This window comes from Arachis hypogaea, chromosome 15 (assembly GCF_003086295.3).
Source record: "Arachis hypogaea cultivar Tifrunner chromosome 15, arahy.Tifrunner.gnm2.J5K5, whole genome shotgun sequence".
NCBI lineage: Eukaryota > Viridiplantae > Streptophyta > Magnoliopsida > Fabales > Fabaceae > Arachis > Arachis hypogaea.
The window spans coordinates 149,094,294-149,238,472 of NC_092050.1; the positions used below are offsets into that span (position 1 = coordinate 149,094,294).

At 34.7% G+C, this 144,179-nt stretch overlaps 10 protein-coding genes and 1 non-coding gene across 21 annotated transcripts; 5 read left to right on the top strand and 6 right to left on the bottom strand.

Annotated features, from left to right (window-relative positions):
- Window positions 1-11,236: 11,236 nt before the first annotated feature.
- LOC112749223 (uncharacterized) lies at window positions 11,237-12,424 on the top strand. The gene has a single exon (XM_025797483.1). The coding sequence runs from the start codon at window positions 11,237-11,239 to the stop codon at window positions 12,422-12,424; it is 1,188 nt and encodes a 395-aa protein (XP_025653268.1).
- A 1,877-nt stretch (window positions 12,425-14,301) lies between these two features.
- LOC112749225 (uncharacterized) lies at window positions 14,302-15,999 on the top strand. Its single transcript, XM_025797484.1, has one exon. It carries the CDS (start codon window positions 14,302-14,304, stop codon window positions 15,997-15,999), a length of 1,698 nt encoding a protein of 565 aa, XP_025653269.1.
- A 17,154-nt stretch (window positions 16,000-33,153) lies between these two features.
- Window positions 33,154-41,343, bottom strand: LOC112751243 (protein phosphatase 2C and cyclic nucleotide-binding/kinase domain-containing protein). Of its 4 annotated transcripts, none has more exons than XR_011872540.1 (15): window positions 39,831-41,337; window positions 38,310-38,441; window positions 37,970-38,185; window positions 37,672-37,797; window positions 37,419-37,481; window positions 36,911-36,993; window positions 36,301-36,532; window positions 35,912-36,225; window positions 35,717-35,792; window positions 35,533-35,599; window positions 34,953-35,230; window positions 34,787-34,872; window positions 34,546-34,667; window positions 34,088-34,244; window positions 33,154-33,922 (listed from the first exon to the last, which is right to left on the bottom strand). XR_011872540.1 is itself a non-coding variant. In XM_025800310.3 (15 exons), the coding sequence occupies exons 1-15, from the start codon at window positions 40,887-40,889 to the stop codon at window positions 33,677-33,679; spliced, it is 3,237 nt and encodes a 1,078-aa protein (XP_025656095.1). In that variant the 5' UTR covers window positions 40,890-41,343; the 3' UTR covers window positions 33,154-33,676. The 4 variants fall into 4 exon arrangements, 2 of the variants coding, with proteins under 2 accessions (XP_025656095.1, XP_025656094.1); XR_011872539.1 differs by having other exon boundaries at window positions 37,970-38,200; window positions 39,831-41,333; XM_025800310.3 differs by having other exon boundaries at window positions 34,787-34,852; window positions 39,831-41,343.
- A 3,226-nt stretch (window positions 41,344-44,569) lies between these two features.
- LOC112749226 (uncharacterized) lies at window positions 44,570-45,469 on the bottom strand. Its single transcript, XM_025797486.1, has 2 exons — window positions 45,397-45,469; window positions 44,570-45,264 (listed from the first exon to the last, which is right to left on the bottom strand). The coding sequence occupies exons 1-2, from the start codon at window positions 45,467-45,469 to the stop codon at window positions 44,570-44,572; spliced, it is 768 nt and encodes a 255-aa protein (XP_025653271.1).
- A 4,971-nt stretch (window positions 45,470-50,440) lies between these two features.
- LOC140179412 (uncharacterized) lies at window positions 50,441-50,860 on the top strand. The gene has a single exon (XM_072218289.1). It carries the CDS (start codon window positions 50,441-50,443, stop codon window positions 50,858-50,860), a length of 420 nt encoding a protein of 139 aa, XP_072074390.1.
- A 21,006-nt stretch (window positions 50,861-71,866) lies between these two features.
- Window positions 71,867-78,154, top strand: LOC112751244 (protein REPRESSOR OF SILENCING 3). The gene is made up of 5 exons (XM_025800312.2): window positions 71,867-72,105; window positions 73,143-73,367; window positions 73,476-73,691; window positions 76,186-76,590; window positions 76,947-78,154. The coding sequence occupies exons 2-5, from the start codon at window positions 73,161-73,163 to the stop codon at window positions 77,961-77,963; spliced, it is 1,845 nt and encodes a 614-aa protein (XP_025656097.1). The 5' UTR covers window positions 71,867-72,105; window positions 73,143-73,160; the 3' UTR covers window positions 77,964-78,154.
- Window positions 78,155-78,591: 437 nt separating this feature from the next.
- LOC140179018 (uncharacterized) lies at window positions 78,592-81,844 on the bottom strand. 2 transcript variants are annotated; one of them, XR_011872541.1, is made up of 5 exons: window positions 81,735-81,844; window positions 81,456-81,532; window positions 81,263-81,338; window positions 80,067-80,309; window positions 78,592-78,930 (listed from the first exon to the last, which is right to left on the bottom strand). XR_011872541.1 is itself a non-coding variant. In XM_072217211.1 (4 exons), exons 1-4 carry the CDS (start codon window positions 81,830-81,832, stop codon window positions 78,891-78,893), a joined length of 291 nt encoding a protein of 96 aa, XP_072073312.1. In that variant the 5' UTR covers window positions 81,833-81,844; the 3' UTR covers window positions 78,592-78,890. The 2 variants fall into 2 exon arrangements, 1 of the variants encoding a protein (XP_072073312.1); XM_072217211.1 differs by lacking the exon at window positions 80,067-80,309.
- Window positions 81,845-82,042: 198 nt separating this feature from the next.
- LOC112751245 (CRS2-associated factor 1, chloroplastic) lies at window positions 82,043-87,579 on the bottom strand. Of its 5 annotated transcripts, none has more exons than XM_072217208.1 (7): window positions 87,090-87,234; window positions 85,894-85,939; window positions 84,709-85,536; window positions 84,192-84,319; window positions 83,566-83,791; window positions 83,341-83,468; window positions 82,043-83,213 (listed from the first exon to the last, which is right to left on the bottom strand). In XM_072217208.1, exons 3-7 carry the CDS (start codon window positions 85,529-85,531, stop codon window positions 82,329-82,331), a joined length of 2,190 nt encoding a protein of 729 aa, XP_072073309.1. In that variant the 5' UTR covers window positions 85,532-85,536; window positions 85,894-85,939; window positions 87,090-87,234; the 3' UTR covers window positions 82,043-82,328. The 5 variants fall into 5 exon arrangements, with proteins under 5 accessions (XP_072073309.1, XP_072073311.1, XP_072073307.1 ...); XM_072217210.1 differs by having other exon boundaries at window positions 85,874-85,939; XM_072217206.1 differs by having other exon boundaries at window positions 84,709-85,939; window positions 87,090-87,579.
- On the top strand, window positions 87,572-91,437 carry LOC112751246 (probable glycosyltransferase At3g07620). 3 transcript variants are annotated; one of them, XM_025800320.3, is made up of 6 exons: window positions 87,572-88,066; window positions 88,203-88,878; window positions 88,986-89,116; window positions 89,382-89,727; window positions 90,343-90,631; window positions 90,866-91,437. In XM_025800320.3, the coding sequence occupies exons 2-6, from the start codon at window positions 88,294-88,296 to the stop codon at window positions 91,009-91,011; spliced, it is 1,497 nt and encodes a 498-aa protein (XP_025656105.1). In that variant the 5' UTR covers window positions 87,572-88,066; window positions 88,203-88,293; the 3' UTR covers window positions 91,012-91,437. The 3 variants fall into 3 exon arrangements, with proteins under 3 accessions (XP_025656105.1, XP_025656104.1, XP_025656103.1); XM_025800319.3 differs by having other exon boundaries at window positions 90,343-91,437; XM_025800318.3 differs by having other exon boundaries at window positions 87,861-88,066; window positions 88,223-88,878; window positions 90,343-91,437.
- Window positions 91,438-104,750: 13,313 nt separating this feature from the next.
- On the bottom strand, window positions 104,751-106,559 carry LOC112749229 (nudix hydrolase 14, chloroplastic-like). Its single transcript, XM_072218429.1, has 6 exons — window positions 106,334-106,559; window positions 106,109-106,171; window positions 105,674-105,766; window positions 105,485-105,577; window positions 105,292-105,390; window positions 104,751-104,903 (listed from the first exon to the last, which is right to left on the bottom strand). Exons 1-6 carry the CDS (start codon window positions 106,487-106,489, stop codon window positions 104,757-104,759), a joined length of 651 nt encoding a protein of 216 aa, XP_072074530.1. The 5' UTR covers window positions 106,490-106,559; the 3' UTR covers window positions 104,751-104,756.
- A 27,025-nt stretch (window positions 106,560-133,584) lies between these two features.
- LOC112752400 (small nucleolar RNA R71) lies at window positions 133,585-133,692 on the bottom strand. The gene has a single exon (XR_003176839.1). It is a non-coding gene; the product is annotated as a small nucleolar RNA R71 (small nucleolar RNA).
- Window positions 133,693-144,179: the final 10,487 nt, after the last annotated feature.

Below are 144,179 nucleotides of genomic sequence, written 5' to 3' on the forward strand. Positions count from 1 at the left end.
AAATGCCTTAAGTAACACTCGAGTAAGGCATTCACTCTCTCAGTCTGCCCATCGGTTTGAGGATGGAAGCTTGTTGAGAAATGAAGCTCCGACCCAAGGAGTTTGAACAACTCTGTCCATAGTCGTCCTGTGAAGCGTGGATCTCGATCACTAATGATGCTCTTAGGCAATCCCCAGTACTTCACCACATTCTTGAAGAATAGTCGTGCTGCTTCCTCTGCAGTGCAGTCAGTAGGGGCAGGTATAAAGGTAGCATACTTCGAAAATCGATCCACTACCACGAGAATAGATCCAAACCCCTCGGTCTTCGGTAAGGCAGAGATGAAATCTAGAGAGACACTTTCCCACGGTCGCTCTGATGGAGGCAGAGGTTCCAACAACCCACTTGGTGTCTTGTTTTCAATCTTATCTTGTTGGCACACAAGACAAGTCTTCACATAGCTCTCCACTTCATCTCTCATTTGAGGCCAATAATAAGAAGATTCAATGAGTGCTAAGGTCCTTCGCTGACCTTGGTGACCAGCCCACTTGGTGTCGTGGCATTCTCTTACCAACTTCCTTCTCAGATTGTCCCATTTAGGAACGTATAGTCTTCTCCCTTTTGTGTAGAGAAGGTCGTTTTCTAACCAAAATCTTTTGGTCTTACCTTCTCTAGCCAACTCCACCAACTTCTTGGCTAATGGATCGTGATGCAACCCTTCCTTGATGATATGCATAATATCTCCTTCCACCATAGAAATGGCCGCTAACTCAGCCTTGCGACTCAGCGCATCTGCTACGACATTAGTCTTGCCTGACTTGTATTCGAATTCGAAATCAAACTCAGCCAAGAAGTCTTGCCACCTAGCTTGTTTGGGGCTTAACTTCTTTTGAGTTTGGAAGTAGCTTGTAGCCACATTGTCTGTCTTGACGATGAAGTGTGAACCAAGCAAGTAGTGACGCCAAGTTCTTAGACAATGCACCACTGCGGTCATCTCCTTCTCTTGGACAGTGTATCGCCTCTCTGTATCATTCAACTTGCGACTCTCAAAGGCAATAGGATGTCCTTCTTGCATCAGAACTCCTCCAATAGCGTAGTCAGAAGCATCAGTGTGGACTTCAAATACCTTTGAGTAGTCGGGTAGTGCTAGTACTGGTCCTTCTGTGATAGCAGCCTTCAACTCATCAAAGGCCTTTTGACACTCCTTTGACCATTCCCAAGAGTGATTCTTCTTGAGAAGATCAGTTAATGGTGTAGCCTTAGCGGAGTATCCCTTGATAAACCTCCGATAGTAATTAGCCAACCCAAGGAATGACCTCAATTCAGATACCTTGTTTGGCAGCTCCCACTCTTTGATAGCCTTCACCTTTCCTTGATCCATGCAGAGAGTTCCACCTTTAATGATGTGTCCCAAGAAGTGGACTTCGTCCCTTGCAAAGGAACATTTTTCCTTCTTCACATATAGGTTATTCTCTCGCAAGATCTTGAACACGGTTCGTAAGTGTTCTACATGTTCCTCCAAAGTATTGCTATAGACAACAATGTCATCCAAGTAGACCACTACAAACCGATCAAGGTAAGGTCGAAAGATCTCATTCATCAAGGTACAGAAGGTCGCAGGAGCGTTGGTCAAGCCAAAAGGCATCACCAACCACTCATACGATCCATACCTCGTGACACACGTGGTCTTAGGCTCATCACCATCGGCAATTCTCACTTGGTGATATCCTGACCTCAAATCTAGCTTTGAGAACCACTTGGCTCTACCAAGTTGATCAAACAAATCGGCTATCAAAGGAATGGGGTATTTGTTCTTGATGGTTACCTTGTTAAGTGCTCGATAGTCGATGCATAGCCTCAATGAACCATCATGCTTCTTTTGGAATAAGACTGGTGCGCCATAAGGTGCCTTCGATGGACGGATGAACCCAGCATCTAGCAAATCCTTGAGTTGCTTCTTCAACTCCTCAAGTTCTGGCGGTGCCATCCTATAAGGTGTTGAGGCGGGCGGCGTTGCTCCTGACTCCAATTCAATCTTGTGGTCCACCTTCCTCCTAGGGGGTAGTTGTTTTGGCAACTCGGGAGGCATCACATCCTTATTTTCTTCAAGGACTTCCTTGATTTTGGGAGGGACGTCTTCTCTTTCAGATGTTGACTCCTCTTGTAATAGAGCCAAATATGTAATCTCTCCCTTCTTGAACCCTTTCTTGAGTTGCATAGCAGAGAGTATCGGTGGTCCTCCAACTTTAGAGACTGTAGGGACCATGCATGGAGACCCTTTCTCCATGACACATACTACGTCGTAGTATGGCATAGGTATTATATTTGCCTTCCTTTGCAAATCGAGCCCGATGACTATTTTAAAATCATCCATGGGTGCTACTGAGAAATCCACAAGGCCCTTCCAAGAACCAAGAGTCATCTCAACCCCTTTTGCTACTCCCTTAAGGGGTTCACCCTTGGTATTCACGGGTTTGAACCAGCCATTCTTTTCGGTGATCTTCAACCCAAGCCTCTTTGCTTCATCAGGCGTGATGAAGTTGTGTGTAGCACCAGTGTCGATCATAGCCATGACAGGCTTTTCATTGATAAAGGCTTTGACATACATCAAGCCTTTCTTTTCTGCAGTACTTGCCTCTTTGGTCTTCACAGCATTTATGTGTTGGATAGATCCAACACACTCAGTTACTTGAGTTTGAGCTTCTCGTTCCTCAGCAATAGATGCCAAAGTCCCTAGCTTGGGACAATCCTTCATTTGGTGCGGTCCCTTGCACACGAAGCATCCTCCTTTGGGCACGAAAGCCTTCTTTTTTTCTTCGTACTCTTTCTTTGAAGAATATTTTCCTTCCTTCTTGGTTGAGAAGCTCTTTCCCTTGTCTCCCCCACCTTTAGCAGAACTAGGCTTGGAGGAAGACTTAGGTTTAGAGTCTCCCCTATGATACTCAGTGAGTGATTCGGCCACCACGATGGCCTCATCGACATCCTTAACATTCCTTCTTTGTAGTTCTTGCTTTGCCCAAGGTTGGAGTCCATCAATGAAGAAGAACAATGCATCCTCTGATGCTAAGTTGGGGATTTGAAGCGTGAGAGTAGTAAACTCCTTTACGTAGTCGCTAATCGTACTCTTGTGCTTCAACTCCCTCAACTTCTTCCTTGCTTCATAAACCACATTCTCAGGGAAGAATTGTCTTTTCAATTCCCTTTTGAAATCTTCCCATGTGGCTATGTTGCAAGTTCCCTTTTCCATATCTACGCACTTTCTCCTCCACCACAAAGTAGCATTATCAGAAAGGTAGAGAGCTGCAGTGCGTACCTTTATTGCTTCTTCGACCACCCCTTGGCCTTCGAAGTACCTCTCCATTTGCCATAGGAAGTTCTCCACCTCGCGAGCGTCCCTTACGCCCTTGAACTCCTTTGGCTTGGGGAGATCAATCTTTGTCGTCTCCCTTATAATGGTTGGTCGAGATTTCGCCTCCTCGAACCAAACTCGAACTTCCTCAAATAGCTTTAAGGAATTCTCAAGCTTCTCTTCAATTTGGAGCATGCTTTCTTTGAAAGCATCTAGTTCTCCTAATACGTGAGCCTCGAGGGTCTCCTTATCATGTTCTATCCTTTGGAAGCGCTCATCCATAGAGGATAGAACATTTTCCAACATAGAAACTCTTTCTTCTAAGAAGTTAGAGTCCTTACCTCTAGGCTCACTTGAAGAACGGACCTTCTTGCCTCCCCATTGAGAAAGAATAGTATCCCTTCCCCTTTGAGACTCAACATGCTCCATGGTGATACTAGAAGCCATTCCCACAAGCGACTTGTGCTCCCTCTCGAACCTTGCTCTGATACCAAATTGTCACGGCCTTGGACACACTCCAACGCTACCGTGCCGGCACTCGAACTTACTCAACCTCTTGAGCTAAGACCAAGTCAGCCTAACCCTCAATACTTAGCAAGAAAGCTAAGAACACAAGAGAACACAAGAGAAAGGAAGCTTTGGTGAAAGAACACTTTATTGCTCAAGTGTGGTTACAAATGATTCACACACCCAAACTCTAACTCTCATCCCTATTTATAGCCATCCACCTCCTCAATGGATGGTTAGGATTAAATCTAATCAACGGTCCAGATTAATCATTCAGAACCTTCTTTACAAATATCTATCCTACCACAACTCTCTAAATGTTTCTAGATTATTCCATATCACTCTTTATACTTCTATATACATCTACACTCTTCTAGAATACTCTATGACCTTCCAGAGTCTTCTAGAACCTTCTAGGGTATTCCGGGACCTTCTAGGACATTCTAGAACGTTCCGGAACCATCTAGAGTATTCTCAAACACTCCAGAAAACTATACAAACACTGTTAAATCTAACCTTCTAAAATTTTCCGTGACAAATGACTCACTTTTCTTTGCTGGTTACATGCTGGCCAGAATTTAACAAAGTTTCTGACCCCCTAGACTTTCTCCTAAAATATTAGCATCTAACCAACAAAATACACACATCACATAAATTTTGGTGCATAGAAATCTTGGTGCATAACACAAAAATTTTGGTGTGCAATAATACACACAATTTTAAAGAACTACATATTCAAAACATTTATATACATTTTTGTGTATATATCAATAAATTTTTGTGCTCTCCAATAATGCGTACATTTTATTTTTGAACAAGATGTCTAAAATGAGCACAATAATTATGTGTGCATTGAACTTACCACATTTATATACATCATTAGATTTTATTAAATAAAAATTAAAGGCTTATATAATAAAAGAGCATTGATAGACTCTAATAGATACATAATATCTTAGTACATAAATAAGAGTAAACACCCAAATCGGTCCCTGTCTATTGCAAATTAGGACAAAGGCGACCCCTCACAAAAAAAAATCACCCACGCCAGTCCCTATCCGTGCATAATATAACTCATTGCGCCCCTTCCCTTGTATTCCCCGTCCATAGTTGACAGAACAATCTGATCTGGCAGTTACCGATATTGATCTGGAAATTAGTTCAGAGTTAAGTGCCAATGTAGATTAGGAAAAATGGATAGGGGTTGATTTGTCCCTCAAACGGCGTCGTTTTTGGGTTAAAGAGGGAGGAAACCTTAACTTCGATGGTCCTCTGGTTCCCCAATCTCTCCACAGTAGCTCGTACTCCAAACAACAATAACAAAACCCTAGAGCACCATGGTTGGAAGTGGAGAACGTTGCTCATCCTCCAACCTGCGTATTAGAGGCAATAATTTAAATTGTAGCATGAACTCTAGTGAGAGTGTTGCAGGTCGAAGGAAGAAGAGATGGGTCTCCCCAAAGTGCAATTACGGGTTGCATGCTATTCTATTCATGTATGGGATCAAAAATAATTCAGATAGGTTATTCTTACGTTGCCCTTACTTCAAGGTATGTTCATGGACAGTTATGTATTGATTTTGTTCAATTCTGTAGTTACTTCAAGGTATTTTCATGGTTTTAATTTTTTGATTTTGTTTAATTGTAGACTGCAGAAGCTCATTGCTCATTCCTTGTATAGCTAGATGATTATGTTTCTTCGTTTAATGAGTATGTTGTAAAGACACTATCAAAAGAAGTATTGCCGCAGAAGAAGCATCGATTTGAAGGCCTAAGTGATGCAGTGAATGACAAAGTGAAAAAGTTAGAATTTAGGTTAAGTGGATTAGAAAATCAATTGGAGAAGAGTAGAAAAAAATAGGTGAAAGTAGATGTTTGGGGTTAGGTTGTAGTATTATCGCATTTTTTGGTGGGGTTATGGTACTTGTTTATTTTGGACAATTGTGTATGAAACTTGATGAATCACTTTTAAAAGTTTTTTCCTTGAATTTAATCTAAATTCGTGCAGTAAATATATTTGTACATGTAGCATGGATTCAAGTCATTTCATATAAAGCATAGCAGTTCGTACATTATATTCATATTATCATCAAACACGCAATTTATCTGTTCACAGTTCATCTATCATAGTAGAGTAGGCAACAACATGGCCTTAAATAAAACAACTAATAAGTATCTTGGAATCATTGTATCACTTCAAACTAAAGAGTCAAAAAATCAAAACAACAGTATCACATTTCTATAACTCCATTAGCATTGTCACCCCTACTTAGGAGGCCTGAGTCCTGAAAGCCTAAAGTCGAGTGTTGGCACAAATTGCAAAAATCTTAATGCAGTAGTTGAAGTTGCAGCAGCCATCGTCTCTTGAGAAATTGCATCAGTGGTGTTTCTTGGAGTTATCTTTCCAGCTATTGAGTCATTCGATTGGTTCTGTGAGGTGTGAGGCATTAGCTTTGGAGCTTGGGAAGGTTGAGATTTGAACCATAAGATTGGCTCTGGTGCTGGTATGGGTGGGAGCACAAAACATGGAGCTATGGGTCTAATAATCTGGTGCTTCTATCTCTCTAAATGGTGTAGGATTGTCATTGGAGTTTTCTCCTACAGCCTGTTACAAGTTGACTTTAATGTAGCATTTGGTATAGAGACAGAAACTGAAAGACTGATACTGAGAGATAGAGACTTAAAGACAGAGACTGAAATAAATTTCAGTATTCTGTTTGGTGCAAAGTGGGAGACAGAAATTAAAACGAGAATGAAGCTCTAATTTAATTTGTACAAAAAGTAAAATTGGAATTAATTAATTGAAATGAGAGTATTTTAGGTATAACATGTTATTAAAGTTTCAGTTTCCATCTCTAAAAATTTCATTCTCCTGTGTCCCCACTTTTTGGAAGTACTGAAATAGTGAAATTTTAGGGACAGAGACAGAAATTTTAGTACCAGTCTTTGAACCAACAAACATGATACTGAGTCTCAGTCTTCCAGTCTCTATCCCAGTACCTCAAAACAAACACTACCTAATAGTTATATAAATGACAAATCTATGGAATTGAGATGTAATAATATGAAGCATGAAACAGGTTTTTATTTTTTTTGAAAAAATTCAAAAGATGACCTTCTCAGCTTGTGGTGCAGATTGTGAGACTGAAATTTCTTCTCTCTGATTTTGGGTCGCTGCTCTAGTTCTGATAGACTTTTTGGACAGTTTCTTCTGGGCTTTTCTTGCTTTAGTCTATAAGAAATCAATATGTTACAGAAAGCATTCAACAATATAGTATAACATATATTCCTAAATCCTAGACTCACCACAGAATCTAACATTGGCCCTCCTCACATCATTGGTGCTTTTACGACCTTGTTCTACCTAATCATTGACAAGAAGAAAAAAAAATCACAACTCAACTCTCTTCTAAATCTAATTAGGACATATAACAAAGTGAAGAAGTTAATGTTTTCCACAACTCAATGCCCAACACGAACATTGTACTTGATTAGTGTTTGTTGTTGGATCAGTACTTATTGCTGGATCAACGTTTGATGCTGGATCAATGTTTATCATAATCAGAGTCTAATTCTTCCCCAACTATTTCAGAGTTTGAACCTATTATATTTTCAGCCAGTCCATTTTCAGACCCCACACCACCCCCTGCTTCAGGCCCTTCACCTACTGTACATTTTACCTCAGTTTTTCCATTCCTCAGAATATGTGTCCTCCTCTTACCTGAATACTTCTTGGAAGTCCGTTTCTTGGCTGTCTTTGGAGAATAATTTGGACCACCTTTACTTGGTCCAGCATTATCCCTACTATTTGGGCCACTCTTGATTAATTTTCTATTTGGGCCAGACTTCACACCTCACCATCTAATCCAGAATTCACCTCACCAGCTGGACCACACTTCACCTCACCAGCTGGGCCTTGACTAGCTCTCTTCCTTGGTGATACCAACTTTTTCTTCAATCTCTCATTCCTTCTCTGTTCCTCACTATCTCCACTGCTATGAGTATCTTCATATCTCGGATGAGGTGGTTTGTATGGATCGTCCTCAATTGTTTCATACCCATCACTTGAGGATGATGAGTCACTCAAAATAACCTCCTCAGCATGCTTCTCCTCATCCACAACTTCTGGCACACTAACCGGATGATCAAAGTAGATGTAGATTTTATTTGTCTTTTTATTTTATTCTTGTTATTCCTCATGTCATTTATCTCAGAATCACCCCTCATTACATGTAAGCCAGATTCTAAGTCAGGTGCCATGCTATCAAACCAAAACATAGTCTTGTATTCTGTGTAACCCAGCTGCTTCAGTAATGCTTCGAAATCAAAGAAGTTCACCAAATCAATGTTTAAAGGTGGCCACTTCTTCACTTTTTCATCAACATATTCTAATTTACCCTGTGAATTTCTCTTAAAATTTTCTCCATGATGAAAAACAGGAACTACTTCAAACTCATCCATCTATAAATTATTATTACTAATCAAAATTCAGTTCATGACATTTTATCTCACTGTGCCAGTGATCTAAACTACTGACAAGCAATGTTATTTATTTAACAAATTAGTTAAAAAATTTCAAATTCCATTCACGGAAACAACATTTTAAAAAAAAACAACCAGGCAAACCATTTCAACACCATTGAACACTCCAACACCAACATGCAATTTAGGAATAGAGTTTGGATATTGCTAATTTTTTAGATAGTCAAATGCGTCACTAACCTAAACGGCGACAAAAGCTGCCTCCACTCCACGATGTCCGTGACTCCGTCAATTGCGCAGTTAGAAGCGTCCTCTAAGTCCTTCTTAGCGGCCTTGTCAGCACCAACACTAGTTACTTCCACTACTGTCTATCCTTTCGCATGAAGAATGTTACATGGGTTTTGGTTATTCTGTAAATACGAGTTAGGGCTTGGGAGTTATGTGGATGAGAACGATGTTTCTTCCCTCTTTAACACAAAAACGATGCCGTTTTTGAATGTGACAAGGGGACAAATCGACCCCTATCTATTTCTCCTAATCCACATTAGCATTTAACTCAAAACTAACTTTCAGATCAGCACTGGTAACTGTCAGATCAAATTTTTTTGTCAACTATGGACGGAAGATACAAGGGAAGAGACGCAATGAGTTATATTATGCACAGACGGGGACCAACGTGGGTGATTTTTTTGTGAGGGGTCGTCTTGTCCAAATTTAAAATGAACAGGGACCGGGTTGAGTGTTTACTCTTATTTGTTCTCCATTTCTGAAATTTGGTATTAATACCTCGTTGACTTTGTGACGGCGCCAAAGAAGGACGTGTCACGGAGTTGGATTAATCAGTTGCGGCCAACTCCACCATAAGCCTATGCCGGCTTGCCTTTATGGGCTTTCACTTAGATTGATGCGAAGTTTTTGGATTAACTTTCGTTAAATGATCTAACCCATAAAGAAAAAGGCTTTACAAAATGAATGTTGGTATGAATATGATTTTACGGAATTAATTTTGAATAAAATGAAATTGGTATTAATGTAATTTGTGTAAGGGGGCGGATTCATGTTTATAATTGTAGGGGCAACTGGCAAGTGTCCCCTCTGAATTTTAAAGATTTTTTAAATAATACATAATAACAAAATTTATTTGTCCTTATTATGTAATTAAATTTAATTTGATTGTATTATTAAACTTCACTTATCAATTTTAATTATGTAAAAATAAATTAAACAGTAATTCAATATTTAAATAAATTTGTTACAATAATTAAAAAAAGAGAATGAAATAATTACAGATTTATTATTTTACAATTAGAACTAATAAATAAATTTACAGGTTGAAAAAAATTTGCGTATATACTTGGTGAATATCACTAGGGCTAGAAGTGAGTCGAGTCGAGTCGAGCTAGACTAAGCTCAAGTTCGGCTCACGAAAATTAAGCTTGGCTGACGGCTCGACTCATTAACAATCGAGCCTATTTCTTAAGCTCAAACTCGACTCAACGAAAGCTCATAAGCTGGCTCGAACTCACAAGCGGACTCAAATAATATGAACATAATCTATAATTCTATATCGATAAATTATAACTTATATATATTGAAAAATATTAAAAAAAAGATCAATTTTATATATTGTCAATCTATCAATTATAAATTTTTTATTTATGTCCTACATCAAAATTATATATAAAAAATATCTATAAAATTCTAAATAATAAAAAATATTAATATATATATATGTAAAATTATATAAATATATTAAATTATTAATACGCATATCCTATATGCATTTAATCTATATTTTTAATATATATATATATATATAATCGAACCAGCTCACGAGTTAATGAGCTGAGCTTATCTAAACTCAAGCTCGGCTCATTTAATTTATGAGTTTAATTCCAGTCTCAAATTCAACTTACCAGCTCACGAGTTCAACTCATCGAACTATTAACGAGTCGAGCTCGAATTAGTTCATGAGCTAATTTGACTCACTTTCAGTCTTAAGTATTACTGTTATACGGTATATATATGTTTGATTATTTATTCAAATTAAAATTAACTATCAATTTGGTACAAAAAAATTCAGACGTGGACAAAAAGAAATATTAATCCTATATTGATTATTAAATAAAAATGGCTAAATAAAAATATTAATTTTATATTGACTATTAAATAAAAAATAGTTAAATAAATAATAATAAAATAAGAAATTAAAATAATATTATTTATTCATTGATATTTTTTAAAGTTAATTTTAATTTTTTTGGAACAACAATATTTGTTAATAACATATATAAAAAAATATATTTAATTGTGATCCATACCGATATATTCGGCTTCCAGAAACTTTGACCGAGCTTATCCACAAACAGAAAAGGTCGAATCTGAAACCTACGAAACTAACCGATAATATCTTAATCTTTCAAAAACTAACCGAGATATAAGGGAACAACAGAAAATATCCATAACAGCCCTATTATCAAGGTCAGTATAACGGCAAAACCACTAAGCTTTCTCGACTATATAAAGTCACCCCCTAACCCCACTAGGGGATAGGATACTCCCTCTGATCTCTTCTCATCTAAACGCTTAAGCATAAAACACTTCAGCTCACCTAATACTCTTACCTTATTCTCTTTTAAAGTATTCCTTGTTATCTTGTGATATTACTGACTTGGGCGTCGAAGTCCCTTTTGCAGGTTCCACGCCGACCACGCCCCGTTCCCAGAGAAGACGTTTCGAGTTATAGGAGGACCATCGAGCCCAACCATAACCGAGTTATACGTCGGAGCGCAGGAGTTATACTCTTGAGTGGAACATTTGGCGCCCACCGTGGGGCCCGATTATAAACAATTAACCCCACATCACTCCTCTGTTTTTTCTTGCTTTCTTCTTTTGTTTTGCAGAGTTCTTATACCCTATATGGCGGACAACGGGGTCAATCAGCACACACAGGCAGAACTATTAGCCATGATAGCCGAGCTTCAGGCTGAGATCAGGAAAGTGGCAGAGCAATCCTCTAAAAATATTGCTGACAATGGCTCAAGCAAGAAAGGAACTGATCCGGCAAGCATAGCGCCACCCAAGGAAAAGCTCACGCTCGACAACCCTTTCTCACAGGAGGTTATGAGCGTTCAGATGCCGGAAAACTTCATGCTCCCAACCGGGCTAAAGCCTTACGAAGGAATCGGAGACCCCCGGGTGCACATAAAAAAGTTTCAATCCATGATATTTTTTAATGGTGCTTCTGACCCGGTGCTTTGCCGTTCTTTCCCTACTTATTTAGATGGTGCAGCTTTACTTTGGTTCTCTAAGATTCTCGCAGGTTCAATCTCCAGCTTCGAGGACCTGGCAAGATCTTTCATTGACTATTTTGCAACCTCCCGGATATATGTCCACGGATCTGACTATCTCAGCACCATCAAGCAAGGACAACACGAGAGTCTGAAGGACTACATGACAAGATTCGCCAAGGCAACGGTAGAGATACCTGACCTTGACCCAAACGTGCACCTCCACACACTTAAAAGCAGTCTCAGACCAGGCAAATTCCAGGAGACAATCGCCGTAACCAAACCTAAGACTCTGGAGGAGTTTCGCGAAAAAGCGGCCGGACAAATGGAAATTGAAGAGCTCAGGGAAGCCCGGAAGACAGACAAACCTCAAACGCGCCGAGAGGACGAAAGGCACAACAGAACCCCCAATCAGAAAGATAGCAGAAAACCTTTTAAACTAACACCCAAGTACGACACTTACACTCAATTCAACACGAAGACTGAGGACATTATCAAGGAAATACTGAGTACAAAAATAATCAAACCACCCAGCCGAGCAGGAGCATACCAAGACCAGAGATACGTCGACAGGTCAAAGCATTGCGCGTTCCACCAAAAATTCGGCCACACAACCGATGAATGCGTCATCGCTAAGGATCTCCTTGAATGGCTAGCCAGACAAGGACACCTCGACAAATACATCGGTAGCAGAATGAAGTCAGCTCGGCAAAATATCAATGATCCGCAAACCTCCACCACCAACCAGAGGAGTCATAAACTGCATCTCCGGAGGATTTACAGGAGGAGGACACACAAACTCGGCCAGAAAGCGTAACTACAGAACCATGCTAATGGTGCAGGTAACAAAGGAAATGGCCACACCCCGACCACCTACACCTCGCATTACCTTCGAACAATCTGACTATCAAGCACCTACACCAAATCTAGATGACCCAGTGGTAATATCGATCCAGGCAGGAGATCTTCTTGTCAAGAAAGTATTGCTCGACCCAGGCAGCAGCGCCGACGTGCTTTTCTATTCTACATTCCAGAAAATGAAAATCAGCACAAATATGTTACAACCATACATGGGGGAACTGGTCGGCTTCTCGGGAGCACGAGTCTCCATCTTAGGAAGCGTCTGGCTGAAAATAACCTTAGGAGAACACCCGCTTTGCCATACACGAGATGTGCAGTTCCTAGTAGTAGAATGCCCAAGCCCATACAATATGATCTTGGGTAGGCCATCTTTAAATTCTTTTTGTGCTATAGTTTCAATCGTCCACCTTTGTGTAAAATTTCAGGTATCCAACAATACAACAGCAACAATACATTCTGATCAAACACAAGCCCGCAGGTGCTACAATGAGAGTCTAAAGAACGAACCAACGACCAACTATAAGAATAACAGATCAGAAGAACCTCATCACGTGGTTAACATCTCACCAATGGCCGAGTTAGATCCTCGGGAAGATCCACAAAACAGACCTTCACCAACTGACGACCTCGAACAGGTACATCTGAACAATAATCATAGCCATATAACTTATATCAGTCACTCACTCCCTGCAAGCACCAAGGAACAAATCATCAGCATACTTCGAAAAAATGCTGACCTCTTCGCATGGACCCCAGCAGATATGCCTGGCATCGATCCCAAACTAATATGCCACAAACTACAAATTGACCAAAAGATCCGGCCTACAGCTCAAAAGAAGAGAAACATGAGCAATGAAAAGAGATCGGCCTGTCAAGAGGAAACACAGAAGCTACTCGCAGCAGGAGGGTTCATACGGGAGCTCAGGTTCACAACATGGCTCTCAAACGTGGTAATGGTAAGAAAACCCTCAGGTAAGTGGCGTATGTGTGTTGATTTTATAAATCTGAATAAAGCATGTCCAAAGGATGCATACCCCCTCCCTTGCATTGATAAGTTAGTAGATAATGCATCAGGATATAGCACCCTAAGTTTCTTAGATGCATACTCTGGATACAATCAAATACTAATGCACCATAAAGACCAGGATAAAACGGTATTTATAACTGAATTGGGAAATTATTGTTATAAGGTTATGCCTTTCGGCCTTAAGAATGCAGGTACCACATATCAACGACTAATGGACAAGGAGTTCAAAGACCAAATTGGAAGAAATTTAGAAGTTCACGTCGACGATATGGTTGTAAAAACAGAAAAGCAACAGCACCACGGAAATGACTTGGAAGAAATATTCGAACAAGTCAGAAAAAATAATATGCGACTCAACCCGGAAAAATGCGTGGTCGGAGTAACCGAAGGAAAGTTCCTTGGGTTCGTACTCACATGCAGAGGCATCGAAGCCAACCCAGAAAAGTGCAAAGCAATAATACAAATGCGAAGTCCCCAAACAATAAAGGAAGTCCAGCAGTTAAATGGCCGACTAGCCGCATTGTCCAGATTTCTCCCTTCAATTTCAACACAATCTCAACACTTTTACAACATACTCAGAAAGCAAACAAGGTTCAACTGGAACAACGAGTGTGAAATAGCTTTCCAGAAGCTAAAAACAACTCTATCATCTCCTCCAGTCCTACAAAAGCCCAATCCAGGTAAGCCTTATTAATATATCTATCTGTTACTACTAACGCCATAAGCTCGTCATTAATGACAGAAGTAAACGAAAAGCAAGAGCCATTATATTTCGTGAACAAAACGCCGAACTAAGATACTCAGCAATGGAAAAGCTAGCGTACGCATTGGTAACCTCAGCAAGAAGGCTAAGGCACTATTTTCAAAGCAACAAAATCATAGTCAAAACAAATCAACCTCTACGTCAAGTCCTAACAAGACCAGAGGTATCCGGTAGACTAATCAAGTGGTCTATCGAACTCTCCGAGTTCGACATTGACTATGAACCAAGAACAGCCATGAAAGCACAAATATTAGCCGACTTTGTGGCCGAGCTATCAGAACAGCCGAAGCAACAACACACATGGGAGCTATATGTCGACGGCGCATCCAACAACGAAGGCTCTGGAGCAGGGGTATTACTCACCAACAAGGAAGACTTGCAACTCGAGAAATCTATCAGATTCACATTCCAGACAAGCAATAATCAAGCCGAATACGAAGCACTGCTCGCCAGACTAAGACTGGCACAATCCCTTAACATCACCCACCTACAAGTATACTGCGACTCACAGCTTGTAGTGCAGCAGGTAACAGGCCACTTTCAGGTAAAGGATCAGCTACTAGAAAAATACCACAGCTCGGTAAAGAAACTCCTCACAAACTTTCATTTTATACAAATCACACACATAGCTCGGGAACATAACACCCGGGCAGATGCACTCTCAAAATTAGCAACAACCAGGAAGTTTATAACTGATTCTGTTATATCTCAACTAACACTCACCAATCTAAGCTTTAGTAGCAAATCGATATTTTCAGTGGCCAAGGAAGAAGATTGGAGGGCGCCATACAAACAATACATACAATCAGGAAGGATCCCTACAACATCAGATACCAAAACATTCAGAAGACGTGCAGCTCCCTTCACTATGATTGGAAATGAGCTATACAAAAGGGGATTCTCCCAACCTCTTTTAAGATGTATCAACAAAGAAGAGGCCGAAGATGCTATGAACGAAGCCCACGAAGGGGTATGTGGCAACCACATAGGAGGACTAAGCCTAGCATCTAAAATAGCAAGAGCAGGATTCTATTGGCCATCCATGAAGAGAGATTGCATCAACAAAGTCAAGAAATGTGATAGCTACCAGAAGCACAGCTCGGCCATCCACAATCCGGCAGAGCAATTACACACATCGGAGGTAAGCTGGCCTTTCCAAAAATGGGGGCTAGATATCCTCGACCCATTTCTAAAAGCACCAGGACAGGTAAAATACTTACTTGTAGCAATATATTACTTCTCCAAATGGATAGAAGCAACTCCATTAGCAAAAATAGGAGCTGATAAAGTAAGATCTTTCATTTGGAAACAAATCATTTGCCGCTTTGGTATACCACATCACATTATTACTGACAATGGTCGGCAATTCACCGACCAAAGTTTAGCTTCTTTTTTAAATGAATTCCAGATAAAACACCATTTCTCGTCAGTAGAACATCCACAGACCAATGGGCTCGCAGAAGCCGCCAACAAAGTCATTCTCAACTCTCTTAAGAAGAAACTTGGCAATGCAAAAGGAGAGTGGGCCGAGTTAATACCAGAAGTACTATGGGGTTATAACACGACAATTCAATCTACAACACAAGAAACACCATTTAGATTGGTATATGGAGCAGACGCCATGATCCCAGTTGAGGTCTCAATAACGTCAGCACGTAGAAACCAAACATCAACCGAACAAAACGACAACATCCGACGTACAGAACTCGACACCATCGACGAAGACAGAGAGAAAGCCTGAATAAAACAGCTGGCAATGCAACAAATAATTAGGAAAAAATATAACAAGAAAGTACAACCAAGATCGTTCAACGAACAAGACCTCGTCCTTCAAAAAATAGAGGAAGCAAGAAGACAACATGCACACGGAAAACTAGCAGCTTCTTGGGAAGGACCATACCGAGTTATCAAAGTACTCGGTAAAGGAGCATACAAACTACAGACACTAGAAGGCGAAGAAGTCCCAGGAATCTGGAACATTTCCTCTTTAAAGTCTTACCTATCTTAGAAATGATAGGGACATGAGGATATACTCTTTTTCCTACCCCTAGAATTTTTTCCCATATAGGGTTTTGTCTGGAGGAGGTTTTAATGAGGTCTCTCACACCCCTATCAAACAAACATGTACAAACTATTCATGTGAATAACAAAACAATACTACCAAATCCATTCATTTCAAAAAACTAAAACAAAGTACAAACATGGTCCACCAAACCATCAAAATGTCAACCACAATTCCAAAAGAAAGCAAAAGGTTTTACAAACAAAACAAACTAAAGCGTGATAGACTTCTTCAGTTTACTTTCCCAACAGAAGCACTCCCGTCCCCCTTATCGGACAAAGCTTCATCATCAATCAATTGACCATTACTAACAATCTTCGTAACATCTAACTTACTAACATCAAACGAGGGAGATAACACTCCTATATGAGCTATAGCACGATCAAACCCAAGGGTAAAGGCTGATAAAACCTCATCCTGCAACTCGGGAACCCGAGCATTTGCCTTTTCAGCCTCCTCAACTTTTGACTCAAGAGCTCGCCTCACCTTCTGAAGCTCAGACTCTGCAGTCTTCACCTTCTCCTTCAACCCCCTCACTTTAGTCTTAAATTTCTCAGCCCGATCATCCCTCTCTTCCAAAGACTCTTTCAGCTTCTTAATTGCATCAACCTGATCACCCTCCAAAATAGCATCCAACTCCGAAGTACAACCAATAGAAAGAAGCCTAGCCCCAATCACCTACGAAAAAAGGAATCATCACAAACCAAGCATCTACAATAGCAAGAAAGGCAAAGAATACTAAGAAAATATACCTGCAAATATCGAGCAACCCCAACCTTTCCCGCATCATGAATTATTTTCACATCAGAATCCACCTGAGCAACCTTGTCAGCCACAGCCATAAACAGATACCCAGGGGACCACAGAGAATTACGCGGCCCTTCCTTATAACCATGGAGAACCACCTGACTTTCATAAGTAGCACTTATCTCCTCAGAAGTAAAAATGGCAGAGCCATCCCTCATGGCAGTAAGGTCAACAACCTTTGGTGAACCATCACCTCTCTTCCTCTTAAAACTCCCATCAAGCTTCCCCACACCTCCCTCACCTTCCTTAACCACGTTGGTAGAGGACCCCTCCTTTTCTTTCTTTTTGTTCTTCGAAACAAAAGCCTTCAAATTCGCCGTAGTAAGCGTGGAAGTCTTCTCACCTACACAACAAACACAGAAACCATATAAGATAAAAAGCACCAAACCTCAGCAAAAACCACAAAACCTACAAGTTACCTAGATACTCCTCCAACGCCTCCTTATCCCCCTCAAGCTTCAGAAGAGTAGACGTAGAAAGTAAGGAAGAAGACGACATTGCAGACATCAAGAAATTTAACAGCAATTCTTCACTAGAGACCTTATTTTCGCAATCTAAAACTTGATTGGGCTCGGGAAACCAAAAAGATTGGAAATCTCTCCTCAAGCAACGTATCCAAGAAGAAGGGATAAAAACCTTCAACGATTTAAACTTTTACAAACATTTCTTTAAAATCTTTAAAAGATTGTTTGTATAAAGAAAAAATCCCACGACCCGGATGTCCACTCAAATTCACCCACCCACCCCTACGAACACCCTTAGCTTGAAACAAAGAGAAAAATACACCAAGCGAAGGATAACATTCCAAATGATCCATCAGACTTTCAAAAGCCCTAACAAACGCCCAAGAATTTGGGTGCAATTGTGTCGGAGCACAGTTTAACTGGTGTAAAACCCCGCACTCGAAGTCAGTAAAAGGAAAACGTACACCAAGTTCAGTCAGCAAACACGTATACATATAGAAGTAACTCCAGTCAGACCTTTTCTCACAAACCCTATCATTCTCACTACAGGACAGAAACCTAACCTCAAGATCATGACCACGCCTTACCCAGTTAGCTTCATTCAGTTGTTTCACAAGCTCATCATTACAAAACACGGATACATGTCCCCTAACATTATTATCAACCCAGCTATAAACGTCACCCTCATCAATAGCAATAGTACCTTTTTTCCCCATTTTTTACAAAAAAAAGAAAGCAAACAGACAAAAACAATTTGCTAACCTTTTTTAGACATGACGCGTCCCAACAGCAAAGTGATGAACTTCAATGCAAACACAGCAACCAGTCAAAGAGACAACCACAACTCCCAAGACACCCACTATCCCACGTTCCATAAAACCACCAACAAAGGAAGCGGGAACGAAAAAACACACTGCGCATCAAAGCCCAACAAACAATAGCCCAACAAAAAAAAACAAGTTGAACTTGGGGGCTCCATTACGGTCAACAAAGCTTCAAAAAGCCGAAAACACAATAAGCTCAACCCGTTTTTTCACAGGCCAAGCTTGGGGCTGTGATCCATACCGATATACTCGGCTTCCAGAAGCTTTGACCGAGCTTATCCACAAACAGAAAAGGTCGAATCTGAAACCTACGAACCTAACCGATAATATCTGAATCTTTCAAAAACTAACCAAGATATAAGGGAACAACAGAAAATATCCATAACAGCCCTACTATCAAGGTCAGTATAACGGCGAAACCACTAAGCTTTCTCGACTATATAAAGTCACCCCCTAACCCCACTAGGGGATAGGATACTCCCTCTGATCTCTTCTCATCTAAACGCTTAAGCACAAAACACTTTAGCTCACCTAATACTCTTACCTTATTCTCTTTTAAAGTATTCCTTGTTATCTTGTGATATTACTGACTTGGGCGTCGGAGTCCCTTTTGCAGGTTCTACGCCGACCACGCCCCGTTCCCAGAGAAGACGTTTCGAGTTATAGGAGGATCATCGAGCCCAACCATAACCGAGTTATACGTCGGAGCGCAGGAGTCATACTCTTGAGTGGAACAAATTGTATTGACAATAAAAATTTTATTTAATTTATATTATTATTTAAATTATAATTTTAGTATTTTAATTTGTTAGTTAGATAATTTAAAAATTAATTATATTTTATAATAATAAAGTATAATTATAAAAATTATTATTATGTACCCCCACTGACAAAATTATTTTTTTGGTAAACATTCACAAAATTATTTGAATCTACTACTGATTTTTACTTATTTTTGTTATTTAGATTATTTTTTTATTAGTTTAATATTAATGGTAATTAATTATAGTAATAATACATAAGAAATACATAAGATTTTTCACTTTTCTATTTTTTACGCTCACTGCACTATCAAGAAAATCTCATGTCTTAAACTATTCAAACTGTAAGCTGTAATGTTAATGGTTTGAAGAACTAGAAGAGAGAAAAAAATTGATTTTTTTTATTTTGATAAAAAAATAAAAAAATAAAAAATTTCATGTACTCTTTACGTACTCTTATTATAATTAATTATCCATCAACATTAAATTAAAAAATAATCTAAATAAAAATTTTAATTTATATTTTTTTATTTTATATTTTTTCTCATAATAAGATCAATAATATCAATTCCATTTCGTTCTTTCTCCTGTGTTCTTGACACCTCTAAGCACCATTTCCACACACGCCTCAAAAAAGAAAAAATGAATGAAACAATGCAAGAAGTTACTGCTGTCACCACTGTCACAGTAGTCGCCCACATGGAAGAGATGTATAAATGCTGCTACTGTGTTTATGCTAATTTTTTATCATAAGATGAAAATGGAAAAACATGCGAGAAAGCATCACACGCGCTTCATATAAGGTCATTTGCAAACCATGTGGCAATGCATTTGGTAGACGTAAAATACTTTAATGTTCATCAATTGAAAGTAATTAAGTCTAATTTGAGTAAACAATTTAAATTTTTAAAAAAAAAAATTAAATATAAAGTCTTTTGTTAATAATATTTTAAATTATTTTGTACTTAAATTTTTAATTATAAATAAATGTTTTTTTTTTTATATTCTTCTTCTAATAATATAATTATAATTTGATTTGGTAAAGTTTTTATTTTTTTTAAAACAGTTGATAAAAAGTACCATCACTTTTCTTGATAAATTAGGATTACTTTGAAAAAAAATCTAGCAGAGAGAGTACGTACTCTGTCTTCAGGAAAAATGAGAAAATGAGAGAGCGTCATACATTAGAATTAGCGTGTTGACTTTTGTTTAATTATGAGAGATGCAAATACTATAGAGAAGGATATGTGTGTGTAAGCTAAGCACTAAGCATCACATACACCCCTCCCTCTGAGAAGGATATGTGTGTGTAAAAATATGCTAAGCTAGGCTGTTAGATGCAGTTACATTCCCTCCCTCTGAGTCAGTTAGTTCTCCCTTTCTGTTCTGTATGAGCTGGCAAGAGTAGTTGCTCTACAACTAACTTAGTTAGTCTATATAACTTAGTTAGTTTAATATTAATGGTAATTAATTATAGTAATAATACATAAGAAATACATAAGATTTTTCACTTTTCTATTTTTTACGCTCACTGCACTATCAAGAAAATCTCATGTCTTAAACTATTCAAACTGTAAGCTGTAATGTTAATGGTTTGAAGAACTAGAAGAGAAAAAAAAATGATTTTTTTTATTTTGATAAAAAAATAAAAAAATAAAAAATTTCATATACTCTTTACGTACTCTTATTATAATTAATTATCCATCAACATTAAATTAAAAAATAATCTAAATAAAAATTTTAATTTATATTTTTTTATTTTATATTTTTTCTCATAATAAGATCAATAATATCAATTCCATTTCGTTCTTTCTCCTGTGTTCTTGACACCTCTAAGCACCATTTCCACACACGCCTCAAAAAAGAAAAAATGAATGAAACAATGCAAGAAGTTACTGCTGTCATCACTGTCACAGTAGTCGCCCACATGGAAGAGATGTATAAATGCTGCTACTGTGTTTATGCTAATTTTTTATCACAAGATGAAAATGGAAAAACATGCGAGAAAGCATCACACGTTTCATATAAGGTCATTTGCAAACCATGTGGCAATGCATTTGGTAGACGTAAAATACTTTAATGTTCATCAATTGAAAGTAATTAGGTCTAATTTGAGTAAACAATTTAAATTTTTTTAAAAAAAAAATAAATATAAAGTCTTTTGTTAATAATATTTTAAATTATTTTGTACTTAAATTTTTAATTATAAATAAATGTTTCTCTTTTTTTTTATATTCTTCTTCTAATAATATAATTATAATTTGATTTGGTAAAGTTTTTATTTTTTTTAAACAGTTGATAAAAAGTACCATCACTTTTCTTGATAAATTAGGATTACTTTGAAAAAAAATCTAGCAGAGAGAGTACGTATTCTGTCTTCAGGAAAAATGAGAAAATGAGAGAGCGTCATACATTAGAATTAGCGTGTTGACTTTTGTTTAATTATGAGAGATGCAAATACTATAGAGAAGGATATGTGTGTGTAAGCTAAGCACTAAGCATCACATACACCCCTCCCTCTGAGAAGGATATGTGTGTGTAAAAATATGCTAAGCTAGGCTGTTAGATGCAGTTATATTCCCTCCCTCTGAGTCAGTTAGTTCTCCCTTTCTGTTCTGTATGAGCTGGTAAGAGTAGTTGCTCTACAACTAACTTAGTTAGTCTATATAACTTGCAATTGCAGCTTGCACTGATTGAATACAACAGAATCACATACTTTTCACTCTAATTCACTTTCAATCTCCACTCATTCTCTTCTTCACACTCTCAACATCTCTATCAGTTCTCTCTTCTTCTCAAGATTACTTCACAAGTTTCTGATATCCTTTCATGGTATCAGAGCTTGGTCCAATGGCTACCAGCGAAAACTCTGCATCAGCACCACGACAGCTACTTGACAATGGAGAACTCAATCCAGGATACCAGAAATGGAAGAAACAGGATGCTCTATTGAAATTCTGGTTGCTATCTTCCATGACCACACCATACACAATGCTTGCTGCTAGGAGTACAGTACTCTGATTATCACAGTATGCCAGAGGTGCTTCTGGAATTGACCACTTTAGCTCTCCTATTAGACCTTTTATCCATATTAGTTCTGCCAGTGCTCTGTACTCAGCCTCAGTGCTTGACCTGGCCACCACTCCTTGCTTCTTTGACTGCCAAGATAGTAAATTCCTTCCCATGAAGACACAGAAACCACCAACTGACTTTCTGTCATTTGGATCACCAGCCCAGTCTGAGTCACAATAAGCTGTGATCTTTAGGGATGGATCCTTATGAATTTTAAGGCCATATGCAGCTGTACCTTGCACATATCGCAGTACTCTTTTAACTAGTTTCTAGTGTGCCTCTAGAGGAGATTGCATAAATTGTGCAACCTTGTTTACACTATAGGCCAGGTCCGGCCTTGTTACAGTGAGATATTACAAGCTTCCCACTACAGAACGATAGAGTTGAGGGTTGTCAAACACAGCACTTCCAGTGGCCTGAATCTTAAGAGTTGAAGGTAGTGGTGTTGCACATGGCTTGCAGTCATTCATGCCAGCTTTTGCAAGCAGGTCCTGCACATATTTGCCTTGAGACATCATCAGGCCTCCATCCTCAGTCCTGGTCACTTGGATGCCTAGGAAGTAGTGCAGCTCTCCCATATCCTTTAATGCAAAGGCTGAGTTGAGTCTTTGGGTGACTGCAGTAAGAACTGTTGGACAGTTTTCAGTTACAATTATGTCATCAACATAGATGAGGACATAGGTGAGTGACATTTCTGATTGTTGGACAAACACTGAGACATCTGACTTTGTTGGTGAGAAGCCAAGATTTAGAAGAGCTGAGGATAGCTTATGATACCAGGCTCTAGGTGCCTGCTTGAGACCATAGAGGGCTTTTTTGAGCTTGCAAACTAGGCTGCTGTCACTGGCAATATATCCTTGTGGCTGCTTCATATAAACGTCTTCAGTGAGCTCTCCATGCAGAAAGACATTGTTCATATCAACTTGCCTGATTGACCATCCTCTGGCCAGGGCTATGGACAGGATGATCCTGATTGAGGTTGGCTTCACAACTGGGCTATAGGTCTCAGTAAATTCAAATCCAGGTCTTTGGGAGAAACCTTGAGCAACCAGGCGAGCTTTATGCTTTTGTAGGCTTCCATCTGCATTGTATTTAATGCGGAAAACCCACTTACTGCCTATGGCTTCTCTGCCAGGGGGCAGGGGAACAAGCTGCCAAGTGTTGTTCCTTTGCAGGGCTTCGAATTCAACATCCATTGCCTGCTTCCAGGCAGGATCTATTAGTGCTTGCTGCACACTTCGAGGTTCTACTGCAGCTTGGAAGGCTTTTGGCCTGAGGGAGCCAGTTTTGCTTCTTGTTACCATGGGATGAACATTTGAGGCATTAGTTACTGGTGGTAAGGCACAAGGAGGGACAATTTTCAGGTCTGAGATAGGAATCGGGGTAGGAGAGTCTAAGGGTGCTGTATGCTGTGAGGATTAAAGCTGAGAAGAGGAGTTAGAGGTTGCGGGTGCTGGGTGCAGGGAGGCAGGATTATATTGAGGGAGTTGAGTAGGTAATGGGAAGGAGGAAGTTGTTTGATGAGTATTGGCAGGGGTGGGTTGAGTCTGTGTTAGTAGGAGTTGAAGTGGTGGTAGGGGGTAATAAGGTGGGGGCTGAGTTGGTGAGCTTTAGTTGTTGAAGGCAGATTGGGAGTCTTTGAAGGGAAATTTTTCTTCATCAAAGACTACATTGCGGCTGATGACTACCTTCTCTGAACTTGTCAAGCACTTATATCCCTTATGAGAGGTGGCATATCCAATGAATACACATTCTGAAGACCTGAATTGTAACTTGTTTTTATTGAATGGCCTTAGGTGTGGAAAACATGAACATCCAAACACCTTTAGATCCTCATAATTTGGTTGCCTTGCAAACAGTTTTTCAGTTGGTGAGACTCCATCTAGCACTGGTGTAGGAAGGACATTGATGATCTTTACTGCTGTTGTGAAGGCGTCACTCCAGAATCTGATGGGTAAGGAGGCTGCAGCAAGCATTGTAAGGCCCATCTCCACAACATGCCTATGCTTCCTTTCAGCTGTGCCATTCTGCTGATGTATGTGGGGACAAGAAAACCTGTGTATGATTCCTTGTTCATGCAGTAACTTAGAGAGACTCACATATTCTGTAGCATTATCACTTTGAATACACTTTAGTTTGGCATTTAATTGTAACTCAGCCATATGTTGAAAATGCAAGAAAACTGATTTTAATTGAGCTCTATTTCTTATGAGATATAACCATGTAAATCGAGAAAATGCATCAATAAAGTTCAAAGTAATGATTTCCATTAGAATCAGGTAAGGGAGCTGGCCCCCAGATATCAGAATATACAAGTTCTAGTGGAGCATTATACACAGTTGTAGATTTAGGAAAGGGTAAAGTATGTGACTTGCCAATGTAGCAGGAACTGCATATTGACTTATTTGGCGAAAATGGGAGATTACACAGCTTTAGAATTTTAGACACTACTGCTTCTAAAGCATGCCCAAGTCTAGCATGCCAAAGTGTGTATTTATTTGTTGCTGCCTCCAGGGAACCAATGAAGGCAGAAGGTGGGTTAACTGGGTGAAAGTTCAATAGCCTATACATTCCTCTGACAACATCTCCTTGAAGAATGACCTCATTTGTGGCCTGAGATTTAACAAAGCAACCATGTGAGTGGAATTCAAAAAACACCTTATTATCACAGCAAAATTGGTAAACACTAAGTAGGTTTTTAGTTATATCTGGAACCAATAACAGTTTTTGCATTATTAGATTCCTAGAACTCAAATCAGTTTTGAAGAGGGCCTTTCCAACACAATTAATAGCCAAACCTGTACCATTTCCAACTACCACTTGTTCTGTGCCTGCATAATTTTCTTTTTCAGCCATGATTTCTGGATTTGCAGTCATGTGGTGTGTAGCTCCAGAGTCTGCATACCAAACTGAATCATGAATGGTTGCAGGATTAGCCAATACACTGCTGAAGTTGGCTTTTGGTTGCTCATCCTGCTGCTGTCTTTGTGCATAATCATCTTTGTGATGAGGTTGTGTGTAAGGCTCATTATCATCATCATATCTGTACCAGCAAAGCCGTGCTGTGTGTCCATATTTGTTGCATAACTGGCATTGAGGCCTTTCTTGCATTCTTTCATAATTTTGGTACTGAGTTCTGCCAAAACCTTCATAATTCTGAGTTCCTGACCTGTTAAATTGAGGCTGTTGTCCCCTTTCTTGATGTGAAGACTGAGTTCTGCCATAGCCTTGTTGACTTCTTGGATTTCTGGAGTTCTGAAACCTGCCTCTGCCACGAAAGCTTCTTCTGTATCCTCCTCTTTGTGCAAGATTGGCTTGATACATATCTTGATCAAATTGATTTGTGTGGCTGGACTGAGCAACATTTGCTTGCAATAGGTGATCAAATTCTGGCTTTCTGAACCTCTCTAACATGCTTTCATGTGCAAAAAGCACTGCTTCTAACTCACCAACTGTAATTCCTTGGGATCTTATCAGAATGGAAGTCAGGATAGGTGCATAATCTTCAGTTAAGCCATGGAGAATTGCATTTACATGTTCACTTTCACTTACAAGTTCTCCCACTGATGTTAATGCATCAATTGTGCTTTTGATCTTTAAAACATAATCATTCACTGAAGCACCTATTCTTGTACTGCTAAGCTGATTTCTCAATTGTATTACTCTAGCCTTGATTTGTGACAAAAAATGACTTTCTAACCTGTTCCAAATCTGAAACGTGTATGTACACCCAACCATTCGAGTTGTGTATGGTGTGGTCATGGAAGATAGCAACTAGGATTTCAATAGAGCATCCTGTTTCTTCCATTTCTGGTATTCTGGATTGAGTTCTCCATTGTCAAGTAGCTGTCGTGGAATCCTGGCTCCTATAGTGTAAACAAGGTTGCACAGTTTATGCAATCTCCTCTAGAGGCACACTAGAAACTAGTTAAAAGAGTACTGCGATATGTGCAAGGTACAGCTGCATATGGCCTTAAAATTCATAAGGATCCATCCCTAAAGATCACAGCTTATTGTGACTCAGACTGGGCTGGTGATCCAAATGACAGAAAGTCAGTTGGTGGTTTCTGTGTCTTCATGGGAAGGAATTTAGTATCTTGGCAGTCAAAGAAGCAAGGAGTGGTGGCCAGGTCAAGCACTGAGGCTGAGTACAGAGCACTGGCAGACCTTGTGGCAGAACTAATATGGATAAAAGGTCTAATAGGAGAGCTAAAGTGGTCAATTCCAGAAGCACCTATGGCATACTGTGATAATCAGAGTGCTGTACTCCTAGTAGCAAATCCAATTTTACATTCAAAAATAAAACACTTCGAAATAGACCTGCACTTTGTAAGAGACCATGTCACAAGTAAAGTAGTTCAAGTATGTCATGTTCCGAGTTCAGTCCAAGTAGCAGACACCCTCACCAAAGCTCTCCCCTCTGCAGCGTTCATTCAGCTTCGAGACAAGCTTAAAGTGCAAAAAGTGGAAAATTCAGCAAATTCAAAATGGCAGGGTCATGATAAAGTATGCAGAGAAGATAAATGTAAGGGTCATATAGAGAACGATATGTGTGTAAGCTAAGCACTAAGCACGTGTAAAAATATGCTAAGCTAGGCTATTAGATGCAGTTACATTCCCTCCCTCTGAGTCAGTTAGTTCCCCCTTTCTGTTCTGTATGAGCTGGCAAGAGTAGTTGCTCTACAACTAACTTAGTTAGTCTATATAACCTGCAATTGTAGCTTGCACTGATTGAATACAAAAGAATCACATGCTTTCCACTCTAATTCAGTTTCAATCTCCACTCATTCTCTTCTTCACACTCTCAATATCTCTCTCAGTTCTCTCTTCTTCTCAAGATTACTTCACAAGTTTCTGATATCCTTTTAAATACGATAACATATACCATGGTAAAAATGGCAATGAGGTTATAACTTCATCAACTGCAGCTTCTTTCTTTTTTAGAAAAGTTTAAGAGTAGTCTTAAATGGACTGTCCCTCTATTTAAATCATTCCTTTGTTTTTCTTGTTTTTTAGCTTATTTAAGTCACCAAAAAAATTATATTTTTAAAGATAATTTTTTGAAAAGTGTGCAGTCAACAGTTGATAGTTGAGAATGATTAAATAATTTGATTAATTTAACTAAATTTTTATTTAACCACTCTTAGTTATCAACTTTACGTAAATTAACTGCACCTGAGTTTCTATTTTTTTTAACTTGCAGCATCAGCATTTGGTTAAACCAAAATAAAGATGGGTTTTAATAAATTCAAGCATTACAATTATGCTTATTTGATAAAACATCTTTTAAAAATGAAAAATACTATAATAGTCAATAGACATTTATAATGAAAAATATTTTTTTTTCAAATTTTAGAATTTTATATAATATAATATAAATATTGAAAAATTATTCTATAAACACATATAAGAATTGAAAGATTAAAAACAAAAAAAATTATTAATTTTTATGTCAAATATACCTAAATACTTATTATGTGATTGAATAATTGACTTCATAAAGCATTATTATTATTTAATAATACTAATAAACATAAAATATTACTCTATTCTAGTAAGCCAACAATAACCTAATGTTTGTCTTGTATTTTAAGATTAAACTTTAATTTTAAAAGAGAATTAAATCCTTATCCATGAGCTCAAATATGAAAAAGTAACTTATCTCTCTTTCTGTATTTAATTTTTTTAGTATTTTTGGTTTCCAAAACAAAGAAGCACAGGAAAAATACAAATAGAAGAAGTTTATACCTGGTGTGTAATGTGGGTGGAATTTGTAAAGATTAGAGTGAGAAATTAAAAATATATGATGTGTGAAGTACATGGAATTTATGAAGATTAGGGTGAATTAGAAATATACGAGAACTTTCGAAGTGTGTACGTAAAGAGTAAAAAAACGAAATTTGATGTTAATAATTAATAAAAATAATTTTGAATATTTATTATTATATAAGATTATAATAGACTTTTAAATTTTGATAAGTACAAATTAAATTTATTTTTTTTATGCGTTTTCAAGAGTATATCTAACTTTTAAAAATTGCTACAAATAGTTAAACTTTGAAGTACATATCTATTATAGTAAAAAAAGTATTGTAATCTATGTAAGTAAGAGATTTTAGTGAAATGAAACTAAGTTGTATTCCTATTACAATTTACAAATATATAATGACTATTTTACAAAAATTTATTTGCTATTCAGCTCATAATGCTGCTGACAAGGTTCAATTTGTCTTTAAGTCTGTTTAAACTATGCTTTTCAACAAATGCATAAGGATTAAGATTTTCTTTTTCTGCAATCTAGCCTCACACACCTTCAAATGATGATTATGTCCCCTCACTTTGAACTAAGATTAGAAAGAAAATATTATTCCCATCTTAGTCAAATCAAAACCTAAGCTCAAAATATATCATTATCATGACTTAAGCTGAAGTAACTAGAAAATTATTTGAAAATTAAACATTGAAAATATACCGTGATTTTCATGCCATTTTCTACTAGTGGTTGCTGCTGCTTAGCCTTCTATTTCTCTCTTGAATAAGTATCCACTAATCTTGCTGGAGTAAGGCTTTGTGGAGTGAAATTTTGCTCAAAAGAATCCATGGCAGTGTAGTGTTTCTTCTGTCAACTAGTTTTTATTTGAGTCTTGAGTAGTTATTAATTTTTCGAATAAATGGTTAAATTAGTCTCCAAACAATCACTTATTTTTTAAATTAGTCATCGAAAATTTTTTTAATCAAATTCGTTATTTAAAGATTTTAAAATGAGTTATTTTAGTCTTCTGTCACTTTTGTTATTAACGGTGTCAAAATTTGTTGATATGACCATTTTCCATTAAGTGGGAGTGGATCCTCTCTAGTGGGAAAAAATTGGATAATGTCCAGTGTTTGATCTCACCATTCATTGTTCTCTCTCTTATTAATTTCTGGTTCCACTTATAGAATTAAAGGTGAGAGATTACACTTTATTCTCTCCAGTGAAAAAAAAATTGGAGAGGATCCATTTCCACATTAAGTGACACTACAACACACATAATATGATAATAGTCTTAAACGATTAACATAATCATTTTAAAAAATTAGATCAAATCAACCCTCAAATTAAGAAATTTCAATGTTTTAAGTTTTGTAAAATCACTTAACTTACCACATTAATAAATTTTGGTGTTATCAACTAAAAAAAATAAAACAAATAATACGAATAATTTAAAACTTTTAAAAGCCACACGTGACACAAGAGTTGGCTTAAAGCTTAATAGCCATAACTCCACCATAAGCTCATTTTTAAACTGCACTCTATACTAATCAATTATTATTAATTAATAATTATTTAAATTTTATTTTTTAAAAATATAAAATTAATGATTATTAATCGCAATCGTTTAAAGTTAACTTATTAGGAATTGTTTAACTTTAACTGATGAGAAGTTTTTGGATTTAACTTTTACTGAATGATCTAATCCAAAAAAAAAATGAGGTTTACAAAATTATATTAAAAAATATTTTAAACTGTAATATAAAAATATAAAATAATTAAATTTTATTTTATATTATTTAATGAATAATTAGATTATTATACTCAAAACTTATTAATTAATTATTTTTGTTAAAAATATTATTTTGTAATATAATTTTTTATCAAAATATTTGTAAAAATATAATTTATTTAAAAATAATATATAATACATGAAAATATTAACTTTTTGTTTTTTAATTTTTTAAAAAATAAATAAATAATATATATCAACCATGCATATGTATAATATTAAGTAGATAATAATTTAAATTATTTTTTAAATTTAATATTTATAGTTATATATATAATATTTATAATTAAATATTTATTATATTTAATATCATCTAATTATTTTAGTAATAATTAAAAAATATAAAATAAGATCATATTTTATGTTCTATTATTTTCAAATATTTTTTTATTTTGTTAGTTAAATTTTTTATTATATATATATATATATATATTAAAAAGTTAGTATACAAATATCTTTCACAAAATATTTTTCATCATATATAATTTATTAAAAATATATTTTTGTTAAATCTAAGAGTAAAACATAATATGTTACCTGATTTTAATATTATTATATTATTATTATAATTATTTAATATATAAAAATTAATAAATAGTATACCTATTCGAAAGATTATCACCTATTTTATTGTAGGAAGGTAGTAGTTTTTTGTTTCAAAAAATATAAGTATTTTTTATCCATTAGGATTAATTATTATGCAAAAAAAAATTTATAATATTAAAAAATATATTAAAATGATATTTTAAATTGTAACATAAAAATATAAAATAATTAAAATATTATATTCAAAAAATTTATTGACTAGCTATTTTTGTTAAATATATTATTATATAATATAATTTTTTAACAAAATATTTATAAAAATATAATTTATTTAAAAAATTATATATAATATATGGAAATATTAACTTTCTTTGTTTTTTCAATGTTCTTTTAGAAAAACTTAATATATGGAATATATGAAATGTAAATTCGGTTGTCAAAGGAAAAATTCTAATATCGAGGTGAAGATTGGAGAAAATATCCTACGAAAAGTTAAAAGTTTTAAGTATTTTGGGTGCATCATACAGGATAATAGAGCGATTGAACAAGATGTAAATCATAGAATCCAAGTAGGTTGGTCAAAATGGTAGAGTACGTCTGATTTCATATGTGACAAAAAGTGTCTTTAAAACTTAAAGGTAAATTCTATCGCATTGCTATCAAGCTGGCTAATACTTTATGGTACAGAGTGTTGGATGGCCAAAAGAAAGCACGAACATAAGTTAAGTGTGGTAGAGATGAAGAAGTTAAGATTGATGAGTGGTCATACGCGATTGGATAGAATAAGAAACGAAGATATATAAGAGAAAGAAAGAGAGTTGGAGTAGCACCTATTGTGGAACAAGATGGTAGAATCGCATCTAAGGTGGTTTGAACATGTGAGAAGAAAACCGACAGAGGACAAGGGGTGAAAGGTAGAAGAAGACCTAGGAAGACCATCCATGAGGTGGTCAAATGAGATCTACATGTAAAACGGTCTATTTATAGACATGATACATGATAGAACTTAACGACGTCGTTTGATCCATATAATCGATCCCACCTAGTGAGACAAGACTGTTATTGTTGTTGTACTATATATAATTTTTAAATAAATTGTATTTTAACAAAGATAAAAGATTACATTATATAATACTATTATTTAACAAAAATAGTTAGTTAATAAATTTTAAAATAATAATTTAATTATTCGTCAAGTAATATAAAATATAATTTAATTATTTTATATTTTTATGTTGCAGTTTAAAATATCTTTTTGATATTATTAAAATTTTCGTGTATAATATTTAATTTTAATGAATAAAAAATATTTATATTTTTGTATTTATATATTTTATATTTAAAAATAAAAGATTATATTACTATTTAAAATATGATATATTAAAAGATATTTATTTATGTACTAAGATATTCTCTATTTATTAGAATCTAACATTTGATTTTTATTTAATAAAATCTAATAGTATATATAAATATGATACATCCAATACATACAAAATTATTGTACTTATTTTACACATACACACTTAATTTAATTTAATTACAGAAATACTTATACATGTAACATCACCTTTTCAAATAAAAGGAAATTTGTAGCGAAATGGCAATTGTTGATTTGGTTAAAGTCAACGAATCGATAAATAAATAAAGGAAGTGTATAGAATAAATTAATGTGATATGATTAGGTAGTGCAACCTCATTAGACTGTGGAATCAAAGTGGATGGTAAGTATTATCCGTATCTATGAATTAATTCATGGCAAAAGAGGTGCAAACACAATACAACAATATATACGTCACAGATAAGCCCTATCCCATTGTCTTAACTCTTAATAAAGGATACCACCTCCTCAGTCATTGAATAAGCCAGATTATACAAATTTGTCAGCTTTGTCAATAGTTATCATTTGTCAACAACTCGAATCTTCTGGGTACGTAACAACATGTAATCTTAGATTATATGACCCGTTCTGTCAAGTAACACATGAATTATTTATTATACACCACATATCAATTTAATTTAACATTGAAGATTAATGTTTTATTTATTTATTATTGATCTTAGTAATATTTCTCCCTGTTTCCACATTCATGATTCACCTACCTACCTTCTGAAAAACTCAAACTTTTTCTCTCATTCGTTCCGGTTTTTCACAAGCCTAAACCCATCATGATTTGCATCACTATTTCAGCAAATGACTGAAACATTCACCATTTCACCCACCCCTTCCACCAACACCAAGTGACCATCAAATCATGGTTCTAAACTACTTCAGGTGCCTAATTAACCATGAAGTTCCCCTCCTTGCTTCGAGTAAAAGTCCTCTATCAACATTTAGCAATTGTTACAATTGTCAATGCAATTTTAAATTATTGATTCATTAAATTTTTGTCAGGGGTAGGTCTAATTCGTGTCTTTATCGGGTTAAAAGTATAATAGTCAAGAGAGATGGGAAAGATAAATAAATTATGGAGATTGGACAAGACTAACACAAGTGATAAACACGTGTGCTCAAAATTTTTATATATTTAAACAAAAAGATGTGTTTTTATTTGGTGCATTGACAGATATATTTGTGATCTCGAACTTAGAGGCCAACCTACTCTGAGTTATTTGTTTTCAGTTTAAAGTAGATACACATTAACATCAACAATATAGAGATTAATTTATGTTCACTTGTACCTGGCCAGTAAAACTACAAAAAAGTAAACAAATTGTGATAAATAGTTATTATGATTGGTATTTAGTAATCTCATATTATTTAAATTATATTTGACAATGCTTCAAAATAGAAATAAAATAATGGATTACTTCATACACAATCATGAATATAATATTTTATACATATTTATGTGACTCTCAGTACGATGAACATATCTGTTCCTGACAATAGAATTTTCTTAAGTGGGTTATACAGAAAACTTCTAAACATGAATATTTTAATTGAAAAATGATAAGAAACCCACTCAAGTACAAGTATATAATATTTACAAAGGAGAGGAATTCCCAAAATAATAAGAAAAAATTGAAAGAAAAAAGAGGTGAAGAGAATATAAAGAACATAATTGAACCTACCCTACTCATATTCAACTACTTAAATAAATAAATAGAAAGCATGGAAAACACCAAGAATATTTGGTTTTCCAATGCAATCATGTCACAAAAAAGTGAACTATGGGGGGAATATTCTGATATCAAATGTGTCACTTTGCATCTTCTGGTTCATTGCAATCTTGGATTGCAATTATCCAACAAAGCAAAGGTATTTAAATATTGGTGTATAGCCAAATTTTAAAATAAGAGGACACAGAAACCTAATAATGTTCTCATATTCTCTCTTACCAGTCCTCAAGCCATTCAGGCACATTGAGTTCTTCTACCTCCTGTAATGGGGAACCTAGAGAACCACTGCAATCCTCAGAATGAACTTCCAGGTATTGTGTAACACGAGAAACGATTTCCGGAGGAGCGGGAAAAGTGCGGTGGCGAATCCCTTCCCATTCAACACCATTAAACCATGGGTGACTCTTGACAGAATCAGTACCTTGGCTACCAAGTCTAGTAGTTTCTTCCACATCAAGTAACTGAACAAATGCCAAAGGAAAATGAACAAGTTACATATAAACTTTTACAAATAGAAGGTAAATGTATAATATTGCCTAGCCGCAAGGGAGATTATTGTAATTTTCCCTAAGTCATAAGCGATGATATCTAAATGGGGGCCTTATAGAAAGAGAGTAGTAATATACCTTGGATATGATATCAACAGCGTCGGGGTTGAATGTATCTGGAAGATGTAGCTTCCGCTTTGCAATTTTGGCAACTGTATCAAGTTCATTTTCCCTCCATGATCCAAATGGCATTTCACTTCGTAGCATAAAATATATCAGAACTCCCAACGCCCACCTGTATAGTATAACATCAATGAGATTTCTCAACTTGTATAGTATATTAGTATAACATCAATGAGATTTCTCAACTTGACGTTTCAAGGAACACAGATCATTGCTATTAGTGCCATCAAACAATGTACATTACTTATGTTTACATTTATTTGTTAACGTCACCCTTCAGTACATTCTCGAATTAATGTATCTAGATACAAGATATACCGAAAAGTAACAATGACAGATAAAACAAAATGAATGGAGAACCATTCATTTCAATTTAATGACACAAAAGTTCTTGTTGATAACTTTATTCATACCAGTCAGCAGGGAAACTGTGGCCTTTTCCCAACACAATCTCTGGAGCTAGTGAATCTGCCATCCCACAAATTGTGAATGTTCTTTCACTGGCGAGCTTCTTACCAAATCTAAAGTCAACCAGCTACAACCAATGACAAATTTACGAGTAAAAAAATTGAAAAATTGAATATAATAGAATCTAATGGTAACATAATTAAAACAAACATATAAGAGAAATCAATAAAACATAAGTATCCAAACCTGTATATGTCCTGTTTGGTCCAACATCACAACATCAGGCGAGACTCCTCTGTAGAGAACACCATTCTGAAACTCAAATATGAAATCTTAATGAGGACAAGAAAGAAAAGTTAGTCACAAGGCCAAGAAGGCAAATTGAGGCAAAAGCATTAGTTAGATATACAACCTTGTGCAGATCTTCTAAAGCAATAACAACAGATGCAGCACAAAACTGTGCGGCCGATTCACCAAAAGGACTTGAAAGTATGGAAGACAAAGGGCAAGCAAGGAGTGTATTTAACACTATTCCAGCATATATGCTGTCGGCAGAAGTGCATAAAACCTGTGGTATACATGCTGAAGAGCTCACACCCTTCATCAAATCTTTCTCTTTCAAGACTTGTGCTTCTTTTCCCAGCCTTTTCACTTTTGGCTTGGAAAATCTCTTCAATGTAAGCAAATTTTCTGCTTGCAAAACATACTCGGTCAGTGAATTGCATTAAAACGCTATGTTTTTTAATTCATTAATGACTATATTCAATTCTATTAATTGATGTAGGAAAAAGACAACCAAGTCACCCTCCAATGGTGGTAAGTTTTGAATCAATTTACTCAACCAAAAAACTTGAGCCAAATTTAGAGACCGACGTTAATTGATATATAAAAGTAAAACTTGAAGGAATAAAGTCATTTAAAATAATTATTTCTGGAATTTAAATATGCATTGCTCAAATTTAAAGAGAGAAGTTAGAGATAGATTAATCTACCTGCTTCTCCAAACTTTACAAGCCCAATATCAGAGCAGTCAGTAGAATAGACACTCTTTATCCATTCCTACAAAGAAAAGGACCATGAAGTAATTTGTGGATCTCATTCCCAATGCATGAGAGAGAGAGAGAGAGAGAGAGAGAGAGAGAGAGAGAGAGAGAGAGAGAGAGAGAGAGAGCTTACCAAATCTGAGAGCTGGACTTTTCCTAGGGATGAAAAGTCAAAATTTCTAGCCAACTCTTTGGAATTATGTCTTGACCTACAGGTCAAAGTGATAGTGCCGGTTATATGAAGCTACATCTTTTAGAGCAACAAATGGGCAAATAAACAAAAAACCAAAATGCTGATTTCTGCTATATGCATGCATAAAAAACTTACTTGCGATCCTCCTGAGAAATCTTTTGTATGGAGCCAACAACAGATTCAAATTTCTCTTTTGTTAATATAGCACATACAACGTCACCCACAGCAACAGCACTTAAGGGACCAACCTTTTCACCAAGAAGGGCCCATTCACCAAAATAGCTTCCCTCTTGCTTCTCTATTGACAATTCTATTCTGCTCTGTGCATTATCATTCACATTTTCCAAATCAGGCTCGAGGCTGCAAACATTTGGATTCATCAATAAATCCGCATCAAAAGTGATTTTCACTTGTCCCTTCTGGATTATGTACAATCCATGGACTTCACTCTGCAAAAGCATACTAAAGAAATTCAAGAAAAGATTAGAGAATAATTAAATAAAAATATTCGGGAAAGTACTTACACGATCAATTATTGTCTGCCCACTTGCGTAGAAGACTTCAGAGAGGGAGTCAGAAATCTGACTCAGTTGTAAAATTGACAATCTTGACAGGAGATCTACAGATCGTAGCAACTTCAAGGATGACAAATTCGAGAATTCTGACATTAGAATGCCTCGAAAATCTTCTCGCTTTAAAGCCCAAAGAGTCCCTTTAGTTACAGCACGTACAGAAGCCTGGAGTGGTTTATTGTACCTGCAATGTCACGTTTCAGGAAAAAATATAAATTTTCTAGGTAAGAGACCTATGGTGTCAATGCAGAGTTGCAGTCACTATAAAAAATAAGAAAAGAGTTGAAAATCACTTTGGAAGATTTCCAAGGAAAACGAACAAGAAAAATGCAGATGCAAATGCACTATAGTCAGTACCGTGAGGGAAAAATCATATAAATTGGCCATGTTCTAGAATATTGTAATACTTTTGGTTAACTTCATGTCCCTGAATGGATTATAGTCCTCAACAAATATGTAAACTTGAGTAAACTTGAATGACCTGATAGTTGGATATTTTTCATGTCACAAAAAATTTCTTCAATCAGCGTGGACCACAAGGGGAAAAATGGATAGTACTCACATTAGAGCAAGCTCTCCAAAGCATGATAGTTTTTCCGATGTGTAACGCTGTAAAACCTTGGTTACTTCCCCATCTTTTTCTTCCTGCCATTGTTATAAACACAGAACAAAAATTTTAACACATCTTGTTCACAACAAAGAAAGTAATCCAGTTTTAGAAATGCTTGTAGAAGCAACATTTGTGATATGGTCCTAGACCTTGAAAACGTGATTTCATCTGGATTATGCAAGGGGCAAAGCCAAGAGAGCCGGAGTTCTGGATTAGGTTTTAGAAATAACAGAAAGGTGGTTTTTGTAAGTGTTTGTGTCAGTTGTCTTTATCATGAATGAAAAATTGCTTGCTAAGAAAGCTTTAAAAAAAATTATAATTTTTGGATGCCTGCAGATGCCATGATCCTTGCCTTGCCTCTGGCTTGAATAAATTTCAATATTTGCTTGAAAGAATAGTTGTGGAGCCATCACAGAGATCCATAAAATCGATACGGCAATCAAATGACAAAGATACAAACCTGAGTTGCCAAGACCTCAAATTCTCCACTACCAACAACATAAAAACAGTCACCTTCACTGCCCTGAAAAGTATAACTTTTTGTCACAATTTTTGCCATTGCAAAATACAAACCAAGTCAAAATAAACAGAGGTTTCTAATAGGAATGCAAGCTCCATTCAAGAATAGTGTTAATCCATTTTTCGCCAGAGAAATCCATAAAAGTTAAAGAACAAAGGTAAATAATTTTTCAATAATAAAGTAGATAACTGACCTGTTTGACTATAATATCACCAGGTTGCACCTCAACTCTTTCCATGGAATCCAATAGAACATTACATTGAGAAGCAGTAAGTTTTCGGAAGAGAAAATGATCATGCAGTGCTCGCTCTATCTGTGCCTGTTGTAGCATATGAAGAAGCACCATAAATGATAGATATTCAAACAAACTAAATGAGAAAAGATAAATCAATGAATTTATGCTTGTATACAAATGTTGCTATCAATGCAAACAAAATGTGAAAAATAGAGGAGTTAATGCAAAACAAAACAAGAAATAGATTGGGGATTACTTCTTCCTCCCATGTCTTCCTATGCGCTGAAGATGGAGCAACCCAAGCTTGCCCATTCTCCAGGGAATTTTCAATTGCTCGGAGGCGTGCCCTTGACAAGTCATGCCTTACCCGTTGGTTCCTAGAGTTCCAACCCAGGGTAGAGGGAGATTCTGAACCTGTCATCTCTACAACTTGAGGCACTGGAGTTCGTAAAGATTCGCCAAATGTTTTTTCCTGACCAACACCAGGCTGATCAGAGATGCTAAATCAGTTAATAACAAGAAACATGGGGAAATGAATGTATGAATATTGTTGGGAAATATAAATGAAAAGCAAGAAAAAAGGAATACTGTCATACTTCAGTTAGCCCATTTATATGCACAATGATGATTGTGATATCATCCGTACGAGTTTCATACTGTAGCCAAAGCCGATAAGATTCAGCTACTATTGCAGCACAAGCATCACGCGGATCTTTGAACTTTGCAACCTGGAAGCATAATGGCAAATTAAGTTACAAAATATTTGACTTAGATCCTATGATAAACCAAAATATAGGTGAAATATGGTATGAATATAATTGCAAAGCATTATCAAAATGTGTATACAGCTCTTAGGGTTTAGTAGTTGATTGTGGTCATCAATTTCTATCATTATAAGGGAAACCTTGGGATTTGCCTTATGATTTGATTTGGGCTACCAAATGATAAGCTGTTGGATCACTGATGCCTTAATCTAAGTCTGTGCATAAGAAATTGCTGACCAAGCTTCACCAAACAAAGGCATAGCCTAGAAAATTGTCACAGTTGGACACGGAGGGAAAAAAATACAATTACATAATAGATAAATCTGTGAATTTCCTTATTAGTTGGAAAATATTACCAGACAAAAATACACTAAATATGCATTCAATTTCAAAAAGCATTGTGCAATTTGGTAATGTGGATCCCGAAATTAAATTCACAATTAATTTTGCACATTACAATAATCAGTCTTAGTCATGGAGAATCTATACACAAAATTTACAAGCAAGTAGATCATAAGCCAAGGGTGGCATAATAAAGAACAAATTCCAGTTTTGATAGACAAACTACTATAACTTTGTTACTTATTGGGAGGGGAGATTCACGACCCTCCCAAAATCATATCTCTTTTAAAATCAATCTCACTCATTAAACAATAACTTAGGACATCTTGTGGATAGTTTGCTTGATATTCTGCTCATGCCAATCCTGCTTAAAGTGAGAAGTAGTTCATACTGAATTGTGAAATGACCAGAATTCCCCCCTATTTTGTAAAATAAAATATACTAAAAATCCTGTCATCGATTATAGTAAAACTACCACTGAAGTCAATATTCCTAAGTCCTAACAATGACCAGAAGCTTCACTCACTTATATTAGAGTGGTGGTAGGTCTCATAGAGTGCTTTGGCAGTGCATTCTTTGTGCTGGACTGAAGTGTGGGGCATTCAGGTGGAGCATACCCCAAGAATGTTTTGCACTCAATCATGTTTTCCAATAGCTTCCTTTACTTGCAGGTCTATACAACTAGTGCATTCTTTTCCTCAAAAAGTAACTTTTTGGTAAATTCCTAATTCGCAAATACAGTAAAGCATAGTCCCTAACATCAATTACACCCATTCATGATTGCGATTGAAAGAGGATGATAATTTCCTTGCCGCCAAACTTGCTTTATCAGAACATCCCCTAAAGCCAATATCAACAACAGAACCAGCAAAGGGCAACAACATTTTTTCTTTTTCCTCTCTAGAATCAGAATAAAGTTTATCCCAAAGGAAGACAAAAAGTTACACTACAGTTAAACCCCAAAAAATAAAAAAACAAAAGGTCAGAGAGAGAAAAGGTGAAAAGTTTTACCATATCAACTACCGTTTGGCTAGAGATGAATTCAAAGACACCATCACTTGCAAGCACGAAGAAAGGATGATCCTTGGTGAGCTCGAAGACAACAATCTCAGGGTTAGCAACAACACCAATAGTCTCGGCAATTGAATCCCCAATGCTCCTTGTGAATGCAGTCCCAGGGTACATCCCATTGGGGACCCACAACCTCGGTGGGTCCCCATCATCATCACCTTCTTCATTTCCCCAACACTGAACTTCAGGATTCTTCAAACCCTCAATTTGATCCAGTGTCAAAACCCTGGCACCACACATCTTCACTCTCTCCAGCTCATCAGCCCTAAACGGAGTCTGATCCAACGACAAATCAACGGCCACAAGATCCTTCCCTCTCCTCTCTCCAATCACCGCCCTCGAATCGCCTGAATTCGCCACAATTATAGTTCTCCCTCTCACCAGCACCGTGATCGCCGTCGTCCCGCTCATGCTGTCATCCAAGACATCATTGTGAAGCTGCAAATTCGTGGCCAGAAAAGCACCGTGACAAGCCTCAACGGCATCGTTTTGGAATTTCGCACTTCGAAGAAGATTCTCACAGAGCTTCTGCTTGACAAACTGTGAACACTGCGCACCGAACTCGCCGTGGCCGTCGAAGACACCGAAGAAATGGTCATTCGGACTCGAACCAAACGGTGTGTGGATACAGAAGCTGTCCTGGTTCGCCTTGTCCAGTGCGTCAGGATAGTAACCTCTCTGTGACAAGAACGAGTACCGAAGCTCGTAGCTGAACGCAGGAACCTTCGCCACTTTACAACCTTCCGGTGGAAGGAACTGTGACGAAACCCTAGCGAGCCTCCGGATTCCGGCCTCCGGGTCCCGCGTCAAGCTGAGCTGATTCAGCACCTGGAAGTCGCCGTCCGGCGAGGCGGCGGCGGCGGCGGAGGATTCGTCTGGCTCGGAGGATGAGGTCCCGCGCGGAGGACGAGCGATTGCGTCGCCGTTGATGCTGGAGGCGGCGGCGGCACCTCCGACGCAGTTGTCGCCGATGCAAACACGAGAGTAGATGCAGCCCATGGAGAGGAATGGAAGGTTCTAGAAGATTGAGATGGCGGGGACAGTGGCATGAAGCGGCTGGGAATGGACATAAAAAACAGTGGTGGAGTGTGAGTGTGTGTGTGTTTTGTTATTATTGTGATGATTGAGTCGGGAATTGAAGGTGAACCACAGAATTGCTTGCATTAAATGTAGGGTGAAGATGGGGAGAAAGGGGAGAATAGAATGGTAAAAGTGATTAAGAAAGGAGATTAAGGAGTTAATGTAGGGATAAGGTAGCTGCTGCTGTTGACGGAGAAGGAGAAGGAAAATGAGAAGAAGGGAAGTGCGTAGTGCGCATAGTAGCAAAGATAGAGAGAGATAAAGGGAGGTATGAGTGCATGTGTGGTACGGTCAGAGTCACACAGCTTTTTGTTGACGATGATGTGGACTCCTTTTACGTTTTCACTTTTCACGCTCATCCTCATTCAACCCCACGTTTCTTTCGCTATGCATTATTATTATTAGACGTTAGTGGGTTTTTTTTTTTTTTAAAGTTAAATCCAAAATTTTTAGATGAGAAGAAAAGATTATATTATTTGAGATATAGTTTATTGGTTTTTTTTTTTATTAAAGATAGAATATTCGAACCCGCAATTTTTTAGTTGAGTATGGGGAAACTATGTCATTTGAGCTATAACTCATTGGCTATAGTTTATTGGCTATTAAACGTTATAATTTAAAATTTTTTATTTTATATTTAAAAATTTTTTTATTATAAATTAAAAAAATTATTTTTTTTTAAAAAAATTAACGAGACTTTAATTTCTGAAATTCAATTTTATTTTTTTGTGTGGAATACGTTTGTAGTAACTCTTGTGAATTTTAAATTTTAAATTTTTTTTGTGTTGGAGAACACTATTTTTATTACATCATTGTTAAATATAGTTTATTCATGTATGTATATGTATATTTTTAGAGACGATGATAATGATTGTTATTTTTTATTTTGAATTAAAAAGCACTCTACACCATAGGGTGGAGCAGACAGAATACAGAGGACTGAAAAGAATACATTACTAATAACTCCAAAGGTGATAACAACCCCTAGTCATCTTCGGCATTACCATCAACAACCAAAGGGAGCACCACCAATCCATTCGTCGGAAAGCATAAAGGACCTGTTGATGATTTCCACCGCACCTGAGCCATGATTATTGAAGACTCTATCATTCTTTTCTAGCCAAATTGCCCATAGTACAGCAAAGAATTCCACCAACCACCTCTTCTTCTCACTCTTTCGCTGTGCAGCCTGCGTCCATCTCTCAAAGTGGTGCTTCAAAGTACCTGGTATTGTCCAGACCCTACCAAGAGCAAAAAGCCACGCACACCACACCTGTCAAGTGAACTCGCAACCAACAAACAGATGAAAAACAGATTCAACAGACTTGCAACATAAAGTACACATATTATCAATCTGGTCAAGGACACCTAATCTGCATAGTCTTTCTTTAGTATTCACCCTTTCAATCAACACAAACCATGAAAACAGTTCAATCCTTGGCGGGACAAATCTCCTCCATATAGCACTAGTGAAGCTATAGCTCGTTATTTTCCCCGGAAGTACTTCTTCCTACATCACCTGCACAAAGGAGTTAGTGGAGAAAATACCAGTTTTATCAAATTTCCAAACCACTATATCCTCCCTCTCAGTTGTGAGCTTAACTGAACATAAGATCTCATGGAGTTGGTTCAAGAGTTCCAGCTCCCATTGAAATAACTCTCTCCTCCACTGGAAGCTCCATATCCACTTAAACCCATCCCAAAACCCGCAGTCTCCTATAACAGATCCTTTAAGGTTTGAAACCGAGAAAAGTCTAGGAAACAAATCTTTCAAGACACCACTAGTTAGCCAGTCATCCTCCCAGAATCGGGTTGTTCTGTCGTTCCCTACATCCATTGACAAACCTGTGATCATCTTTTCTCTGATTTGTGGCTCTCTGATTCGAAGCTGATAAATATCCTTCCATGGATCCCCTCTTGGAGGAACCGGTTGACCATGCAACATCTCAGAAGGATTCATGCTATTACAAGAGCACACTACTTTCTTCCATAAGAAGCAATCCTCTTTCGAAAATCGCCACCACTACTTAAACAGAAGAGCTGTGTTCCGTATTATTGCATCTCCTACTCCCAAGCCACTTGTCTTTTTAGGAGCCATCACTACCTCCCATCTTACTAGGGGTATCCCGGTCCTCCCATCCTCTTTATTCCACAAGAACGGTCTTTGTAAGGAGATCAACTTCTCCGCTACCGCCTTTGACAACTTGTATAAACTGAGGTAGTATATAGGCAGGCTATTAAGGACAGATTTAATGAGGACTAGCTTACCTGCTTTATTAAGGGTCTTTGCTTGCCACAGACTCAGCTTCTCTTCCACCTTATCAATCACTGGTTTCCACGTCCTAACTAGCCTCGAATTCGCACCCAAGGAAATTCCAAGGTACCGGACAGGGAGGGAGGCCTCCTTACATCCCAGCAAAAGACACATCTTACGCGCCTAACGCTTTTCACAATTAACCAGAATGAAGCTGGACTTCTCAAAATTGATACTCAATCCAGACATAAACTCGTAGCAGCGTAGGAGACACTTGTAATTCCTTATGGTCTCTTCCTCTGGAGGGCAGAAAAGTATGGTATCATCTGCAAACTGTAAGTGTGACAACTCAATGTTATCCCGTCCAACCAAAAGTGGAAAGATGCGTCCATTCCTCACTGCCTCCTCGATCATTCTATAAAGAACATCAACAACTAGCACAAACAGAAAGGAGATAAAGGATCTCCTTGTCGTAGGCCCCTTTCCATTTTGAAGGGCTTAGAGGGAGCGCCATTAATAAGTACTGACATAGTCGCAAAAAACATACACAGTCCTTAACCCACCCGCGCCACCTATGCCCAAAGCCCATCTTCTGCAGAACTATATCCACAAAACTCCATTTGACCCTATCATACGCCTTTTGAAAATCCAGTTTTATTATCGCTGAGCTCCTTTTTCTTGACTTTAACCACTGCACAGTTTCACAAGCTATCAAAGCTCCATCATGAATTTTTCTCCTCTGCACAAAAGCGCTCTGAGTCTCGCCTACTAATCCTGGCATCACATTCCGCATCCTCCAAACTAACACTTTAGAGATGACGTTATACACACAACCCACCATACTAATCGGCCGAAGGTCTTTGATTTCTGTTGCACCAACAAATTTCGGTGCTAATGCCACCCAGGTGACGTTCGAACCCTTGGGTAGCACAGCCGATTGGAAGAACCCTAAAACCGCTTCCGTGAATTCCTTCTCAACTTCTGCCCAACACTTCTTAATAAAGTTCATATTATATCCATCACTTCCTGGTGCTTTAGTGGACTCACAATCCCACACTGCAAGCTTTATTTCTTCAGCACTCGGCATCAATTCCAGCTTTATTGCCTCATCCTCAGTTATTCGCCTTACCAGCCCTTCCCGGAACCCTATACTTGGTGATGTTTCCTGATGGTATAAATCCTTATAGAAATCTCGTATAGCAACCTTAATCCGGGATTGATTTCGCACTAATCTTCCATGGATTCTTAAGGCATCAATCCGATTGTTCCTCCGACGAGTCGAGGCGATATTATGAAAGTATCTAGTATTTTTATCCATCTCCTTAGCATGTCTGGACCGTGACATCTACTTCCAATGAATTTCCTTTCTGATATACCATTTCTTGCAAGTGCTCACAAGCGCCTTCCTTCTAGCTTCCATTGTTCCATCATATACTCCATTGCTCACCATATCATCTACTTTCTTAATCTTCTCTTCAAACTTATTAATCCTCATGTCCAGATTTCCAAAATGGTCTCTATGCCATCTACCCAACGGAACCGTCAAAGCCTTCAACTTATCCATGAATTGACCCTCCCCTGTGCTCCTCCACTCCTCCTTCACCATCCGCAAAAATCCATCATGAGTAAACCACGAGTCTAGACTCCGAAACGGTCTTGGCCCCCCTTCCAACCTTGTGACATTCATAATCATTGGGCAATGGTCGGATAAGCCTCTTGGATCTCCTTGTAAACTTGTTTTAGAAAATTCTTCTAGCCACTCCAAACTAACCAAGACTCTGTCCATACGGCTACATGACTGGGCCCTGAACCATGTAAACCGCCGATCAGTTAATCCTAGGTCCATTAACTCCATATCATAAATCCAAGATTTAAACTCCACCGTGGACCTTGGCAAAGAAGTAGCCCCTTGTCTTTCATCCACCTGAACAATCTCGTTAAAATCCCCCATAAAGCAGAAAGGTACTTGGCATAAGCCTGTCAAAAAGCTCAACTCTTCCCACACAACAAGTTTGTCCTCCCTAACATGCTCACCATACACTAAACAGAACGCACACTGAAATTTATTTTTTACTAGCACTCCATCCATGCATAACCACCTACCTCCTATATAACAGTTACGTACATTAAACACTGTTGCATCTCACATCAACAACAAGTCTCCAGATGCACCTTCTGCTGCCACAAACTCCCAACCCACTACATCATTACCCCATAGTTGTACGACATCAAATTTAGTCACCATCTTTGTTTTAGTCTCTATCAAGCCTAACATATGCAAATTGAACTTCTTTCTAAAGTTCTTGACCATACTCACTTTTCCCATCCCTGCCAACCTCCGAATATTCCAGGATGCAAAAGTCATTTAAAAACAGTTGTACACACCTTTTTCGTATTTTTCGGACGACTTCTTCTTGCTTTTGCTTTCTGTTTAGCCTGCTTCTTCCTCATAGCTATTTCCTCATTATGTGCCTGGAGTATCGCCATTATATCCTCTTCCTCATTGTATAACACAGCACCAGATTCCACAGCGAGATCTCAAACCTGTCTGTTTTCTTGCATATCTTTCGTCCATTTGGTGTCAGGTGTTTCAGAAGCAGCATCACTCTCAACATCACTCTATACATCAAGCAATCCATCTTGCGCTCCCCCAACCCCCAAGTTCTCCAAGTCCGACGTCTCCACTAGTCCTGCTGCCGCAGCCACAGCTGGGGTAGTAACCGCACCATTCTCTGTCAAACATATTTGGCTCTGACAAACCCCAGCATCCTTTGTTGTCGTCATTACGCCCACTCCGTCACCATTACCGCCCCTCTCTCCTACCACCCGGCCATCGTCACGATCCCAGTCACTTTGTCTTAGTTCATCCACCTCTCGAGTTCCCTCTCCACTGTCGATGATGTTGAAGACACCATGCTTATTGTCGATCTAGTATTTAACTCCCTAACTTTCTTTCTCACACAAATTAAATTAAATTAGTTTTTTCAAGAGTAAAGGGTTGGAGAGCACCATTGTTAAATATGGCTTATTCCTGTATATCTATGTACTTTTGGGCTGCGTTTGTTTTTGAAAACAGAATAAGATAAGACATTAAAAACAAGACGTAAAGGACAGAGACACAAATTTTTGTGTTCTTGTATCCTGTTTGATGATAAAATATAATAATAAAAAATATAATTATAAAAAATTAACAAGAATAATGAAAGAAAAAATAAAAAATAAGTTGTGTCCCTTGTCAGTGTCTTCGTATCATTTCTGTCATGATGGCCACAAAATACACTGATTCAGTGTCTCTGGACACATTGTCTCTGTCCATGTCTCCTCTATCAAACATAATTTTGTATCTCTGTGTCCCTGTCTTACTGTCCTGTCTCTGTAAACAAACGTAGCCTTGAAGACGATGATAATGGTTGCTATTGTCAGTTGTAAAGCTTAAGAATTTGAGTTTCATTTCAACTAGTTATTTATGAAAAATTCAGAGTAAAATTCGCAAGTGCGACGAACTCTATAAAATTATAGAGGTTCGCTGGAGTGTGGCAACTCATCCTAAATCCTAAAAAAAATATATTCCAAAAATTATTTTGATTAATTTTTTTTAAAAAAATGACTTTTTTAGTTTATATAAAAAAACCCTGAGATTTTGAATTCATGATTTTACCGTTTTTCTTTCGAAAATGTTAGGCGGTCAAATTTTTTTATACGAAAACCTATGTGTATTATGTTTGGGGAAAAACTTTAAATGTATTAAATATATCGGTATTTTAATAATTTTAACCATTAATCTTAATTGTAATTATTGTGGGTAGGATAGATAAGGGTATGCCTTAAAGAAATTTAAATTACAAAAAATTATAAAATTAATCGTTAATAATTAACAGTTAATCTTAATCATTATTAACAAAAAATTATTAACGATATTAAAATAATTTTATTTTATTAATATGTATGAAATTTGAAATGATTGAGTTTTATATTTGCTTTAAAAAAATTTAATATTTCTGCGGGTTGGAAATGGTAGGATTTAGAAATTTAGAATGCGGGTAGAGTTAGAGTTAAGAGATTCTCCCCCCACAAATAAAATAGGATAGAATTTTAATGAAATTTTTAACCTGCGGGTAGGATCAGGGTAGAATCCCTACCCATTGTCAGCCCTATTTTTCCTTTACCTTCTCATATTCCCTTTTTTATATTTCCAAAAATTACGGTAAATTTTTTAAATGTGAGTAAAAAAATAAAATAGATAATTGAGTTATGTTAAAAGTATATTATTATGGTCATATTTGTTACAAATATTTAAAGGAGTGAAATTTGTATGTGAGAATCTATTTAAATTGTTATTCCTTTTACACTTTCGATCGAATAATTAAAAGATATGATTTGTAAGAAGATAGATTCTCAATTATGATGTATTGACACAGACATGGGACACGATACGAGACACACGGATATGCGAATTTAAAATTCTTATAAGATACAGAGACACGACATGTATATAAAATATAGTGTATTTTTTTAGATAAATTGTAATGATATTTTGATATTTTATTGATATTAAAATATAAATTAATTTTTTTATTATTTTTAATGTCTTTTTTTAATTATATAAAATATTTAAAATATTTTTGTTTTAATAATTAACAATATAATATTTCTAAACTCATTTCAAGAATACCTATTAAGAATAAGGTTAGACACACTGACACGTGATGGTATTTAAGTGTGTCAAAGCGTGTCCGGAGAAAAAAATTTTATTTTTTATTAAGAGACTGTTGGACATAGAAGAAACGCGTGTTAGATGAATGTCGAAGAGTGTCATGTTTGAAATATGTCTGACAAGCAGACACGGCAAATTAAGGAAGTGTCAGTGCTTTATAGATTCTCAAATACCAAAGAGAGTATCATGTATTTTATATAGATATCCTAGATCAGTATTTGGTAGATTTGTTCAATTTCAAAACTAAGTACGTAAGCGATGAAGCGAGCATGTAAGAGATGTTTTCAATGTATATTGAAACTCACTCACAAATTTTGTTCATCGAGTTGTATATTGAGTTCAAACAAACTGAAGCCAATCGAAATATCGAATGGGAAGATTACAATAGTAATAGCGATAAGGAGTTTAAAAGAAACTATGAGATCGTTGATCCAAATGAAGACGAAAATTAAGGCACTATGGAGGCAGATATCACGGAAGTGGCAAATGTACTAGCAAATCAGCATCCGTTTGAAGAGCTGTCTTTCATGCGCGCATTAGATTTTGGAGATCATGCATGCGCCGGAGTTTTCTAAATATATAAATGCACATATAAAATTTGAATATTTGTTTATATGATAGATTAATATTGTAGATTTAGTTAAATTTAGAAAAAGAAACAAAATTTTGTCATTATTTATATTATATATCGATTAATGATATACGTGATCCGTGGAATATAATTTATTAATTAGTATTTGTTTACTCATTTATTTAGTTAGATATAGAATAATTACCTGACTAGGTTTAAGTAATTTTATAGTTAAATTATGGATACTTACTTGATTAGGAAAACATATATGTTTATATTTATATTAATTTATTAAATATTTATTTATAATATATAATTTTAATTGATTTTAGAAATATAAATTCATAAATAAATATTTATAACGTATAATTTATAGATAGATTTTAATTTAAATTTTATTTATTTAATACTTATTTATTAAATATTTATCTCGTGATATTGTAGTAGAGCTTCCTATTGTGATAGATGGTGAATTCGCCGTAGAAATAGAATTTAGTTTTAGGGTGATTGTCATTATGGCGATGAAAGATTATACCATCCGTAAAAGTGTAGATTATTGGGTGTATAAGTTGAAATTGATGATATTTTATATCAAATATACACAATACAACACAAGTTGTGATTTACTGATCAGGGTTAGTATGATTCGCAGAAAGTACTGTTAGAAGATATAAGGAGGTATAATGGTAGTCACACTTGTACTAAAGTCACCATTTTTTAGGACATTCGAAGCTGGATTTCAATACAATTACAGAAGTAATAGAGCCGTTGGTAGAGGCTAACACCTCTATGAAGGTGAAATCAGTCATTGCGAAAGTATAGCTGAAGTTCAATTACACCATAAGTTATCGCAAAGCATGGTAAGTAAAGTAAAAGTCAGTAAAAAAAATTTTCAGATGTTGGAAAAGTTTCATACGAATCTTTGCCCATATGGTTTGAACATATGTCACAAGGAGTTATCAGTAGTCGTTCATTTTGAAACCATACCTGCATACTAGGGGGCATGACTTGGTAACTGATATTCGAGTATTACATCGAGTCTTCTAAAATTTTTATCCTTACAGTAGAGCATTCAAACATTGCAAACTAGTTGTCTAGGTAAATGGGACTCACTTGTATGAAAAATATAAGGGTTATCTATTGATTACAATTTCATAGGATAATAATAATGATATCGTGTCTATTGCATTTGCCATTGTGGAGGGAGAGACTTCTGATACGTGACAGTTTTTCTTATTAACTTGCAACAACATATGGTAACTGGGATGGTGTGGAACTTATTGCTGATCGACACGACTCCATTAATTCAGCTATTGCTCGTAATAACGGAGCTTGGTTGCTTCCTAGAGCTTTTCACATGTTTTGCATCAAGCATATAGAATCGAACTTATTGAGGAAGTTCAAGGCACCATATATACCTGAAGCTTATCGTCAACGTATGTAAATTTGAATATATTGAAATTTGTTATTGTTATGATTATCATTATTATGAATGTCATTTATACTTGGTGTTTGTACTTTTATTTATTGCAAGATATTCGAGAACGGCTCGACAATACAAGATACGTTATCAGCATTTACGAAAACGGGGTGAGACTCACACTAATTAGTTAAACCGGATCCTACGTGAACAATATGCTTTGGCATCCAATGGTGGTTATCGATGGAGTCATACGACCATGAATCTAGTGGAGCGCATCAATTCAGTTTTAAAGGGGCGTGCAATCTCCCACTCACTGCATTTGTCAAGGCAATATTTTATAGGTTTAATTAGTTGTTCACAAAAAAAGAGCCAAAGCTGAGGCTTGCATTAATGATGGACATATTTTCTATGGGCTTGTAACCTCCAAATTGCATGCAAATCAACGTGCCTCGAAAATATCCAGGTTACTTATTTTGACGGGTAGAATGAGATATTTGAAGTGTGTGAGATGCCCAGTGGAGTGGAGTATGCATTTGACCTACGTCGACAATATTGTGACTGTAGTGAATTTCAGGTGGACCGAATTCTGTGTCGACATATATATGCTTGTTGTGAGAATCGACGGGTAGATTGGCAAATGTACGTTTGTGATGTTTATAAGATGGACCAAATTCGAAGGGTATATAAAGCTAGGTTTAGGCTACTAGAAAATCTCACAACATGGTCTGTTTACTACGGATCTCCATTCGTACCAAATTCGTTCCTCAGACGAGTTACTAAAGGTCGACCAAAGATGACTTACTTCTTGAATGAGATAGACACTCGGATGTTGCGTGGTCCTAGGCATTGTAGGCAATGTGGTGGCGAGGGCCACAGTTGTAGTAGAAGCCGTCAACACGATGGTGTAAGTGCATGTTCTTCTGCTTAATAAAGTTACTAGCGTTGTTGTATTTCCTTAGTAGGAGAGTTCTATGACATTTGTATTTTATATATTGTATCCAAGTATTTAGTACTTAGTCGATAAAAACAACATTTTAGTTAATATAATTAACAAAAAATGAATTAACATAATCATCAACATAATTTTAAGAACATACTACTTTTTCATTGTCCACTTTATCTCTTTCACAAAATTTTTGCATTTCTTAGCGACCTTGTTGAACGCAAACGGGGTGAATCGATTAGCTTTACGATGTGGAGGATCAACTCTAAGATTGTAGTTTTTGCCTCGTTCAGATGGAGTTGATACTTGTACCTGTGTCACCTACATAAATATAAAAATACATCACATACATACATCAACGAAATAATAAAATACTAATAAGTAATAAAAATACATCTACCAACTAATAAAACCAAATAGTCTACTAAGTAGTCTACCAATAAAATACATTACCTGCACTAGACCCTGGATCATCATCACGATCATAATCGTTGTTGTGGAATTCTTGACCGACATCTTTATTATTGTTGTCATCTTCATTCTTATTCTGGTCATCATTATCTGGAGATCTACTAAATAGTCATCAATCTCGTAATCAACTCTTTTAGTACTCTTGTCAATTAGAACTATTAGAATACGACGCAGATTTTTGCTGTTTATAATTTCTCGACTCTATCACTCTTATTCGAGTCAATAACTAGTTTTTTTTTCAGAATTTTTTAAAAAAATGCAACACCAAAATCTTGAATTCAAAGACCTTCTATTCGGAGTCCGGAATCATAAATCTAAGCAGTTGGCTAATTACTACATGACATTTTTTTTCTTTTTAAGTATTATTTTTAAAGTGATATTAGCTTGGAATTTTACCATGACTAATTCTCATCAATGCTATTAGATTCTATCTTCTTGTTATAATAACTTTACATAAAAATAAACATGATGATATTGGTTGCACAACTAATGATCTTGCAAATATTCAGAGTTAGTTTTACATCTCATCATTGGATTATTGGGATTGGTTGAGTGTGGTAGTAGCATTTTTTTAACTTAATATAACCTCCTTACATAAGTAAAGTGTAATTCTATTGGTTGAGTTATCTAATGTCACAATCATACTTTTCATTATATAATTTTAATATTCAACATCAAAATAGTAGGAACGCACCATGATTCTTGAAGGTACATGGAATGATGGATCTATCGATTATGGAATTATAGCATGGGAATTAAAGTGAACTTTATAAAGCAATAAATAAAAGAAGCTGAGAGGTTGATGGTCATCCACATCCATATTTATTCATGATCACATACTATTTTTCTCTTTTTTGTTCTGTTTTTTTTTTTTTTTTTAATTTTCTGAGTGGTCTATTCTCAAATAGTCAAATTTCTCATCTTTCAAATCTAAACAAACACAAAGATCCCGTTTCATATTTCAACTAAGTTTGGTTTTTATTAAAGATATTCGACGAACAATTATTTACTTTATTTTTAGATTTGATTTTGGCTAACAAATATTTTAAAACATTTGTTAAAATTATTAATTGAAAATTTTTCATAAATAAACTATATAATTTAAATATTCAATAAATTTTTCGTGCAAATATTGATAGAAAAAAATTTAAACTTTTATTAATAATAGCTTTAACAAATATATATCTTTTAACAAAACCCTTTAAATTAAAAGAAAGCTTAAGAAAAGGATAGTAATAATATAATAATAATTTTTTTTAAATTCAAATAAAATACTTTAAATATTAAAGATCAAAATAGAATTATACTCAAATATAAAAGATTAATTTAATATTTTACTCTAATAATAATAATAATAATAATAATAATAATAATAATAATAATAATAATAAGAGAAAGAGAGAGAGAATTAGTAAAACAATTAATCAAAGGTAACTTTGTTAGATATTTAATGTGTTAACTCTTAATATCATATATACTACTTTTCAAATATTTTATTAAGTGATGTGAATATTTAGAAGTTTAACAGTATTTGAGAATCAAAAGAATGAATGATAAAAAAAATTGTCAAAATCTCATTAGATATGATAAAAAATGATAGAATATAAGGAAATTATTGAACAAGATATAATAAGTCAACAACCTCTACTTTTAACTATTTACAATTTTTTTTTTTATAAAGATGCAAGCTAGGAATGATAGAGAATTAGTAATTTTTGTGTTTTATAACCATCAATTGATCATTAATAATGTTTTTAATGGTGTGAAATTATATTCAATAATAAAAAATCATTCACTTTTTTTTTATAGTTAAATACTGACCACAAAATACAAAAATTTCTAGTTCTTAGACTTTCTCATAGAATATATAATTAACCCAAACACTTATTGTATATAAGACAAAAATATCATTTTCTTAGTTCAATAACCAACTGTATGATATTTAATGGTTTGGGCCATAAACTAATATAATAATAGTAATATATTTATCAGTCTCACTTGCGTATCTAAATTTTGTTAGTAACTAAGTTTAATAAAATTAATTTAAACTCAACAAAAATTAATTTTACTAATGAAAATGTATTAGACATGTTTTAACTTTTCATTAACGTAAATATATTCCATGTTTTTTAATATAAATACATTTTTTTTGTATATTTTTTTTTATCGTCATCTTTTTATTATTATTGTTAGTGCTGTATTTTTTTTCTTTTCTTCTTTCTCTTCCTAATAATTTTACAACATTATGTATTTTTTTTGTAAATTTTTTTTTATTTTTATTCTTGTCAAAAAGTTAAAACAAAAAGAAGTATAAGAAGATAAAATAAGAAGGAGAAGATAAACAAAAGATGTTATACACAATTTTTTTTAACCATGACACAGAATTTTTTTTAATTTTGACACAAAATTTTTTTAATTCTGACACAGGTTCTTGCTAAAAGGGTGAACAAGAATTATGAAAATATAGGAGGAGGAGGAGAAGGAAGAGAAGGTTTTAAATTGTGCAAAATTTATCAGAAAAATAATACCAAACTTTTTTAACCATAACACAGAAAAATTTAGAATTTTGACACTAAAATTTATTAACCATGTCATTTATAACTAAATGAATCATTAAACTAATGGTGTAATATTTAACGAAGAAGAAGAAGATTGATGATAATGATAATGAAGGAGGAGGAGAAAAAAAAGAAAAGGAAGAAATCAAATGAGAAAAGGAGGAGGAGGAGGAGGAGTTGGAGGAGGAGGAGGAAGGGATGGTGACAATAATACCCTAAGTTTTTATAAGTAAAAGACGTTTTGCTAGATTTCGGTTTTTGCAGCGATTAGTTTTAATTTGACAAGCTGGTTCCGATTTTTTTATAAAAATAAATAATAATGTGATATTATTATGTTATTATTTTATTTTAAGAGCTTTAATTAAAATAGAGTTTTGATAATAATAATATTATTAACTTTAATATATGCCGATATAAATAAATATCGGTACTTTTCGGTGAACTTAGTTTCGCTAATGCTTTATCATGGATTTTTATATCCTTGCGATCACAAAGTTACTAATGTCATTTATATTAGTGACTCATATATTTATCTCTATATGTATTATTACTTGTATTTTAATACATTTAGTTTTCGTAATTATCCGTTTAAAATATTTATAACTTGAATTGCTGACTCAACATCTTAATACCGCGACATCTAACCCCCTTCAATTAATGCCTTTGACATCTCATTACCATCACTAATTAATCATCATATTATCTTCTCATTTGGTCACCGAGACAAAAGAAAAGAAAGAGAACCCGAGAGAGAAGAACGTGATTCCATGGAACCGAAGAACTTCCAACCTTGATTTCCTTAGATTCGTAACTCTAATAAAAAATCTAAACTGATTAAATTGCTCGTATCTTCCTCCTCTTCATGTTGATGCCACTTTTATTCGGAAAAAATCAATGGTAAAGCTTTTTCCCAAGTTTGCATGGTTCGGCCAAAGTGAGAAGAAGGTGAAGTAGCCGATTTTCGATGTTTTCTTTTTCAATTGTTCAGTCAGAAACTTTCTATGGAGCTTCAGTTGTTGTGATTGCCGTACAGAGGTAGAATTCGGTAATTTTGTAAAGATTAATTGTGTTCTAAATGTGTGATTGTTAGTGTGATGATTATTGTTTGAAATTGATTGAGTATCCGCTTGATTTTTGGTTGAAATATTGTTGAATTTTGAGAGTTTTATGGTTCGGCCCTTGTGAGGCAATCAGAACTGAAGTGTTGACGATGGTTTTAGGGCTGATTTCAAGTGAGAGACTCGAGAAAATTGATGAGATTTGATGGCCGAGAGATTAAATTAAAAACCGTAAAGAATTGGTGGTAATGAAACTATTATTACAAAAAAAAGAAGAAGACTGCACCAATTTGGGATGATTTTGATCAAGTTAAAAGTTTTAAAGGTACAAAAACTATTTGCAAGTATTGAAAATCTATATTTACTTACGCTGAAAAAGGAGCTAGTACTTCACATTTACGGAGGCATTCTAGTAGTTGCTTACAAAGGAGATTGTATGTTGCCACACTAAAACAAGCAACCATTAATTCCATTTCAACCTTCCAATTCAAGTGTTAATTCTTTGTGACACTAGGTGCAAGATATTTTCAAGAGAAGATGAGATAAATAATTGTTGCAGCAATTATAGTTCATGAGTATCCTTTCAACATTGTTGAGGATGAAGTTTGGATGTGGGACTTTCAATATGTCAATTCTGAATTTTATAAAGTTTTTCGCAAAACTGCTCGAAATGATTGCTTGGCAATATATGAGGCAGAAAAAAACAACTAAAAGCTTTGTTGCAAGATGTTAGGAAGATAAGTTTGACACTTGACATGTGAAAATCAAGCTATCAAATTGTTGAATATATGATTATCATAGGTCACTTTATTGATGCAGGGTGAAATCTTCAAAAAAGAATTTTGAGTTTTGTCCAAGTACCTGCTCCTAGACGTGACATTGATGTTGCGGATGCTATTTTCAAGTGTTTGAAGACATGGGGAATTTAAAACAAAATCTTCTCAGTATCTGTTGACAATACTTCTTATAATTTGTTGGTACAAGATGGACTAGATAAAATTAAAGGTATTATTCACAAAGTTCGTGAAAGAGTCAAGTATGTCAATTTTAATGATTCAAGATTTAAAACATTTGTTGAGATTGCTGAAAACAAGCGTTTGAAGGAGAAAAAACTCATCATTGATTGTCCCACAAGATGAAATTCTACTTATAATATGTTATCTGTGGCTTTGAAATTTAAATCTATGTTTTCTGTTTATAGGAAAAGAGAATCCCACCCCATTATAGTTACAAACTATCATCAGAGGATTGGAAGAAAGTTGAGAAGATCTGCAAACTTCTAAAAATTTTTAATCTTGTTATTCATGTTATTTTTTATAGTGAGTATCCTACTGCAAATTTGTATTTTTCTTAAATTTGGAGGGTAAAATAAGTAATTGATGATGCTATTGAGGATAGAGATTTCTTCATAAAAGAAATGACAACCTCAATGAAAAAAAGTTTGACAAATATTTGAAAAAGTGCAATATATGGTAATATTTCTTGCTTGTGTTTTGGATTCCTAGTGTAAATTACATGTTATTAAATTCTGTTTTTCTTTAATTTACAAATCTGAGTAGTGGCTGCTGAAAATGTTGATAAAATGAAGAATACATTGCAAATAATATATGGTGAGACAACAATTTGAGTAGTTGATTCATCTAATGTGGTTGGTTCTCAAATTAGTGAAATTGATGAAATATTGAATATGGTTTGAAAAAAAAGAAACCATTCATCCAACAAATCAGAATTAGAAGTTTTTTTTATGAGAGTGCTTACATTCTTGAAGGCAATTCTTTTACTGCTTTAGAATGGTGGAAAAACAATAACTGAAGTTCAAGATTTTATCTAAAATGGCAGCGGATATATTAACAATTTCTGTCTAACTGGTGGCTTTAGAGTCTTCATTTAGCACTTGGAGGAAGAGTTATTGATAAATATCGTTCTCAACTAAATCAAGAGTCTATTGAAGCTCTCATTTATAGGGGAGATTGACTTCACAACAAGTATGATTTGAAGAAAAAACCAAAGATAAAAATTAACTTTTTAATATTTATCTTGTTGACTAAGTATCCATGTTATAGAAAATATTTCTCTTTTTAAATGTGAGAACATTGATATTGGTATGATATATGTAAGTAATTAAAATAATAAAGTTGAATTTTCATGATATATAAATGAGATATCATATAATTTATACTAAGATTATTACCACAATTTTATTTTGAACATTCTCTTTTAACTAATAAAAAAAGTATTTGTTGTATTTACACTATTTAAAAATCTAATGATATGTGTATTGTGTTTTTTTTTTCAAGGTGTTGGATCAAGAAGATTAAATCACTTTCAAGTTTGGAGGATTAATGGATTAATTGTCCAACACTGCCTTTACTTTGTTTTGATTTAAGTAGTTATTAGCTTTAATTTGATGTTATGTTTAGTTGGTTTATTACAATTCTCGATATTGATAAAGTCTTTTATTTTGATATGTTACATATTTTAGAAGTAGCCAAGTGGAAATATTCATATGCATTGTCTTTTTTTTAATCAATGATAGTTATTTATTGATATTTTATTTTTATTTTGTATTAATATTGTCCATAAATTTATTATTTTATATTTTATAATTTTAAAAATTAAATTATATCTTATATTTAATTATTTATTAAAAAAATAGGCCTATTGATAGACTTCAGACCAAGCTAGATTTAACAACAGACCAGGTTCAGTACTCATTAAAAAGCCTATACCATGCTACAGACAAGACTTAGGCCAATATACTTTATTACTGGCCTGGCTTGACCTGACTTGTTTCCACCCTTAAGCACAGCTAATGGACCCAATAGTTCTTGAGTCTGACTCAGTTGAGGAGTTTATACCTGCACCTTACTCTGATTGTGACCTTCTTTCCGAGTCGATGGTATCATCTTTGTTGGGCACTCATTAAGGGGATCATTCAGGACCACTAGCAGAAGAATTAGATCAGATACCTGCGATCAGACCTGTATTCTCAATCGACGCGAAGAGGGCCTGTGTTCTCGATCATCCCTGCATGCCTAGATATTAGCAGTGATAGTAGTACCCGGAGTTCTCAGGGGATTATCATGATTTCTGATAATGATGAAGACCCTGAAGAAGACCCAGAAGTGATAGAGATCGTATTTTCTGATAGCGAGGTTTGACCATGGATAACTAGAGTTGGCAGCATGTTTTGACGACATCTTCAGCTTAGTATAGATTTTGTGTTTTAGTCTCTCACTTTTGGTTAGGACCACCGAGAGATTAGGCACTGTTAGACTTGCTAGAATAATTCGGGGGGCAGACTAGGGACTTTCTCTATGGGCCAGGGCCTGGAGTATCATATGTATATATGTACATAGTTATGAGTAAAGGTGTATGAGAGAATGTAGTACTGACTTCTTTTGGAAAATGTTCCTATTCTGTATATTATATGTATGATGTATATTATTATAAGTTTAGTTTTTTTGTGTTTTATTTATTCTTCTGTTCTTATATTCATGTATGTTGTATTCGGTTATACGTATTCTTTTGTATAAAATAAAAGTTTCTAACAAAATTGATCACGTACTAACAAGGTTACATGCTTAATAATAATTATTAGTTAATTTTAGGAAGACAAGTTAGTAGCATTTGATTTTTAGTATGATCATGACGTATTGGAAATTAGGTCGTTACAGTGACGACGACGATAATGAAAGACAAAGATAAAAAAAGAAGGAGGAGAAGAAGTAACAAGAGTGTGAAGATGATGATGATGATGATGATGATGATGATGATGATGATGATGATGAGGAGGAGGAGGAGGAGGAGGAGGAGGAAGAGGAGGAGGAAGAGTTTTGAATTGTGCAAAATTTATCAGAAAAATAGCACCAAAATTTTTTAACTGTAACACATAAAATTTCTGAATTTTGACATCAAAATTTATTAACTGTGTCATTTATAACTAAATAAATCATTAAAATAATTGTGTGATAATTTAACTAAGAAGAAGAAAGAGGAGGAGGAGGAGAGAGGAGGAGGAGAAGAGGATAGTAGTGGTGGTGGTGACGACGATAACGATGATAATGAAAGAGAAAGACGAGGAAGAAGGAGGTTAAAAAACTTGAGTGGTTCCTCGATGGATTAGGTGTAATCATTTAGAATTGGCATTTGTAGTTTTTCTAGAATTATAGTAAAATTCTGTTGGAAAAACTCAACAAAGGTTCAAAACAAGAACCTGTCTAACAGCGGAAGCACCAAAAATAATTTTTCCACAACCTGTGCGATTAAATAAACCATACCAAAGATACTCCAAGCAGCAAATACAATGGCAGAAATTAAATAATCAGACACCTGAATTTCAATGTGGGAAAACCCCCAAAAGAGGGACAAAAAACCCACGGAACCTAGTCCAGAAAAATCTTCCACTATAAGAATAATGGATACACAAACAGTCTTCTTAGTGACACTAGGGCATCTCAACAATCAACAAAATACATCATCAAAACTGATGAAATCAACATAAACCCTCCATAAAGTGGGTATCTCAAATTAGACAAAAGAGAAGGTAATACAACAAGCAAGTTATATCCTAATGTTCATCTCTACACCAGGAATAACATACTAAAATTTCATAAAAAATGGAGTAAGTTTACTGGTTTAATCGGATCAAAATAGACTTGCCTTTTTTCCCCAATTTTCTTCTCCTCTCTTGCCGTCAAAGCCCCTGCTTCGTTCTTCTTTCTTTCAAAAGTGAGAGTCACACTCCTCACTTTCTCTCTCCATGGCTATTTGGCCACTTCTTTCTTTCTTTTTTTAACTGTGGATCCCACTTAGTTGGAGACCCACCAACAAATCTCCCCCTCACCAACTCAAGTGGGGATAGGCTGCTCCATCAAACCTGCCTTCTCTTTGCAGGAATCAAACTTCACTGCAGGTAAATTCTTAGTCATCATATATGAACCATTATCATCAGTATGGATCTTCTCAAGTGCATATGACTTCATCTCAAGTGCTTGACGCATCCAATAATACCTCACCTCTATGTGCTTCGATCTGGAATGAAACGTTGGATTCTTGCTAAGATGGATAGCATTCTGACTGTCACAAAATAACACAAACTTATCTTGATTGATGCCTAACTCTTGTAGAAATTTTTTCATCCAAAAGAGTTCCTTAGAAGCCTCAACAACAGCAATGTATTCTGCATCTGTAGTAGACAAAGCAACACATTTCTGAAGTTGAGATTGCCACGACACAGCTCCCCCCTGCAGAAGTCATCATATAACCAGAAGTAGACTTTTTTTAATCAAGATCCCCAGCCATATCCGCATCTGTGTAACCATCCAATACAGGTTGGCCACTCCCAAAGCATAAACAAACTCTGGAAGTACCATTAAGGTATCTGAGAATCCACTTCACTGCTTGCCAGTGTTCCTTGCCAGGATTAGAGAGAAACCGACTAACAACTCCAACGGCATGAGCAATATCCGACCTGGTGCAAACCATAGCATACATCAAACTGTCAACTGTAGATGCATATGGAATCTTCTTCATTTCTGCTTTCTCTTTCTCACTTGTAGGACATTGCTGCGAACTCAGCTTGAAATGACTAGCAAGTGGAGTTCTAACAGGTTTAGAATTACTCATGCTAAACTTCTCTAAAACCTTCTCAATGTACTTCTGCTGCGACAACCACAGTTTTCCATTCTTCATGTCACGATGATACTCATGCCAAGGATTTTCTTTGCAGGACTCAAATCCTTCATAGCAAAGGATCTGTTCAAGTCTTTCTTAAGATTTTCAATCTTTTTAGTGTCATGACCAACAATCAACATGTCATCAATATAAAGCAAGAGAATTATAAAATCACCATCAGAGAATTTCTTAACATATACACAATAATCAAAAGAAGTCTTACTATACCTATGACCTTCCATGAAGGAATCAAACTTCGTGTACCACTGCCTTGGCGCTTGCTTCAACCCATATAAGCTCTTCTTCAACTTGCATACAAGATGCTCCTTTCCTTTAACCTCGAAACCCCCTGGTTGCTCCATATAGATTTCTTTATCTATGTCACCGTGAAGGAATGCAGTTTTCACATCAAGATGCTCAACATCTAAATTCAAGCTAGCTGTCAATCCAAGCACAACCCGAATAGAGGACATCTTCACAACTAGAGAGAAAATCTCCTCAAAATCAGTACCTTTCTTTTGCTCAAAGCCTTTCACAACCAATCGAGTTTTGTACCTTGGCCGTGAGACATTTTCATCCGCTTTCAATTTGAACACTCATTTATTCTTGAATGCTCTCTTACCCTTCGGTAACTTCACCAATTCAAAAGTATGATTCTCATGCAAGGATTTCATATCTTCTTGCATGGCTTCAACCAATCTTCTTTATGCTCATCAGACATAGTTTCCTGGTAGCTCTCTGGCTCCCCAGTCTCAGTGTTCATCACATACTCATGAGGAGAGTATTTCTGAGAAGGATGACGCTCTCTAATAGATCTTCTCAATTTAGGCTCAACTGGTGGTTCAAGTGGAACTTCAACATCTGGTGGAACTTCTACATCTAGCACCTCAGGTTGAGGTGTAGGTTCATCATGCAAATCATCATCATCATTATCAACTTGTACATCTCCCCCATCAATAGGAGGTCTAGTGGAAGGACCAGGTTCATCATCAGCAGAACGTCTAACAGTTATTGGCTTATCTATCTTCTCAAGATCTTCAATAGTTTGGTCTTCAAAGAAAATCACATCTTAGCTTCTAATTATCTTCTTGCTTACCGGATCCCATAATATGTAACCAAAATCTTCGTTACCATAACCCATGAAAATACACTGCTTTGACTTTCCATCAAGTTTGGACCTTTCATCTCTTGGAATGTGAACAAAAGCCCTACAGCCGAACACTCGCAAGTGACTATAGGAGACATCTTTCCCTCTCCAAACTTTCTCTGGAACATCACCATTTAGTGGAACTGAAGGAGAAAGGTTGATCAAATCTACTGTAGTTCTCATCGCTTCACCCCAAAAGGATTTAGGCAACTTTGCATGAGAGAGTATATACCTGACTCTATCATTGATAGTGCGATTCATTCTCTCTGCAAATCCATTATGTTGAGGAGTCTTAGAAAACGTCTTCTCAAGCTTGATCCCATGTCCTTTACAATACTCTTCAAACGGACCCCTGTATTCACCACCATTATCTGCTCGAACACATTTCAATTTCCTTCATGTTTCTCTTTCAACACTTGCATGAAAGTGTTTGAAGATACTGAGCATCTGGTCTTTAGATTTCAAAACAAAAGCCCACACTTTTCGAGAATAATCATCAATAAAAATAACAAAATATGATACACCACCTAGTATCTTAGCATCTATAGTGCAAATATCAGTGTGAACTAAATCTAGAATATGTGATCTCCTATGAGGTCCAAAACTATGAAATGATACTCTAGCATACTTTTCAACAAAATAATGAGTACAAGTATTTAAAGTTGTACCTTTCACGGGAAGTGAGTGCTTCTTGGCTAAGACGCTTAGTCCATTCTCGCTCAAGTGACCAAGACGTATATGCCACGAATCAGAAGGGGAATCATAAGCTACATTCACCTCTTCTTTGCACAACTTTGATTACAACTGGTAGAGAGTAGTGAGACTATTATCTTCTTTAGCAACAATGAGAGCCCCTTTGGTCATTTTGTATTTTTCACTACCAAAGGAAGTGCAATACCCCTCTTGATCCAATGCTTTCACTGAAATAAGATTGAACCGCATATCTGGTGCATGCCTAACATTCTTCAACTACAACTTGCATCCCATGTTAGTTTCAAGCCACATATTACCCATACCAATGATATCACACACTCCTTTATCTCCCAATTTGATCTTGCCAAAATTTGCAGCAGTATAGGAAGTGAAAAATTCACGCCTCAGAATGACATGACATGAGGCACCAGAGTCCATAATCCAAGTGGAATCATCACAGACAAGATTCACATAATTTTCATCATATGTGATAAGAACATTTTCATAAACAATAGCAGCAGTTTCTTTATCACTATCTTTACCTTTGTCTTCGTTTCTTCCCCTTGATTGTTCTCTTTTCAAGAACCTACAATACCTCTTGATATGCCCTGGCTTGCCACAATGGTGACAAATAAACTCCTTTCTTGGCTTGTACTTTCCTCTTGACTTGCTTCGACTCTCTGACTTGTCGGAACTGTGAGGTTTTCTACTTTGACTTCTCCCCCGTGACTCTGAAACAAGTGCTTCTGACTGGGAGGAGGCATTAGTCAAACCTCGCTCTCTTCTTTTGGCTTCTTCATTCAACATGCTCTCTTTAACCATTGCTAACGTCAACTTTTTATTTGGAGCTGAGTTAGTCAGTGTCACAACTAGAACTTCCCAACTATCACGCAAAGAGCTCAACAACAACAAGGCTTGCAACTCATCATTCAAAGTGATTTCATTATTTGTCAGTTGGTTCACTGTCTCCCGAAAAATGCTCAAGTGCTCCAGCATTGATTTACCTTTAGTATACTTCATATTGACAAGCTTCCTAATCAAGAATGCTTTGTTTTGCACATTCTTCCTCTCATATAACTCCTTCAATTTGTTCCACATCTTCTCGGCATTCGTTTCGATGTCAACATGTGGATACACGCTAAGATCAAGCCATTGCCTAATCAAAGCAACTGCCTTCCGATTCAGCTTCTTCCATTCAACATCGGATTTTGTACCTTTGGATTTATCTCCTCCACAAGATCATACAAGTCCTTGCTATACAACATGTCTTCCATGAGGGTCTTCCAAATTGAATAATTTTGGAAATTCAATTTGACCATATTTGGCCCATGAGTATTTTCCTCCATTTAATCAGCACAGAGATAAACAACCAGAGCTCTTGATACCCTTTGTTGGAAAAACTCAACAAAGGTTCAAAACAAGAACCTGTCTAACAGCGGAAGCACCAAAAATAATTTTTCCACAACCTGTGCGATTAAATAGGCAATACCAAAGATACTCCAAGCAACAAATAAAATGGCAGAAATTAAATAATAAGACACTAGAGTTTTAACGTGGGAAAACTCCCAAAAGAGGGACAAAAAACCTGTGGGACCTAGTCCAGAAAAATCTTTCACTATCAAAATAATGGATACACAAACAATCTTCCTAGTGACACTAGGGCATCTCAACAATCAACAAAATATATCATCAAAACTGACGGAATCAACATAAACCCTCCACAAAGTAGGTATCTCAAATCAGACAAAAGAGAAGGCAATACAACAAGCAAGTTATATCCTAATATTCATCTCTACACCAGGAATAACATACTAAAATTTCATAAGAAATGGAGCAAGTTTACTGATTTAATCGGATCAAAATAGACTTACCCTTTTTCACAAATTTTCTTCTCTTCTCTCGCTGTTGAAGCCCTTGCTTCGTTCGTCTTTCTTTCAAAAGTGAGAGTCACACTCCTCACTCTCTCTCCGTGGCTATTTGGCCACTTCTTTCTTTCTTTTTTTTTAACTGTGGGTCCCACTTAGTTGGGGACCCACCAACAAATTCTATTATTATTATGATAGAAATTAGATATAAGTCACATTATTCTAAGTAATTGAATTAAAATACATAATGTTATAAATTGATCTTCTGTTTTCTGTTCTGATTTTTATCAAAATGAGACAAACGAAAAAGTCTCAAGATTTTTCGTTTCTTAGCCAAGACAACAACTTTCTTTTAAATTAATTTTTGTGATTAAGTGTAAAAGATGTTCTAAATTTAATCCTCTTTTTTAGGCTATCTAATTTCAACAATTATGTATGCATCTTTGATAAATGATTTATTTTTTTAATTTTATAAAAATAAAAAATAATTTTTTTATTCTTAAGAAATAGCAAATAGCATAATTCGTATGCTTTAATCCTTATACTTCAATTTTAGCCTTATTTTTATTTAATAACTAAAATTGTAAATTCTCATTTTTCACACAATAAGTATTTTTTCATATGAGAATGTATTAAGTAAATTATATAAAATACGGTCACAAATGCGCGCACGCATACATACATACATACATATGATCATGAGTGATGATGATAATGTTGACCAAACTTGATGAGCTAGTTAGATGGGCATTGAAAGATGAGAAGCAGCATATGTATGAAATTTCTAATACAATACAGCTACAAACTACAAAGAGACATATATATTTGAGATTTGAGAAGCACAGCCACAAACAATTCACACACAAATACACAACAGCATGTTACCATGTCATTCTGATATACCTACTCTCCTCTTCTTATCCTTTTTCTTGCCCCACTTTTATTTTATTTTATTATATTCATTCCATTTGTTCACCAAGGTCACATCAACTTTAGACAAAGCTCAACATCACTAAAATAAAATGGCCTACATTAATTTGGCACCGTCACTCTTAATATATTGGTTTGTTTTGCTGAAGCATCTCCTCATTAATATAGTTTAAACCACAAGTTTCCCACAATTTTTGGCTTTGTGCCTAATCTTAATTAAGGACAATTTGATTAGACTTAATATCATAGAGATCAAGTTTAACTCTACTACATATAACATATGTGACCACTATCCACTAATCATGATTCATGACTATGCATGGAAGCTTCTATTCTATTATTTTTACGCTTCTTTGCATGTTTTTGGTAAATTTTTATTTTTTACAAATAGTTCATTAAAATTAATTTAATTTTTTTTAAAGTTATATTATTTATATAAATTAAATTAAAATAGCTTTTAACAGCACAAGTATTGTATTTGATAAAATAGTTTTAAAAATTTAAAATTAACTAATAGAAGGAAAATTTTTAATTGTAAATGAAATTTGATATTAACAATTTAATTAAGGATAAATAAAAAATATTTATTAATATATGAAATTGTATTAGATATTTTTATTTTAATGATCGCAAACTAATTCTAAAAATTCTTCTTTAAATACTTTTAAAAACACTCTTAATTTTTTTAAAAATTATAATAAATAATACAAATTTTTAATTTATCAAATTCAAAATCAAATGGTTATGTCTTTTAAAAAAGATAAATACTTCCAAAAAAAAGTTTTACCAAAGCAAATCTAAATTCCTAATAAGCCATTTATTGTTACCTACAAAGAAACCTATTTAATAATCTAATGATAAAAAAGGTTCAAATGTTATGGAGATATATGAACATCTATAACAATAAGAGGCCAGGATTATTCACATTTTCGGCGTCCAAATGTTTATCAACAGTTTATCATTTATCTTTATCCTTACAAGAATAAAAAATTATCAATTATATTAGGTGTTCAATAAAATTAGTCATTAAAATTAATTATTAATATAAATGGTTAAGTTCGATTTTGGTCCCAACGTAGAAGTCGAAAATCAGAATTGTTCCTAACTTTTTTTTTGCTACAAAATAATTCCTAAAATTTTAGTTTATTTTAAAACCGTCCATTTTACCAATTTTATTTTTTATTACCAAATTACCTCTCATTAAAAAATTATAAAATAAAATAAAATAAATATAAAATAAATAAATAAAAAAAGGAAAGAAAGGGTACATAGAAGCGGGGGTGGGGAGAGAAAGAAAGGGGGCGCAACAGGGGGAAGGGAGGAGGGGGACGAGCTCACCGTCACACCGCCACTGTCCGCCCGCCGCCGCTGCCTCTTCTTCTTCTTCTTCTTCTTCCACCATACCCGCTGCACCACCAGCCGCCGCCGCCTCTTCTTCTTCTTCTTCTTCTTCCACCATACCCGCTGCACCACCAGCCGCCGCCGCCTCTTCTTCTTCTTCTTCCGCCATATCCGCCGCACCACCGCCCGCCGCCACCGCCTCCTCTTCTTCTTCTTCTTCTTCCGCCATACCCGCCGCACCACCGCCCGCCGCAGCCTCCCCTGCTTCACCACCGCCAGCGAGCATCCCTGCTTCTCCTCCCCTGCTTCACCACCGTCATACCTGCCGCTTCTTCTTCTTCTTATGTGAATTGGAATTTTTGTGAAATTTCTGGAATTTTTGTGAAATTTGTTGTGGAACATTGTTGTTGCTGAAATTTGAATTTGGAGTATTGTTGTTGCTGATTCTAGGTTCTTGATGATGATGATGATTTTCTGAGTTGAGTTCTTGTTTGTCTGAGTTTGAGTTTTGGATCTGAGTTCTGGGTTCTGATGAGAATGACGATAATGATGTTGATTTTCTGAGTTTTGGTTGGTGTGATGCAGATGGTGATGGAGTGGCAGTGGGTGGGTGGTGGTGGTGGTGGTTCTGGTTCTGAGTTCTTATGATTCCATGATAATGATGATGATGATGATGATGATGGTGGTGGTGGTAGGTGGTGGGCGGTGGTGGGTGTGGTGATGGTGGTGGTGGTGGTGCTTATGCTTGTGTTTCTGCTGGTGCTTTGCATGATTTTGGGGAAGAAAGGATAGGGGCATTTTGGTCCGAAGGACGGTTTTAAAATAAATTGAAACTTTGGGTACCATTTCGTAGCAAGAAAAAAGTTAGGGACGATTCCGATTTTCGACCTCTACGTTGGAGACCAAAATCGAACTTAACCCTAATATAAAATACATACTAAAATATAAAATACATAATAAAAATAAACAAACAATACATGTATTTATACAAATACATAATATATAGCTTTTTTTAATGAATAATTTCAATATACAAATAGTATTTATATGTGTCATGAAATTTTATTATTCAAAAATATATTTAAAAGATAAAGCAAATAGAAATTTTTAAAATTATTTATGTTTCAAGATATAAATATGTTAAAAATTATTTAGACTAAATGTTATAGCATAAGTAAAAAAAAAATTCAAAAACATATTTTTATTATTTTATTGTCTTCATCCTTGATAAAATAAAACTATACTTAGCATATATTCTTTTTGTAATTCATTTATTATTATTATTATTATTATTATTATTATTATTATTATTATTGTTATTATTATTATTGTTGTTGTTATTGTTGTTGTTGTTGCTGCTGCTGCTAAATAGTACACTTAATAAGGATGTTCTATTATACCGTGGCTAGCCATTTCACTATTTGGAAATTGTATTTTTATTGATTATTAGACGAGGTTAGATATAAAACTATTAACTTACTTGAACTTCTTTGAACTTAACTTGTATGTTAGTCCATATCTTAAAATTATGCATCTTAGGCGACTAATTGTTTTGGAACTTCACCCTTCACATGCATGGCCAATTTTCAACATAAAATGCATAATGTTATATATGCATCACCATTGCCTTCCAATAATGCATTTATTGAACACAGAACAAAAAGAATGGGGCTAAGGTTTGCATATATAGATGCTGCCACTTTAGGTAACGTTGCTAGATTCATCAACCATATACAGTTGTGAGCCAAACATATTTGTTCAATGCATTGAGTCCCCACCTCCATTATCAAACAAACTCGGTTGGCACTTGCTACTATTTGCCACACAACACAAGACATACAACCTCATCAAGTAAGGAACATCAACCTAATTTTGTTTCTTATTCTTCATGTTCTTTTTTTTTTTTTTTTTTTCCTTTTTCATGTCTCTAGCTATATTGGCTATTGATTCTATTAGTAATAAAAAGTTAAAAAAAAAAACTTTAATATTTACTAATAAAACCATAAAATAATATTTCTTGTAAGTTGTTTCAGATAAGAATAAGAAAGTGAATGTTTGGACCAAGTATTTGTGTTATGCATCTATCTATATATTGATCAAGATCATAGTGATCAAATTTTAGGTGCACTTTCCATTGAACATAATCTTATCATGTTAATATCATGGTGAATTTTATAGTGACTATAATTATGGTAGTTGTGTTGATTATGAAATTTTAACAATACTTAAAAAATATAGCTAAAATTAATGTCACGTTTTTTTATTCTTTGACAACACTTCTTAATTTTGAAAAATAAAAGAGGGATCAAATTAAAAAATATTTTCAAATAGTAAAACAAAAACCTTAGTTTTAGTTATATTTTTTAAGTGTTGTCAAAATTTCATATCAACCACTATAGTCACCATAACCATAGCTATCATAGAATCAATCTAAATATCATTAGTATTAATTTGATTATTCTAGAAAAATAGAAAGTTACAAAAATAAACAATTAGTGCTAGAAAAATAAAAATAAAAATGAGATCAGAAAAACTTATGTTCAGTTTAAACACGAAAAAATATCCTTATCATTTTTCATAAATATAATCACAATGCTTATAACTTAATATACAGGTCTTAAAGGTTTTGGTTCTTACCTGGAAATCGAATAATTAAAAAGGTGTCATTGTTATGATAGGAAGTTACATATGAATATGTTCATCAAGTTGATAGTATGAAGCAATTCTCTTGCTATTGTGGTGCCAAGACTTGTCGTAAACGCTTGGACCAGTCTTGTGAGTTGTGAACATATCAATGTGTAATGTTCATGTTCATGTCATGTGTGTCGAATTGTCAATCTCCCAATTAATCATCTTCAGCCTAGCAATTTTCTTTATTCTTCTTGTAGTTTCTGTTAAATTTTGATTTTTCGATGGTTCACTTTCCCTAGACAAATTGTGTGTACAATAATGAATGAAAAATTGTGTGTTGTAGCATCACTTTATTCAGAAGCACTTTTAAACTTTGATTATATATATATATTTCAATACATTGTTTAGTCTCGTCTTGGTATATATGTACTGTATTCCTACATTATAATCTGGTTAGGAAGCCATAATTTGTTAAACAACTTTAATTAAAAATAATAAACATAGAGATCCCAAAAACAAACAAATATTATAAATTGTCAATTTCTGTTGATAAATTTTTTCGTTGCAATTTTGCAGTAGACTGAGTTTGGATTTCATAAGAGGATAATTATGCTAACTAATAATCTCTAATTTCTCACATTCAACATTGTAGTCTCATAGTTTTGACATCATAGAAATGATTTTATATTTAACAATCTCTTCATGTAACAGTCTTTTTTGGATTTAAAATGTAGACAATGCACAAGTTCATTTTGCCTTGTGCCAAAATTCTATTTTTATTTAAAAAAATTGAGACAAATTAAACATTAAATATTTTAGACATAAAAATTTTAATATTATGTCATGAATTATCTCTCCTAAAACTTAAGAAAGTACAACATATTGCTGCAAAATATAATTAAAGAAGAGTTTGAAAAAGAGAAAGAGTTGGGAAGGAGAGCACGAGGATGAAGCGAAGGTGTGAAGGGTTGGATGGTTGAAATTAGAAATGGAATTGAAGAGGGATAGGGTTTTGGAGGGTTGGGGGTGTCATGTAGGTTCGGATAATAACATGGTTCTGAAAATAGGACCGGACCGGTCGGTCGAACCGGTTCAATCGAAAATCGGTAATGCAAACGGTCTGGTCCTCCATCTATAACCGTTCAAAGAAAATCGTTGAAAAACAATCGGCCGGCTGGATCGGATCGGTAACCGGCTGGTTCGGATAAAACGATGCCGTTCTTTAATTTGTAAAAAAAAAAGAACCACGTGTGCATAGTAAAAATCGGACCGGACCAATCGATTCGACCGAAAAATCGGTGAACCGAATCCTAACCAATCTGGTTTGAGTGATATGATCGAATAAGAAAGAGAACCGTTCAGAACCGAGTTAAACCGGCCGGTTTTGATGAAAATTGAAAAACCGGCGATTTTTGGTCAACCGACCGGTTCGGAAGCTTTTTTTTTATTCATTTTCCTGTAGTTTTGGTTTATTAAAAAAAAAAAAAGAAAATCCACTTTCCACTTTTCCCAAACCCTAATCCCCTAACGGCTAACCCTCCCCGTCACCACCTCACCTCACTCTGTCACAGTGTCACTCACCCAGCCACCGCCAGCCGCCCGCCATCGTCTTCTTCGCCTCACCGTTGGACACCCATTCTGAACTCTGAAGGAACAGAACAGACCCGCGGCTCCGCTTCGTCCCTGTCTCTCATCGCCGTCGCCGTTGCCGCGCCGTCGCCATCGCTGATGCCTCGCTCTTCTGCTCTGTCAAATAGGTTAGTTGAATATGTTGTTCTCCATTCTCCTCTGTTCTGCACTTCTGCAGTTCTGCTCTATGCTTGTTGAAAACTTATGAATAATGAATAATGTTGTTCTGCACTTCTGTTATGACTTATGCTTGTTCTATTCTGTTGTGAAAACTTGAAAGGATATATTCTGCACTTCCTTGACTGATGCATCAATAAATATTTTCTGTTGTTTTGGAGTTGAAAGGATATGTTCTTTCTGGAGTTGTTCTATTCTGTTGCGAAAACTTGTTCTCACAATATTTTCTGTTGTTCTATTCTGCACTTCCTTGTTGAAAGCTTGAAACTATGAATAATGTTGTTATGTTGATTTGTTATGTGTTGAATATGCTTGTTGAAAAATTTATGAATATGAAGCTGTTATGACTAATGTTTTTATGTTGTCTGTTCTGTTATGAATATGCTTGTGGCCTTGTGCCGTGAATTTAACTATTTAAGGTTGCTGTGAATTTAACTATTTAAGCCTTTAAGATTGCTGTCTTGCTGAATAGGGAATAGGAATTATTATCCTTATTGTGTTTAATTAAGATACTATTGTACTAGTATAGTAGTACTAACTAATTTCATGTTTATCTTTGTATTAGTTATATTTAGACTTTGAAACTTGGTTGTTTTTAAGATGTTGGTGAAGAACTAAAGATATGTATTTTGAATTTTTTTAATGTTATGACTATTTTTAGTATTTTATATTTTTTATTTACGTGAAACCGATTTTACCGGTTCAACCAACGATTTATTGGTTGAACCAATAACTCAGTAAATCGGTAACTTGATCGGTTTGATCACCGGTTCGATTCTTACAACTATGCACGCGTGAACCAAACCACCCCCCCCCTTTTACCGGTTCAACCAACGATTTCATTTAATCATTTGTCACTATACTCCCTGTACTGGAGATTGGAGGACTCTGAAGCGGAGGAACCCTAGCCCTCCATTGTCGCCGCCGTTCCCAGGTCGTCAGCGCCGCCGCCGTCCCCAGGTCGTCAGCACCGCCGTTCCCAGGTCGTCGAACCCTAACCCAGTAACTCGGCAGGTACTCTTCATCTTTGCTGGCTTCTCGGCACGGAACCCAGGTTAGTGGCTTGTCTTCGTCTTCGGTCTTCTTCTTCAATTTTTGTTCCATTTTTCTTCAATTCTTCTTCGGTCTTGGTTTGAACTTTGAAGTTTGGCTCTTCAATTCTTCTTCTTCGGTCTTCCGTCTTGGTTTCCAGTTTGGTATTCCCTTGTATTTGCTGTTGCTGGTGGTTAATGGTGGAAATTTTACAAATTTGCAAATTTGTATGTATGGTTCTGATTGCTCTGTCTTGTATTCACTATACTCTGATTGCTCTGTTAGTCAGTAATACTTACTCTGTTACCCTGTTTTAGTGTTTTAGTCAGTAATTCTTACTCTGATGGCTCTGATAGTGTTTTACTGGTTTACCAGTTGCTGATGGCTCCTAATTTGTTTGTTGCAATATTGTTGAATGCTGTAGGCTGATGGCTCTTAATTTTTTGTTCAAATTTACTGATGGCTTTGTTTGTAGTTGCTGGTTTTGCTGGGTGAAGGTTTAGTGTTTTGGAATGTTTCATAATGTGCTAATGTTTGTAATTGCTGGCTTTGTTTGTAATTGCTGGGTGAAGGTTTAGTGTTTTGTGATTATTGGTTAATGTTTTGGTTTAGTGTTCTCTCTTTTCCAGATTTCCCTTTTCCCTGTATTTCTGCATGTTGCTGAATTGGTAATTAATAAATTTGCCTTTTTGCTGTAAATCGGAACTTTACTAGGATTTGTTAAATTTGTTGCTGTAACTTGAATTTGTTGCTTCCCAGTCACAGAATCAGAACAGAATGCTCAGTCAGTGCTTGATTGATTGGCTTTGCTCACTGATTGTATTTGATGATAAATTTTAAATTTTAAATTTGCACTGCCTATGTTATTGATTCACTGTTCTTTTAGTGTTTTTGTTGTTGTTAATCATTGTGATGAGCTTTGTTAAAATTTGCACTGCCTATATTGTTAATTAAGAAAAAAATTGCTGCTTCTAATTGTTACTCTTGGAGGCACAAAACATTGTCGAACCAACTTAATAGCATTCCTCTATCAACCGTATTATTGTTAATTGAGTGCAGGCTAACGTTCCTTAGGGCATGGAGGGGCAACACAAGAAGACGGTGAGAATATTTGTCGGTGGATTGGGGGAATCAGTAACTAAACAAGACCTCCACAGTATGTTCAGCTCTTTCGGCAATGTCGAAGCAGTCGAAACAATCCGAACCAAAGGTCGCAGTTTCGCCTATCTTGACTTCCTTCCTTCTCCCACCGATGACAAATCTCTTTCCAGGCTTTTTAGCAAGGTTAGTTTTTTCTCTTATTTTTTTAGTTAAAACTTCATTAAATTCAATTGATTATAACAATATGCATTTTCTGTTAAAAACTAAAAAAAAAAATTATTGTCTTGGCAGTATAATGGTTGTGTTTGGAAGGGTGGGAAGTTGAAGCTCGAGAAGGCTAAAGAACATTATCTAGTGCGGTTGAAACGAGAATGGGATGAAGATGCTATGTCTAAGATTGAGCATGTTAGTGACAAACCAGTCACTACTGATAAGTTAGAGGAAAAGCCCACAAAAGAGAGTTTAAAGACAAAGCAGCTCCACATTTACTTCCCGAGGTTAAGAAAGGTGACATACTAATATAACATACCTTTATTTATTCATTTAGTCGACACAAGTATGTATTCATTGGTCATTGACGTTGTTAAATGCCAATATCCAATGAGTCTGGATGGATCAAGCTCCTCTAAATTGAGGATATTGATAAAGTTACAAATTAAGATAGTGGGGTTCACATATGTTAGAAGTTACAAATTCAGTGGTGATTAAGCCTTCACTTTATCACTTTACTAATCTCATTTTAGAGGATCTTTTTTCAGTTTGGGAACCCTACGTTAAATGAACTCCATCTACAAATATGTTCACTGGTTGTGTTTCAACATGTCTTTTGGATGTTGAACTGTGGCCTTTAAAGGCGTTTGTGTTTTGAATAACCTTTAAACTGTGAAGCTAAAAGGTGTGGATGCTAGTCTTGGGTGTGTATCTAGTGTGGCTATGGCTTTGTAGAATGCCATTTTTGCGTATGAAAGTGGTATAACATGGGAAATATTATGTGAAATACTGTAGAGCTTTGTCATGGATTCATGTCTTAATATTTTTGGTTTTTTTTTTCAATGTCAAGAATTAAGCTCACAATATTATGGGTACAGTTATTTCGGTAATGAATGACACTAAGAAATTATCTGAACTGTTAGCTGCTCCATTTCTATGAGGCCATACTGTAAACATTTATTATGACATGTTTTAAAGGTTTTGGCAGGAATAACAAGGCCAACATTTGTGGGAGTGTCTAATTATGCTGTTCTCAGATGGTCTGTTTGTTTGAAGTGTGTCATCTTAGATTTTTTAGGATTATTCTTTTCTTTTACATATCTTATAGGTAATTTTGTGCTTTTGGTGTCTTGTTTTTGTTCTGTGATGTATATGTGTTTTTTCGGGACTGTCCCTGTATAATATGTAGAGACTTCAGGGAATGTTTGCGACATTTGTAGCCTTGAAGACTCATTGTTGCCTTCTAGGTACTATCATGAGAAGAGAGAGAAAAAAAGAGAAGGGGGGGGGGGGTTGTATATATTTTTATATCATTGTTTTAAATGGTTTTTCATTTATATTCCTCCTCTATTCTGTTAAAATTTCTGTTCATGTAATACATGTTAGGTTAACATCTTAGGTTTAAAATGGTCAAGAATCTGAGATTAAGAACCTAAGTTGTAATGCACCTTATAAGAAAGTATGCAGCTGAAGATATAAGATGTGAAGAAAAAGGTAAATGGGTTAAGGAAAATGTGGGGCAGGTTTGGAAGAATGATCTGGTGGGGGCTGGGTCAGCTTAACTGACTTGCTGACTCAGCAGAAGGGTGTGCGTGAGGTGCTGTGGAGAATATGCAGCATGGATAGGGCACATCTGTAGGAATATGTGTGTCATTTGGAGGTAGGCTATCATTTGAGAAACAAAAGTTCGAATAAATAAGAACTAACAAACAGAAGAGCCTAGCATGAATGTAGCAAAAATGTGAAATTCACTAATCTATCTCTCTTAATTTCTAAGCCAGATACCTCAAATGTTTACGTGCCTTGCACCATGTACAAGCAAGGCATCTAATCCTACCCCACATGGCTTGCTTGTTGGAATGTCTGTCATAGCCAAATGTGTCAATGCCAATCAATAAGAATTGCTCTGAGCCTCTAGGGTACACCCAACACTCGCCAAAGATACTAAACAATGCATTCCAAAGAAAGCAAGCCACTGGATAATGTAAAATGGAAAAAAGTGATATTGATTCAGAATTCAACCTGAACATAGCACACATCTGGAGGATTATCCATATATGGCCTTTCAAACCTGAGAAAGGTCATTGTTATCCTTGGTTGTGAATAATACACCTTTTTTCCTTCTTTTCTTTGTATCATATAACATTGAAGACCAAGAAGCTATTTCAGCAAAATTAAAAGAAGAATCTGCAGAAATGCACACACCAGAAAAAAGTAAAAAGAACTCGTGTGCAAATGATAAAAAACATGAGAAACTCTAATTTGGCCATAGCGTAACATATAAGATGCATTGCCTTTGTTTACTTTGTTTCTCCTCTGTTCCAACTGCGACAAAACACAGGCTGAGACAGAGAGAAGGGATGAATGAGGCTGCAACAGAGGAAGAAGAACCTAATTGGGTTACCCAAGTTGTTTGTCTTTGACCTGACTACCCACCATATTTTGATTATGGCCTCAACACCACGGAAAAAAAAGCACTCCGCACCAGAAGCTCCATTGCATCCGGCTCCTGCTCTCCTCTGCCTCAATCATGTGCTATATACCCCTGCAATTGCTAAGCCTGCATGCTTCTATTGCTAAATTTTGGCTCAATTTGTATGTTTTTTAAATTTTTTGGATTCTTTTGTTGATATTTAATTTAAGACTTCCATTTATCTGTGATATATAAATGTGTAACAGTTTTATTATGTAGAATGCATTCTTGCCTTTCCCTTATATTCGGTCATGTAAAGAAACGTTAATGCTTAATCATATGGTTCAATTTTCACATGCAACATCTGTACTTATGCAGGTAAAATCTATACCATTCACTGGAACTGGAAAGCACAAATACAGTTTCCAGAATATTAAAGTTCCTCTTCTCCCTGTGCATTTCTGTGATTGCAAGGAACATTGTAGTCCTTCTGGCACAGAAAGGGGAAAACTACATATTGAAAGGGCAACAGAAATTGGAGGAATGAATGATGAAGAAATTAACATAATGAATGTCGTGATGAACAAACTACTTGGAAAAGAAAATGTTTCCGAAAAGAAGAATCTTGAAACAGAGGATTCCTTTGAATCACCTGCACATCCTGATGACTCTGAAGTAGGTAGTTCAACAGATGAAGATGATCTCATTATTAACGTGAACACAAAGAAAAATAAATCGTCCATAATAGGGAGTGAGGAACTTCAAATGATCTTGGAAAATCAGGTTAATTTTCATTGCTGTTATTATTATTATTATTATTATTATTATTATTATTATTATTATTATTATTCAATAGGCCTAGGGAATGGATCCTCTCAATTTTTTTCCCTCAATTGTTTGGTAAAGTGTGATCTCTCGCGTTACATTAAGTGGGATCAAGAAAAAATATGTGAGAGAAGATATTGAATGATGAGAGATCACACTTTACCAAACAATTAAGGGAAAAAAATTGAGAGGATCCACTCCCTTTACAAAAGGAACCGGTTAAGTTATCTCTTATTGTATCACTCCTTATTTTTTTTTTTTTATCAAAGAATAGATTTATTTATATTGTTTCTAATTGCTGTTTGGATATTCAGGACTCATGGTCCAATAAATCAAAAATTGGTAAGGAAGAAAATGACAAGAGTGAGTCTGATGTGCATAAAGGGCATAAGAGCAATCCCAACAATAAGAGAAAATCACTTCGCAAATCGGAAAGGGAAAGCATTGGACATGTGTCTACTACTGCTAAAGGAAAGAATAATGTGCAGACCCTTCCAGATGAGGTAGAATCTGGAGTGCAACCTGTTGAGTCAGAAGATGATTTTGGCAAACAGTCTAAAGTTTCATGGTCTCAGAAATCTTCATGGAAAGAACTACTTGGTAATGGAGGTAATACTGCTTTCAATGCCACTCTCATGTTTCCTATAGAACAAGAAAGACCTGATAGTCCATCCCAATCCATATCTTTAAACGACAAAACTGAAAACATGGAAGGGCATGAACACCTAGGGAGTAAACCCACCAATACAGAATCGACAAAGGAGCTCACTGAAGATAATCATACCAACACATCAGCATTAAGAAAGCATGCTGAAGCTCAGCCTGCTGACAACAATGTGGAGTTGAAGAAGACCGGTCGAGGTGCATCATGGCGACGGAAGCAATCATGGACACAACTGGTTGCTGGAGACAACAGTTCATTTAGCATTTCACAGATTTTGGCAGGCATTACATTCTCAGAGCCAATGGCCAAGGGGTCTACCGTGGACCCTGCAAATTCCAACAATCCCAAGCATAATAATGTAGGTAAGGATGCCATTAATGAAGTTGTTACTAGTGATGGGCGTATACCGGAAAAGAGCCAACATGATGGTGGTGGTGCCAATGATACTGCATATGAGGAAAAGAGTGAGACAAGAGAAAAGGAAGGATCGTCTGAAGAAACAGTACAAAAAGAGAGATCCACTGCGAGGGTTGAAGTAGGCGAAACTTGCACATTCATGAGAAGTTGTTCTTCTTTGAAAGAGTGGGCGAAGGCTAAGGCTGCTTTAAGTGGATCACTCAAAAGGAAACGTCCCAACTCCCGAGAACCAGTAAAGAAGCATGAATAACACTGTCGTGTATTTTTAATTTGTTGTTTTTCTTGGCTTATGCATAGCAAAATGAGGGAAATTAATTTTCAGATACTGCGAAATGATTGATTTCTGTTTGATTGGACAATGCTGTAGGGACTGCTTAACAACGTGCTATTTTTAAAATTTTCTGAAAATTTTAACGACAGAAGCCATATTTTACCTTCAAATATGTATCTCATTTATCTTTTGTGGAGTAATATTATATGTACAAGTCTTTTGGTAACTAGGTCCAACCAACTACAATAAAAACCATTTTCAAAATGAAACGCACGACGCGTGCTCTAGTGTTCCACTGGCGCACAATTCAAAGAGATTGTATTATCTGTACAAGTCTTTCTATACTTTTTGCAGTACACAATTTTTTGTTGGAGAGCATACAAATTTTGGAGCATAGCATACAAAGTTTTGAAGTATAGCAGACAAATTTGCACGTAACACAAACTTATCCATATAGCACACAAATTTTTGCACATAACAAATTTTTGAACTATAGCACAAAATTTTGCTGCACCAAAATTTAAGTGTGTATTTTTTTATTGACAAACTTATCGATATAGAACACATTTTTTTGCACATATTACACAAATTTTCGAACCATAACACATTGTCAAAGCACAGCGCACAAATTTTTGTTGCACCAAAATTTATGTATATATTCTTTTATTGATTTCTATTACACATTTATTTTTTTCTTCTCTTTTTCTTCATGGTGTATAAACCGATCACCATTCATTGCAAGCCAATATTACCTTACAGGTTCTATTTTCCAAAAAAAAAAAAAACAAACACATTAAGTATGTCATCATAGCTCATGGCTATTAACTTTGATGTGCAGTTCCAACATTTCTTGGTGGCTAGGGTCCACAGAAAATGTGACACGACAATCAATGGCTCTTGAAAAGTTCAGCGATCACCTCGTCTTTCTTGCAGTTGTCCATCAACACTGCAAACAAACCATACCACATTACATGTGTAAATCAAGCAAAGTGAAACAACACACCCCTTCATTTTTACAGCACACACATAACCGAAGCTAATAGTTTGGTAACTCACACTAATTTGACAGATATCATTAAACAAATTCTGGTTTATCATAGCACACAAATATTTAAGCGTAGCACACATTTTTGTTCAGCATAACTCAAAAATTCACACATATAGCACAAAAACCAAAATCATAGAATAACACTAATTTTCTAAACAACTCAATTAAAAAAAAAAAAACTAAGATCATCATAAATAACCATAATCAAGAAAAAAACATATACAATAGCACACAAATATCGAGTATAGAAAAATAACACAAATAATCGAAGTTAATAGCATGGTAGCTCACACTAATTTGTCATAAATCATTAAACAATTTCTAGTTTATTACAGCATACAAATATTTAAGCATAGCACACATTTTTCTTCAACATAGCACACAAATTCATACATATAGTATACAAATATTGAGCATAAAAAAATAATATAAAAGACATTCGTGCCTTTTTAATTTCACTCAACAAAAAAGATACATCCAATTTACAAAGAAGAAAAAATTAAACAACAACAACAAGACGTTGAAGAAAGAATGAACGTAAGAAGAAGACAACGGTGGTAGTGGCAGCAGCGACAACGACGGTGGTGGTGGTGGTGGTGGCAGCAGCGATGATGACGACGTTGGAGGAGGGGGAGGAAGAAGAGGGCGCGTGACTAAAGTTTAAATTTTAATAACTTGGTTAACTTGGTTAATAAAAACACTTGGAGACCAAGCATTTTTGTTTAGAAAATAATCGATTTTAATTTGTTTTGTTTATAGTCTAATATCCTCTTAAGCAAAAGTTACATTCACACTTAAGAATTCAGGAATATTTTGTATTTTAAAAAACTAGATTAGTTAAACTTTGAAAGACTCAACTTAGATGAGTTTTGACTATGATTTCCAGAATTGGAGCTGATAAGTTGGTTTGACTAAGTTAATTGGCAATTGGTCACTTGTTTGGTTTGGACCTGTTACTGGTTGACAGTTGACACGGAGATTCTATTTGCAAATAATTGAAAAAAACCGGAACAATTGGCAGAAAATTGGCAAACCATTTAAACCAAATGTGTTTTCTCCCCCGGGTTTTGCTGGCATAATGTCTGTCGTGCTTCTTGTCATCGCAATCTGCTTCTCTTCTGCTTTCTATGTCAACAGAATCTCGCCGCATTGTGTCGATGTCGCGATATGCAAAAGCTCATATCTGTAAGCTCGCCACGATGCCACTGTCCAGCATCTCCTCTTTACATTGCTCCCATGTCGCTGTCCGCTTCTGGACTTGGTGCCGATTCTCCATCCTGGTCATATTTTTGGTTTTTTTTTTCAATGTCAAGAATTAAGCTCACAATATTATGGGTACAGTTATTTCGGTAATGAATGACACTAAGAAATGATCTGAACTGTTAGCGGTCTCCATTTCTATGAGGCCATACTGTAAAAATTTATTATGACATGTTTTTAAGGTTTTGGCAGGAATAACAAGGCCAACATTTGTGGGAGTGTCTAATTATGCTGTTCTCAGATGGTCTGTTTGTTTGAAGTGTGTCCTCTTAGATTTTTTAGGATTATTCTTTTCTTTTACATATCTTATAGGTAATTTTGTGCTTTTGGTGTCTTGTTTTTGTTCTGTGATGTATATGTGTTTTTTCGGGACTGTCCCTGTATAATATGTAGAGACTTCAGGGAATGTTTGCGACATTTGTAGCCTTGAAGACTCATTGTTGCCTTCTAGGTACTATCATGAGAAGAGAGAGAAAAAAGAGAGGGGGGGGGGGGGGGGTTGTATATATTTTTATACCATTGTTTTAAATGGTTTTTCATTTATATTCCTCCTCTATTCTGTTAAAATTTCTGTTCATGTAATACATGTTAGGTTAACATCTTATCACGTAATAAGGTTTAAAATGGTCAAGAATTTGAGATTAAGAACCTAAGTTGTAATGCACCTTATAAGAAAGTATGCAGCTGAAGATATAAGATGTGAAGAAAAAGGTAAATGGGTTAAGGAAAATGTGGGGCAGGTTTAGAAGAATCATCTGGTGGGGGCAGGATCAGCGTAACTGACTTGCTGACTCAGCAGAAGGGTGTGCGTGAGGTGCTGTGGAGAATATGCAGCATGGATAGGGCACATTTGTAGGAATATGTGTGTCATTTGGAGGTAGGCTATCATTTGAGCAACAAAAGTTCGGATAAATAAGAACTAACAAACAGAAGAGCCTAGCATGAAATTTGGCTTCCATAATCTCGATACCTCTTGGCTCTAACTCTCCCTAGCACCCATCTTGCCTCTTCAAGTTTGCCTGGTTCCGCAAGGCTGTTAGGTGTCTCTGTACAAATATATGCAAATTTAATAGTGTCAATGTTACATTCTAAAACTACCATTCATTTCATAAGAATCTTGAAATTCATTATTCTCACAAATAGGAATAGATAGAGTTACTAACCCTGATCCATTGATTGGAGTTCATATTGAGAATTCACTTGTCTATTCCTTTGCCCTTTCTTTATTTCTTCGTCAAGACTTGTGAAAGAAAAAGAGGAACTTCATTGGCAGGAAGAGGAATTCTGGTTCTGTTTCTCATAAAACTAACTTCCATCAAGTTAGTTACTTTCAAATATCTACTAACAAGCTTTCCTTCATTTAATTAATTGATATATTTATTAATCCTATAAAATGCAACACACAACACTAGAGACATAATATAATTTCTTACAAAATGTACCTCCAAGAACTAGAAACATTAGAGTTGCTGGAACCGTAGCCAAACACAAGGATATTTTCCATCCATATCTCTGGACTTCCTAAACTAATTATCCCCATTTGCAGCTAGGACACTGTCAAAAGTCATTAGGGTAATAGAGTCATTTTATGTTTAAGTTACACTTTGGCATATGGAAGATCTCGGGGTCCACTAAGGGAGTAGGGTCCGAGTGAGATTTTTTTTCCCTTGTGTGTGTCAACATTAACTTTTTTTTTGGTGACTTGTCAACATTAACTTTTAAATGTGAAATCCAAGACCAATGTATTAGATGCGCAAAGAAAATTGCATTGATATAACATAAGAATTATGATTATTCAAAATTAAAAATAAGGCAAGGGGCAGCAATAGCATAATAATAACAACAATAAAACCTTGCCCAAGTAGGTGGTGTTGGCTACATAGATCAAACGTCATGAATCAAGTCTAAACTTGGATCACACTTAGATATCTTCTTGACGATAATTTAATTCCATTCAAAAATAAAACAGTCAACTATTTTGGATATCAAAACAATAATAATTTTATTGTGCAACAAAGTACCTACTTTTGGTGGTATCATGTCAGAAGTCTCACAAGTTCATCTACTCTTGTTCCCTGTGGCACTACATTCCTCTGTCGCTCATCAAAATCTTTTCTTCGAATTTCGGAACTCTTCTGAGTGTTCTCCATTTCACCTTCAATCACAACAGTGGTAACTTCTTTTTTCTCAAAAGTTGAATCTTCTTGCTCGTCATTATTTTGAACCCTAACCTTTCTAGATCGGCTAAAAACAGGCCCTGGGGGAGCTGATTTGGCAAAAGCCACTGCGGTTTGATAAACATTGTCAGCATCCAAAGATCTGTCATCTAAAACAAGTGCACTACCTTTCTCAACAGCTTGCTCCCACAGTAACATAACTCCTTCTGTGCAAGATGCAGATGATATTGAAATTAAACTTTCATCAGCTGCACTTGAACTATCTAGCAACCCATTTGTAGAAGGATCTACCTTGCCATCAATAGAATTCTCACAACTTTCCAGCACAGAAACACTTGATTTTGTGCTATCAGAAGGTGGAGAACCCCTGACATCATCTGTGGTTTCAACTTCACAGGTTCCCATAGAAAGTGAAGCAGCATCGGTAACCATCGAGAAAGGTGGATTGCTATCTTCTATAGGGTAAGGCACCTCAGCTTGAGAGAAACTCACATCATCTGAACTCGAAGAAATACTAGTGTCATAAGATTCACTGCTTAGATGCTCTAATGAATTCTCCTGTGGCATTTCAGACAATTCTGGGGCATCTGAAGTCGGTGTATTGGAATTGTCACTGTCAACATCAATTTTATTGGCTTCATTGTAATCATCTTCGAGACCTGGGAAAGAGGACCTCCACTTTTTTCCCCTCCACATAAGTATGTGTTCATTCTCAAATGAGAGCAATATGCATGGAACAAGATCCTACAGTCAAGAAACAAAATTGGAAGAAAAATGTTACTTATTATCCTATGTCACCAACGAAAAAAGGGCAAAAAAAAAAAAAAAATCTTCAATGTTGTTTGCAAGATATAGGAGAAAATGGCTATACCCTTAGTTTTCCTCCAATCCTTCGATAATCACTTTCATTTAGTCCTTGACAATTTATTCGCACTAGTTCACACTCTTCAAAAGCCTCTCTGACATTTGCTACAAGGTCACAGTAAACACCATTTTTTGCTGTATATAAAGATAGAAGTTAGTCTCACATGGTCAGCCAAAAAGAGCAAAAACTTGCTTTCTTGTTAAATTGTAATGAAAATCTGAAAGATTCTACCCAGCTTGAATATCGGTTCCAAGTTCCTTCCCTTCCGACGAAATTCAGTTGCTTCTTCTAGTGTTAGGCCTTCTGGAACTCGCTTAACCAACCTAGGATATACTGGAGATACAGGTTTCCACAGCATCAGAGGAAAACGTTGGCGTGTTCTATAGTTGTAGTTTCTGCCCCGGAAGAGGTATACCGTACCACTTTTCCTATGAATGATTTTTCCCCCAGTCCTTTCCTAGGAAACCAGACAAAGACCATAAGTAATGAAAAACAATTAATTTCTTTATTGAGGAATGTCAGAGGACATGGTCAACTCAGAAAAGTAAGATCAGCGAAGGCATCGTAAAGAAAAGAAAAACAAAAGTTAAAAATTTATATCCTTGAGAGAAGCCAAAGAAAATGCCATCGGAAACCGTAGCCCCCCACCCCAAAACAAAAGATGCATGAACTATATTCTCCTTTACCATTTAAATTGCATAGCAGGATGAACAAATAAACGAATGTTTTAACCCAAAAGCAAATACACATCGACCACACAAGATGAGGTTTTACTTCCAAAACACAAGCACAGATTTGAGGTCATTATGAATTGATATCAGTGAAAAGTGGGACAGTTGAGAGCAGAAGAAACCAACCTCTAACTGTTGGCACACATTATCCATGTCGACGGTGCACACTCCTTTGCACTTTATCTTGCACACTCTCCGTCGTTTCCAAAGAGCATGTATATTCTCCAACATGTTATGTGTCAAACCATCTCTACCTGAAAAACACCCAACACAGAGAGTGCGTAGGAAAAAGGTAAATTTTCCATGAAATTCACATAACACTACCCAGAGTAATCAAATTTGCACAAACATTCACATACACACCCTGATCCACCATAACCTTTCCAATTTGGCCAAATTTTGCATATCTTACCTTATTGATTAACCCTTAATTTTGTTGGGGCAAAATGATATTTCAATTATCAACAAAAGGAACACACTTTTCATTACCTTAGAAAACTCCCAAGTACAAACTAACTAGATATTTTCGAGCAAAGTCTAACTTCTGCCTTGCATCAATTAACTAGATATCTTTAACTCTCAAATATGTAAAAAATAATAATAAAAAAAAATTAAAGAAAAAATTCAAAACAAGCAAAAGTACCAATATTGAGCTGGCGGGCAGATTTGACGGTGCCGGCAACCAACGCATTGATCTCTTCCTTCGTCAATGGCTCCCCCAACAACTCTTCCTTTGACTGCACGTGTTTCGGGCCCGATCCGGGTAAAAAGGGCCCGGGCTTCTGGACGGGCTTCACCCCCTTCTTGTCTGCCGGCGGCAGAACGAACGAGTCGAATTCCCTCAACTTCTTCTTGCTCGTCGGCAGCGGTGCCCGTCCGGTCCATGGCCGCGGCATCGTCGCTGGTCCGAACGGCACGTACGATGGCTCCCGAATCTTCACCGGCTTCGCCGCTGGCGTTTCCGTGTAGCTGTACCGAAACTCGAACGGTGCGCCTTCAACCACGTAGGAGACTCCGTCGTCGCCGATTCTCACGTTTGCTGGTGCCAATTGAGTCCTGCTTGGATTCGAATTCGGGGTGCTGGAAAACCTAACCGCCGCATGAGAATCCCACGGGGGCTCCGCCGGCGGTTTGGAGTACTTCGATTTCCTGCCGGGGATGGAAGGCCTCGACGGAGCGGAGGGCGTCCCAGCGGATTTGAAGGTTTTAACGGTGGCGCTGGAAACGGCGGAAGTCTCGGCGGTTTCGGCGATTTTGTCGGCAGAGTCGAAGCGGCGCGTGCGGCGTATCTCATCCTCGATTTCCTGCTGGGTTCGCCGGCGCTCGTTGAACTTGGCGGCATTGGCGTTGTTCCAACGAGAGAATCTGACCTCTGTGGATATTTGGGTCGGTTCATGGGTCGGATACGGGTCGATAATTGGCGCGGAAATTGGGAACCGTATTGGCAGCTTGACGGTTAGAGCCATTTTCACTGATCCAAAAGTGAAGTGAAGTGAACTCAAAACCGAGGTTCAGAAAACCGGACCGGTCATCGAACCGCTCATTACTGATTCACTAATTCATTGGTTCAACCATGGTTCAACCGAAAAAACCGTTTTATAATAAACACCTGATTCTATAAAAATTCAATGAATAAAGCAACTGGTTCTAAACACTCTTCCACTGCATTTTTTTACTTCGAAAGGGGATCATAAACAACTAGTTCTATGAATAAACAAACTACAATGATATGCAATGCCAAAAATAGGCCAATGATAAAATAATAAAGGGTTTCTCTCTTCAATTCTATGTTCAAGCTTGTAGCATACCAGAATCAACAGAATAATACCGTTAAAATAGTCTTCCTTCTTAATTCTTATATACCTCAGAATTTCCTACAAAATGAAAATTGAACACAACACACAGCTTTAAAACAAAAACAAAACAACACTCAGAATTCAATCACCTCTTCTAAACTCAGCCTTAAAACAAAACAGAACAACATTCAGAGTATGAGCATTAATCACAAAAAATTGATTTCTGAAACAACAAAAACAGCAGAACAACATTCAGAGTTTGAGCATTGATCACAAAATATTGATTTATGAAACAAAACAAAAAACAGAAGAACAACATTCAGAGTTTGAGCATTGATTTCTGAAACAAAACAAACACTGCAAAAACCAACAGAACAGCATTTAGAGTTTGAGCATTGATCACAAAAAATTAATTTCTGAAACAAAATAAACAATCAACAAAACAATGAAAACAGAATTTTTTTTTCCTTCAGAAGAAGAAAACAATGAAAACATGAAGCATATAATAAATCAATGATCACCAATATCCAGCAAGAATCTCAAAGGCAACAAATACACAACAACAATTTAGCAAATAAACAAGAACAAGACCTAAATAGAAAATCCAACAAATTAAATCACAGAAACCTACAATTTAGCAAATTAAAACAACAGCAGCCCAACAATTTAGCAAATTATCAACTTAACGGGTTCAAGAACAGAAAATCACAAAAAATAAAATAAAATAAAAATAACAGAAGAACAACAGAACAACAACACAAGAACAATTAGCAAATTAACAAGTTCACACTAACCGTTAAAAATTACCAGAAGAACACTAATGCAAGTGGAATCATCATGCTAATATGTTTTCTACAAAGATGCTATTTGTGCAGCTAAAATTTCCTAATTCCTAAGATCCAATTATTCTAATTTCACATGCAATCAACTTACTAAGTTTCTAAAAGCTAGAAATGATAAAACCAACCCGAAATATGGTTAAAGCATTTCATCAAACATGTTGAGTGCGGTAAACTTGAAACGAAATAAGAGAATTCAAAGCTTAGTATCAATGTGATAGAGAAGAGAACATAACTATTGTATACTTAATTCAGTCTATGAAAAAAATCCAAACCACTGCCAAATCAAATAGTTACTTATCGTAATAGAAATAAGAAGTTGCAGAGTTTCAAGCAGAGTATTGGTGTTGTGTGAGTGTATTGTCTGGTGGTGGGTTTAGGGAACTCACGGCGGCGAAAAAAAGAGAGCAGTTCGACGGCTAGTTGAAGCGCGCGGGTTGGTCGCAGAGTTTGAAGCAGGGCAACGTGGCTTCCAGACGAAGGCGAACCCGAACGGTGAATGGCGAGTGAACGCGAACGGTGAACGCCGAGCAAACTTGAACGGCGAAGAACGCGAACGAAGACGACGGCTGAACGGAGACGCGAACGTTAACGGCAACCAACGGCGGCGGAAGCGCGGCTGAGCAGACAAAGACGACGGACGCCGAGCTCGAGGAAGCAGCTGCGATCGGTGACAACGAACGGGGGTTGAAGACTTGGAGCACGAGGGAAGCTAGATAGACGGACGGACGGCGGCAGTATGCCACTCCTTGCGGCGGCGGTGGTGTAGGCTTACAGTGATAGGGTTTTTTGGCTGTTTCTGTGAATGAAAGAAACGGAGGGAGAAAGGGAGAAAGAAACGGAGGAGCTTTAGAACCAAGAGTGAAACTGAAAGTAAGCAAATTTGGCAAAAACGACGCCGTTTCTTTTAAACCGGTTGTTCTCTGTCCGGTTCAACCGGCCGGTTCGACTATTCTCCTCCGGTTTTTAGAAAAACGGTTTTAGAAAACAAATCGGACCGTAATTACTGCCGGTTCACGATTATACCGGTCGAACCGGCAATCCGGTCCAGTTTTCAGAATGTTGCTCAAAACAGTGAAACATAACTCTCCTAACCGATAAACCGAAGGATGAAGGATTGAAGGGCATTTTCGGAATTACGAAGCGACGTCGTTTTGGGGTTTTCTATTTTCTGTTTTCTGTTTTTCTCCATCGCCAACACACAGAAGGCAATTTTTTTTGTATAGTTTTTGGACAGTGGTATGAACGTAATTAACTTCAAGAATGAGAGCATTTTATAGTAACTTCAGTTTGATTCTTGTGCGTTCTCCTTGCAAGTGAATTGAGTAGTGTGAACTGTGAAGCTTAGTTGGTTGCTGGAGCAAAGGTATATGTTTTAATTCATCATAAAGTTAATTTCTTTCTTAATTTTTCTAGTTTTAAGAAGTAAGAACTGTTGTTGGCGTCTAATTTGATTTACCATGCTTATATTTTTATTTTTTATTTTTTAAACTTTTTTCTAGCTTTTGGGATATTGGAACAGGAGTTTAAGATTGCTGTAAGGATGAATGTTTAGTTTGAACTTTGAAGTGATGATGAATTGAGTTTTGGGGCATGAAAATGGGTGTTATGTCTATTCTAGATCGGAGATTGTACCATCTTGCTACTATGCGGTTCTTATTTGTTGGTGTGTTGGTTGCAATAGTAGTTGTTTTCCAATGTTTTGCACTTCCCTCTTGGAGATTACATTCTCTGTTAGATTCGGAGAAGTTCTCAGTAGCTCTGCCAGCTAAGGATATGGGGAATGGAGTAGATTTGGACTATGAGTTGGAGTCTAATGTGGATGGAAATTTGAGCATTGGAGAGACCCTAGATAGCAGTTATGGAGGGGAAAATAGTGAAGATGCAATTCAGAAAGGTTTCACTCATGAAAGACCAAACTATGCACATGATCCTGTAGAATACAGATATAATGCTTCACCACTAGGGGTTCCTTCAAAGGGCATAACATTTCTGGATGAAGATTTGGGCACCTTAATCACTGCAAGAAAATCTTCAAATGGCAGTGGAATGCAAAGGGGGGAAATGAAAGCTCAAAATGAGAAGTCACCTCTATTGAAAGTTCCTTTGTCCAATTTGAGTACTTCATTGACTCGGATGAACTCCTTATTGCTTCAGAGTTTTAACTCTTCTTATATGGTATGGAGTTTCAGCTTTGTGGTGAAAAAAAGATGAGACATTATGGAATATGTATGTATGGACTCCTAATTGTTGCATATTGTGTATTGATTGATCATTGATGACAGAGACCTAGGTGGTCTTCTCGTCCTGATCGTGAACTCTTATCAGCAAAACTGGAGATCGAAAATGGCCGTGTCGTATCAAATCCTTCTGGGCTTTATGCACCTATTTTCCGGGATGTTGCCAAGTTCTCAAGGTATGATCATAATAGTTAAATGTTCTAGATAGATATATAGCATTGAGTTGTGAATTATTCTTGTTCCATTTTTATCATTGTTATCATTCTGCTACTTTGATAACGTTGATTAATTCAGCAAGTCCTTTGTATTTTAGTGCTTCAAATTTGAAATATGCACATGTCAACTAGATTTCACCATTGTTTCCTCCTGAATAGTTCATGTGTTGTTCTTCTTCCAGTAGATAATTGATGGTTGAAGCATTTCTCTACATCTGTTCTTCAGGAGTTATGCACTGATGGAACGCAGGCTCAAAGTTTACGTCTACAGAGAAGGAGATAAGCCTATATTTCACCAGCCAAGGACGAGGGGACTATATGCATCCGAAGGTTGGTTTATGAAACTGATGGAGGGAAATAAACGGTTCGTAGTGAAGGATCCTCGCAGAGCTCATTTGTTTTACCTGCCATTCAGTTCACAAAAGCTAAGAGTTACTCTTGCTGAACAAAAGCTTAATGGTAAGCAGATGGAGCAATACCTAGAGAGGTACGTGCATTTAATCGCCGGAAGATATCGATTCTGGAACAGAACTGGGGGAGCAGACCATTTTCTTGTTGCTTGTCATGACTGGGTGAGCTTCTGTTTCAGACTGTCATTTCTTTGATTACTATTTATGTAATGATTTTCAACAAGTTAATGTCAATAAGTTCATTCTTTTAATTGACCTCCTTTTAGAAAATGTTTTAAGCAACAAGCATTTATCAATTCAAAATTTTGACCAAGATAATTAGTTAGGATTGATCATACTCAAAGCAAGGCGCTTCACACACACATCTAGACAATTGTACAAGTCCTTACGATTAGGGGAGAGAAATGATGTCTACACCACCTTTTGTACACCTTCCTTTTATGGTATAAAAGAGAATTTTTTTATCTTCTTTCATTTTCTATCGATCATTTTTAATACCAAAAGTGGAAGGTATATACAAAAGTGGTGCGTATAACATTTCTCCTGTGTAAAATATAGCACTAACCTTCCCTTGAGGGAGATCAATGTCACTTGGACAAGTCGAGGGTATTGTAAAAAATTTCAGCAAACCTCAAGGAGTGTAATTTGCCCTAGTTTTTATGATAAAACATGGAATAATCACTTTAATTGGATGAAAGGGATGATGGCCATATACCTAATGTAGCATATTAAAAAAAAATGTGCATTATTAATATGATGTTGTTTATGAAATTTCAGGCCTCTCAAATCACAAGGCAACCAATGAAAAATTGTATTAGGTCTCTCTGCAACTCAAATATTGCTAAAGGCTTCCAAATAGGAAAAGACACCACTCTACCAGTTACATATATACACTCTATGATGGATCCTCTAAGAGGTTTTACAGGTAAATCTCCTTCAGAGAGATCTATTCTCGCCTTCTTTGCGGGGAGCATGCATGGTTATCTCCGTCCCGTGCTGCTAAAACACTGGGAAAACAAAGAATCAGACATGAAAATTTTCGGTCCAATGGGGCGCGATATTGAAGGTAAGAAACTTTACATGGAATACATGAACAGCAGTAAATATTGCATATGTGCTAGAGGCTATGAGGTTCACACCCCAAGAATAGTTGAGGCCATTTTTTCTGAGTGTGTCCCAGTTATCATATCAGATAATTATGTGCCACCTTTTTTTGAAGTCTTGAATTGGGAAGCATTTTCTGTAACTGTTAGTGAAAGGGATATCCCAAATCTAAGAGAAATACTTGTCTCAATCCCAGAAGAGAAGTACCTTGCATTGCATTTGGGAGTGAAGAAGGTTCAGCAACATTTTCTGTGGCATAGGATTCCTGTTAAGTATGACTTGTTTCATATGATTCTTCATGCAATATGGAACAATAGGCTTTCTCAGATTAGACCAAGATAATGTTGTCAATGATACTTGACATTAATAAGTTCAATTTTTGGGATGAAATATGAGCAACATCGTGGATAGAACAACTGAAGCTAGACTCAAAACCTTATGATGGTGATGAATTAGAGCCTTGACCCTTTGCTAAACTAGTTGGGCTAAAAGCATATTGATGATAGTAAATTGGTCAACTGAAACTAGTCCAAGTTGATAGAGAAATATTATTTTGTCTTGTACATCGAGTCAATACGCATCAGTTTATCACTGGATTGAATTTAGTTATGTCAGGTCAATGTACATAAATAAAAAGCAAATTCTTGTGGAGTATTATGGAAATGAAAGAGTGGAGGGAATTCTAAATTCTTCCAGGGAATCTTGGTCTCGTGGACTGTTGTATAAATAAATAATAAATATTCTAATAAATCATTGAAGTTTGGTGTATCTATCTATCCATCCATCATGGAAATGGATTTTTTCAATTTTTTTTAACAATTAAAAGAGTAAAATATAATCTCTCATTATTAATTTTATAAGTGAAATTAAGAAAAAATATATAAAAAAAAGATATTGAAAGATTAAAGATCACACTTTACTCCTTCAATTATTTAAAAAAAAATTGAGAGACCATCTATCGAAAATTTATCTATCTATCTATCTATCTAATTTTTATTATATAAAAATTAAGGCCAAAATCTTTGTACATTAAATTTAATCATCTTTATTTTTTTAATGATGCCACCTTAGCACATTTGCTTACTAGACAAAGTTTAGAAATCAACCAATCAAATTTTTAAAAATTAAAAATTAAAAAAAAATTAAAATCATAACTCCCATAATTAATTAATTTATTACATATTATTATTCAATAGAAATATAAATTATTAATTGAATACAATAAACATCTACATTAAAAGTGTCATAATAATATTATCATAACAAATTTTAAGTTATAGACTATTTAAATTCCATACTATTTGACATACTTATATATCATATATAAGACTTTTACCGCTATTACTTTATTTCATAATTCGTAGTTCGTCTACGAAAAATATTTATACCAACAAATGAAGAAAAACCTATTTATTTAAAAATGATTCTATTAGATTATTAGGTACAAAATAAAAATATTTATTTTATTTTTAAAACAAATTTATGAGGAAAAAAAACTCTTATTACTTTTACTATTTATACTTTTTTTTATTATTTTGTAATATTTTGCATATAATTATATTTTAAAATCTTTATAATTATACTTATTTAAATATGCTATTTAAGTTAAAAAATTAATTTTGATCATTTTCCAACACTATTTTAAATTTGTATAATTTGAGATATTATCTAATAGAGTAAGTTAAAAAAATATATTAACAAATATTTTTACTTAAATACTATTTAAATTAATTTTATTAAAAATGAGTTATTCAATACACACAAACACACATAATACATATTCTAAAAAATTGTAATCTTACTATTATAGATGTCATTGAAAAATTATATGCATTAGAAAAAAAAAATAAGTAGATGTCAAAAGAAAACCCACAAAAAATACAAAAAATAAAGTTCTTGTGATACAACATAAAATATTATTAACATGTATTTTTATTTTATGCTATTTAAATTATTCTTATTAAAAATAGTTTATTCAATATATTATATATACACACACAATAAATATTCTAAAAATTTTTATTCTTATTGTTATAGATATCATTGAAAAACTATATGTATTAGAAGAAGAAGAATAAGTAAATGTCAAAGAAAAACCCACAAAAATATAAATAATGAAGTTTTTGTACTACCACATAAAAAAAATATTACAGATTTAAATTATAAAAAATTTTATTAAATTCTATCAAATTATATACATCATAAAAAATTCTATCAAATTATAAATTACTAACTCAATAATTATTATAGATTCTGAATTAAACCAAAGGTTTAGATCAAAGTGCTACAATAATTTTTGTGCTATTTGATAGAGAAGCAAAAAAATTATTGGGTACAACTACCTTAAATCTAATTACACTCTAAGATAGCAATGACACTCAAATATCATCCCAATTAAAAGATTGAGAAAATTATTCTAAAGGACCGTTAAGAACATTTAATTATTAAAAATGACCTTTAATACTACAATTATTAAGAAGGACTAAATTTTTTTATAATATTTAAGAAGAAGAATCAAATCTTTTATAAGGAGATCTTAATTATTTTTTTATTTATTCTTTTATAATCTTTAATATATGCTGTTTGATTCTCAACACTATATAGATATATATGAATATTCACTTGGGATTAATTAGTTAATTAAGGAAAAATTATTCTAAAAGACCATTAGAGAGATTTAATTATTAAAAAAAGATCTTTAATATTAATATTATTAACAACAACCAAATCTTTTTATAAAAGACAAATATATCTTTAATTATTTTTTACTTATTTTTTATAATTTTTATATTAATAATTTTTATTTTTTCTAAAATTTTAGTAATTTTTATTATTTATTTATTTATTTTTTTGATCTTTTGTCTTTTTTTCTCGTTGAATAAAGATCACAAAAATAAAAAAATAATAAAAATTACTAAAATTTTAAGAAAAATAAAATTTATCAACATAAAGATTATAAAAAATAAATAAAAAAATAATTAAAGATATATTTATCTTTTTATAAAAAAATTTAGTTCTTTTTGTTAAATATTATAAAAAAATTTAGTCTTTCTTAATAATTTTAATACTAAAAGTCTTTTTTAATAATCAAATCTTCCTAACGGTCTTTTAAAATAATTATTCCTAAAAGATTTATACAACTTCACACTTATATTTAAAGTCAAAATAAATGATTTTAACTATGTTCTCAACAATACATTATTACCAAGACATTTGTCCCAATAAAAAATATCGAAACTCAACTCCTATTACAACAAATAAAATATGTAATATAAAATTTTTTTATTTATTTAAAATATCATTTATATTGCTCATTTATATTCTTTATTGATTATAAAAATTAACTTCACTAACACTAATATCATCAGTACTAGATGATATACAAATCAAGAAATTAAAAAAAAAAAAGTAAATAAATCTAAGTCAGATGAAGTACATATATACAAAGATGGAATAAAAAAAATAATATATTATAAAATGTATACAAGTCAACAATTTTAGAAAAATATATCTCCACAAGAATATATGATAAAAAAAAAAAAACTCCAACAACAACCAAAATAAAAAAAAAAGACAAACACTATATAAAAAGACAAAATTCTTCAATTAAAACAAATATAAAAATAAAAACAATAAATAAAGATATAAATATGTACAATTTTAATATAAAAAAATTTATATTATAAAATATTTTAAATAAAAAATATCAAATTTAATATTAATTTATATATATTTTAATTAATTTTTAAATAATATAATAATTTTTTAAAATATATTATATACTACCATTAATTTACTATCTATAATTTAATAGATTAAAGATTAATCTGTCATGTATCTGAAGTATTTTATTAAAAGTTTACCATTAATTAATAAATTATTATAGATTTGGATTCTTTAAAGTGAAATTAAATTTCACTTTAGAGAGTAAAATGTAATCTCTCACCATTAATTTTATAGGTGGGACCAAAAATAAATATGAAAGAAAAACTATTCAAGAGTAGAGATCACATTTTACTCTCTAAAATAAATTCAAACTTTAGAGGATTCAAAGTCAATTATTATATGTATAAAATGAAATTCAAATTTTTAACACTTATTTAAACGGACGAGTGACCTGTCTTGGTTAGCACATATACATATTTAAGGTAAACTAATTAGTTATTTTTGGTATGAAAACGGCGCATTAAGCCCAATCGTAATGTTTAATTAAAAACTGAAAAAATAGTCGTTAAGGAGGAAAAACTAGGCTTGACCAGAAACGAGAAGAAAAAACTAGGCCCAAGATGGAAGTGTAGGAAGCAAACAAACTTAAGAATAAGACTGAACAAAAAACCCCCTAAGAATAAGACCCACTCTCATAATGACTTTGGAGCCCATCAAGTTTCCTCTAAATGTTGTTTTTCATATTTTTTGGTTGCCGGTTTTTGTCATTTTTTGTATAAATGCTTTTCAGCCTAAAACCATTAACAACTAATAACCATGTCCACCCTGACCAAAAAGAGAAAAACTATGTCCAGAATAAAAACGAATTGCCCCTAATAAATTGCTTTTGATTCGGCGGTGTTATAAATGTTCAATAATCATGGCAGAAAATAATATTATGGTTGTGTTGGGTTTGGCCCGTTTAATATCGTAATCGAAACTTTAGGGATAAGCACGGGTAGTGGGTACCCGATTACCTGTCCGAATCCGAACTGAACTAAATAAATTAGTTCTGGAACTAACGGGTAATCTGGTTCAACCCGAACCAAATTGATGATCTTTGTTAGTGATTGGTTCGAGTATCGGTTCTGAGGGTGCGGAACCCGAACCAACCCGCGAATCCGATCATATATTAACTAAATAAAAAAAATAAAAAATATATATATGACTTTTCCATTAAACAAAGATTATTCGCTATTAATATGTTTGGATTTTAAGGATTTTAGTTTTTAATGTATTTGGTGTTTAACATGTTTGGATTATTTCTATTGATGTTACATTTTATTGTATTTGTTGAATTTTTAAGATAAAAATTTGGTTTTTTTTTTTATGAATTTTAAAGTCATTGGGTACCCAATTACCCAAACCGAACCAATACATTCTTAATTAGTTTGGTTTGGTTCGGATATATATACAAAAAATACAAATCTAAATCAAACTGAATAAATTATATTTTGATCGGTTCGATTCTAAATTTACTATAAACCCAAACCAAACCGACATGTGCTCACCCTTACGAAACTTTCGACTTTAAAAATAGTTTCATGAAAATGAGACATTTTAATGAGTTTAACTCGATTAATCTGTGAAATAAAGTGGGTTGATCCGTTTATATATATTTTTTTCAACTTTTAACATCGGGAGTCTAGATACGGGGTTTGTTTAGTTCAGGGTACTTATTTAATTTAAAATTTTGTGAAAACAAACTGTTCACACAATAAAATTTTATTTTTTATTTTTTTTTTCAAATACAAATATTAAAAAAAAAGTAAATAGTCATTACTAATAATAAAAGATTCGGTCATTGATAAAAATAATTATAAAAAATAAAACTAATATTCTACCCATAAAAAATAAATTATGTTTGACAAAAATAATCTGTCATTAATTTTTCATTGATTCTGTTAAAAAATTAATCAAAATATCCAAATTAACTTCATTTCTTTCATTATCTTTTAACATTTCAAATTCTTAAAAAATTCAACTCTTTATTAAGTGTTAACAACAATAAAATAACTACTTTTTTTTTTTTTTTTAATTTTAAACACCATCTCACTATACCACCACCACCATAGATAATGCTACCATCGGCATAACAAAACAGCAAATAAAGATAGAGAGTGACACAATAAAAGGAGATAAATAATAACACCATTTATTGAAGGTGTAGTAAGAGTAGCTAAAGATTGTGTAAGTTTAAAGAAAACATAGAAAAGAAAGATAGAGATGTTACTTGAATCAAATAATGACAAAATTCAATTAACTATGAAGCATGACAAACCTTATATACAACCTTAGATATAATGAGTTAAGCTTAACTAATTTGTTAGGTTTTGCACATATTATATTAGTATACACATGCATAGCAGTTGATAAAATTCTACTCTAACCACCTTGTGATAAATATCTCCACACTAGCTAACTAATTCAACTACTTAGCAACTAAATGGTTAGTTTTTTAGTCTCTTAACTCACATGTCAAGTAACACCTTCTCTCAAGTTAGGAGTATAAATGTCTAGTAGTTCTAACTTACCGTAGATAGTGGAAAAAGTTCCTGGTGCAAGCGGCTTTATCGATAGGTCTGCTAGTTGTTCATGAGTCGAGATAGGAAGTAAGTGGATAAGTTTTTCCATCAACTTGTCTCTTACCACATGACAATCAACCTCAATATGCTTTGTTCATTTGTGAAAAACTGGATTGTGAGCAATGTGAATGGCTGCTTGGTTGTCACAGTATAGACTTATAAGTTTCTCCAGCTCAAAACCCAAGACTCTTAGGACTTTCTTTAACCAAATTGCTTCTCTAGTAGCTGAGGCCAATGCTCGATATTCTGCTTTAGCAGAATATGATGCCACGGTCCTTTGTTTCTTACTTTTCCATGAAACAATCAAATTCCCAATATAAAAGTAGTAGGCAGAGATGGATCTTTGTGAATCAGGGTATGCCACCCAATCAAAGTCAATAAAGCCTGACACTAGCAGATCAGACTTGGACGGGAAGAACAACCCAGTTGCAGGAGCCATCTTGATGTATCTTAGAACCCTATATGCTATCTTGAGGTGCAAAGTAGTTGGTTTCTCAAGAAATTGGCTGAGCTTGCCAATTGCAAAACTGATTTCTGGCCTTGTGTTAGCCAGATAAATAAGTTTGCCGATTAGCTTCTTATACGCGATGTTGTCAAGTAGTAACCCCTCCCTCCCCCCCTCCCCCCAATCTTTTGTCAACTAAGTGCCATAATCCATTGGGGTTGAAGCTGGTTTGTGCTGCTCCATTCCAGAATCTTGTAATAAATCCAAAGCATACTTTCGTTGGTATAAAGCAATGCCTTCCCTGCTTCGAGCAACTTCCATCCCTAGGAAGAACTTTAAATCACCAATGCCCTTGATGCACAACTTCTCATGCAACAGTGCCTTAATGAAATTGATTTCACTAATGTCATTCCCTGCCAACGTCACATCATCTATGTAAACCAGTAGTGTAGTAAAGCCACTGCTCTTGTATTTGGTAAACAAGTTGTTATCAGACTTTGATTGGCTGTATCCACTTTCTAATAGAATATATTTTAACATATTGTTCCACTGTTGACTTGCCTATTTCATGCCATAAAGGGACTTCCGTAGCTTGAAAACGTGATTGTGTGGGGCATTCAACCCGGGGGGATGCGCATGTAGACCTCTTCCTCCAACTCACCCTGAAGGAAGGTTGTGTTGACATCAATCTGCTTAAGAAATTAACCAACTTTGGGCAGCAGCCAATGCAAGCACGACGCGAAGTGTGCTGAGCTTTAAAATAGAACTAAATGTATAGAGGTAGTCAATGCCAGATACTTGGGTGAAGCCTTTCACGACTAGTTACGCCTTATGTCTTTCAATGCTTGTTTGAGCTTAAACACCCATTTGCACCCTATGGCTTTCTTGCCAAAAGAAAGAGCTTGGATTTCCCAAGTCTGTAGTTGCTGTAGTGCATCGAGTTCTTCTTTGATGGCACTCCTCCAACAATCATAAGCTATGACATCCTCATAAGACCTCAGTTCTTTGTCAATAGAAATGGCCAGGGAGAAGAATCTATGTGATGTTGAAAGTGCATTATAACATAAGAGGGTACATTTGCTTGGTGGGGCTATGGAAGCACTCATACATTGGAAATCTTTGAGATATGCATGTTTTCTATACTCTATTGTGGACCTTCTTAAAGACACAAGATGTTGAGAGTCAATGGTATGAAGATTATCTATGGATGTATGCTCAGTTGTTTCTCCGTTTAAATCATTATTGATGCATGGATCAATGATGTGTGTGGTGCTTTGTGTTGGTAGAGTGAGTGCAGGAATCTGCTGTTCAGGAAGGTATTCGTGTGTGTGGATGCTGGACTTGTGGTAAAATGTATCAATATGTATCATATGTGAAAGGGACATGCATGGGATGAATCTGTGATGATGTAGAATGTGAATGTGTGTCAACCGTTTTGGGGAAAGAAAAATTTTTTTCATAGAACTTTACATCTCTAGATATAAAAATTTCATTTGAGTGAAGATCTAATAGAACAAAACCTTAATAACTTTCCTAAATCCCAAAAAGGTGCATTTCCTTTCCCTTGGGTCAAGTTTTTTTTCTCCCTGCCATAATGGTATTAGCATATGCTAAACACCCAAAGACTCTCAAATGTGATATAGAGGACAAGGAATAGTGCAAGACTTGGTAGGGTGACTGATTTTTTAAGAAAATAGATGGCAGCCTATTTATCAAGTGAATTGCATGTGCAGTGGCATAATTCCAGAAGCACTTAGGAACGTTTGAGAGAAATAAGAGGGCCCTGGTTATAACAAGAACATGTTAGTATTTTCTTTCAACAATACCATTTTATTGAGGGGTCTCAACACATGTTCTTTGATGAATTATGCCACTGAATGCATAGTAATGTGGCATTAAAAATTCAGATCTATTGTCAGTTTTCACCCTTTTTACAGTTTGATTGAATTATGTTTTAGCTAAGTTGACAAAAGATTTTAATAAGTTTATGGCTTCTGATTTAGCTTTCATAAAATACAACCAAGTGTACCTGGACTTGTTATCCACAATTGTTAAAGAATACTTATGACCTCCTGTGGACAAAATAGACAAAGATTCCCATATATATACATGAATGAGTTCTAGGCAATATGATGCAATCTTATTACTTGCTGTGAATGGCAGCTTTTTTGCTTTGCAAAATGGCAAGTGTTGCAAGATAACATCTCAGTGTTATTACAAGTAGTGAAATTATAAATATTTTGCATTGATTTTAAGCTATTTAATGATGGATGCCCTAACCTACAATGCCAAAGGCTTCTATCCTAAGTGCCTTGATTGCTCATGATGTATGGTACAGAATTTGTATGCAATGAATGTTCCTTATTGAGTGTATAGACGCCTCCAACAACCTCAGCTTTGCCAATCATCCTCGAGGAGCTGCAGTCCTGTATCTCGCACAATTTTTCAAAAAAATTCATGATACAATGTAGTGTGGCTATAAGCTTAGAGACTGAAATTAGCTTGAAATTAAATGAAGGAATGTATAATGCATTTTTTAAATACAATTTTTCGGAAAATACAATAGTTCCAATTATGCTACTTGTAGCGTAAGAACCGTTTAGTGGTTTCACAATAATTGGATCTATTTGTTGATAATCTTGAAAATCATCCAAGGTATATGATACGTGATCTGTAGCACCCGTATCAATTATCCAGGATTTGCACTTTTGTTTTGAAATGTTTAAGGCTTTAACACTTGTTTTGAAATGCAAAACATTCACCAAATTACCTTGATGAGGTGGTGACTACTGTGAAGTCACAATTTGGCTGGTACTATGAATGTTCCTTAGGCAGCATTTGTTTTCGTGGACAGGATACAGAGACAAGGACAATAAATATCTAAAACGTGTTTGAAAAGAGAGACATGGGCATTGAATACTAGGGGTCTAAGTTACCAAATCGGACCGAAAATTACCACAGAATCGAACCGAAATTTATAACAGCCGAAAGAAAAACCGAAAAAATCAGTTTTTTTTTCCAAACTAAACAGAACGGTTTGGTTTGGTTTTTGATTGATTTTGCTGAAACCGAACCGAACCAAATCGAGGAGTGAGTGTTCAGCAGTGCTTGTTTTTACTAGTTTGCCCTTTAACCTAGTAATAAAAGAATCCATCAGTCCAAATCCCTAACTTTCTTCCCCTTTTATGCGCAAGCACCCATTCAGTCACTCATGACTCACCCACAACTCACTTCCATCTTCCATTCTTCCTCCTCCGACCTCCATGCCTGAGAGAAGGAGAGCCTGAGGGAGCCAGAGAGTGTCGTCTGCCATCAAGGAAGTCGCCCATCGTCACTCGAAGTCATCACAAGTCGTCCATTCATCTCCATCGCAGGGTCGCCATCACAACAAACCCTAAGCCGAGCAGCACTCCAGTCCAGTCCATCGTTGAGCAGCAGTCCGTCGCCGAGCAACACTCCAAACGCCGAGCAGTCCAATTCGAGCCCCCACCTACAAGCTGCAAGTCAACAATGTCTTCTTCCGATGTTAGAATTTGATTTTCAAATTTTTATTGTTGATTAAAGGCAAATATATTAGTTAAATTCACAAATTAATATATCTCTGTCTCTAGAATCTGTACATTGAAAGTGTCTCTTACATTTTCAAAATAAATCAACTTTAAATAAATTAACCAATTTAATTTGTTATCAACTTATCAATTGTCATAGTTTATAAACAAGTATATTATCCTGCAGAACTTACATCCTAAACAATTAATTACATTGAATATTTTTTTTTGAATAAAATGACTATACCTATTGTTGTTGCTGGTCTGTTGTTAATTAGGAAGATGAGTTTGATTAAAATTATTGTTCCTAATTGTTGTTGCTGGTTTGTTGTTAATTAGGAAGATGAGTTTGACTAAAATTATTATTCCCAATTGTTGTTGCTAGTCTATTGTTAATTAGGAAGATGAGTTTGACTAAAATTATTGTTCCTATTGTTGTTCCTTTTACTCTCAAAGCTACACATATATGCTTTAATTTATAGGGGAGACATGGTCCAAAGAATAATTTATTGTTGTTGTTCTTGATGCTGTTGCTGGAAACAATATAATTTTGTTGCTGCTGCTGGAATGTTGGAAACAAAGTATATTCACAATTTGTTATTTTGTTTCATAATTTGTTATTTAGTATGTTTCACAATTTGTTGTTGTTGCATAAATGTTGGAAACAATATTTTTGAACAAGTTTGAATGCTGACTTTGTTGCTGGAAATAATATTTTTGGTGCTATTGATGACTTTGAATGCTGATTTTTCAATAAAATTGCTGTATTTTGTTGTTCATTGTTATGTTTATATATATGCACCCAACAAACCATGAACAATCCAATATTTTGAAGTTCCTTTCATAGTTTATGTTTATAATTTATAACCTATATTATGTTTATGTTTATAATCTATATTGATGATTTTGTTTTGTTTTTGTAGAAATCGCACCAACTGGAGAAGATGATGATGAATTTGGTGTGGATTTAGATTAAGCATGGTGACTGTTTTGGTTTTTATTTGGTTTAAAGTGGTTGTCTCGGTTTTTAGTATGTTTTAAAGTGTGTTTGTTTCGTTGTTTGCTAGACATTTTTAATTGTCTTTGTTTTTATTTTTAATTGTTGGGACAAGTTGAACTTGTATTGAATTTGGATGTGATATACTCTTGTTATTTTAGTTTATTGACAGTTTTAAACTTTATTTTATGGTGATTTAAATTCTGATTATTAGGTTTAAAAAACCAAAAAAATCAACCGAACCAAACCACTATTGGTTCGGTTCGGTTTGGTTCGGTTGTCCAGAAAGCAGCAAACTGAACAGTTGGCATCACTGTAGAACCGAACCGATTACACCACTATTGGATACGGTGTCTCCATGACAGTTTTTTTTTCATTTTTGGGTCCACTTTTAAACGAAGGACAATGATAGACACGGGATTTGAGAAGGTGACACGAATTTTTTTATTAATTTTTTTTTTGCTTTTTGTTCGTATATATTTTTTGTTATCCACTGTTACCCCTTCTTATTTTTCCTAATTTGAGCTTCTTCCATGCATCATCGTTCTCATAAAGGTACTATCTTCTCCCTGCCTTTTGATTCTTTATCTCTGCGTTCTTCTTTCTCTCTTTTTTCCTAGATACTCTATTCTTCTTGCAGAATTTCTTACTTGGCTTGCTAATTCCTTCCTTCTTATTGTTTATTCTCTTCTCTACGATGTGCTGCAGGTTTACTCAATGAAAGCTTAATTCACTCTTCTACTTACGTTACTTTGTTCATTCTTACTTTTGTTACTTCAATACCATTTTTACCTTGTTGGTTCATAGACCAATTCTTCTTGTAATCCTCTATACTCCCATATACTCTCATTCTCTATTAAATTAGTTTATACTTGATGCAAAAAATTTGGAATCACATGGATATTTTAGTCATTTCACATAATATTTTAGTGTTATCTATGTCTATCCAAATATAATATAGGACACTACATTAGTGTCTTGTGCATTGTATCCAAACACAATACACAAAAGATAATTTTTAGTGTCTCTGTTCTATTGTCTTTGTCTCAGTGTCATATTCTGTCATGTCCCCAAAAACAAATGTAGCCTTAGTTCATGCATTTGAAGCAATACCAATAAAGCTTCCTTTTATTCTACAGTAAATCCAGAATTGGAAGTCTCAGACTCTCCTAACTGCATACTGAGTTCTCCATTTGCATCCTCAATATCCGTTGTGGCCATTATGTTTACAGCAACTTCTCCATCATTCCTTTGCCTCAAGCATGGTGGAAGGCCATGCTTTTTATAGCATATCTCTATGGCATGTCCCAATTTTCTACAGTGTGAACATTGCATTCTTCCTTGTTGTCTTCCTCGACCATCTTTCCCTCTAGCTTGTTGCCTACCTCCTCTACCCTTTCCTCTCCTTCTATTCTGACTAAAGTCCAGAGTGTTTGAGAAAGTTATAGAGTATGCCACGAGTCTATCAATTGAGATAGGTTCTAAGCTATGTTGCTGTCTTTCTTGCTATGAGAGCATTGAAAAAGCTGTGTGGATATCAGGGAGGGGGTCCATGAGCATGATTTGGCACCTTACAGTCGAATATTGATTGTTCAAACCCCTCAAGAAACGTGTAACTTGATCCTCAGTCTTGTCTTCTCACAACACCTAAATCACACATACAGTCCTTTCCATATTCACATGAAAGAATCATCCTGAAATTCTCTATGTCCTCCCAAATTGATTTCAATTTAGTGAAATAGGTTGTGACACTACAAGAAAACACGTCTATTGCCACGCTTTTAAAGCGTGGCAAAAAGCTGAAAAAAGCGTGGCGATAGCTTTTTGCCACGCTTTTTGACCTACTGCCACGCTTTTTTCAGCCTATTGCCACGCTTTTTGTTTGCCACGCTTTTTTACAAACTGCCACTTGTAAAAGCGTGGCGATAGATAGAGATATGCCACGCTATTAAAGCGTGGCGATAGGGCAGATCTGGCCACGCTTTTAAAGCGTGGCGATAGGTGGAGATACGACCACGCTTTTAAAACGTGGCGATAGGAAGAGATACGGCCACGCTTTTAAAGCGTGGCCAGCCATAGCAAAATATACAGCCATGCTTTAAAAGCGTGGCGAAAGCCTTGTTAAATTAAAAAAAAAATTTCTTTCCTTACTTGATCTTCATTGCTACACAATATAAATTTTCAATCCTTTTTTATTACCAAACCTACAAATATAGTATGCAATTTTTATTACAAGACAAATCAAACAATAATTAGTGAGATATATAATTTACTATAATTGTTTTATACATTAAAAAACTATTACTCAAATACAAAATAAATCTCGAGTTCAAATTCCAAAACTAAAAACCGAAGAAAAATACAGAAACAATACAAGTTAGAACTGCTCATAATATATCAAATTACACTAATAGAGATGATCATCAATCTAAATACTTAGTAAAAGATCAAAATCAACCTAAAACTGCTCCACTTTGTGCATTAAGCGTTCAAGTTATCCATTCCAATACTAGCCTGCAGCAAAATATCAAGAACAAATTGAACCAACAAAAACGATATATATAAAAATATTATAAGAAATAATCTAATTTATGCATGTATTAACAATTCCAAATTAAACCAGGTTCACATTCTACTATAAAAATTCATCAGCATTGTTATGCTAATAGGAATAAAAATTCCAAACACCTTGCACATCTAGTTATCTTTATTATTACAAAAAGTAGTAGGCACCTAATGAGCAGCTTCTACCTAGTATCCATTTACAAATAGTGGCAGTGGTATTCCAAACTCATAGTAAGTGAAAATTAGTGAAGAAAATGGATTGAACTACATTTTGAATCCATAAAGTTCACCATTTTGCCGATTTGCATTTGGCAGATATTGCACTCCCTTGGAAGTAAGGCTTGGAGGTTCTCAACTTCTTCATAGGTTGGTCTCTTATAGTCTACTGTCTATTAATCATTTAGCGAAAAAATTAGATCCTTAGAGAGAGAGAGAGAGAGAGAGAGAGAGAGAGAGAGAGAGAGAGAGAGAGAGAGATAATAAATTCTCACTATTTTATTTTATTTTATTTAGAAAAAAAAAGACCCATAAGCGAGGATTATCAAATACTGTTAGATTGAACCACAAATAGCCAGAAATTGAATTGAATGCTCACTGATTGGTAAATGCAAATGTAAAAGTACAATACCACGAAACTAAACTATGCTCAAAATACCAAACTAAATTATTGAACAACTATAAAGCAGATGCATTATTTGCTCTTTTTTCAAGCGATAAAATTATTTATTTGCAAAACCAATAAAGCAATAAGGTTGATGCAAAATGCTTAAGGTATACCGGTGAGGGAAAAAATCTGCATCCTATTGAAGAATCCAAGAAAGCAGTGAGATCAAACATGTCTTCAAGTTTGAACTTTATGCCAGTCTCCTCTTCAACCTGTTAGAGGCACAATTAAGCCATAAAGAGAATTGTAGAGAGAGAGAGAGAGAGAGAGAGAGAGAGAGAGAGAGAGAGAGAGAGAGAGAGAAGCCTCACGAACTGCAGTGCCAACGAAATCACCCTTGTCATCATCCAACATTCCAGCAGGCAATTCCAAAATAATTCTTCCAGTAGGAACCCTTGCCTGATAAATAAAAAATAATAAGCATAATATGGAACTCTAGTTAAAATGTTTGAAAAAAAACATAGTTCTCTCTACAAGGATCTAACATCTAAGAACCTGTTCAGTAAGGACAGCATAAGTTTCACCTTCTGATTCCAGAAGTATCAACACAGTCACAGCAGGTCCTCTTGCAAATACAATACCTGGAACCTAATCACGGTTTACTTTATTATATATAAAGAAAGAAATCAGCATCAGGTGCAAGTGCATAGAAATTACAAGCAAAAGAGGAATGATGGATGCCTGAGAACATAAGGTAAGAAGCAAAAGATCCTAATAGTTGTGCATTTTAGATACCACATAGCTCAGAATGTGGTATGCCTATGAATCAAATACTATTAATACATTGCTTGCCATGATGAGGAATCCAATTTTTGGATATTGAAGCAGAAGAAGCTATTTTTGAATAATATATATAGAGCATAACAGGTAAAATGTCTACTAGTTCATAGCCCCTTGCTAAAATTAACACAAGAAAATGGAAATATAGACTAGCTTATAAATGTCAGCTTTAAATTTGAGAAACCCAATGCACTTTCCAAACATGTCTACACCCTATTTACATCAAAAAGAGTCCAACTAGTTTCGTTGATTTTGATTTGAGAACATGAATAAGACTAGAAGACTAACAGGTTAGTCAGTTACTTAAATTACCACTTAACAAGGCCTAATTATCAGAAATCATATCCACTTTTTAAATACTGATGATGCAATTACCTGAATTAGAACTTGTCTCAGAGCCAAGGTGCCATCAGCTAGAATCCCAATCTCACTTTGCAAGTTATGCAACCATTGCTTGAATAAAGAGGAATCAATAGCATTCCTGCAATGGAAAACAACAAAAACCAAACCAAACCACCACAACTGAGACATGTTTTTTATATAGCATGATAACAAGAAGAAACTGTGTGCCTATCAATTCTCTTTTGCCATTACATCTCATGGGGACTTATCAAAACCTAGCATCTAATTGAACAAAACCTCCAATATCTAATTTTAGTAGCTGTCAAAACCTGCAGGGTGTGAAAGAGGAAGAAAGGAATGCCTAAATCCATCTTTTAATATAATTATTCAGCACATTCCCTTCCTGAACAAACACACTGTGAACTTTCAACACATATCTCACCCTGAAATCAAAACAAGAACAAAATGTTAAAGAGTGTCATTATAATGTGTAACCTGAGTTTCTTCATTATTAATTCACTTAAGAGAAATTTGACCTTGTTATATACTATGCCCAAGAGAGCAAGGCTAGCAGCTTTATCTACATCAGCATCATCAAAGATTAGAAGAGGTGACTTTCCTACTAATTCAAGTGAAACTTGTTTCAAGTTGCTGCTAGCTGCAGCATGCATTATTTCACGGCCTACCTCCATCGAACCGGTGAAGCTGACCTGCACACACATAAAGCACAAAAATCAAAATATTAGCCGAGGTTAACTATACAAATCAAACAATGCTATAGCCAAGTTACATTGCGGTCAATCACACTTAACTCGATACAATCAATACACACACAAATTCTTCCAAAAATAAAACAATAAAAATAAATTGAAAATTTGTTTGTCAGGACTTAAATTAGAATTTTTCCTTCCAGCTGAAAAGAACTTATTCATTTTGGTTCATTTCAGTGGATCTACCTACTAATCTGATATTTAATTCAGCAACAAAGTAACAATATGCAGTCGAGGGAAAATCTTTACTTTCTGACACTTTAGTAGGGACGTATACCTTCGGGTTTGCTTGTAGAAGCTTCACAAGGATCCTGAAGATGGATTTCAAAGATGAAATCACTTCGAGTTTTTCCTTAATTGATGCCACAAGATCTTTGTTAACTTCTGTCATACTGATATCTGAAACATGGCCACAGTCCATGCTTTTCAAAAGCTCCTTAGATTTGTTAATGCTGGTTTCCATGAAGTTCTTCCCTCTCTTATGCGTATCCATTGATGGATAGAGCCACAAACTTAAAGGAAAAGGAAAATTGTTAGCTGAAAAAAATTCCATCATATTGATGATAGGAAATCAGGACTTATGGCTGAACAAAATTCAATTTCAGTTGATAGTATATACATCAAGGTTTCTGATCAATCATATTTCAAATTTGTTAGCTACATGTTAAGAATAATAGACTTAGACAATGTTAATTTTCAAAATTGTATATAGTTACTATATATTATATATTACAAGGAAAAATTCATGGTAGAAAAGAAAACAGAAATCTAAGTAACAAAAATTAGGATATTCTGTTGGAGAAGATTAAGATTTTTTTTCTTTAACAGATTAAATAAATTTGAGAGGAAAATTTGACTTATCTGCTGGTTTTTATTCGCAAAATTTAGAAACCTGTTGGAAGAAGCACCTGGCAAGAAAAGGCATCTTTCGTTCAAGCTGGTCATCTTCTCCACCCTCAAGTGACCTCTTCTCCATGCTTTTTGTGTCCCCAGTTGCCCTCTGCATTTCACACTCACTCACTTCCAATAATAATACCCTAAGTTACCAAATCTGCAACAACTAAACCACTAAAGTCAATCACCATTATGCAATCCACGTCACAAAATATCATAGTATTAATAATTAATTGATAATAATAATAATAAACAAAACAGAGAAACCCTAGCAACAATAGCAACGACAAGCTAGAACAGATCTATAATACCATAACATAACAATACAAACAAATAAAACCGGGAATTTCATTAAAATATTCAAATTCCAAGCTTGCCAAACTCTAATCCCCCAAACGAGCAATCTTGACCACCAAATTCCACGAAAAAATTGAGGGAAAAGGAAAAAAAGAACTAGAAAGGAGCTGAACTCACCAAGAAAAGCCTCTGCTGGATGTAGAAGTGGAAGTTGAGGAATAGAACCTGGGAAACTAAACTGGATGATGTGTAAGGTACTAAGGTGTTACTGATGCTGCTCCAGAGAGAGAGAGAGAGAGAGAGAGAGAGAGAGAGAGAGAGAGAGAGAGAGAGAGAGAGAGAGAGAGAGAGAGAGAGAGAGAGAGAGAGAGAGAGAGAGAGAGAGAGAGAGAGAGAGAGAGAGAGAGAGAGAGAGAGAGAGTTTGGTGAGAGAGTTATGGTGGGATCGGAGTAGCGATAGTGGGAGTGTCGGAAGAGAGAGCGCCGATGGGGGCATTGCGATGGAAGGGAGTGGCGACGGAAGGGAGCGGCGATGGAAGGGAGCAGCGTCGGAGGGGCATCGATGGAGGGTTTGCGAGGGACGGTCAGAGTCACCGCCAAAGGGAGTCACCAACGAGGAGAGGGAGTGCCGACAAAGGGACCAGGGATGGTGGGAGTGCCAGAAGAGGGAGCGACAGCGATGTTCTTTGGAGTGCTGGGATTCTTTGCCGTCACTGGTGTTTAGGGTTATGTGCTAGTGTTTCAGTGTTTAGGGAACGACCAAAAGGGTTTCATGTAAATGGGAGAGTTTCGAAACTGTTTTTGAATAAAAGCTTTTTTTTCCTTAAACCTTTTGGCCACATTTTTTAAGCGTGCCAAAATAGTTAAAGGAAATGGCCACGCTTTTAAAATGTCACGGTAACGAAAACATGTCGCCACGCTTTAAAAGCGTCCTTGTTTCTCTCTATAGCTACGCTTTTGAAACGTGGCAAAAAAAAGCGTGGCCAAATCTTGAATCAATTGCCACCCTCATAAAAGCGTGGCCATAAACCCCTTTTGCCACGCTTTTTAAGCGTAGCAAGAAAAAATGTGGCCAAATCTCTAATCAATCGCCACCCTCATAAAAGCGTGGCCATTGACCACTTTTGGCTACGCTTTTAAAGCGTGGCCATAGGGCTTTTTTTCTTGTAGTGTGACATCCATGTCTCCTTGTCTAACCGCATAAAACTCCTCCTGTAATTCTGCCACCCTAAATCTATCACCATGATAATACATGTGTTTCAAGTCATTCCATAGATCGCTAGCAAAGTTCATCCATATTACTAATTCCGAAATGCTAGGGATTAACGAGAGGTTTATCTAGACTACAACCTAAGTATTGCATCTCTCCCAAGATTCGAACACACTATCATTTTTGTCAGGTTTTGGTAAACTACCATCTATGAATTTCAGTTTATTTTTAGTTTTTAATGCTAACAACATCGATCTACTCCAAGAGCCTTAGTTCTTGCCATCCAGAATAATAGGGGTAAGAGGAGTACTAGCGCTCTCAGAAGGATGAAGCTAAGAAAGTAAGGGTTTGTTGGATCTTGACTCGAATTGGCGTTGTTCCGAGTTAGTTGAGCTTGAATTGACGCAATTTGATTCAGAAATTCAGTAATTCTTTGTAACTCTACCGTAGAATGTGACGAACCCGAGTTCGCAGTGAATGGTTTTGTCATTTCTCCCTTAATTTTACTGATTGTGTGAAATTGGAGTTCTGTGCTCTTTGAATTGATGATTGAGGCACAGAGATCAAGCTTCTTCTTCCTCAATGCCTTGCTTCTTGCACATGCTACTCTCTTTGGGTCCACGCTAACCGCACCATATTGAAGGTGCAGCGAGAGTAGCTAGAGATTGTACAAGTTCAGAGAAAGCAGAGAAGAGAAAAATAGAGGTGTGGCTTGAATAAGAAAATGACAAAACTCAATTAACTATAAGACATGACAAGCCTTATATGCAACCATAGATACAATGAGTTAAGTTCAACTAATTTGTTAAGTTCACTCACATCTATATTAGTATACACACGCATAACACCTGATAAAATTTTACTCTAATTACCTTATGATAAATTAAATATCTCCACCCTAGCTAACTAATTCAGCTATTTAGCAACTAAATAATTAATTTGTGAACGTTTGAATCTTTTATAATTAAAAATGATTATTTACTAAAAAAAATTATTCAAAGTAAAAAACTCAAATTAAACACCCATGCATGCATGTGTTAGTTAGAAAACAACGTTTCATATCTAGTTATGATGCCACCGTACCATTTATTTATAAGCAACGAACCAATGCCATCAAAACGAAATGAGTACGTAAATGTTACAAGTACATTGGCCATTGCTACAGCTTAATTTTAATTATTTATCGATGGATCACTTTGAAATTATCTCATATCCAATCATTTTATGATAATATACAAACCAGCGGTTGGATAATTAATAATGAATGAACAAAACATGTTTAATTGTGATGACAGCTAATGCAAAAGCCAAAAGGTACGTTTATGTACGTAAATGTATTGACTCTCTGAAACTAAATAGTGATCAATGTTTTTTTTTATATATATAAACATAAAAATATTTTAATTCCCAAAATACGCACTATAAAAAAGTTTTGCAAAAGTACATATAGATGAATTTTATATCTCTGCACATTTAATTGAAAAGGTTATTATTATTTATCATCGTCACCACTATTACCAAGGAGGGATGCATGCATGCATGTTTAAAGAAGTGGGAGTAAATGCCCCCAGTAAAATTTAAAATTTTTTTAATTAATATAATAACAAAATTTATTTGCCCTATTATATAATTTAATTTGACTTCAGTATAATTGAATTTCACAGATCAACTTTAATTATGTAAAAATAAATAATACTATAATCCAAGATTCAAATAAATTTATTACAATATCTTTTAAAAAGAGTAAAATAATTATAAATTTATTATTTTATAATTACAACTAATAAATAAACTTAAAATTTGAAAAAATCTGTTTATATATTTAATGAATATTATATATATATATATATATATATATATTTGATTATTTGTTCAAAACAGAGGTAACTACCAATTTGATATCCAAAAGATTCAAACAAAATAATCTTTGAATGATTTGAAAATTGCGATAAAAATAATTAATAAATATTATATTTATTAAAAGTGACAAAAAAAATTTTTATTTAATAAATGACATATCCATTTAATTTAAATTATTTTGTCAATGTTTGAACAAATATTTAAAAGATGCATAAAAATATTTAGAGTAAAATTTGATATTTAGATTTTTTTTTTAAAAAATTAATCATTCACAATTAAAAATTTTAAAAAAAATTCAGTTGACATAAAATTATAAATTTTTGAGAATGAAAAGATCTTATTTTTTAATATTATTTATAAAAAATTGTATCAAACATCTAAAATCTTTTTTTAGGATATATATTTAATGTATATCTAATTTTTTGGGACTTATTTGTTGTTAACACCTTTTAGAGTTACTTTTTTGTTAACGATGTAAACTTTTTGATACTATTTTAATTGTTTACTCGTTTAAAATAATATGTTTCAAAACATTATTTCCTCTTCTATAAATTACCGCTAGGTTAGCATCTTAATTTTAAATCAATAAAATATTTAATAGTCAATAGAATTCAGCTCAATATTTTATTAAATTTGATTATAAATATATAAAATTATTCTGTTAAATTAATTTCAAATGTAATCGATTATCTTATTAAACTAATTTTAATATTAAATTAAAAATATCTAATAAAAATATTAATATTATATTATTGGTTATTAAATAAAAATGGTTAAATAAATAAATAATAATAATAATAAAATTAAAAAATCAAAATAATACTGTTTATTCATTGGTGTTTTCTTTTATTTTAAATTAACTTTAGTTTTTTTTGAGACAACATCAGTTGAAAAAACCTTTTTAAATATGAATATTATAAAGAATTGATTTCGTAATCGTATGAGAGATGAATTTTTAAATGATTATTAACGACATGCAAAAAAGAGAGATGTTTAATTGTATTAACAATGAAATTTTAGATTTGATTGTATTTAATCATTAAAATATAAAAATTAAAAAATAAAATTTTAATTTATATATTATTATTTAAATTATTATTTTAGTATTTTAATTTTTTGGTTCGATAATTTAAAGACTAATTATATTTTATAATAACAAAGTATAATTATAAAAATTATTATCATATTATGTATATTTTGCCCCCACTCACATATTTTTTTTGGATCCATCACTGTAAGGACACATTAAAAAAAAAATATAGGGACTTAATTAAAAATTTAGTAAAACTATCGAGATGAACAAAGTAATTAAACTTTTAAATATTTATGAACAGAAATGATTGTTTTTTCTTGTTAATTGAGTTATTAATTTATTTAATTTTGTTGGTGTACTACTTATTTGTATACTTAAATGGGATTATAAAACTTTAGTTAGTGTTATACATGTATTATTTATATATTCTTTACTTTAGTTTTGACAGGAAATTAACTTTTCTTTAACTAATAATTACCTAATAAGATAGTGAAATAGCAAATATTAAGGCGTGAGTAAGAAGAATTTATGAAAAATAATTAATATTGAGGGAAGGAATTTGCCCCAAATACAATTTGACAGTATTGACGGCAGAATTGTCATTTATTATATTTCGACAATGACATTTTGTTTTTTTATCATTTTAATTTTTTAAAAAATATAAAACGGTAATCCCATTTTGTCATTTATCATTTTTTAATTAAAAAAAAAATCAAAATCGTATTGTATTTTTCTACAATCATGTACAACACATGTTCAGTGATGTTTGGGGACTACACCCCTTTAGAACCAATATAAAAACAAAAAAAAAGACCTAACTTTCTACACCAATCTCCTAAGAAATATCATAAAAAAATTTCCTAGCTGTTAGTTGTGGCACATGCAAAAAATTTAATGTCTGCAAGTACATAGAAAAGAAGGAGATCTATGCCCTTTACCCTTTTTGGCCTCCAATTCCTTAGTTTTTCAGTTTTCTCATCCCCTCCGTAACTCTTTTATTCTGAATGTATGGATCAATTTAGGTAAATGATTTGATGAGACATATAATTATTTATATATTTTTGTTTAATATTTTAAACTTTTGAGATAATTAGATAAATAATTTTATGACATCTTATCAAAATTTTATAACGAAACAATTTAGAATTTGTTATTTATTTCATATAAAAAAAGGAATTTTAGCCTGAATCAAATAATAATAATAAACGTATGCAAAATTCAGAGTCAAACTCAAAGAATAAAAAACATTCAAATCAAACAATGCCTTTTTCCGTTGTCTCTTCATTTCTGTTTCCAAAAATGAAAAAATCAGATTATTTATTATCGTAGTCGTTGTTGGCAACTCACATGGATATATGTTCATACCTTAGGTTTTTTATTCAACGACGATGGTGCATGCGTTGAAAGAAACTCTAAAGAATTCATTTTTCTTTTAAATAATTTATTATAGAAAGAATACTCAATTTGTTCCTGAATTTGCTGCAAACTTCAATTTAATCCCTAAAATTTTAGTTATCTCTATTTAATTTTCAAACTTTGCGAATATGAAATAATTTTTGACGTAACGGAAGTTGATACGTGAACAGCCAGATGCTACGCTAGACTCTGTAAAACAATGTTGTTTTGGTTTCGGCACTCAAATAGCCAAAAAAATATTATAAGTGGTGTTTATTTAAACATTTTCTTGCAAAACAAGCGATATGACATCGTTGTTGGACTATTTGAGTGTCATAACCAAAACTAAATCACTTTACAAGTTTCAGCATAACATTTGATTGTCCATGTCAGTGTGACATCTTTACTATCAGAATATCACACTTCTGACTGCACTACTCTGATAGAACAAATATTACGATGACTTCCATACATATATAATAATAAACTATGAGCCTTTAACTTAAAACCGCATCGCTGTTTTCTTTGAAAAACCAGAAATACTTTTTTTTTTTTTTGAAAAACGGAAAATACTTTTTCTTTCGTTTTACAAGCATACATACATATTCCAATACACACACACACAAGGGTCCTTTAACACAAGTAATTACAAACATTGATCATCATTACAATCATGACTCATATCTTTCTTTACAAAAATATAAATCTCAATAACAAACATTAATCATCATTACAATCATGACTTCTATCCCTCTTTACAAAAATATAAATCTCAATAACAAGGCGAGAAAAAAGACATCTATGATAATACAACCATAAAGTGTAGAAATCATGTCATAAACTTCTTTGTCCGCTTCCTGAAAAGAGAAGTCTGTAGGGATGAGAACCTAACCACACGGTCTCAGCAGAAAGTTTGGAATTGTCATAAGAGGATACGTATAAGGAAAAGAATGGATTTCAACCGAAGTGATTATCGCTCGTCTTATGAATCCTTTCAAAAACCAACAGTTACTTATTCAAAATCCAAATTCATACTTCCATTATAAAATCTTAAAAGTTACTCAAACTGTATGAATGACCAACTTGTTCCAAGCATAGGTTCTTTAAATCTATGATGAACCAGTTTGATCTTTCATACTTTACTAAACCTTAAACATAAATCAATCACGACATCCGACCCATCACATAATCAATCAACACACAAATCACCACAAGCCAATGCGTGTATCAACCTTTACCAACTTACTGAATTACAGCCTCCAGACCAATTAGTCACGACCTCCGGCCCAAAATAATCAAATCTCGGCCTTCGGCCCAAAATAATATCAAATCTCGGCCTTCGACCCCAAAACAATATCAAATCTCGGTCTCCAACCCACATCAATATCAACTCTCGGCCTCTGACCCCAAAACAATATCAAATCTCGGTCTCCAACCCATATCAATATCAACTCTCGGCCTTCGGCCTAAAACAATATCTAATTTTGGCCTCCGATCCAACATATAATCAAATCACTTACACGCCACCACACTTCAAACCAACAAGTCACAAACTCAAGCAATCAAACAAACAATCACACACATAGAGAGCAAGTACAACAAGTAGTACAATTAGCAATTAACAGGATGTTAATTAGGCATGCCAAGTATAATTATGCAGACCCAAGCAAAATCAAACAAATGCAGTATGATGTATGCCTGTCCTACTGGCCATGAGCTCACATGTCGGTTAACATGCCAGAATCCGATACATGCAGTATCTAACCCGGACATTGTCTCTCGCTTGCGCATCTCCAAAAGGAACATAAACAAAGGAGAGTGCCTTTCCACCTTCTCCTAGAGGTAGTACAAACGAGTGCGCCTTTCCACATCGAAGGAGTTTGTCTTTCCACCTTTCAACCAGAAAAAGATGTGAGGAAACAATACGAAAGAGAGTGCTTTTCCACCTTTCCTTAACTTAGGGGTATAATACAAAGGAAGTGCATTTTTACCTTCCCCATATCCACACTGCAACAAGAGAGAAAATTATGCATCCTCCACTTGTCTATCACAGCAAAAGAGGGAATCATTCATTCTCAACTTGTCTATCCCTAAGCGGGACAAAGCCACCGATCTCAACATGGGCGAGACAAAACCACCATCCCCACTATATCAATCATAATCATTTTCATCATCAATTTATCATTAACATAATCATAACCAAGCATAATCAAGACCACAATCAAATCCTTATCAATTATAAATACGCAAGCGGGACAAACTTTCATCCTTGCCAAAAATATATATTCAATCAATACGCAAGCAAAATACCACCCAGACCTTGTCAATCCAGCCATTTAGGCCACAATCAGTCAATATCAATGTCTTTTAGTAATATCATAAGTTACTAAACTCGTTAACCCCCAAATCGTTGCTGATTTATCAAGCTTAGGTTTATTAATCTCAATCTTTTATTAATTTTATTACCTCGTGAGCGGAATTACACCACCGTTCTCACTGCAGGTGGGACAAATCACCAACCCAAACAATCATATCATCCGGTTTAATCAATTATTTATCCGAAAATAATTCAATTTAATTTATTGGATTTAGTAGCCACACTCTATCCAAAGCTTCAAAATAAGTTATCAGACTTAATTTAGGAATTACAGAAGTTTACAAGCTTACTGAAAAATTTACACAGTTAAAAACAGAGTTTATTTGAGAAAATAAGATCTGTGTGTATGCATCACCTTGTGCGTACATATCAATCAAAAAGCAATTTCTGTCTTGTACGTACGAGCGTATGCACAACTTGTAAATTCTCCTTGGCGTGCGTACTATAAGACCCCGAATTTTTTAAAATAAAATAATTAGTTATTTATGTTATTATGTTGGTTGAGATTTTATTTTTAAGAAAATTATTTTACCAAAAATAATTAAATAAAATTTTATTGTTATTGAAGTTTAATTTAATTATACTTTATTTTATTAGTTTGAATTATTTATTAAAAATTATTTTGATAGACAAAATAATTAAATTAATTATTATTATTATTAGTAGTCTATTATTATTATGAGTCTATTATTAGTAGTATATATATATATATATATATATATATATATATATATATATATGCTCCACTGCTTGTGCGGGCCCCCGTCAATTCCTTTGAGTTTCATTCTTGCGAACGTACTCCCCAGGCGGGATACTTAACGCGTTAGCTACAGCATTGCACGGGTCAATACGCACAGCGCCTAGTATCCATCATTTACGGCTAGGACTACTGGGGTATCTAATCCCATTCGCTCCCCTAGCTTTCGTCTCTCAGTGTATATATATATAAATACAATTTTAAGTTTTTATTACAATCTTTATATTAAAAAGTTTCATCTTTTGTATTTTGGTTCAAGCCTCTGAATTATAATACAAATTCATATTACTCCATCATCAAGTGAGTATTAATATTTAGTTCATTATTGGTTTATTAGACTTTATTATCTTATTGACAGTACTTTTTAGTACTCTATTTTTTATTAGTTTAAATATTTTTATTATTAATATGATATTATCAATAGTTGGTACCTTTATTATTATTCTAAATTTTGTTAAACAACTAAAAACCTTGTAGAACTTCATTTCATAATCTATTAAAGATAAGTGTAATGGTGAGAGCCGTCCCAGTGAGCATACCTGGTGATAAGTCCTCTTTGAAGGCAATAAGACCATTGGTAAGCTAGGGTGGTCCCGTAACATAAGTCTTTAACAGATAATGGCTGGAATTCTAAAATCTTTAGCTGAATTAAACAAAGAAAAGAATAATTCAACAATAACAAGGAATAATGATACTGAAGTCTCAAGTTCATCCTTAGAATTACAAGTAGTAAAATTAGAAGAAAAGTTTCATAACTGATCTGTACTTCTTATAAGCAAAAACGAAGTTTATAAAAGACAAGCATTTTGAAAACAAAAAGATAATAAAATACATATGTTAGAGTACAAAAACAAAGTTTATAAAAGACAAGCATTTTGAAAACAAAAAGATAATAAAATACATATGTTAGAGTACAGTTACCCAGAAACTAGTAATAATAACATCATAAACATACCAGAGGAAGAAAAACTAAAAGAGCATCAACAAAAAGGTTATAATTTTATTCATATAGGACTTATCCAAGTAGTCGCCAAACCTAGCTTTAGACTAGAAATTAACATACCTATCTTAATGGTATTACAGGACACAAGGTTTAAAAAATTTAGAGACTCACTAATAGCTATATTAGAAAGTAATTGTTATGATGGCCCAGTATTTTTTAATTGTTATCCAAATTTTTTCATGAGTCTTAAAAATGAATACACATCTGAAGCTCTCAAATTATATATTAAAATACCTAAAGATATCATTGATGAAAAATATGATCCTTTTGAAGTAATTTATAGAATATATTATAAATTTTAGGGCTATAAGAGAATCATCAAAAGACGAAACTATTATTATTCATGCTAATTTACGAAGGTCTTTTGTTCAAACACCTAAAAAAACTTCAACATGAAGAACTAATCGGGATTATCCCTAAATAATGAATTTTAGAAGATATAGTAGAAGAAGACAAAATAGAAAATACAGAAATTAGGAACATTATTAGAGAAGGTCTAAATATTAGACTAAGAATGAATAGGTCTCATTCAGTTAGAATACCAAATTACCAGAATAAAGAAGAAATTTTACCAAGACATTCTATAGATAATTTCGTCATAAACGATGAAGTTATAGGAATAAATAACAATAGACCACATATAGCAACTCCTTTATATGGAACAGAAACTAATTATTCGCCAACTACCTCTCAAATTCTAGGAGTTATAATAAAAGAAGAACCTTTAGAGATTGATAAAAATTGGATTAGTAAAGATTTTTATGCAGAATATAATACAGGATTAAGAAAATGATATTTTCCTAGATATTCTGAAAAGGAAACTATAGAAATAAGAAAAAAAATTTATGATTACTTAATAAAAAATAAAATCAATTTATATTTCTTCTACTGGTTAAAAAATTACTTTCATGATTTTAAAAAAAATTTTTGTCTTTTAACTAAGACAACCACTACTTGAAAAACGAATACAGGGCAAACCGTAGAATTCCAATATCCACCAGAAGAAACCATAAAACTACAGGTAGCACACAATTTAGAACTAGAAGCCACCCCATATAAAGATAGTGGAATAGAAGGAAGTGTAGACAAAAGAGACATTAAAAAGGTACATCAACAACTTAACTACACCAACACAGTCCTAGATATTATGAAAAACCAGTTAGAAAGAATTGAACATAAATATGAACAACTTAAGCCCATAGAAAAACCTATATATAAGTTTCAAAGTCCTGTGTAATCAAACTTAGAACAAATGTAGAAGCAAACATTGATGAGTTAAAAGAAAAACTTAAGTCTATAAGTCTAGAAAAAACAGCTGTTAATACAATAGAAATTAACAAAATGACACATAAAGAATCAGTACTATCCAAAGCTAAGAAATTATTATCCAAGACCAACCCCGACTGACGTAAGCCTTGAAGAAAGAACACAGATAGTACAAAATAGTTTTACCGGATCCGAATTAGTAGAATGGAATTTAGATGGTTTAAGTGAACAAGCCATTTTAGATCTAATGTATAGTATGAGTATGGCAGCAACTTCTTATAAGGCAAAATGATCTACTGATAGAGAAGCAGCAGTCATGATCACACAAGGGTTCACTGGGCAATTAAAAGTATGATGGGATAACTTTTTAACTATACCAGAAAAAGAATTAATTTTAAGTAGTATAAAACCAGAAGACCAATCACAAGACGCCATAGCAACCTTAATTTTTACAATTATAAAAAACTTTTTAGGAGACCCAAATATTTTCAAAGATAGAATAGGAACCCAACTAATGAACCTACGATGCCCTACAATGTCTGACTATCGATGGTATAAAGATGTTTTTATTTCTAAAGTTATGATGAGAGATGATGCAGCAGCTCCTTTTTGGAAAGAAAGATTTATAGCTGCCCTACCTAAATTCTTTTCAGAAAAAGTTTTACAAAAACTATAATCTCTATTCGATACTCAAATGCCATATAAAGGCCTAGCTTTTGGCCAAATACATAATATTGTAGTACAAACCTGAGTAGAAATATGCATTGACACTAGATTACAAGAGAAAATGCGAAAAAAAAAATTATGAGCAATAAACGAGAATTAGGAAACTTTTGTCAACAATATGGCATTACAACTAAAAAAGCACCTAGCAATCAAAATAGAGTCATTAAGAGAAGAAAAATAAAAATTTATGGGAATAGGTGTCGGTATCAATTGAAAGAACCTTACACAACAGGAAATAAGCCAAAAGAAAATTATAGAAAAAAATAAAAATAGAATAATCAAAAGAAAAGTAACAAGAAACAAATAGTTTGCTGGAAGTGTAAAAAATCAGGTCATTATGCTAATAACTACAAAACAAAAGAAAAAATAAACAAAATTAGTAATGAAGAAGTAAGAAAATCTTTAGCGGCTATACTAATTGACAGTGAATCAGAAATTGAAACGGAAAAAGAATATTCTTCTGATGATTCAAAAAATTTTATACAACAATTAGATATACCATCCTCTTCAGAGTCTTCTGTAACAGAGGAAGATTTGTGTTTGGGACCAAGAATATGTAACTGTGATAGTTGTATACAATCTTTAAATGTAATTACGAGTACTCAAAAGTCAATCAATACCTTAACTAGAGAACAAACAAACACTTTAATTTCTATAATAGATAAATTAGGAGATTCTCCCTTCAAAGATGAATTCTTATTTCAATTAAATGATCTGATCAGGAAAGAAGAAAAATCTAAAGAAGAAATAAGGCCAGTAGAAATTAAGGAAATATATAATAGGTTTAGAACACATAAAGAAAAAAATTCTTTAAAACATTTACAAGAAGAGATAAAAATATTAAAATCTGAGATTTCTGAATTGACACAACAAAATATATCTCTTGACTATAGAATACTAAAATTAGAAGGAGAAAACATAGTAAGATTACAAAAAGGAAAAGAAAGATTAGAATCAATAGAAGAAGAAGAAGAAATTATACATCCAATTAACCAAATTAATGAATTAACATTATTAATTAACCAGAAATGGTATACCCATATAGTCATAATAATCGAAACAGAGAAATTTGAGTTTATGGCTATGATAGACTCAGAGACAGATGTAAATTGTATCCAAAAAGTATTAATACCTACCAAGTATTATGAAAAAACAACTGAAACTTTTGTCAAAGTAGACAATGACAAAATGACTATAAACTATAAGACTTCTAAAGCAAAAATTTGTAAGGAAAATGTATGCTTGTCAACTACCTTTTTCCTAGCAAAAAGAATATCTCAACAAGTTATATTAGGAAACTCTTTCACTCTACTATTATACCCTTTTACAGTAGATGTAGATGGTGTAACCACCTATTGTATACCAAACCAACCTATTCTATTTGAATTCATACAAAAACCCAAATGAAAGGAACTAAATTTACTACAACAAATGGCTACTTCACAAATCAATATAATAGAAAGAAAAAAGAAACAAATTAGCTTTTTGAACCAAGAAATTGTATATAAGAAAATAGAACAACAATTAGAAAGCCAAAAAATTTAGACTCTAATAAAAGTGATAGAAGATAGGATAAAAAAGGACTTGTGCAGCCTAAGCTTTTCATTATAGAAAATTACATAAAATATCTCTACCCTATGAAGATGACTTTAATGAAAAAGATATCCCCACTAAAGCCAAACCGATACAAATGAACAAAGAATTATTGACATATTGTAAAAAAAAATCCAGAAATTCTTAGATAAAGGACTAATCAGGCCATCAAAATCTCCTTGGAGTTGCACAGAATTCTATGCAATGAAAGCTTCAGAAATTGAAAGAGGAGCTCCAAGGTTAGTAATTAATTATAAGCCTTTAAATAAAGCCTTAAAATGGATAAGATACCCCTTACCAAATAAAAATGACTTAATTAAAAGACTAAGTAAGGCTACTGTATTTTCTAAATTTGATTTAAAATCTGGATACTATCAAATATCAGTAAAAGAAGAAGACCAATATAAAATAGCTTTTATATTACCCTTTGGACATTATGAATAGAATCTAATGTCCCAAGGATTAAAAAAAGCACTAAGTGAATTTCAAGAAATTATGAATAATATTTTTTATTCATATGTAGATTTTATCATAGTCTACTTAAACGATATTTTTGTATACTCTAAAGGAATAACCCAACATATTCAGCACCTAGAAAAATTTATTAATATTATAAAAGAAAATGGTCTTGTCCTATCTGAAAAGAAAATGAACATATTTATAACAAAATTAAAGTTTCTAGGATATGAAATTTTTCAAAGAACAATTACTCTGATTAAGAGATCTATTGATTTGCAGAAAATTTCCAAATAAAATTATCGACAAGAAACAATTACAAAGATTCTTAGGATGTCTTAATTATGTAGCTAAATTTCTACCAGAAATAAGAACTTTATGTGAACCTTTATATAAAAGGCTAAGAAAACAGCCTCCTCCTTGGACCAAAGACATGTCTAAAATAGTTCAAAAAATTAAATATTTAGTAAAAAAAATTTTTTGTTTGAGTATACCAGACTCTAAGGCAAGTCTAATTGTCGAAACAGATGCTTCAGAATTAGGGTATGGAGGAATACTTAAACAAGTCCTTCCAAACTCCTCAAAAGAACAAATAGTTAAATATCATTCGGGTGTATGAAATTCAGTCCAGAAAAATTATGCTACCATTAAAAAAGAAATATTAGCCATTGTCCTATGTGTTTCACATTTTCAGGAAGATTTGTTCAATAAAACCTTCTTGGTCAGAATTGATTGCAAAGCAGCTCCTAGTGTATTAAAGAATGATGTTAAAAATCTAGTTTCTAAACAAATATTTGCTAGATGACAAGTTATATTATCATTCTTTGATTTTTCTATTGAGTATATTAAAGGAGAATCAAATGCATTACCTGATTTTTTAACAAGAGAATTTTTACAAGGTAAAAATGAGCAAGAAACAAGCAAGCAGTGAAGATTATGGTCAACCTCTTGACCAACCAGCAACTTCAATACAAGCTAAACAATTATCTATTAAACCCTTGACGATGTCACAGGTTGTTAAAAGTAAAAAATCATTAGCATCAACTAAAAGCTTATATGAGGTCCTACAATTAACAGATATACATTATTGCAGCCATCAGATTTGTTTAAAACTAAACCATTATCTGAAGAACATCCTTACCATGAAAACCAATACCTTTAAAAATAATGGCTTTGGAAAAAGAGTGGTTTAAGTTGGATAGAAGAACCCTTTATAAAACAGTTTTTCCAAATACTTTTCATTACCCTCCAACAAACATCCAAAAAACCCGAACCTTTTATGAATTTATCTTAGTAGACACAAGATCCATTGAATTAACTCATAATAAAGACCCGACCACAAAAGATACAATATTCTCAAAAATTAAGATTATGAAAGTAATAACATTATCAGAATGGAAAAAACCTCCCTTTCATTGTAAAAGTTTTACTAGAAAATTTGAACTACAACATTCTTCCTATTATGATTATATAGATGCCTGGTGGAACGCCCTATATCTTTCTCCAAATTCCCACTCTTGGTTCATATGGTTCTGAAAAGGGATTTCTCTACAGTTTTTCAAATGGTTCCAGATATGGTTTCAAGAGTTTGGACCAATATAAGTAATTTTTCTAAAAGAAGCTAGCATGACTTATGAATATTTCAAAAACAAAACATCATTTCTAGATGGATATAAGCTGATTTCCTTCATTTCAACTGTGGGAATATGCTGGATAATGACCTGGGAATATGATTCCACAGGATATGAAGACACTCCAAACGTGCAATATTTAATTAGAAACATAAAAGTGTAATGGTGGAATAAATTTGACCTGAACTTAATTAGTAAAAGAGCAATTGATAATTGGATGACTATATCCCAAAAAAGAGCAGAACCCCCAAGCCACAGTTCAGGGTTCGAAAAAATATCATTCAAAAAAGAAACTCGCTTTCAAGCCTATAAAAAACAAATGATGGCGGTCCTTGCAGCGGCCACCTCGGAAGAAGAGATCCATAATTCTTTAAAAGCAATAAAAGCAGAACCAACAGACGAAAATATTTCAAAAACAAAACATCATTTCTGGATCGATATAAGCTGATTTTCTTCATTCCCACTATGGGAATATGCTGGATAATGACTTGGGAATATGATTCCATAGGATATGAAGACACTCCAAGCGTGCAATATTTAATTAGAAACATAAAAGTGTAATGGTGGAATAAATTTGACCTGAACTTAATTATTGATAATTGGATGACTATATCCCAAAAAAGAGCAGAACCCCCAAGCCACAGTTCAAGGTTCAAAAAAATATCATTCGAAAAATAAACTCGCTTTTAAGCCCATAAAAAACAAATGATGGTGGTCCTTGCAGCGGCCAACTCAGAAGAAGAGATCCATAATTCTCTAAAAGCAATAAAAGCAGAACCAACAGACGAAAACAGACACTTGTACAAAATCAAGAGAGAAGGTGTCAAGACAATCTCAGAAAGCAACAAAAGCATCGCATGCAAAAAAGAACAAAGTCATCAGCAGGATTCCAACAGAATCATATCAGAAAAAACAAAACCAACTACCGGCTTTCAAAAAACTAAAACAGAAGACATTAACTCAGAGACAGAGCCTCTGAATCAAACCACAGAAAGTGCAAACGGATTAGCAAAACCAAGGGTTAAAATGTAAAAGAATAAAGGGCATAGCCCACTATAAAAGGGGAGAAGGGGAGGGGGTTGTAGAAAATCCGCAATTTTACACACATCCTCTCATACTCTGAAACACTTTTAAGCTTTCATTGCAATCTTTGTATTAAAAAGTTTCATCCTTTGTATTTTGGTTCAAGCCTTTGAATTATAATACAAGTTCATATTACTCCATCATCAAGTGAGTATTAATATTTAGTTCATTATTGGTTTATTAGATTTTATTATCCTATTGACAGTACTTTTTAGTATTCTATTTCTTATTAATTTAAATATGGACGGCTCTCATCGCTACACTTATCTTTAATAGATTATGGAATGGAGTTCTACAAGGTCTTTAGTTGTTTAACAAAGTTTAGAATAATAATAAAGGTATAAGGATACGAATATATTAAAGAAGTAAGATATAACAAAGTTTAAAGATTGTAGTAAAACCTAGTATAATAACGTAAAAATTTAATCGCAAGTAATTGATTATAAAGGATCTCCTCATCTTGGATTATATAGTTTGTTTCATATGGATAACAATAAGGACAAAGTTTAATTGATCTTCTCATGGTATTATGTTTATATGGTGGTCTCATGAGAAGATACCAGAACCAGGCTTTCACTTGGCTCTGATACCTTCAACTTTTGGCGCTCAATTTTTTGAACTCCGTAACTCCAATAAAAAATGTAATTCGATAAAAGTGTTTATATCTTCCTCCTCTACACGTTGGCATCACTTTTGTTCGTTGGAAGCTAACGGTGACGTAGCCCCCCTTTCCCCTGAGTTCGGCCAATTGGAGTTCTAGGAGGTACAGATGATTTCTGACAGTTTACCTCTTCAGCAGCTCGGTCAGAAAGCTTCTCCAAAACTTCCGTTGTTTTTATTTTGTACGGAGGTAGGGTTTGGTAATTTTATAATAATTTAATATGAATTTGATAAGTAAATATTGGTTTGGTTGATTATTGTTTGAGTTTGATTAAGTTTATGTTGAATTATTATTGTTTGCTTGAGAATTATGTATTTTGGGGTTTTGTTTTTTAAATGGAATTAAAGAATGAATTTTGACATTGGTTTGAGACTTTTGTTTTGATGAAAAGGAGTTTAATAAAAGAGAAATGGATTTGAATTATTTTTAAAGAAAGATTTTGATATCTGGAAAGACCTGGGCAGTACGAAAGAGTCGTGGCTTAGTCCCACGTGCTCCAGGTCAAGATTTTAAAAAGATTGTGGTTTTGAATTTGAGCTATGACCTGGCAAGGATCGTGGTGGTGTATCGCTTGTTCAGTTTCGCGATGGACGTAGGGATTGTGGTTGTTTACCGCCCACGGGTTGTGAATGTGTTTGTGGGGATCGTGGTTATTTACTGCCCACATGTGGGTTGTTTTTTCAATTGAAGATCTTGTGAGGTTCCTGGTGGTGTACCACTCGGAATGGTGGGATTCGTGGTGGTGTACCGCCTACCGGTTTTCAGGAGGACGATATCCGGGTTAGCTGTTGGATGTGTCAGGTTCTGGCGATATAATCAACACGTGAACTCACAGCCAGTAGGACAGGCATGCATTATACTGCATTTGTTTGCTTTGTCTGAGTATGCTTAAGTATTTTGGTTTGCCTATCTAATGATTTCTGTCTAATTGTTATTTGTTGTATATGCTGTAGTTACTCTCTGATTGTGTTTGTGCTTGTGATTGATTCTGTTTTGTGATTGAGTTTTGATGTTGATTTAATTTTGGGCCAGAGGCCGAGTTGATTTGAGTTGGGCCAGAGGCCGTGATTAGTAGGATCAGTGGTAAGTTTTGATTAAAATGGTTTCTTAGTAAGTGGTGAAATGTATGGAGTGTTGTTTTGTGAAAAATTTTAAATAAGGAAAATATGAGTTTTAGATTTGAATAATGAACATAACTATACAGTCCAACCCTACTAAAAACTCTCCAATTCTTACTCCCTATTCCACCCCTTTCAGCTACAAGTGTGAAGGTTTAGTGGGGAGCTATAAGAGCATAGGAGATTGAGTTTACGAGTTAAGTTCTTAGATTTTATTTTCCCATCATTGTTTACTATTTTATTTTCTAGAGGGGTAGGACTTGCATTTGAGGATCTTTGAATAAGTCTATGTGTATAAAGCTATGTGAATATATATATATATATATATATATATATATATATATATATATATATATATATATATATATATATGTGTGTGTGTATGTGTGATTAAGTGATTTAAAATAAAGTCTCTTTTCATTTTCTTAATTAAAATTTTGGTTCGTATTCGCGAAGGCTCAATAATAAATAAAGATAGTATATAATAAAAAGGATTAGAAGTAAGTAGCGCTCGAACTTTTAGTATGATCATGAGATACTAAAAGTTAGGGTGTTATATTATAGTATTAGAGCAGTTCGTTCCTGTTAGAGCCTTGGGAATGGACTGACTATGTTTCACTACATACTCTAAGTATTTGTCATGCAATAGGACTTGTCCCAATGATAAGAGTTTGAGTTTCAGATGCATGACTATCTAATGATTAATGCTGTTAGTCGACCATTACATTCCTCATGGTATTAGGTCTGGCCAACTTAATACTGATGATTTATGTATATGGAAACGTTAATGGGTTATTATGGACGAAATAGAAGTAATGAGTAATACGAATTACGGGATTTGAAAACGTTAGAGATTACGAAGTTAGCCTGGATCTGAAGTACAATCTTTATTATGCTACATGAACTCGTGCCATCTCTTCCTTCATTATCTTCATTTGAATCCTTTGTCTTGGATTTTCTCAGAATGTGATCTGATTATTTCCCAACCATACCTTATCGTTCCTATGTATCTTTGTTTGCCTGTAAATCTAAAGGCTTACCTGACTTCTTTCGAATACTATCTTTGACACTGTGCGTATTTCTCTTCATGGATCTTATTTTTCTTTGATTTAGGTTCGAACTTGTTTCAAAGTAACAATTTTTTAAGACGAAAACTTTTTTTAAGTGGGGTAGGATGTAAAACTCCAGATTTTTAAAAATTAAATAATTAATTTTTTATGAGTTATTATGTTTGTTGAGATTTTATTTTTAAGAAAATTATTTTACCAAAAATAATTAAATAGAATATTATGATTATTGAAGTTTAATTTAATTATGCTTTATTCTATTAGTTTGAACTATCTATTAAAAATTATTTTGACAAACAAAAAATTAAATTAATTTTTATTATTATTATGAGTCTATTATATATATATATATATATATATATATATATATATATATATATATATATATATATATATATATATATATATATATATATATATATATATATATATATAAACACGACACATGTCTCATTTCTTTATTAACAATGATATCTAAGGAAGCCTTCCTTCTTGCCTCACCTCATGATCGAACTGAAATTGAAAGAAAAAGAAAAAGAGAGTGAACCGTGAGTAAGAGAACGTGAAGCCATAGAACTTTTGACTTTTGTCTCTCGATTTCTTGAACTCCGTAACTCCAATAAAAAATATAATTCGATAAAAGTGTTCGTATCTTTTTCTTTTACATTGGCATCACTTTTGTTCGGTAAAAACTGACGGTGACATAACTCTCCTTTTTTCTGAGTTCGGCCAATTGGAGTTCTAGGAGGTACAAACGATTGCTGATAGTTTTCCTCTTCAACAGCTCGATCAGAAAACTTCTCCAGAGCTTCCGTTATTTTGATTTTGTATAGAGGTAGGGTTTGGTAATTTTATAATAATTTAATGTGAATTTGATAAGTAAATATTGGTTTGGTTGATTATTGTTTGAGTTTGATTAAGTTTATGTTGAATTATTGTTGTTTACTTGAGAGTTATGTATTTTGGAGTTTCTTTTTTAAATGGAATTAAAGAATGAATTTTGAAGTTGGTTTGAGACTTTTGTTTTGATGAAAAGGAGTTTAATGAAAGAGAAATGGATTTGAATTATTTTTAAAGAAAGATTTTGATATCTGAAAAGACCTGGACAGTATGCAAGGGTTGTGGCTTAGTCCCACTTACTCCAGGTCAAGATTTTAAAAAGATTGTGGTTTTGAATTTGAGCTATGACCTGGCAAGGATCGTGGTGGTGTATCGCTTGTCCAGTGGCGTGATAGACGTAGGGATCGTGGTTGTTTACCGCCCACATGTGTGTTGTTTTTCTAATTAAAGATCTTGCGAGGTTTGTGGTGGTGTACCGCTCGCAATGGTGGGGTTTGTGGTGGTGTACCGCCTACTGGTTTGCAGGAGGACGATATCCAGGTTAGCTGCTGGATGTGTCGGGTTCTAGCGATATAATGGACATGTGAGCTCACGGCCAGTAGAACAGGCATGCATCATACTACATTTTTTTGCTTTGTTTGGGTATGCTTAAGTATTTTGGTTTGCCTATCTGATGATTTCTGTCTGATTGTTATTTGTTATACTTGTTGTAATTGCTCTCTGATTGTGTTTGTCTTGCATTGTTTGTGCTTTGATTGATTCTATTTTGTGATTGAGTTTTGATGTTGATTTAATTTGGTTCAGAGGCCGAGTTGATTTGAGTTGGGCCGGAGGCCTTGATTGGTAGGATCAGCGGTAAGTTTTGATTAAAATGGTTTCTTAGTAAGCGGTGAAACGTATGGAGTGTTATTTTGTGCAAAATTTTAAATAAGGAAAATATGAATTTTAGATTTAAATAATGAACATAACTATACACACCAACCCTACAAAGAACTCCCCAGTTCTTATCCCCTATTTCCACCCCCTTTCAGCTACAGGTGCGAAGGTTTAGTGCGGAGTTACAGGAGTATAGAAGATTGAGTTTACGAGTTAAGTTCTTAGATTTTATTTTTCCCTCGTCGTTTACTGTTTAGTTTTCTAGAGGGGTAGGACTTGCATTTGAAGATCTTTGAATAAGTCTATGTGTATAAAGCTATGTGAATATATATATTTTTGTGATTAAGTAATTTAAAATAAAGTCTCTTTTCGTTTTCTTAATTAAAGTTTTGGTTCGTATTCACGAAGACTCAATATTAAATAAAGATAGTATATAATAAAAAGAATTGGAGGTAAGTAGCACTCGAACTTTTAGTACGATCATGAGGTGCTGAAACTTAGGGTGTTACACGTACGTACACCCTTGATGAGCGGATAATTTATACGCTTTTTGGCATTATTTTTACATAGTTTTCAGTATGATTTAGTTAGTTTTTTAGTATATTTTTATTAGTTTTTAATTAAAATTCACATTTCTGGACTTTACTATGAGTTTGTGTGTTTTTCTATGATTTCAGGTATTTTCTGGCTGAAATTGAGGGACCTGAGTAAAAATCAGATTCAGAGGTTGAAGAAGGACTGCAGATGCTGTTGGATTCTGACCTCCCTGCACTCAAAGTGGATTTTCTGGAGCTACAGAACTTCAAATGGCGCGCTTCCAATTGTGTTGGAAAGTAGACATCCAGGGCTTTCCAGCAATATATAATAGTTCATACTTTGCCCGAGTTTAAATGATGCAAACTGGCGTTGAATTCTAGTTCCATGTTGCAGTCTGGCGTTCAGCGCCAGAAACAAGTTACAAAGTGGAGTTCAACGCCAGAAACACGTCACAAACTGGCGTTCAACTCCAAGAATGACCTCTCCATGTGTAAACTTCAAGCTCAACCCAAGCACACACCAAGTGGGTCCCGGAAGTGGATTTCTGCATCATTTACTCGTTTCTGTAAACCCTAGTAACTAGTTTAGTATAAATAGGACTTTTTACTGTTGTATTTACATCTTTGGATTATCTTTAGTTTCATCTTTAGATCATGTTTGGGGGCTGGCCATTCGGCCATGCCTGAACCTTATCACTTATGTATTTTCAACGATAGAGTTTCTACACTCCATAGATTAAAGTGTGGAGCTCTGCTGTTTCTCATGAATTAATACAAAGTACTACTGTTCTTCTATTCAATTCAAGCTTATTCCAATTCTAAGATATTCATTTGCACCTCAATATGAATGTGATGATCATGACAGTCATCATCATTCCCAACTATGAACGCGTGTCTGACAACCACTTTCGTTCTACCTTAGATTGAATGAGTATCTCTGGGATTCCTTAATCAGAATCTTCGTGGTATAAGTTAGAATCCATGGAAGGCCATTCTTGAGATCCGGAAAGTCTAAACCTTGTCTGTGGTATTCCGAGTAGGATCCGGGAAGGGATGGCTGTGACGAGCTTCAAACTCGCGAGTGCTGGGCGTAGTGACAGACGCAAAAGGATCAATGGATCCTATTCCAGTATAATCGAGAACCGACAGATGATTAGCCATGCAGTGACAGCGCATTGGATCATTTTCACTGAGAGGACATGATGTAGCCATTGACAACGGTGATGCCTAACAAACAGCTTGCCATAGAAAGAAGTAGGACTGATTGGGTGAAGACAGCAGGAAAGCAGATGTTCAGAGGAATGAAAGCATCTCTATACACTTATCTGAAATTCTCACCAATGAATTACATAAGTATCTCTATCCTATTTTATGTTTTATTTATCTTTTAATTATGAAAACTATACAACCATTTGAATCCGCCTGACTGAGATCTACAAAGTGACCATAGCTTGCTTCATACCAACAATCTCCATGGGATCGACCCTTACTCACGTAAGGTTTATTACTTGGACGACACAGTGCACTTGCTGGTTAGTTGTACGAAGTTGTGAAACAGAATTAAGAACATGAACGTGCGTATGTAGTTTTTAGTGCCGTTATCAGGGAAGTAAAGATCACGATTTCGCACACCAAGTTTTTGGCGCCGTTGCCGGGGATTGTTCGAGTTTGGACAACTGACGGTTCATCTTGTTGCTCAGATTAGGTAATTTTATTTTAATTTTAAGCTTTTTATTTCTTATTTTCGAAAAATACAAAAATTTTTTCTTCTTTTTTGTTTTTCCTAATTAAATTTCGAAAATCCAAAAAAAAAATTTACAAAATCATAAAATCAAAAATATATTTTTTGTGTTTCTTCTTTGAGTCTAGAGTCAAGTTTTAAGTTTGGTGTCAATTGCATCTTTTTAATTTTCTAAAAATTATTTTCGAAAATTTCATGCATTGCATTCTTCATGATCTTCAAGTTGTTCCTGGCCAGTCTTCTTGTTTGATCTTCATATTTTCTTGTTTTGTGTCTTTTCTTATTTTTCATATGCATTCTTGAATTCTTAGTGTCTAAAAATTAAAAATATTTAAGTTTAGTGTCCTGCATGTTTTCTTTTCTTCAAAATTTTTCAAAAATAAGTTCTTGGTATTCATCTTGACATTCAAAGTGTTCTTGGTGTTCATCTTGACATTCATAGTGTTCTTGCATGCATCACATGTTTTGATCCAAAATTTTCATGCATTGAGTCTTTGGGTTGTTTTTCTCTTTCTTCATTGAAAATTCAAAAATAAAAAAAATATCTTTCCCTTTTTCTCTAATAAATTTTCGAAAATTTGGATTGACATTTTCAAAAATTTTTAAAATCTACTTGTTTCTTATGAGTCAAATCAAATTTTCAATTTAAAAATTCTATCTTTTGCAAATCTTTTTCAAAAATCAAATCTTTCTCATTTTTCTTTCATAATTTTCGAAATTTTCAAAATTAATTTTCAAAAATCTTTTTCATAATTTTCGAAAATCTTATTAGCATTTAATGTGATTGATTCTAAAATTTTAAGTTTGTTACTTGCCTAGTAAGAAAGGTTCAATCTTTAAAATTTTAAATCATATCTTCTAGTTTCTTGTTAGTCAAGTAATCAACTTTGATTTCAAAATCAAATCTTTTTAAATTTCTTTTTCAAATCTTTTTCAAAATAAGTTTCAATCACATCTTTTCAAAATCAATTTCAAAATCTTTTCTAACTTCTTTTCTAACCTCTTATCTTTTCAAAAAAATTGATTTTCAAATCTTTTTCAAACTAATCCTATCTTTTTGTTTGATTCTTATCTTTTTCAATCAATCTTATCTTTTTTGTTTCAAACATATCTTTTTCAAAAACAAATTTCAAATTTTTTTCAATCAATTATATCTTTTTGTTTCAATCATATCTTTTTCAAAACTGCCCAACTAACTTTCTACCTTTAATTTTCGAAAATTCCTTCCCTCTTTTTTCAAACTTTCATTTTAATTAACTAATTATTTTTAATTTTAATTTACTTTAATTTCAAACTTTAATTTTCGAAATTTAACTTTAAATTTTAATTTTTATTTTAATTAATTTTCGAAATTACCTCTCTCTCATCTCCTTCTATTTATTTATTCATCTACTAACACTTCTTTTCATCTCATATCTCTACTCCTATCCTCACCCTTGTGTTTGGATTATCCATTCTTCTTCACTCTTATTCCCTTTCTTCTTCTACTAACAATAAGGAACCTCTTTACTGTAACATAGAGGATTCCTCTTCTTTTCTTGTTCTCTTCTCTTTCATATGAGCAGGAACAAGGAAAAGGACATTCTTGTTGAAGCTGATCCAGAACCTGAAAGGACTCTGAAGAGAAAACTAAGAGAAGCTAAATTACAATAATCCAGAGACAACCTTACTGAAATTTTCGAACAAGAAAAGGAGATGGCAGACGCACCTAACAACAAAAATGCAAGGAGGATGCTTGGTGACTTCACTGCACCTAATTCCAATTTACATGGAAGAAGCATCTCAATTCCTGCCATTGGAGCAAACAACTTTGAGCTTAAACCTCAATTAGTTTCTCTAATGCAACAAAACTGCAAGTTTCATGGACTTCCATCTGAAGATCCCTTTTAGTTCTTAACTGAATTCTTGCAGATCTGTGATACTGTTAAGACCAATGGGGTTGATCCCGAGGTCTACAGGCTTATGCTTTTCCCGTTTGCTGTAAGAGACAGAGCTAGAGTGTGGTTGGACTCTCAACCCAAAGATAGCCTGAACTCTTGGGATAAGCTGGTCACGACTTTCTTAGCCAAGTTCTTTCCTCCTCAAAAGCTTAGTAAGCTTAGAGTGGATGTTCAAACCTTCAGACAGAAAGAAGGTGAATCCCTCTATGAAGCTTGGGAGAGATACAAGCAACTGACCAAAAAGTGTCCTTCTGACATGCTTTCAGAATGGACCATCCTGGATATATTCTATGATGGTCTGTATGAGTTATCAAAGATGTCACTGGACCATTCTGCAGGTGGATCCATTCACCTAAAGAAAACGCCTGCAGAAGCTCCAGAACTTATTGACATGGTTGCTAACAACCAGTTTATGTACACTTCTGAGAGGAATCCTGTAAGTAATGGGATGCCTCAAAGGAAGGGAGTTCTTGAAATTGATGCTCTGAATGCCATATTGGCTTAGAACAAACTATTGACTCAGCAAGTCAATATGATTTCTCAGAGTCTGAATGGAATGCAAGCTGCATCCAACAGTACTCAAGAGGCATCTTCTGAAGAAGAAGCTTATGATCTTGAGAACCCTGCAATAGCAGAGGTAAATTATATGGGTGAACCTTATGGAAACACCTATAACCCCTCATGGAGAAATCACCCAAATTTCTCATGGAAGGATCAACAAAAGCCTCAACAAGGCTTTACTAATGGTGGAAGAAACAGGTTTAACAATAGTAAACCTTTTCCATCATCCACTTAGCAACAGACAGAAAATTCTGAGCAGAATCCATCTAGCTTAGCAAATTTAGTCTCTGATCCATCTAAGGCCACTCTGAGTTTCATGAATGAAACAAGGTCCTCCATTAGAAATTTGGAGGCACAAGTGGGCCAGCTGAGTAAAAAGATCACTGAAACTCCTCCTAGTACTCTCCCAAGCAATACAGAAGAGAATCCAAAAAGAGAGTGCAAGGCCATTGATATAACCATCATGGCCGAACCTACAGGGGAGGAAGAGGACGTGAATCCCAGTGAGGAAGACCTTCTGGGACGTCCAATGATCAACAAGGAGTTTTCCTTTGAAGAGCCAAAGGAATCTGAGGCTCATCTAGAGACCATAGAGATTCTATTGAACCTCCTTATGCCCTTCATGAGCTCTGATGAGTATTCTTCTTCTGAAGAGAATGAGGATGTTACTGAAGAGCAAGTTGCCAAGTACCTTGGTGCAATCATGAAGCTGAATGCCAAATTATTTGGCAATAAGACTTGGGAAGATGAACCTCCCTTGCTCATCAATGAACTGAGTGATCTGGATCAACTAACATTGCCTCAGAAGAAACAGGATCCTGGAAAGTTCTTAATACCTTGTACCATAGGCACCATGACCTTTGAAAAGGCTCTATGTGACCTTGGGTCAGGGATAAACCTCATGCCACTCTCTGTAATGGAGAAACTGGGAATCCCTGAGGTACAGGCTGCCAATTTCTCATTAGAGATGGCAGAAAAATCTATGAAAATGGCTTATGGACTAGTAGAGGACGTGTTAGTAAAGGTTGAAGGTCTTTACATCCCTGCTGATTTCATAATCCTAGACACTGGGAAGGATGAGAATGAATCCATCATCCTTGGAAGACCCTTCCTAGCCACAGCAAGAGCTATGATTGGTGTAGACAGAGGAGAGTTGGTCCTTCAACTAAATGAGGACAACCTTGTATTTAAAACTCAAGGATCTCTTTCTGTAACAATGGAGAGGAAGCATGAAAAGCTTCTCTCAGTACATAGTCAACTAAAGCCCCCACAGTCAAACTCTAAGTTTGGTGTTGGGAGTTTATAAAATTGACCTGATCACCTGTGTGGCTCCATGAGAGCCTACTGTCAAGCTATTGACATTAAAGAAGCGCTTGTTAGGAGGCAACCCAATTTTTATTTATCTAATTTTATTTCTATTTTTATTGTTCTTTCATGTTTTATTAGGTTCATGATCATGTGGAGTCACAAAATAAATACAAAAATTAAAAACAGAATCAAAAACAGCAGAAGAAAAATCACACCTTGGAGGAAGGACTTACTGGCGTTTAAACACCAGTAAAGAGCATCTGGCTGGCGTTCAACGCCAGAACAGAGCATGGATCTGGCGCTGAACGCCAGAAACAAGCATAGAACTGGCGTTCAACGCCAGAATTGCATGTAAAGGCGTTTTACATGCCTAATTGGTGCAGGGATGTAAATCCTTGACACCTCAGGATCTGTGGACCCCACAGGATCATCTCAGCATCTATGGACCCCATAGGATCCCCACCTACCTCCACTCATATTCTTCCCTCTTCTCAACATTCATCTTCTCTTTCCAATAAGCACCCTTCCCCAAAACCCTTCACCAATCACCTCAAACTCTCTTCCCTATTACCCCTTCACCACTCACATCCATCCACTCTTCCCCATAAACCCCACCTACCTTCAAAATTCAAAATCACTTTCCCACCCAAACTCACCCAAAATGGCCGAACCTACCCCCTCTTCCCTCACTATATAAACCCATCCTTCCCTCCTTCATTTCCACACCACACAACCCTCTCTTCTATACCTTGGCCGAATACACCCCCTCCCTCTCCTCCATATTTTCTCTTCTTCTTCTTTTCTTTCTTCTCTTGCTCGAGGACGAGCAATATTCTAAGTTTGGTGTGGTAAAAGCATAAGCTTTTTTGTTTTTCCATTACCATTGATGGCACCTAAGACCGGAGAAACCTCTAGAAAAGGGAAAGGGAAGACAAAAGCTTCCACCTCCGAGTCATGGGAGATGGAAAGATTCATCTCCAAAACCCATCAAGACCACTTCTATGATGTTGTGGCCAAGAAGAAGGTGATCCCCGAGGTCCCTTTCAAACTCAAGAAAAATGAGTATCCGGAGATCTGACATGAGATCCAAAGAAGAGGTTGGAAAGTTCTAACCAACCCCATTCAACAAGTCGGAATCCTAATGGTTCAAGAGTTCTATGCCAATGCATGGATCACTAGGAACCATGATCAAAGTAAGAACCCGAACCCAGAGAATTATCTTACCATGGTTCGGGGAAACTACTTAGATTTCAGTCCGAAAAATGTAAGGCTGGCGTTCAACTTGCCAATGATGGAAGAAAACGCACGCCCCTACACAAGAAGAGTCAAATTTGATCAAAGGTTGGACCAAGTCCTCATGGACATATGTGTGGAAGGAGCTCAATGGAAGATTGACTCAAAAGGCAAACTGGTTCAACTGAGAAGATTGGACCTTAAGCCTGTAGCTAGAGGATGGTTGGAGTTCATTCAACGCTCAATCATTCCCACTAGCAACCGGTCTGAAGTTACTATAGACCGGGCCATCATGATCCATAGTATCATGATTGGGGAGGAAGTGGAGGTTCATGAGATTATACCTCAAGAACTCTAGAAGGTGGCTGACAAGTCCTCCACTGTGTCAAGGTTAGCCTTTCCTCACCTCATTTGCCATCTATGCAATTCGGCTGGGATTGACATAGAGGGAGATATCCTCATTGATGAGGACAAGCCCATTACTAAGAAAAGGATGGAGCCAACAAGAGAGCCTATTCATGGATCTCAAGGGACGCATGAAGAAGCTCATCACCAAGAAATCCCTAAGATGCCTCAAGGGATGCACTTTCCTCCACAGAATTTTTGGGAGCAAATCAACACCTCCCTAGGAGAACTAAGTTCCAACATAGGATAACTAAGGGTGGAACATCAAGGGCACTCCATCATCCTTCATAAAATTAGAGAAGATCAAAGAGCAATGAGGAAGGAGCAACAAAGACAAGGAAGAGACATAGAAGAGCTCAAGGACATCATTGGTTCCTCAAGAAGGAAACGCCACCATCACTAAGGTGGACTTATTCCTTATTCTTAAATTTTCTGTTTTTCGTTTTCTTATGTTAAATGTTTATCTATGTTTGTGTCTTTATTACATGATCATTAGTGTCTAAGTGTCTATGCCTTAAAGTAGTGAATATGAATCCATCACCTCTCTTAAATGAAAAATGTTTTAAAAATAAAAGAACAAGAAGTACATGGTTTCAAATTCATCCTTGAAACTAGTTTAATTATTTTGATGTGGTGATAATACTTTTTGTTTTCTGAATGAATGCTTGAACAGTGCATATGTCTTTTGAAGTTGATGTTTATGAATGTTACATATGTTGGCTCTTGAAAGAATGATGAAAAGGAGACATGTTATTTGATAATCTGAAAAATCATAAAAATGATTCTTGAAGCAAGAAAAAGCAGTGAATACAAAAGCTTGCAGAAAAAAAAATAAAAGAAAAAAAATTATAGCGAAAAAAAATTTGGGAAAAAGAAAAAGCAAGCAGAAAAAGCCAAAAGCTCTTAAAACCAAAAGGCAAGAGCAAAAAGCCAATAACCCTTAAAACCAAAAGGCAAGGGTAAATAAAAAGGATCCAAGACTTTGAGCATCAGCGGATAGGAGGGCCTAAAGGAATAAAATCCTGGCCTAAGCGGCTAAACCAAGTTGTCCCTAACCATGTGCTTGTGGCGTGAAGGTGTCAAGTGAAAACTTGAGACTGAGCGGTTAAAGTCAAGGTCCAAAGCAAAAAGAAGAGTGTGCTTAAGAACCCTGGACACCTCTAATTGGGGACTTTAGCAAAGCTGAGTCACAATCTGAAAAGGTTCACCCAGTTATGTGTCTGTGGCATTTATGTATCCGGTGGTAATACTGGAAAACAAAGTGCTTAGGGCCACGGCCAAGACTCATAAAGTAGCTGTGTTCAAGAATCAACGTACTGAACTAGGAGAATCAATAACACTATCTGAACTCTGAGTTCCTATAGATGCCAATCATTCTGAACTTCAATGGATAAAGTGAGATGCCAAAACTATTCAAAAGGCAAAAAGCTACAAGTCCCGCTCATCTGATTGGAGCTATGTTTCATTGATATTTTGGAATTTATAGTATATTCTCTTCTTTTTATCCTATTTGATTTTCAGTTGCTTGGGGACAAGCAACAATTTAAGTTTGGTGTTGTGATGAGCGGATAATTTATACGCTTTTTGGCATTGTTTTTACATAGTTTTCAGTATGATTTAGTTAGTTTTTAGTATATTTTTATTAGTTTTTAATTAAAATTCATATTTCTGGAATTTACTATGAGTTTGTGTGTTTTTCTATGATTTCAGGTATTTTCTGGCTGAAATTGAGGGACTTGAGCAAAAATCAGATTCAGAGGTTGAAGAAGGACTGCAGATGCTGTTGGATTCTGAACTCCCTGCACTCAAAGTGGATTTTCTGGAGCTACAAAACTCCAAATGGCGCTCTTCCAATTGCGTTAGAAAGTAGACATCCAGAGCTTTCCAGCAATATATAATAGTCCATACTTTGCCTGAGTTTATATGACGCAAACTGGCGTTGAACGCCAGTTCCATGTTGCAGTCTGGCGTTCAGTGCCAGAAACAAGTTGAAAAGTGGAGTTCAACGCCAGAAACACGTCACAAACTGGCGTTCAACTTCAAGAATGACCTCTCCACGTGTAAAATTCAAGCTCAGCCCAAGCACACACCAAGTGGGCCCCGGAAGTAGATTTTTGCATCATTTACTCATTTCTGTAAACCCTAGTAACTAGTTTAGTATAAATAGGACTTTTTACTATTGTATTTACATCTTTGGATTATCTTTAGTTTCATCTTTAGATCACGTTTGGGGGCTGGCCATTCGGCCATGCCTGAACCTTATCACTTATGTATTTCCAACGGTAGATTTTCTACACTCCATAGATTAAGGTGTGGAGCTCTGCTGTTCCTCATGAATTAATACAAAGTACTACTGTTCTTCTATTCAATTCAAGCTTATTCCGATTCTAAGATATTCATTTGCACCTCAATATGAATGTGATGATGGTGACAGTCATCATCATTCCCAACTATGAACGCGTGCCTGACAACCACTTCCGTTCTACCTTAGATTGAATGAGTACTGGGATTCCTTAATCAGAATCTTCGTGGTATAAGTTAGAATCCATGGACGGCCATTCTTGAGATCCGGAAAGTCTAAACCTTGTCTGTGGTATTCCGAGTAGGATCCGGGAAGGGATGGCTGTGACGAGCTTCAAACTCGCGAGTGCTGGGCGTAGTGACATAGCAAAAGGATCAATGGATCCTATTCCAGTATAATCGAGAACCGACAGATGATTAGCCATGTAGTGACAGCGCATTGGACCATTTTCACTGAGAGGACAGGATATAGCCATTGACAACGGTGATGCCTAACAAACAGCTTGCCATAGAAAGGAGTATGACTGATTGGATGAAGACAGCAGGAAAGCAGATGTTCAGAGGAACGAAAGCATCTCTATACACTTATCCGAAATTCTCACCAATGAATTACATAAGTATCTCTATCCTATTTTATGTTTTATTTATCTTTTAATTATGAAAACTATACAACCATTTGAATCTGCCTGACTGAGATCTACAAAGTGACCATAGCTTGCTTCATACCAACAATCTCCGTGGGATCGACCCTTACTCACGTAAGGTTTATTACTTGGACGACCCAGTGCACTTGCTGGTTAGTTGTACGAAGTTGTGAAACAGAATTAAGAACATGAACGTGCGTATGTAGTTTTTAGCGCCGTTACCAAGGAAGTAAAGATCACGATTTCGCACACCAACCCTCGTGCGTACGCACGAGTTCCTGCACACGTTCTGTGTGGTGCGCACGCACTATACTGTGCGTGGGCACGCAGACCAGAATTTATAATTTTGCTACATAATCTCAGATTTTAGATTTTTACACTAGTTTTTAATCGTTCATTCTTAAACCGTTTTAAAGCTTTTGATGAGCGGATATTTTATACGCTTTTTGGCATCATTTTCATATAGTTTTTAGCATGTTTTGTTTAAGTTTTATTTAGGTTTCATAGGTTTTAGTGTAAAATTCACATTTTTGGATTCTAATTTGATTTTGTGTGTTTTTATGCAATTTCAGGTATTTTCTGGCTGAAATTGAGGAGCTGGAGCAAAAGTCTGATTCAGAGGCAGAGAAAGCACTGCAGATGTTGTCAGGATCTGACCTCTGTGCACTCGAAGGAGCTTTTCTGGAGTTACAGAAGTCCAAATGGAGCGTTCTTAATGACTATAGAAAGCTAACATCCAGGGCTTTTTAGACTATTACTTTGCTTCAGAATTGAAGGCCCAAAACTAGTATTCAACGCTAGCCATCTATCCCAGTCCTGGCATCCAACGCCCAGAGAGAGGTGGCCAGTGTCCAACGCCCATAAAGGTGTCCCTAGCCAGCGTTCAATGCCCAAGGAGCATCCTATCACGTGGGAGACACTAAAGCTCAGCCCAAACACTCACCAAGTGGGCACTGGAAGTGGATTTTCACACTTCAATCCTAAACCTATCATATTTCTGTAATCCTTAGTTATTAGATTAGTATATATAGGCAAGAGTTCATCCTTGTTAGATATATACACAGACACAAAGACTCTTGCCCACTTTTACGTTTCATTTTGTATTTTTTCTATCAGCATGAGTCACTAAACCTCCTAGGTTAAAGTTAGGAGCTCTGCTAAGTTTTATGGACTAATAAAAGTACTACTGTTATATTTTCAATATGTATTTGATTCTATTCTAAGATGTATCTTCGTTCTTCAACCTTATGAATGAGTTGAACTGGCACAAGGTTATCTCTATTCTACATGGGTTCAGCGAGCGTCTTTCATCGGATATCAATGAACCACTAACTTGAGGACACGTCTCTTAGACGGCTAATCCCCGACTTTCGTTGGAGACTTCTCAAGACATCAGTTTAGCCGAGGTATGGGGAGATTAGGGTCTTTGTGGTAAAGACTAGAACCAAGGCGCAGCATTCTCTGATCCGGAAGATTCGACCTTGTCTGTGGCGTTTTGAGTAGGATCACCAAGGGGATGAACTGCAGGAGCTTCACCCTCATTCAGACTGGATGCACACTAAACCTGGTGTTCAGCCTAGAGGAAGATTAGCGGCCACTCAAACCGGCGTTGATCAAATACATCCTGCTATAGAAGAAATTATTCACAGTTGGAGTAGACAGTAAGAATGTATCGATCCAGAAGAACAAAGCATTTTTGAAGCCTTAACCATCTTCTTATCATTCGAATTCACAGTTACTGAGTAACGTTATCTTTATTTTACTTTTATGCACTTAAACAACTAAACAAATTTTTTATCCACCTAACTAAGATTTACAAAATAACAACTATTTGATCCAAGCCGACAATTCTCGTGGGATCGATCCTGACTCACCTCAGGTATTACTTGGACAACCCAGTGCAGTTGCAGGTTCAGTTGTACGGAGTGTGAGAATCTGTGCACCAAGCTTTCATCGTTATCTTTAATTTAAGACAAGTTTCATCAAATTACAAACTCTGAGCGCCATGTTATGCCCCGTTGAAGTTGGTCAAAAACTTATTTTTCCCAAAAATCTGCATAAAATCATTTTGACTACTTCTCAATTCCTTTCTTTTTGAAAACCAAAACCTTTTTTCCATTTCAAAACCACCACCCAAATCATATACAATATACTCAATACCATTTCATTCATTAACTTTCATTCTCAATAAGTTTTTCCCATTCCAACACCTTTAATCATCCAAAATTCAAACATTGATCACATTCAAGTCAATATGACAATATCACAATCACACCAAGGTTTACAATTCACTTACTCAATTTCACCAAACACTTACCCAAAACTTACCCAAATACGGCCTTATTAGACCCAAATTCTCACGTCAAACATCATTCAACTCAATTTATAACTCATCACAATTATCCATTCACAATCACAATCATAATATGACAATGCCACTGGCAATTCACATACTTCACCCAACAATCAAACATACCAATTCATAAGACTCACATAATCATAAAAATATAATTTTTCATATCGATGTCGATTTATAACAATTCTTGGTAATAAAATGGTTTTAATTAAGAAAAATCCCTACCTTATTGACTGCAGTTTTCCAATCCTTGGATTCTCTTCTAGATCACATCCAAGCCTCTATCCATGACACCAAACCTCCACTAAGTGCTTCGAAATCAAGCCAAGCCACAAAATTGCAACACAAACTCAATCCACGCAAGTCATCATTCCTTATTAAATCTAATTACACCAAACATTCACATCTCAAGCTAGGGTTTCATACATAATTAGAAAAATCAAAGGAAAAGAGTTTCCTTACCTTGTACCACGTGTTCACGGGCAAAAACTCTGCTAGAACTCAAGGTTAAGTCTTCCCTAATTATCAAAATCACAAAAATCTCAACATTCTACACCTAAAATGTGAAAATGAAGGAAAACTCGAAAATGACTCAAGGTTCATGGAAATACTTACCACAAAAGTGGTATAGAATCGAAGAGCATGACGAAAGTGACGCGTGGCCGCAAACAAATCGTCAATGGGAGTTACGATTTGGAAGATATGTGAATTTTAGTTAAGTGATGAATAATAACATGTAGGGCACCACTCTCTTCCTCTTTTTGTAACAATTCTTGGTAATAAAATGGTTTTAATTAAGAAAAATTCCTACCTTATTGACGGCAGTTTTTCAATCCTTGGATTCTCTTCTAGATCACATCCAAGCCTCTATCCATGACACCAAACCTCCACTAAGTGCTCCGAAATCAAGCCAAGCCACAAAATTGCAACACAAACTCAATCCACGCAAGTCATCATTCCTTATTAAATCTAATTACACCAAACATTCACATCTCAAGCTAGGGTTTCATACATAATTAGAAAAAATCAAAGGAAAAGAGTTTCCTTACCTTGTACCACGTGTTCATGGGCAAAAACTCTGCTAGAACTCAAGGTTAAGTCTTCCCTAAATATCAAAATCACAAAAATCTCAACATTCTACACCTAAAACGTGAAAATAAAGGAAAACTCGAAAATGACTCAAGGTTCCTGGAAATACTTACCACAAAAGTGGTATAGAATCGAAGAGCATGACGAAAGTGACGCGTGGCCGCAAACAAATCGTCAATGGGAGTTACGATTTGGAAGATATGTGAATTTTAGTTAAGTGATGAATAATAACATGTAGGGCACCACTCTCTTCCTCTTTCTGTGCTGAATGCATTTGAGTAAATGAAGGGAGAGTGTGCTGAAATGTCCTCATGAGGGACTAATAAGCTTTGGGTTTGGGCTCAATATGAGTCCATTTGTGACTTTTGGTCCGTCGGCTTTATATTAGGCCAATACCTTTAAAATAAGTGTCTGATTTTCGTTCTAATTATTTTTCTTGTCTTCATAAAACAAAAGTTCAAAATCTCAAATAATTCATATTTTATTTTATTTTTTGAAAAATCTGGATTCTTACCGTCAGTGCTCTATTAATTTTTGTGTGGCGAAAATCGTCTCAAAAACTAATATGAATCACGTTTGCAAAGTTTGAGAACTAAATAGAAATAATTAATATTTCATAGACTAAATTGAAATTTGTGTATAAATTCATAGACCAAATTAAAATTTTTTATTATATTTAAAAAGTATTTACTATTATTATGTTAATCTAAATATATATAAAATTTAAATTTTATTAAATAATTTTTTATCTGTTCTGGGTTTTAATAATATTGGCCAATTTTCGTGCCTAAGGAGCCAAACTGCAACCAAGCCTACACATGACTTCCAAGAGTTATAATGAAACTTGAGTTT

Bases quoted from the DNA above. Each gene is read 5' to 3' on its own strand.
- LOC112751244 (XM_025800312.2), top strand. From the start codon at position 73,161: ATGGAGGGGCAACACAAGAAGACGGTGAGAATATTTGTCGGTGGATTG. The intron at 73,368-73,475 runs GTTAGTTTTTTC...TTGTCTTGGCAG, and splicing joins TTTCCAGGCTTTTTAGCAAG to TATAATGGTTGTGTTTGGAA. The intron at 73,692-76,185 runs GTGACATACTAA...GTACTTATGCAG, and splicing joins ACTTCCCGAGGTTAAGAAAG to GTAAAATCTATACCATTCAC.
- LOC112749225 (XM_025797484.1), top strand. From the start codon at position 14,302: ATGGAAAAGCTAGCGTACGCATTGGTAACCTCAGCAAGAAGGCTAAGG.
- LOC112751243 (XM_025800309.3), bottom strand. From the start codon at position 40,889: ATGGGCTGCATCTACTCTCGTGTTTGCATCGGCGACAACTGCGTCGGA. The intron at 35,231-35,532 runs GTAGATTAATCT...TTTTGCAAGCAG, and splicing joins TGTAAAGTTTGGAGAAGCAG to AAAATTTGCTTACATTGAAG. The intron at 34,853-34,952 runs GTTGTATATCTA...TTTGAGTTTCAG, and splicing joins CTTTAGAAGATCTGCACAAG to AATGGTGTTCTCTACAGAGG.
- LOC112749223 (XM_025797483.1), top strand. From the start codon at position 11,237: ATGGCGGACAACGGGGTCAATCAGCACACACAGGCAGAACTATTAGCC.
- LOC140179412 (XM_072218289.1), top strand. From the start codon at position 50,441: ATGCCCAGTGGAGTGGAGTATGCATTTGACCTACGTCGACAATATTGT.
- LOC112749226 (XM_025797486.1), bottom strand. From the start codon at position 45,469: ATGGTGACTAAATTTGATGTCGTACAACTATGGGGTAATGATGTAGTG. The intron at 45,265-45,396 runs GTGCATCTGGAG...CGTTCTGTTTAG, and splicing joins GGAGTTTGTGGCAGCAGAAG to TGTATGGTGAGCATGTTAGG.
- LOC112749229 (XM_072218429.1), bottom strand. From the start codon at position 106,489: ATGTCTCAGTTGTGGTGGTTTGGTTTGGTTTTTGTTGTTTTCCATTGC. The intron at 106,172-106,333 runs GTAATTGCATCA...TGATGTAAATAG, and splicing joins TGAGACAAGTTCTAATTCAG to GGTGTAGACATGTTTGGAAA. The intron at 105,391-105,484 runs GCTTCTCTCTCT...TGCCTCTAACAG, and splicing joins TTGGCACTGCAGTTCGTGAG to GTTGAAGAGGAGACTGGCAT.
- LOC112751245 (XM_072217206.1), bottom strand. From the start codon at position 85,531: ATGGCTCTAACCGTCAAGCTGCCAATACGGTTCCCAATTTCCGCGCCA. The intron at 83,792-84,191 runs GTTGGTTTCTTC...CTGGTTTCCTAG, and splicing joins ATGTGTGCCAACAGTTAGAG to GAAAGGACTGGGGGAAAAAT. The intron at 83,214-83,340 runs GTATAGCCATTT...TCTTGACTGTAG, and splicing joins GGATTGGAGGAAAACTAAGG to GATCTTGTTCCATGCATATT.
- LOC112751246 (XM_025800319.3), top strand. From the start codon at position 88,294: ATGAAAATGGGTGTTATGTCTATTCTAGATCGGAGATTGTACCATCTT. The intron at 88,879-88,985 runs GTATGGAGTTTC...CATTGATGACAG, and splicing joins GTTTTAACTCTTCTTATATG to AGACCTAGGTGGTCTTCTCG. The intron at 89,117-89,381 runs GTATGATCATAA...TCTGTTCTTCAG, and splicing joins GATGTTGCCAAGTTCTCAAG to GAGTTATGCACTGATGGAAC.
- LOC140179018 (XM_072217211.1), bottom strand. From the start codon at position 81,832: ATGGGGATAATTAGTTTAGGAAGTCCAGAGATATGGATGGAAAATATC. The intron at 81,533-81,734 runs GTACATTTTGTA...TTCTTTCACAAG, and splicing joins AATGTTTCTAGTTCTTGGAG to TCTTGACGAAGAAATAAAGA. The intron at 78,931-81,262 runs GTATCGAGATTA...GTTTGTTTGCAG, and splicing joins GGGAGAGTTAGAGCCAAGAG to TGTTGATGGACAACTGCAAG.